Genomic DNA, 144179 nt, shown 5'->3' with positions numbered 1-144179 from the left:
GGACGGTCCCCTTCATAGACGCTAGTGTGTGCGCGCGTAGTATCGCTGCTGAAGACGTCTCTGACGAAACGCGCACAGCGTCACTTCCGGCTTGTCTAACCCGCTGGAGCGCAGCTGGAACGCACGCCGCTCGCTCGCTGGGTTTGTTTCGGTTTGTCAAGCCGGTTATACCATTTCAATTGGCGCTAAGGCACTAAGGATTTTATAATTTATTTTTAGCTTATTATTTTTTAATTTTTGATAGCCTTTAGGTTTTTGTATAAGCAGGTTTCCTGGGGGTACAATATATCTAAAGAGTAGGGAGAATAATTCCCACCTAAGGACATCTAGACAGGGGGGCACTAAGGAAATGGTGACAGTGACCCCGTCTCTAATACCTGTCTAATAGGGGCAGAATATCAGTTTTCTCCTGGATATATATGTATTTTTGTCCCCCATTAGCTGAGAATAGTGATGGACGAACTTCCGACGGGACGTTTCGCGAACGCGAAACGCGAACGGGCACAAACGTTCGCGAAAACGACCGTTCGCCGCGGGCTCCATTGACTTCAATGGGAGGCGAATTTCGCAAACCTTTAGGTCGAATTTGCGGCCACGGGGTAATTATTAGGGGGTAGCACGTAGTCCCACCACCTGGACAATAGCATAATACATGTATGAGGTGAATTTGGGATCGATAACTACAAGCATTTTTTTTTTATTTGGGAAATTGTTCTGACAATTCAGGACTATGGAGCTAATGAAGGCAATGGAGGAGAGGGAAGGTCAGGGACCAGGGTAGGCAAACAAGAGGGTGCAGGAGATACAGAGCACTGACAGCAGCACCGTAATACAGAGCACTGACATCAGCACCGTGACATACAGCGCTGACAGCAGCTCCGTGACATACAGCGCTGACAGCAGCTCCGTGACATACAGCGCTGACAGCAGCTCCGTGACATACAGCGCTGACAGCAGCTCCGTGACATACAGCGCTGACAGCAGCTCCGTGACATACAGCGCTGACAGCAGCACCGTGACATACAGCGCTGACAGCAGCTCCGTGACATACAGCGCTGACAGCAGCTCCGTGACATACAGCGCTGACAGCAGCTCCGTGACATACAGCACTGACAGCAGCTCCGTGACATACAGCGCTGACAGCAGCTCCGTGACATACAGCGCTGACAGCAGCACCGTGACATACAGCGCTGACAGCAGCTCCGTGACATACAGCGCTGACAGCAGCTCCGTGACATACAGCGCTGACAGCAGCTCCGTGACATACAGCACTGACAGCAGCTCCGTGACATACAGCGCTGACAGCAGCTCCGTGACATACAGCGCTGACAGCAGCACCGTGACATACAGCGCTGACAGCAGCTCCGTGACATACAGCGCTGACAGCAGCTCCGTGACATACAGCGCTGACAGCAGCTCCGTGACATACAGCGCTGACAGCAGCACCGTAAGCAGCCCCAGGAGGAAGTCAGCACAGCACAGGGATGGTGTGATCCCCTCATAATAAGAACCCCCAGGAGGAAGTCAGCACAGCACAGGGATGGTGGGAGCCCCTCATAATAAGAACCCCCAGGAGGAAGTCAGCACAGCACAGGGATGGTGGGAGCCCCTCATAATAAGAACACCCAGGAGGAAGTCAGCACAGCACAGGGATGGTGGGAACCCCTCATAATAAGCAGCCCCAGTAGAAATATGACACCGCTCAACCTCTTCAAAGAGGAGGGTAGGGGCATATAGTACGGTGTGCTTTTTTGGGTCAGGGAAGTGAGCCAAATGAATTAAGAAGGTCTGTGTGCTTGATTCCAAAAATTGTTTATAGACATATACATGGTCTACTGATCACATGTGTTGAATTCCTCCGAGATCCATGCCTCATTCATTTTTAGAAATGTGAGGTAGTTAACACTGTCGTGAGCTAGGCGAGTACGCTTATCGGTCACAATCCCCCCTGCTGCGCTGAACGTCCTTTCGGACAGGACACTGGATGAGGGGCAAGCCAACAGTTCGATTGCAAATTGGGCAAGCTCTGGCCAGAGGTCAAGCCTGCCCACCCAGTAGTCTAGGGGTTCATCACTCCTCAGAGCGTCCACATCGGCCGTTAACCCAATGTAGTCGGACACCTGACGGTCTAGGCGTTCCCTGATGCTGGATCCGGATGACACCTGTCGATGGGTCGGCTGAAAGAATGACCTCATATCCGAAGTCACCAACACATCTTCAAACCGGCCTCTTCTTGCAGGCGCTGTTGGATTGGTACCCGCAAATCCTTCTCTGGGAGTGGGAATTGCTCCTCTGCCAGCGCACGCAAAAGCAGAATGCAGCATTTCTCGAAGCAAGGCCTGGAAGTGCTGCATTCTGACAGCCCTCTGCGACGGCGGTAACATTTCCGCCATTTTGTGTTTGTACCGGGGATCTAAGTACGTTGCCACCCAGTACTGGTCCTTGACCCTCATGCTTTTTATACGGGGGTCCCTATTAAAACACTGGAGCATGAAGGCCCCCATTTGCACTCAAGCGGAAGGTATGTGGTGGTGGTGGTGTTGTTGGTGGTAGTGTCTTTGGGGGTGCACATAGCAGAGAGTGAAGAAGAGGGTGCAGATCGAGAGGATGAGGAGGGTGCAGAAGAATAAGGCTGAGTGAGCCACTCAACCAAGTCTGGTGCGTCCTTTAAAGTAATTGAACGCACCTTCTGCAACTTCCCACTTTGGCTCAAGGCTGTTGCTCCTGCCCTACCCCTACCACCCCTGCGGAAGGGCCTGCCTCTTCCTCTGCCTGTCATTTTTTAAATCACCCTGTGACAAAACTCTTAGTCCCTATACCGCTGAAGGACTGCTGCAGTATAGGGCAGCGGTCAGCAGTAGTGCACGTCAACCCTATGTATTGTGGACCGATAGCGGTCCTTACAGAACAGCAGACTGTACTGCACTCAGGCCTATGTACCGTAGCACCCTATACCAAGTTACCAGTCCTTATAAGAACTTTTGTGGACCAAGCAGGTTGTGTGTTAGTGATTAGCAGACTGTACGTCAGTCCCTATACCAATGAAGGACTGCTGCAGTATAGGGCAGCGGTCAGCAGTAGTGCACGGCAACCCTATGTATTGTGGACCGATAGCGGTCCTTACAGAACAGCAGACTGTAACGCACTCAGGCCTATGTACCGTAGCACCCTATACCAAGTTACCAGTCCTTATAAGAACTTTTGTGGACCAAGCAGGTTGTGTGTTAGTGATTAGCAGACTGTACGTCAGTCCCTATACCGCTGAAGGACTGCTGCAGTATAGGGCAGCGGTCAGCAGTAGTGCACGGCAACCCTATGTATTGTGGACCGATAGCGGTCCTTACAGAACAGCAGACTGTAACGCACTCAGGCCTATGTACCGTAGCACCCTATACCAAGTTACCAGTCCTTATAAGAACTTTTGTGGACCAAGCAGGTTGTGTGTTAGTGATTAGCAGACTGTACGTCAGTCCCTATACCAATGAAGGACTGCTGCAGTATAGGGCAGCGGTCAGCAGTAGTGCACGGCAACCCTATGTATTGTGGACCGATAGCGGTCCTTACAGAACAGCAGACTGTACTGCACTCAGGCCTATGTACCGTAGCACCCTATACCAAGTTACCAGTCCTTATAAGAACTTTTGTGGACCAAGCAGGTTGTGTGTTAGTGTTTAGCAGACTGTGCGTCAGTCCCTATACCGCTGAAGGACTGCTGCAGTATAGGGCAGCGGTCAGCAGTAGTGCACGGCAACCCTATGTATTGTGGACCGATAGCGGTCCTTACAGAACAGCAGACTGTAACGCACTCAGGCCTATGTACCGTAGCACCCTATACCAAGTTACCAGTCCTTATAAGAACTTTTGTGGACCAAGCAGGTTGTGTGTTAGTGATTAGCAGACTGTACGTCAGTCCCTATACCAATGAAGGACTGCTGCAGTATAGGGCAGCGGTCAGCAGTAGTGCACGGCAACCCTATGTATTGTGGACCGATAGCGGTCCTTACAGAACAGCAGACTGTAACGCACTCAGGCCTATGTACCGTAGCACCCTATACCAAGTTACCAGTCCTTATAAGAACTTTTGTGGACCAAGCAGGTTGTGTGTTAGTGATTAGCAGACTGTACGTCAGTCCCTATACCAATGAAGGACTGCTGCAGTATAGGGCAGCGGTCAGCAGTAGTGCACGGCAACCCTATGTATTGTGGACCGATAGCGGTCCTTACAGAACAGCAGACTGTAACGCACTCAGGCCTATGTACCGTAGCACCCTATACCAAGTTACCAGTCCTTATAAGAACTTTTGTGGACCAAGCAGGTTGTGTGTTAGTGATTAGCAGACTGTACGTCAGTCCCTATACCAATGAAGGACTGCTGCAGTATAGGGCAGCGGTCAGCAGTAGTGCACGGCAACCCTATGTATTGTGGACCGATAGCGGTCCTTACAGAACAGCAGACTGTACTGCACTCAGGCCTATGTACCGTAGCACCCTATACCAAGTTACCAGTCCTTATAAGAACTTTTGTGGACCAAGCAGGTTGTGTGTTAGTGATTAGCAGACTGTACGTCAGTCCCTATACCAATGAAGGACTGCTGCAGTATAGGGCAGCGGTCAGCAGTAGTGCACGGCAACCCTATGTATTGTGGACCGATAGCGGTCCTTACAGAACAGCAGACTGTAACGCACTCAGGCCTATGTACCGTAGCACCCTATACCAAGTTACCAGTCCTTATAAGAACTTTTGTGGACCAAGCAGGTTGTGTGTTAGTGATTAGCAGACTGTACGTCAGTCCCTATACCAATGAAGGACTGCTGCAGTATAGGGCAGCGGTCAGCAGTAGTGCACGGCAACCCTATGTATTGTGGACCGATAGCGGTCCTTACAGAACAGCAGACTGTAACGCACTCAGGCCTATGTACCGTAGCACCCTATACCAAGTTACCAGTCCTTATAAGAACTTTTGTGGACCAAGCAGGTTGTGTGTTAGTGATTAGCAGACTGTACGTCAGTCCCTATACCAATGAAGGACTGCTGCAGTATAGGGCAGCGGTCAGCAGTAGTGCACGGCAACCCTATGTATTGTGGACCGATAGCGGTCCTTACAGAACAGCAGACTGTAACGCACTCAGGCCTATGTACCGTAGCACCCTATACCAAGTTACCAGTCCTTATAAGAACTTTTGTGGACCAAGCAGGTTGTGTATTAGTGTTTAGCAGACTGTGCGTCAGTCCCTATACCGCTGAAGGACTGCTGCAGTATAGGGCAGCGGTCAGCAGTAGTGCACGGCAACCCTATGTATTGTGGACCGATAGCAGTCCTTACAGAACAGCAGACTGTACTGCACTCAGGCCTATGTACCGTAGCACCCTATACCAAGTTACCAGTCCTTATAAGAACTTTTGTGGACCAAGCAGGTTGTGTGTTAGTGTTTAGCAGACTGTGCGTCAGTCCCTATACCGCTGAAGGACTGCTGCAGTATAGGGCAGCGGTCAGCAGTAGTGCACGTCAACCCTATGTATTGTGGACCGATAGCGGTCCTTACAGAACAGCAGACTGTAACGCACTCAGGCCTATGTACCGTAGCACCCTATACCAAGTTACCAGTCCTTATAAGAACTTTTGTGGACCAAGCAGGTTGTGTATTAGTGTTTAGCAGACTGTGCGTCAGTCCCTATACCGCTGAAGGACTGCTGCAGTATAGGGCAGCGGTCAGCAGTAGTGCACGGCAACCCTATCTATTGTGGACCGATAGCGGTCCTTACAGAACAGCAGACTGTACCGCACCCAAGCCTATGTACCGTAGCACCCTAGACAGACCAAGTTACCAGTCCTTATAAGAACTTTTGTGGAACAAGTGAGTTGTGAATGATTAGCAGACTGCAGCAGAAGGGCAGCAGTCAAGTATAATATTCTTTCTATATTTGGAAGAAAGAATATTATACGTGTACAAGCCTATTACCGTACCACTGATACCAGTCCTGAAAAGAACCTTTGTGGAACTAATAGTAACAGCAAGTCTTTAAAATTATCCTCACTGCCTGACACACTGCTTCCTGCCTGTCCCTATACAAATTGGCAAAAAAGAGTAGGCTGGAACGATTAGCTGGAACAGCTCTTTTGTGGACCTGATAGTAACAGCTAATGATGATGATGATGATGATGATGAAGAAAGACTAATCTGGCTGAGCTGTCCCTAAAATAGCAGCATACAGCGCTCTGTCCCTTTATCTAAACTGACAAAAGAAACTCAGGCTGCTGACCTAACACCTATACCAGTCCTGAAAAGAACTTTTGTGTACCAAATAGCTAGCGTTTTCTCTGTCCCTACTCCACACAGGATCCTTTCCCTACAGTGACAGAAGAAAGAATGTAAAATGGCCACCGGATCGGGTGTATTTATAGGTTAGGGGGAATGTCCAAGTGTCCATGAGCTGTCATGTCTCAATTGGTTGTCCTGTAACACATGATAAACGTGTCACGAAAGGTTAAAGTTCTTGTATACATTAAACACGTAAGTCCGCCGGGGCGAACGACGGAAAAAGGCGTTCGAACCCGCGGACGGCGAAAGTCGGAAATTCGCCGCGAAACGACCGCCGGGCGAACCGTTCGGCCATCACTAGCTGAGAAGTGATACTGTGTTTACAATTGACTATATATGATGGATTTATGATACATTTTTGTATTTCTATTTTTTATTTCTATTTTTGTAATAAAATATATAATTTTTAAATAAGTTGTCTACAGACCCTCCTTTTTTCTGTGACCATTCCAACATCTCCCTATAAAGATTTTAGAACAATGTGGTAGAAGTTTTTTTCCCTAAAGTCTTTTTGGGTACCCGACATACTACACCATGAGAGTTGTTTTTTCTCCCCTTTGAGGAACTACTACCGGGCATAGATTGATTTCCTGTACAACAAACCAAAACCTGTGGCAGAACGTGGAGGATACAGCCGAGTGGTGGAACCCTCAATAGCGAAGTGCAAAGTGGAGCAGAACCTACATGCTTACAACCCCCTAGGGGGTGCGTGGATCTGGTGAGTGGGGACCCAAGAGGGGGAATGAGCATGGAAGTCACCATAAATATTCACGATCACGAAAGTCACCCTCTTTGATTCTCCTGAGCTGGAAATTTGTATATTATTGGACATTTAACAGAAGAACTATCGTGGACTACCTTGTTACCTTGTATAATTTTAATTTTAAAATTTTCTTAGGTTTTTAACCACTTCAATACCAGGCACTTAAACACCTTCCTGCCCAGACCAATTTTGAGCTTTCATCGCTGTCGCACTTTGAATGACAATTGTGCGGTAATGCTACACTGTACCCAAATGAAATTTTTATCTTTTTTTTCCCACAAATAGAGCTTTCTTTTGGTGGTATTTGATCACCTCTACGATTTTTATTTTTTGCGCTACAAATAAAAAAATACCGAAAATTTTGAAAAAAAATATGTTTTTTTTTGTTTCAGTTTCAAAACTTTGTAAATAAGTACGTTTTCTCCTTCACTGATGGGCACTGATGGGGCTACACTGATGGGCACTGATAAGGCGGCACTGATGGGCACCAATGATGTGGCACCAATGAAGTGGCACTGATGAGGTGGCATTGATGGACACAGACATGTGGCACTGATAGGTGGCACTGATAGGTGGCACTGATGGGCACTGATAGGCGGCACTGATGGGCGACACGGATGGGCACTGATAGGTGGCACAAATTGGCACTGATAGCTCGCACGGATGGGCGGTGCAGATGGGCATGGATGGGCGGCACAGATGGGCATGGATAGGCGGCACAGATGGGCATGGGTGGGCACTGATAGGTGGCACAGATGGGCACTGATAGGTGGCATGGATGGGCAGCACAGGTGGGCACTGATAGGCGGCACAGGTGGGCACTCATAGGCGGCATTGTATTGTTATACTGTACTAATGGATGCCAATCAGTGCCAAACAATAATGCATGCCAATCAGTGATGCCCATTGTGGGCACTGATTGGCATCCATTATGGGCACTGATTGGCATCCATTGTTGCACTGACTGGCATCCCTGGTGGTCTAGGGAGGATTACCTTTTGCTGGACATCCCTGGTTGTCTGGTGGTGTCCCTGGTGGTCCAGTGTGGCTCTTCCTAATTACACTGTGATCAGCCATGATTGGACACGGCAGATCACGTGGTAAAGAGTCTCCGTCGGAGACTCTTTACCGAGATCGTAGTAGTTGCCGGGTGTCAGACTGACACCCCGCAACAGCGATCACCGCGATGCGCGCCCCCGGGGGCGCGCATCGGCTCATAATCCTGATCACGTCATATGACGTCCGATCAGGATTATGCAACCACTTTGCCACCAATTGTCAATTGCCTATAGGGCGGGCGGCAAGTGGTTAATTTTTTCCTTTTTTCTTTTTTATTTATTTTTTCGGGTTTTTTTGCTGTCACACTTCCCATGTGGATAGAGATTTTTTACACAATTCTTAGTACAATCTTGCACTATTTGTATATGGCTTATATATAAAAGTTTATCTCACGCTGTTAAAAAAATAGGGGGAATAAGTCCTTTTTTTCTTTATATATATTCCTCGGTTGATGTTTATATAGGAATCACTTATTCGTGGGTTAATGATTTAGGGACTGATTAGTTTAAATCTACACTAGCTGATAGGTGTTGTGATATGTTCACATAGGTATTGGCACTGAAGTGTTAGTTACTGAGAGTTATAAGGTAATACGTATAAACACTTATATTAAGAATAATTATCTGATATTTTTTTGGAAATTTGCTATTTTACACTTGTGAGGGCATACTTGTATAATTTAGTGGAACCAAACACATTTAGTGGAACCAAAACACTCTACAATGGGTTCTATTTACATATCTGTGTTAATTCTCTATTACTTTATTCCTCTAATGTCCAACCCTTGATTCAAAGCTCTCGTTATAAATATAATTTATCACCCACTAGCTGAGGCTACTGTTTATATGGATGGATGTATACTAGTGGAGTTATCAATCCATACATATAGACAGTAGGGAAAGTGGTATATCACTAATATAGATCTAGTTCAGGCCTGTAAAGTGGTGAGGCTCACTAACGGTTTCTTTAATAGCTCAAACATATTTATTGGAGGTAGCGCCAATAGCCCATATTAATCAATTAAAAAAAATCTCAAAGCACGGTCTTTGATTAAAGCCCGTGTGTTTAGGGAGGCAGCAACCTCTTTGTATTTTTTGCTGTGCGGCAGCACTTATTCACCTTCCTCATAAATATCTTCCTATCTACCATGTTCCTTTCCACAAGCGCGGCTATTTCTCATAAAACCATCCACAAATATCCAGATTACTTGCCAAGGGATACTCCCAGAAAATTTGGAGGTTACAACGAAACATTCACTCCCGTCATAAAACACTCCACCATCAGAGCATTTTTTAGCATTGCAGCCAGGGAAGGCAGGCAAGTGAAGGACCCAGATGTTGAAACCGCTTTCCTATATGGGGAATTAGGGAAGATTACTACATGGAGCATGGAGCTCATCTTCCTCTTGACAATACCCCACAGATTCTCTATGAGGTTTAGGTCAGACGAGTTTGCTGGCCAATCATGCACAGTGATACCATGATCACTAAACCACGTATTGGTACTTTTGGCAGTGTGGGCAGGTGCCACATCCTGCTGGAAAATGAAATCAGCATCTCCATAAAGCTGGTCAGCAGAGGGAATCAAGAAGTGCTCTAGAATTTCCTGGTAGAGCGCTGCACTGACTTTGGACTTGATAAAACAGTGGACCAACACCAGCAGATGACATGGCTCCCCAAATCATCACTGACTTAATGATCATGCTATCACTGCGCTTGATTGACCAGTAAACTCACCTGACCTAAACCCCATAGAGAATCTGTGGGGTATTGTCAAGAGGAAGATGAGAGACACCAAACCCAACAATGCAAATGAGCTGAAGGCCGCTATCAAAGAAACCTGGGCTTCCATAACACCTCAGCAGTGCCACAGGCTGATTGACGCAATGCCACGCCACATTGATGCAGTAATTCATGCAAAAGGAGCCACAACCAAGTATTCAGTGCATACTATACTGTACATGGCCATACTTTTCAGTAAGTCGTTAAAATCCTTTTTATTTATTGATCTTATGTTCTAATTTTCTGAGCTACTGAATTTTGGGTTTTCACTAGCTGTAAGCCATAATCCTCAAAATTAAAAGAAGGAAATGCTTGAAATATATCACTCTGTGTGTAACACATCTATATAAAATATGAGTTTTACTTTTTGAATTGAATTACTGAAATAAATTTACTTTTTGATGATATTCAAATTTTATGAGATGCACCTTTAGTTAGTAACTGCATAATTCAGAGGTGATACAAGTAATTTTTTCTGCATATTGCAGCTGAATAGGAGGAGGAGGGATGGGAAGGAGAGCCGCTCTCACACTGACAGGCAAGGAGGTGGGGGAAGGGACTCATAGCAGAGAGCAAGGTGACGGAGGCATGTAAACTGATCACGGTATCATGGCACAGCAGCCATGATTACTGTGGTCAGCACAAACAGGGGGACACAGGAACAGGCAGGATCGACTAGGTATATTACAACATAGGAAGGGACAAATTACATGCGTAATCACACTATAGGTCATGCCTTAAAGGAACAGGATCTTTTTTTTTGGGGTTACAACCACTTTAATGCTGAAAATCTTTCTTTTCAAGGGCACAATTTGGCTTGCAAGTTCATACAATATGCCATGGGCATACACAGGTTTAGACGACAGGAGGACCCGAGAATCCTTTGTTGGGTCCAAATATAGGGTAAAAAGACATTATAATCATTAAATTAATTGTAAAAATTACCTTGTAAAACATCCAATTCAGTTTAAAATTGTAGTGAAAGGCAAAACATTTGAGTATAGATATAAAAAAAATGATAAATGATTCTCTTTTTCATAAGTGATCATATCCCCTCTGTTCCCAGCTGCATAAGAGCTGGGGGGAGAAGAAGCAGCAGTATACTGAACTTTCTAGTGAATGGCTGTGCAGGAGAGGTGTGTCAGGACAAATTTGATCATTGGAGGATAGCATACTGAATTCCCAGCATAGCTAGAGAACTGACCACAGAGTGTTCTCCTGCTTAGTGTGGTCAGTTTTTAATAGAAAGCAGGGGGGCTGGCAGGGACACCATGGATTTACATAGTTACATAGGTTGAATAAAGACACCAGTCCATCCAGTTCAACCTGAGTATCTACAATTGTCCCTATCCCTGTACATTGCACACTCACATTGGTCCCTACCCTCAAGGAGCCCACAATCCAAGGTCCCCATTTATATACTAGGCCAATTTCGGACAGAAGCCATTTAACCTACCTGCATGTCTTTGGAGTGTGGGAGGAAACCGGAGTACCTGGACGAAATCCATGCAGGCACAAGGAGAACATGCAAACTCCAGGCAGGTAGGGATTCGAACCAGCGACCCTTTTTACTGCTAAGCGAGAGTGCTAACCCCTACACCCAGATGACCGATTTCACACAGATGAAGCAATACAAAGAGAACAGGACACTTTTCATACAAGTACATGGTAAAGCAGGCACATATCTCAAATATGAAATTCTGGGGTAACAAACACTTTAAGTGGAGGCTGCCTCCATATAACCTACCAAAATTAAAGACATGCTTCTTGCTTGAGCCTGGCACAGTTGAGACTTATTCTGATCTGAATTTGGGACCCAAGTCACTCAAAATGGGTGGGAAGTGCAGGGGAGAGGAGGTATGGTGTGACTGACTGGTTTAAAGGAGAAGTCCAGGCTGAGTTCATTTGGCTGGGCTTCTCCTATGGGTTACAGGAGTGCAATTCGCTTTGTACTCCTGTGACCCATTTTTAACAGAGAGTGGTCTGAAGTCTGCTCCCTGCTGGCGTCACTGGAATCAGTCCAGGCACTGCATCATCAGGACAATAAAGTCTGGATCCGCCAGGTGACTGGACTAATACCTGTCGAGACGGCTTCTCCCCTCCACAGCTCAGCGCTCCAGTGAGTATGGAGGAGCAGAGAGGAGAGCTGCTGACTGACAGGCAGCAGCTCTCTGCTCGGGGAGCTGTGATAACCGAGCCATTGGCAGTGTTCGATCGATCAGTTCTCAGTGCAGAGGCGTCGAGGAACAGATGCAGCATCCACCTAAGTAAGTATAATGGGCAAAAAAAAAATAAAAACCCATACTTGTCTTTTAACCAGTTGTCAACCAGCCGCCCTCGTTATACGGCGGCAAGTTGGCTCACCTGCACGAATAGCTGTACGGCGGCGGTATAGGGGGCACCCACCATGTGATGTAGGAGCTGATGCATGTCCCTAGTGGCCACAATGTCCACCGGGCACCCGCAATCGCTCCTGAGAGAGACAGAACGGAGGTCTGTCACTGTAAACAGACAGATCTCCATTCTGTCCGGGGAGAGGAGACCGATCTGCTGTTCATACTGGGTATGAACAGCGATCGGTCTCCTCCTACAGGTAGTCACATCCCCCCCAGTTAGAAACACTCCCTAGGACACACATTTAACGCCTTGATCATCCCCTAGTGTTAGCCCCTTCCCTATCATTGACATTTATACAGTAATCAGTGGCTATTTTTAGCTTTGATCGCTGTATAAATGTCAATGGTCCCAAAAAAGTCCATTGCAATCCTGCTAAAAATCGCAGATTGTTACCATTTCTAGTAAAAAAAAAAAAAAAAAAGAATAATAAAAATCCCATAAATCTATTACCTATTTTGTAGACACTATAACTTTTGTGCAAATCAATCAAATTACTGTACACTTATTGCAATTTTTTTTTACTAAAATTATGTAGAAGAATACATATTGGCCTAAACTGATGAAGAATTTTTTGAAATTTTTCGGGCTATTTATTATAGCAGAAAGAAAAAAATATTGTGTTTTTTTTCAAAATTGTCATTCTTTTTTTGTTTATAACACAAAAAATAAAAACCACAGAGGTGAATTCGAAACCAAACACCAAAAGAAAGCTCTTTTTGTGGGGAAAAAAGGACATCAATTTTGTTTGGGTACAGGGTCGCACGACCATGCAATTGTCATATGTTTTATTCTCCGCTCCAGGAAGGGTGGACGCTAGAATGCTAGCCCACATTTTGAATTTTTAAGGAGGACGGCGTCCGGCGATACCACGTCACTTATTGCTACACCATAGTGCTGGAATTATTTTGACATTGTTCAAGTGTTTTCATTACACACGCGTTTAAAAAGGTGGACCTCAGGTTGCTATATATATTTTTTTGAAGTAATCTAGCATCCAGATTTATATATATATATATATATATATATATATATATATATATATGCTAACCTCTGCCCACCCCCCTTTTTTTTCCCTTCCCTCTTTTGTGTTTTGATGTTTTTATGCTATAGAAATACTACTATACTACCAATTTCTGCTCTCTACCCCTGATGAAGGTTTTGCAACAACAGCAACTGGAAACGCATCGGGTGTGGGATACCTAGGAGAGTACTCATTGTATTTGTATAGATGTTGATTTACTGCAACAATTTGTGGCTGTATTTGTATATTTGAGACATTGTAGGTTTACATGTCTCTTTTTATTACTTTGTCAATTATTAATAAAATTATAAAATTATGTTTTAGCTGTATTTTGGTGTCGGTGGTCTTTTAAAGTCCCACCCAAGGGGGATTTTCTTTTGTAATTCTTTCTATTAGTGCAATTGTCAGTTGAACCGACGCAGTGCCGTATCACAAAAAATGGCCTGGTCATTAAGGGGGCAAATCCTTCTGGGGCTGAAGTGCTTAATAGTTAAGAGCCTCACTTGCTGGCCACATTTGTGATTCACACAACTATAAAAATGTAGTTTTTTTTTTAGTGAAATAGATATCTGACTGTGTCTATTTACATGATTTCAAGTGGCCATTGGTTTCCAAAGAGAGCACACAGTTGAAGCGGTTGGTTTAGACTTTCGCTCTTTAATTGAAACTCCACATAGCTTTTCTATGAACAGTGCAGGCAGCAGGGGGTGTGAGTTCCTGGGAATATTGCCCATAAGAGTGATAAGTGACAGTCCATCATTAGCCACATCATTGTAGCCAGTTGGTCTCAACACTGTATACTAAAACCTGCTAATCATAAGAGGGGCAAGGAATTTTGCAGGGTCTGTCTACAGACCAAAACTTCAAACAGGGATAAACGTGGTTTCACGGTGGGATGTGGCATTTTTTTTTTCTTATGTAAATGAGCTGCCCTGCATTTACCTGCGGAGAGATAATACTGATGCAGTATTGACCTTTACAGTCCCTCCTGCACAAACACGTTCAATATATTCCTTGTGTGAGAGATACAAAAGCACAGTAGAAGACTAGTGAAGACTGCAAACCAGCCTTATAATCAAGCTACCTAATGATTGTGGTCTTATATAATTCAAAGGAAAATCAAATGCATATCCTATGGAAAAAAAATGAGTTATTAAATTATTTTGTAAGAAACACCGCTTTGAAAATACTTTGATGTGATACTGTACGGCTTCAAAGGCAACATTTTTAAAAGCTTGAATTCTTTCTATGTACACTGTGAGATTTGTAGCTTTAAAATATATTTTTTTTTTTACACCAGCTACTAACATGGAAAGGAACCAGCAAACTGACCTCAGAGAAAATGTTTGATTTAAATGCCAGCTGTGGCTTAGATCCTTTCTTTGTGTATCATACTTTTATTTTTTATTTCTTCCCAGTGTGTAGAGATCCTCTTCATTGTTAACTACAGGGGGTACTGCTGTTCAAAAAAAAAAAAAAAAAAAAGGAAATGAAAATCAGTTAAGTTACTAAAATAACGAAGCAGTTTGTGCTACACTAACCAGGGTGCGAACGTTTGTACATTGTGTGGCCACATATATAGAATTGCAAGGTCTATATATGTAAAGTATCTTCAGGGTTGAGATTACTCATTTCCCAGTGTTTACATATGATGTTGATGATAATCAAATTCACATTTGTTTACCTATGTCGGCTTTCTTTCATTTTACCATAAATACACCCATGCACTGTCCATGTATGACCCAAGAAAGACTGTTTTAGTTGTTTAATGATTGTGCTCTATGGCTTCCACGGGGTCCTATAATACATAAAAGTCAGATCCAGGAATAATGATAGATAGATAGATAGATAGATAGATAGATAGATAGATAGATAGATAGATAGATAGATAGATAGAAAGCTCAATATAGTGCAACAGGGGAAAAACAGCCCATACAGTGCCTTGAAAAAGTATTCACACCCCTTGAAATTTTCCACATTTTGTCATGTTACAACTAAAAACATAAATTTATTTTATTGGGATTTTATGTGATATACCGTATATACTCGAGTATAAGCCGAGATTTTCAGCCTCTTTTTTGAGGCTGAAAGTGCCCCCCTCGGCTTATACTCGAGTCATCGCTGTCTGCCCGCTCGATCAGCGTGTCGAGCAGACAGACAGCGGCCATTCTATTCAAAAGCCGCGCCTCCGGCTCCGCCTTCGCCTGTGATAGGCGGAACACTGAATTTCCCAGCAGCCTGTGTTCCGCCTATCACGGACATCGTATCATCCTCGTACTACGGACGAGGATGATACGACGTCTGTGATAGGCGGAACACAGGCTGCTGGGAAATTCAGTGTTCCGCCTATCACAGGCGAAGGCGGCGGCGCAGCTTTTGAACTTTACAATGGCCGCCGACGAAGAGGGCACGGGACGGCACGGCACGGGACGGGACGGGACGGGGGCAAGGCAAGGCACGACACGGGACGGATGCAAGGAGGCAAGGCACGGCACGGGACGGAGGCAAGGAGGCAAGGCACGGGACGGAGGCTCGGGACAAAGGTAGGCTGGACACACACACACACACACACACACACACACACACACACACACATGGATGGAGACACACACAGGGATGGATGGATGGATGGATGGATGGAGACACACACACACAGGGATGGATGGATGGATGGATGGAGACACACACACACAGGGATGGATGGATGGATGGATGGAGACACACACACACAGGGATGGATGGATGGATGGACACACACACACACAGGGATGGATGGACGGACACACAGGGATGGACGGACACACAGGGATGGACGGACACACAGGGATGGACGGACACACAGGGATGGACGGACACACACACAGGGATGGACAGGCATGTCTCACCCTCGGCTTATACACGAGTCAATAAGTTTGCCAGTTTTTTTGGGGGTAAATTGGGGGCCTCGGCTTATATTCGGGTCGGCCTATACTCGAGTATATACGGTACCAACACAAAAGTAGCACATAATTGTGAAGTGGAAGGAAAATTATAAATGGTTTTCAAATTTTTTTACAAATAAATATATGAAAAGCGTATTGTGCATATGAATTCATCCCGCTTACTGTAGTTCAAAACTTTGTAGAAACACCAAAAGTCTTTTTGAGCATGTCTCTACCAGCTTTGGTACATCTAGAGAGTGACATTTTTGCCCATTCTTCTTTGCAAAACAGCTCAAGCTCTGTCAGATTTAATGGAAAGCGTCTGTGAACAACAATTTTCAACTCTTGCCGCAGATTCTCAATTGGATTTAGGTCTGGACTTTGACTGGTCCATTCTAACACATAAATATGCTTTGATCTAAACCATTCCATTGTAGCTCTGGCAGTTTTTTTAGGGTTGTTGCCCTGCTGAAAGGTGAACCTCTGCCCCAGTTTCAAGTCTTTTGCAGACTCTAGCAGGTTTTCTTCTAGGATTGCCCTGTATTTGGCTCCATCCATCTTCCCATCAACTCTGACCAGCTTCCCTGTCCCTGCTGAAGATAAGCATATCCAAAACATGATGCTGTCACCACCATGTTTCATGGTGGGGATGGTGAGTTCAGGGTGATGTACAATATTAGTTTTCCGCTGCACATAGCGTTTTGCTTTTAGGCCAAAAACTTCAATATGTCCACATGTCCCCATGTTTGCTGTGTCCCCCACATGACTTCTCGCAAACTGCAAATGGGACTTCTTATGACTTTCTTTCAACAATGGCTTTCTTCTTGACCACTTTTCCATAAAGGCCAGATTTGTGGAATGCATGACTAATAGTTGTCCTGTGGACAGGTTCTCCTAATTGAGCTGTGGATCTCGGCAGCTCATCCAGTGTTACTATGAGCCACTTGACTGCTTCTCTAATTAATGCTCTCCTTACCCAGCCTGTCAGTTTAGGTGGACGACCATGTCTTAGTTGGTTTGCAGTTGTGCCATACTCTACATTTTCAAATGATAGATTGAACAGTACTCCGTAAGATGTTCAAAGCTTGGGATATTTTTTTTATAACCTAATCCTGCTTCAAATTTCTCCATAACCTTATCCATGACTTGTCTGGTGTGTTCCTTGGAGTTCATGATGTTTGTTCACTAAGGTTCTCTAGCAAACCTTTGAGGGGTTCACAGAACAGCTGTATTTATATTGAGATTAAATTACACACAGGTGGACTCTATTTACTAATTAGGAGACTTCTGAAGGCAATTGATTCCACTATATTTTAGTTAGCGGTATCAGAGTAAAGGGGGCTGAATACAAATGCAAGCCATATTTTCAGATATTTATTTGTAAAAAATGTTGAAAACCATTTATCATTTTCCTTCCATTTCACAATTATCTACCACTTTGTGTTGGTCTATACAATCCCAATAAAATACATTTAAGTTTTTCGTTGTAACATGACTAAATGTGTAAAATTACAGTGGGTATGAATACTTTTACAAGGCACTGTATGATAAAGTACCTAAAGTGCAAAGTACATCATAAATAAAAATGTAAAAAATTCATATCATCAAATGTCCAACATAGATATTTTTTTCAAAAGTGAATGTTGCTGGAGGTGGTCCCACACTTGTATCCACAAGTGCACCAATACCGCCACCAGTCTAAAAGATATATAATAGTACAGCCAATAAATTGGAATCAGCTCCTCCAAACAGCATAGGTACTATCAGTATTAGTCTAACCAAATATCCTTTACACTCACCTATATTAGCTCCCACTACATAGCATAGCACCATCTACCAATCCCTCCATCCACAGACTGAATTAATATAGCCAGTGGTTGGTGCCAAAATTACATCTTAATTACTATTGGTGTCAGGTTAGAGAAGGAGAGGATGTTCTCAAGCCGTAGGGCATCTCCAGTTAGCCTCCTTAGTAACAAGAAAATAACGCAGTGGTGCGACCCATGTTCCCACGCATGCACCGATCTATACTCCCGGCCGAAAGCAAACTGAAAGTGCACGCATGCATGTCAAGAGGTATTGTAATATTGGACAGCATAAGCAAAGCTGTCCTATACAAGGCAAAAAAGGCGCAATCCTACCAAATCAAAAATATGTCCTCGTATTTCCAGCCATGGGCAATACATCTTAAATAACGCTCTATTTCAATTGACATAATAATCTTTGCAATATAGAGGTACCCAGTTAAATGGGATTACCCAAGACTACTACCACCTCAACCCCACCACCTTGGTCAGGCAAGGGGCCAATAATTAGCCCTCCTGCCCCCAGATTGTAACCATGCCAGGGATCCCATTTATAGGGGCATCATTAAAGATCATATATACAGACACTATAGCAGATCATTTAAATACACATCTCCCAAACTTCGTATGCTAGTTTTAACATATTATTGCAATATGATGCATCCACCTCCACAATCCTATACATGAAATAGGATTAACTAGCCCTCCATGCACATCTTTTTACCCAATAAGTTTGTATGCTACAATGAATATACTACACTCCCACATAATCAAAATGCAAATAATGTTTATTTTATTTTTTTCTTTCTGAACAGAATCTCTGTTTCTAGTCAAGAATGTAAGGTGCTGATGAAGCACAGATGTGAAACATGTCGACCTCTTGGCACTGTACTAACATCTATTATATAATAATGATCGATCAAATTGATTAGAGGTCAGATTGATTGGAGCCATATAATTTTGAATTGGTTTTACCTGTAAAATATGTTTTAACTAATTTTTAATAAAAATATTTAGTATTATTTTTGTTGCAATGTCCTTCACTGGTACCATTAATGTCTGTTACATCAGTCCTATCTTTTAAAATATTACAAAGGATGAGGTACCCCCATAGCCCAGGCAAATCCATATATACCAAGGAGTAAGTGAAAATTTTGAACTATACTGTACTATATTTTTTTTTCAAAAAAGGGAAGTGGTATTACCAATTAGGCATATCATATATCACAGTTATTACTCATGCATGAGTGTTTTTGTTTGTTTATTAACTATTTTCTATCCCTTACAAAATAAATGTTAATGCAGAAGTAACTCAAAGCAGCTCCAACGCAGCTCAAAACTAGTTCATGCAACTTAGAAACAAGCAGCTCAATGCAACTCAGAAACAGCTTGAAGCAACTCCTGGAGGAGTTAAATGTTAACTCTAAGCAACTTAAATTCAAATATCAAAGTATCTAAGAAGCACCTGTAAGCAGGTTGCATTTCACTCACCTTTTAAGTTTGAAGCCCATCTACACAAGTAGTTCCAAATAAGGAGAGGGTCAGCTAAGAGTTGATTCTGTCAGATCTATTCTCCACATTCTTGTTTTAGAAACATTTATATCTTCCTGCTGTCCCAGGAGTATTATATGATATATGCAGGGATTGTGAAAAACCCTCAAAACAACTGTGATAAGTAGGCGCAGCTGTGATCTCAGGATCTCACTGCTGGAATCCCCAAGACATTTTGACAAACCATTGGGGGTTTCAATCTGCTAAAATGCTCCCGAACCTAAATTTCTGTTTTGCTGGACTACCCTTTTAAAATACAGACTTAAAATAGTGATGAGTATTTTAGTGACTGAAAGAAAGCCAATGTGATAACGTGGGAAGGTTAATCTGCAAGTGGACATAACATTTTCCTCGACTTTGTAGGGCAGCTGAAGGTTTCCTCTGTCATGGCTGTCAACTTAAAAACAAATTTGCAGGATCAATACATAATATAGGCAGGGACAATAGGAATTATTCCAGTCATTTGTGCCTTATGGTGGTGATTTGCTTGATGGGAAGAGAAGCAGAAGCTATTAAACTAAAAAGGAAAAATAAAACTCGCTCATAAAATATGACAGGTAATGTGAAAACCTGTGTTGTCCATGAGCTCTCTAATCTAGATTAGCACAATATTTCCGTTCATTTTCTCCTTCAAAATGAAAAAGTAAATCGCCGTGTTCCAACCCATTAAACCGCTCTGATAGGAAAAGTAAATGTTAGAAAATCATTTTGACAGGCAGTACTTCTGCAGGAACGAGCAAGCCAACCAACAGAAAAGTACACTGCGAGAAAATGCATTTTATCCACCGAGCAGTCCAACTTTATTGTATAATAAGAATATCCTCAACACAACAGATGGTATAGTATCTTCTCTGTGAAAATATTTACTTACCTGCAGTGATTTGAGTATTTTGCATGTTGTGCACTGCTCATGAAAAATCATACACACAGAATAACAAGCACATTTCAAGGCACAGTTCTCTTTTATGAGTCTTTAACATCCAGAAGAATGTTTTGTGTTTCATTGTCTTCTTGTATAATTTGTATTTAATAACATAGCCTTTATTAAACATTCTGAAAACTTTGCATAAAGTTTCAAGAGAAACTGCTAAATGGTGTCACAGACATGATGTGAGCAAAAACTCTAGGCTGTTAAGTCAAAGTTTATAGAATGGAAAAATCCAGATACAATCTTGATTGCCTGTTAAAACCCAATCCAACTTCTTCTCTGCTTCCAATATCCTGCCCCCTTCCCAGAGCCCCCACACACCATTTTTTAAATAAGTATACATGCCTTTTTTTTCTTGAAATCTTCAGTCCAGTTGCATGATGGCATAGGTTAACTTCCTCCTCTGCACTTCGATGGTGGGTGGGTCCTAAAGTGCTGCAGAAAATATCATTATTTAATGAAGTGATGCTCTCTGCAGCAATCATCTTTGGGTCCAAGGAGACTTAATGGTGTACTCCCAGCAGATAGGTACATGATGTCCTATACTCACAGGAAATGGGACCAGGATCTTTAAAACCAAACTCCAGCCAATGTCAATATTTTTATAGAATAGAGAATTTAAAAAATCTATCTGTTTTTCTTTTCAATATTTTTATTGAATATGCAAAGTATAACTTGTACGGTAACTGTTTTACAATGACATAAGACAAGGTGATATAGAACATAAACATAGCCCTTAAAGAGAGGTACGGAAGGCTATAAGTCAAAGTATCACAATATCCCTTTCTCGGCGAGGCTTGCTGGAGGCTGGGGAGGTGAGTACACCAACCGGGATACCACCTTTATAGGGTAAGCGTATGCTGAAATATGTAACGATATTATAGAAACCACTGAAAGGCATACTACTCTAAAACTAACCCCGTGGAACAGAGAGATAATATAACTTGTAATAAGTGGGTTTAGGACCCCTCGTAAAGTAAGAAAACATCCATGGGCAAGAAAGTGCATCTGGATAAGGAGTATCTCCTTAGCGCACAACCCCAGCCATAAACGTGCCCGTGGGCTGTAGATAGCTTCCTTCTGGTAGCTTGGAATGAGCACACCCTCCCATGGTATCGGGGAGTATCTTCACGAGAGCCTCATTAACGCTGGCATGAAGCCTTAGCGTGCCACATTGAATGAGGGCCTGTGTGAGGGAAAGAAAATTGGATCCAAATCCCCGGGGATATCTCCCGTGGTAGCTCCTGGGATCATCACTCCACCCCTATGGAAACAAACTGTGGAGTGAGAGAGCTCCAGGACCCCCACTGCAGAGATCCCCGACTGTCGCCCCTCCGACCCCCCCAGGGGACACACCAAGGTCATGACCCCCAGGTGAGAGTCTATGGGACTCACATCATAACCCTCAGACCTACAACGGTTATCCGTTTCCAGCATAGGATGATCCCGATTAGATATGCAGCCTAAATGAGAAAAGGGCACTAAATAGCATGGAACCTATTAGGCTAGGAAATCTATCTGCTTTTAATGAAGTATCTGACCCAATGTGATTTCTCCTCACTTTCTGCTCTACTGTGTGTTGGAAATATCTCCAATATCTCCAATGAAAATGAAAAGAGCAACAAAAACATATCTAGTTTGATTGAAAAATGTAGATTCTCTATATGGTTTTTATTGATGCCTGTCCTAGTGATCCCTAGTGCCTCATTACTTGTAATGGTGTTACAGATCTGCCACTGGGAACATAAATATCAGGGATTCTTCCCAATAGGAGTCACAGACAGTAAAAAAAAACTTTCAACTCTAATGCCTTGTACAGTCAGTCAGACATTCTGATCACGAAATACGTTGGATTTTTTCCAATGGGTTTTGTCCGAAACTGGTGTTGCATACACACGGTCGGATAAAGTTGTTGGAAAATCTGATCGTTCAAAACGTGGTGACATTTGTTGCGTACGATGGGACTACGTAGAGCCTAGTAGCCAATAGCTTTGGTCTTGTAATTTGATCTGAGTATGCATGGCACCTTGCCTGTCGGAATGCTCTACAAACAATCGGAAAAAGTCCAATCTGATTCTCAAATTTTTTCCGTCGGAATTTCCTACGGAAAAAGTCCGCTTAGAGCCCACACACAATCGGATTTTCCGACAATATAATCCGATCGGACCTTTTCCATCAGAATTTCCGACCGTGTGTACGGGCATTATTGTTCCCAACTCTATTCAAAAAAAGAACATAGTTTTGGCTGGATCTGGACTTCAAAAGTCTGATCACTCATCTCTTCTTATTATCATCTGACCTTTCTTAATGCCTCTGTGCTTTTCAAATGTGTTAGCAGGGCTGATTTGTTTCCAGACTTGGTCTATGTGGACCACTTTATTCATCTATAAGATACAGTGCCTCAGGTCCCCTGTAAGTGACAGAGATACATACAGATCACAGCAACATGCAGAGGTAAACCATCATGAGGCAACTCTAGTTATATGCTATGCAATGTACCTCCAGGACATCAGGCAATTATTTTACGTCTTCATTTTTTTTCAGTATCGGATCAGTGTAAACAAAATGCAAATTCATTTATTGTCCATCTAGACAGTTTATGAAAAAGAGGATTGTGGTTTCTGTTTCACTGTGTTTTCTTCTTTTTTTATCTTGTAGTAACAAATTACATCTGTAGCATAGTTTTTAATGGTTAACGCAATGCAAGGCTGCAAAAGTCACACTTGCTTCCACCTTACATTTACCATACATTGTGGTTATAATTATTGAAAAAAGTACTCTATTGCTATGCACAGCCAAAGTATGCTTTTTTTTTTTTTTTTAGCTCTGCGTCATCTAGCATGATTTCATGATGCAGAGCTCACAGGATGCAGAACAAATGCAGTTATCATATTGACAGGCAAGTCTACTTGCTTGATCTAAGCATGTGAGGCTAGGTGTTCTGCATGCCACAGATGGAATTACATTATATGCCTAAACATTGATAATACAGGTACCAAAGAAAATGTATGTGGCACATTATCGTATTACTATTTCATTATTGTAATTATTATTATTTGATTATCTTGTCACTTTTGTAAAAGTATGATTGCATGTATACATACTATATATGGATGTTTGCTGCTATAAACTGTTTGGCTAAGTGCATGTACAGCATTAGAGTTAATTTAAAAATATATATACATTACATTTGAAAGCTGTTCCCTTTTCCTAAGTTCTGCATGTATGGCTATATAACACATATAGTGACATGAGCCTGTGTCACAGAGATTAGGGCATATTATATAATCATGTCTAATTAAGAACATCTACAGCAGTACACATTGCAATGCATATGCTTATAAATTTAGGCAATGTCTTCACCATGTCTAACCAACCAGTGTGCTACACACATTGCCAGCTTTTTTTAATTAATATTCCACAAGGGACATATGTCAAACACAAGGCCTGCTGGCCGAATCCGGTCCGCCAGGCCTTGTAATGTAGACATCACACCCAGTTTTGCAGCCGGCTCTCACCATCCACTCTCGCTCCCTGTTACTTGTAAACACAGAAGCCTTCTGTATTTACAAGGGACAGCTTTGCTCTCAGTGGCTTTTTCCAGGACTAACAGATTCCTTCATGCACGGACAGAGCAAGGACAGACCTGCAGAATCTGTGAGAGAGAGCATTCTCCCTGTGAGGCAAGGCAGGGCCACCTACACAGGGAGGTGCTAGAACCAAGTCAGGTAGGAGAGAGAGATTCAAGGAAGCTTGGGGGGTTTAAGGTTGGAGTTGCGCACTGTGCATAGCACACCCCTAAGCCCTGCACTCTGTACACAACACACCCCTACACCCTGCACTGTGTACAAAGCACACCCCTAAAACGTACACTCTGTACATAACGCACCCCTGAACTCTGCACTTTGTGCATAGGGAACCCCTGGAACTGCAATCTGTACATAAAGCACTCCTGAACACTGGAACCCCTGGACTCCTGCCTGTCTGACTACGTCTCCGTCTCCTCCCGTGTACCTCTGCTGCCCGCCTGATACCGACCCGGCTTGTTCCCGACCTTGTCTTCTGCCACCCGTTGTTCCAGCCTGTTTGCTAGTGCCTGCTGTAACCCGCTGACCATCACCTGCTGTTCCAGCCTGACCACCAGTGCCTGCTGTTCACACGGACCTCCGTCAGCTGTTCCAGTCTTCCACCTGTGCCTACTGTGTGACCACATCCCCAGCTGCTACCGGGTGTCCACCTTCCAGTGCCTCCGTGGACCTCTTGCTGCTACAGGTCCGACCTACCGTGTTCCAGCTTGGCACTTGTGCCCTCCGAACTCTTGAATCCCTGTCTCCACTTCCAGGGGCTCTCGAGCCGGAGGCTTACCAGGAGCCGCTCCCTGCATTCTGGGCTCTCCTACCAGGTACGTGACAGATTGTTACAAATAGGTTGGCTTTGCTGTTTAACAATGACTAATTTTGGTTATTTACTTGTATTCCCTGCCTGTTAGAGCAGAATTTCCAGGCTGTACATCCATGCTATCTTACCTTTGAGCTCAATGCTGATAGCAGACACTCATAAACTCTCAGGATTACATAAAAGAATCATAAATACTGCCTGGAATACAAAAAAAAGACTTTGTTAGTTGACAGTTTTATCCTCCTCTAGCAGCCTGCAGAGAGTACCAGGTTTCCGCCCTAAATTAGATCACCTTGTGGGACCTTGCAGATTGACACTAAAAGGACTTTTTTCATACTCAGACAATTAAATAACAGTACACACACCATCCCTGAGAGGTACGTCGGTACGTCTGTACTATTATAGCACCCAGAGTGGTGATTCGAATTATTCCAAATGCCCTTCCTAACTAGTTCTGTTTAAGGAAAATGTTTTTAGCAGCAGCGAGAAGGTAGCACCTACATTATAACACAGATTTCCACATATTTCGAAAATATACATTATATTAAAGTACAATAAACAGTGCAGGTTTATGAAGTGTGTAAACATTTTGGAAAATGCTTAAGCATAACCTTTGCAACCCATCCCAGTGAAATGACTTTCTGCATTATTCAGACTATTTGCATTACCAAACTACTCATATAATCATTTGTGCACATGCAGAGCAGGCAACTAGCAGTGTAGATCTACAGAAATGAACTGCATGAGTTCATGCCACTTTCACATTTTATTTTACTTCTTGTGCTGATTTCAAATTTAAATATTTAACTTTGTGCAGAGTTCAGGGATTCTCGAGTGTGTCATTTTGTACAGTTACATTAGATATTAGCATTATATATCCTGAGATAGGGGGGGATTGTCCTGAGCACATACTGCAAACACAAAATAGCAGTCACCTAAGCAGCCAATCTGAGCCAAGTGTGAACTGAATGGCCATGGCAACAAAATGATGCTGCAAAGTTTCATGCCATTCAACCATTATTACAATATTGTGGACATACAAGGTGAAGTTCTCTCAGTTGGAAATAGGAGATCTAAGGGCTGTGGGTACCTGTAAGCCATTGTGATAGTATCTGACGGTATGCTGAAAGGGGAGGGTGCAAGTATATATATATGCCAGGACTTATGTGGACATACAAGGTGAAGTTCTCTCAGTTGGAAACAGGAGATTTAAGGGCTGTGGGTACCTGTAAGGCATTGTGATAGTATCTGATGGTATGTTGGAGAGGGGAGGGTGCAAGTATATAAATTTGCCAGGACTTATGACCCACATTTTTTGTTTGTGGGAGGCTCTCTGACAGACAGACGTGTCTGATGTTTGCAACGCCTCATAGTTGTCAGTCTCTATATACTCTTAGGACTGTCCTAGTAGACGTGTCCTCCATAAGTATAGATAACGCCTCAAACCTTAGTTGAATTTGCCACTTACCCCTTAAACTTATTTTAGATACGTAATTGCCTGTACAGCAAAATGTTATCACTAGTGCAAATTATTTAGCTATGACGACATACATAAGGGGCAAGTGTAGAAACAGTTGCTTCTACCTTCTGTAGGTGGAATTAATCTACACATCTTATATTGAAGGCTGTACAAGTTAAGAATAATGATATATGGTAAATACAGCCTGTGAGGTTTTCCTTTCAGTAGATATTGGATTTTGATTTAACTCACGGGCCAGAAATGTCTATTGTATGGTCTTTTTGTGTGAGAAATGTTTAGTGAACAATGGCACTCTTGGAGGAAGAAACATTGGAAGTCTTGGGATAGGAATCAAGATAATTCATTCTAGTTACCCACTGGGCAGGAGAATTGACTGTGAGTTTCTGGGAAATATTGTATAGTGACAGCTAGTACAGATAGATCAGTGCTGATTGGAGCAGGTGGTGGTACAGCTAGTAACTCTAGTTGGACAGTACAATAATTGTACTAGCATAATTACATTGACAACTTTTTCCTTTTCAGAAGGGAACGCTTTCTAGAAAAAAATAATAATCCAGGGGTCTATAGAGAAATGTGATGTAAGTGATTTAAGTATGTATTTTGTGGTCATACTGAAAGAAAGACTAGTCTATTTTCCATAATAGTTGTTATATTCAGCAAGGAGAGCCAATGAGAGTTGAAAAGGCTAATGGCTGATGGTCATTACAGCAAATAGCATATGTTTTATAGTTGAATGAATTGAACCATGCTAAGCAGGCATTAAAGGATATTTATTCAAAGATGTACAAATAGCTTGTGTTACGCGTGGAAGTAGTTGCCTTAATACAAGCTGGATGGATGGATGGATGGTGTTATATGTTGGCATCTCACTGCAAGAATTGGGTTGCTGCTGGAATAACTAGAATTATAATAATTAATAATCCTCATCCCACTACTATATCACTACAGATGGAAGGAAAGAATTTAGAAATAATTAGATAGACTGGTAGTCAAGGCAATGTCTGGTCATAGAAATCTGGTTTTAGACTTCAGAGGCTTTAGTATAGAACAAGACGGATGTTTATGTAATTCCTATGCCTACCCCCATGAAACTCTTGTATTATGGATGAGTGAATAATTGAGTCCAGAAGATCATATACAAAACAGCATGTTTGCATCATTTAGTAAAATATAATTTTTCTGCGCTCTAATTTATATTCCTGTGTGTACAATGTGTTGTGCCTTCGACACTATACTTCCAGGGAATATTCCCTTTAATTGACTCATGTTCTGTAAGCTGTAGTCACAATATACGTGAGTTTGCAACATGAGATGGGAAAGTCGTTTCCTACCTGTTCCTGTGGAACATAACACCAGGTAGGAAGCCTGTGAAGTTGCTATACCTGCTGAGATCTGCCTTCCTTAAAGCACAGAGAAGAAGCTATTGCTTTTAACCTAGCTGTCTTTGAAGAGGTGGCACAGACACTTCCATGGCCTCCCAAGGTAAGTCAATAAACGATGAGTCTCAACTTTTAGCTGCTGTTTATTAGGCAGTAATACCGTAAATTTAGATAATGTAATAAACAACAACAGACAAAAGCGGAATTGTTTTCTGAATACCACTAAAACATACCCCTTTTTTTGTTTTTTTAATGTGTGCCACTCTTTTTAAATAATAATGTGTTGATTTTTAACCACATTTAAAACATCAAATTAACTTTCATTTTGTGGTAGTTGAATGGAACTATCACAACAAATGTATTAATTCAAAATATATTGGTGTTTGTATACAGTACAAGGTAAAACCATATGTACCACATGCATTAGCACAGCAAATCTTTCTATGTTTTAATGATATGAGATGTGTGATTAGTGTCATCATTCTTTATATCTTGCTTAACAAAAAAAAAACAACTTGCATTTTATTATTGTATAAATTTGTGTGAAAATGAATACACTGAAATAGCTACTGAGTAAAAACTGATGTGCATATGTATTGCAGCAATCGGGGGCATTTACTAAAACTGGTGCACACAGAATCTGGTGCAGCTGTGCATAGTAACCAATCAGCTTCCTGTTTTCTTTGTTAAAGCCTAATTGAACAAGCTGAAGTTAGAATCTGATTGGTTACTATGCACAGCTGCACCAGACTGTTTGTGCTCCAGTTTTAGTAAATCTCCCTCAATGTGATCATATGTACCATCTTTAAAGTGTTTAAATACTAAAATAGGTAGCTTACACAATTCAGTTATAATTGTAGGCTTGTGCAATTCATTTCGTAACGAATCGAAATTCGGCCGAATTTTGCATCTTTCGGACATTCGAATGCACCTGAATGTCCGAATAAAAAAATAACGAATAACAACGAATACGAAAGAAATATAACAAATGAATTTGAATGAATTCGAATGAATTTGGTAATTATTTAAAGATCTAATGAAACAAAAGGTCAGCTCAAAGTAAATCTTATAGTCCAATCAGCTAATTAATTTTGTGCCGGAGGATGGATTACTGGCAAAGTGCATTCCTGAGAACTGAGTGAGAAGGGTGTTGTATTGTATTTGAGCCGAGGAGAAGAGACATTGTCATTGTGTGTGTTAAAAGATTCAATAAACAAACGACTTTCCAAACTACGAATCATTATCACGAATGTCTATACATACATAAATAGTGAATTTCAACGAATACGAACAAATGAATTCAACACTCTACGAATAATAACGAATTATCCGAAAATGTATTAACGTAACATAACGAATATAACAGAACAAAATGATGTATTTTACGAATGACAACGAACCGAAACTAAACGAAATTTTCCGTTGTGCACAAGTCTACATAATTGTATGACCACTGACAGGTACACTGAATAACATTGATTATCTAATTTCAATGGCACCTGAAATTAGGCAGAAAGTGAACATGTTGTCGATGAAGTTGATCTGTAGAAAGCAGAAACAATGGGCAAGTGTAATAATTTGCACAACTTTGACTAGGGCCAAAATGTAATGGCTAGACGACTGAGACAGAGCAACTTCAAAACTGCAGCTCTTATGGGATGTTCCAGGACTGCAGAGGTGAGGACCTTCCAAAAGTGGTCCAAAGAAGGAAAAACCAGTGTAATAATGACAGGGTCATGGGTGGTCAAGGCCCATTGATGCTTAAGGAGAGTGCAGGCTGGACTGTGTAGTCTGATCCAATATATTTTAATAGAAGAGCTACTGTAGCTCATTCTGCTGAACAAAATTAATTGATGGTTCAAAAAGAAAGGTGTCAGTATACACAGTACATTGTAGTTTGTTGTGTATGGGGCTGAGTATCTGCAGACCGGTCAGAGTACCCAAATTGACCTGTGTCCGCAGCCAAAAGTGCCTACAATGAGCATGTGAGCATCAGAACTGGACCACGGAGCAATGGAAGAAAGTGGTCTTTTTTTCTTTTACATCATGTGGATGGTCAAGAGATGACACCAGGATACACTATGGGAGGAAGCAAGCTTGCAGAGGCAATGATCTGCTGTTGATGCCTTGGTGTTAGATACCACAGCATACCTTAAAAGATCTAGTGGTGTTCATGTCTTGAGGGGTCAGGGCTGATTTGGTGGCAAAAGGGATACCTACTCAATATTAGGGGGGTGGTCATGTTGTGGAGGGTAGTGATAATGTTAAGGCTGATCTATATGTAGTAGTAGGAGACAATATACACTTGAGCTCAGTTACAGAGGCCATTGTCTGACCATTGGGCTGCATACTGATTTTGGGGCATGCAAACCATTTTTATAGATCTGAGAAAGAGTTTGGAACAAGGAACATGAAAATCCCCTCCACTGGAGGTTTTTGGCCTTGTTTTAGATAGGTGGGTGGGATAAAACAATATATATTTTATTAAAGTGGTTGTAAACTGCTGAACATTTTTTTTTTCTTACTTGCAAGGCAAAGGCATAATGTGCTAGTATGCATCGCATACTAGCACATTTTGTGAAACTTACCTGAAAATGAAGCCTTGCAGTGATGCAATATCATTGCTGGAGACAGCTTCCATCTTTACTCGTCTTGGTTCTGGGTTTGCAGACTCCAGCTCTGTGACTGGCCAGAGCTGCAATGATGCCATTCCCGTGCAGGAGCCGCCGATCATGGCACAGGGCTCTGAAGGAATGGCATGGATGGCCGTTCCTTCAGAGCGCATTCGCCAGTGATGTCACTGGCTGCATGTACAGTAAATATCTCCTAAATGGTACACGTTTGGAAAATATTTACACTACTTATAGGTAAGCCTTATTATTGGCTTACTTAGAGGTAAAATTCAAAGATGGAAGTTCTTTAAAACGAAACTCTAGGTTTAATGAGATTACTATCCAGCAAGTAACTTATCAATTCCAAATATTTTAGCAAAATGTGTTATCAATTTATACCTCATTTCACTCTAAAGAAACTGATGTCTTCTCTCAAACTGACAGGGGAATAAGAGAGTTTGACTTCATTATCAGTGCCTGAGCAATCTTATGCCGCGTACACACGGGCGGACTGTATGGCGTACTTAGTTCGTCATACAATCAGATGGACAGTCCGTCGTACTTTCGACTGAACGGACTTGACCACACACGGATGCACAAACAGTCCGTCGAAAGCTTGCGCGATGACGTGTACAGCACGTACGACGGGACTAGAAATAGGAAGTCCAATACACAGCAAAGCACCCTTCCGCCGTGTAAATCCTTTCTGAGCATGCGCCATTCTTAGTCCGTTGAACTAGCATACTGACGAGCGGATTGTCCGCTGAAACCAAAGTACGACGGACAGAATTTTGAAAAATCCGAAGCCCACACACGAGCGGACTGTCCCCTGAAATGTGTTTCGACGGACTAAGTACGCCATACAGTCCGCCCGTGTGTACGCGGCATTAGTGTTGTAATATAAAAAAACGTCATGGGCACTGCTTTAGTCAGATTTGACTTATAGCTCTAGAAAGGCAAAATTTAAAAGCACTAACCCAATAAACTGTTGGCGCTATATAAATCGATAATAATAATAATAATAATAATAATAATAATAATAATAATCACACAAGTGTGAAAAAAGATATCCTAATATCACTAACTGTATAGAAGATAACTCAGTTTGCATATTGTGACATGACTTTTTTTGACAGTCTTGGCTGCAGAATAAAATGGAATGTTAATTTTTAATAATATTAAATGGTGGTATGGCATATGTAGCAATTAATGTACGCTATATCAAATTATGGTGAAAGTAGAATTATTGTTTAGAAGGACATTTTGTTATCAGTTGTAAACTGAAAAATGTAAAGTAACATAAATATCACAAAAAGACCTATCTGTAAACCCTGCTCCATCTAAAATCCCACACTATAGACTTTCACTTTCAGCCATGCTTCATTTATTGCTATCTGTTGCAAGTGTAAAAACACTACAAAAGCCCCAGATAGCCAGACAGCAGAATCTGATGGGATATTGGAATTGGAGGGGCCTTCCACCTATGCATATGAGCAATCAAAATGTGGATATCTCATTACAGTGCATATAAGCAATCAAAATGTGTATATCTCATTACAGTTCTTAACGTGGACTAAAGCGCAAAAACACTGTACTTAAATGTATGGGGTAAAGGGTTATTTAATTATTTAATATACTTACCTTTCCCCCCCCCCCCCGCTTCCCCCAGCGGCTCCTATGCAAGAGTGACATCACCACCCTTTAAACGAGATCCCAGGGAATACCGAATAGCCCAAATCTCACTTAAAGATGATCCTGCACTGACTGTGCTGGTGGAGCTTCATCTAGAGTGATTTGGGCTTCTTGGCCAGGATCTCCTTGGAAAAATAGTACTGTCACCCCAGCAGCACGGAAATCGTGGTAAAGGTGAGTAAGAAAAATTTACTTTTGTATCCCACAGGTTTACTTTTTCAGTTTACTGCAACAATTTAGATAGGGGGATGGGTCCATCACTAAACAAGCTTACCTTTCTTAGAGTGCAAGGTACAATTGGCCCTTTAAATACCAACTGACAAGGGGATAATTAGAAGGTCGGCACTGAAATATATATATTTTTTGGAATGAATGCTTCTGTTTCCACTGTAATTGCTGTGCCTGTGATATGAGTCTACATACAGTATTAAAGTGCCCCTGCCAACGAATGCCAGTGATAAAAATGTAAGGAGCAGTGCTAATCATAACATTCTTGTCTACAGAATGTTGCATCAGAGCTGCATGAGGGAAAGCTATGAGGTTAAGCTCTACTGACTTCCACCATCCAGTCATGTACAAGCAAAAATGCAGTTTTTAACATTTTCTTTGCATGTTATTGGGTATTCTTTGCTAAGTGAAGCTTCATCTCATTTACTAATCTCTGAAGCATTTGGAAAGTGCGCAGTCTATTTTCCTTTAATAAATTAACTTCTATGTGGCTATATGTTATTAAACAATAAAAGGCATCAAATGATATAAATTGTTATTATCCAACCTGCATGATGGAGCTTTGCTACATAGGCCAGCATGGGCAGCTTTGATAGGAGAATGAAGCAGACACAGGATAGTTACAGGGGTTCTAAAGGTTTAAAGTCTTTTTTACCTTCATATATTCTATACATGAAAATAAAAAAACTTCAGTATGTAGCTCCCTCTGCAACCCCACCTAATACTTAAGCTGCATTCACACCTGAGCTTAGCATTTTCAAGCAGAAAATCGCGCAAATTTACAGCGATTTTGCTGCGTTTTTTGCAGCGTTACTGAAGCGATTCAGCCATGTGCACAAGAGTGCCTGCTCTCAAGGGTCTCTGCCTCCCTATTGGCTCAGAGACAGCAGTGGGAGCCATTGGCTCTCGCTGCTGTAAATTACAGCCAAAGAAGAGGGAGCAGGGATAGGACCTAGCCCCATTCCGTGTGTCTTAGGGATGCACAAGGCTTGCTACAGAGGCACTCGGAAAACAGGAGGAGACAGGGGACTCTAGAAGAGGAGGGTTGGGGCTGCTTTATGCAAAACCATTGCAAAGCAGGTAAGTGTATGATGGTCGTTATTTTTTTATTTTTTATTTAACCTTTAAAGTGGTATTAAGCTCTCTCTGGTTTAGGAGATACCCGCGTTGTTCCTTCAGAGCTCTATGCTGTGCCCTGGGCTCCCACGCGCACGTACAGAAGTGACGTCACTTGGACAATTAGATGGCCTGCGAACCTGGAGTTCTGCAGTTAACTCAGTGCAGTATTGTCAATCGAAGGAGCCAAGAGCCAGGTGGAAAATTCTTGGCTGAACAGCGGCTGCGTCCAATCAGAAGCACCCACTGATTGGGTATTTTTTCAGCCAGTGGGGCTGGCTGTCAAAATACAATAGTTGAAGGGGGAGATTCATCCATACATGCTGCATAGTGTGGATAGAGAAATAAGCCTGAAGGCTGATTAAAAGACCTCTATAAATGTACGGGCAGCTTAACTATTCTAAGTAATGCAAAAGAAGTCTGACGTACAATAGTTTACAATACAGCTCAGCACAACAGGTTCAAAATACTCTTTTCCTGCTACATATGCAATAGCACACTGCAGAGACATGGACCTATTATACAAATTTCCAAGAGTTTAAAGATCATAAATAAAGTTAAACTCCACATCTTATTTTAAAACACTCTGGAGCAGTTCATTTCATTTCATTTAATTAACTTTCATATATAGCACAAACAATAGAGCCATGAGACAATGCTGACTGTAAAACGGACTGGAGATCAGTATATAAATTATTTACAACATACTTATACATATTTAAATAGACGCTCAAAGAGGTTCTGGAAACTTTTTCATGGTGGTCTGGCAGTAAACAATAGAAAGAAACAGTGGCAGCAGTGGCAGGAGGAAGTGATATGTAGCAGCTAGACTCCTAGTGATGTCAGACACTGAAGTGTTTGCTGTTCTATTATGTCTAATTAACACATAAGAACCAATGTGCAGTAGAAAGCATTTACTGAACTCACTTATTTTCAGAACAGCTAAGGTTGGAAAAAAAGAACTTCACAAAAGACATTTCATTCACTCACATTAAGCATGTCAGTACAGCAATTATCTATACTGATTAGTAGAAAGTAGCAGTTGTTGGCAAAGTAATGGAAGCAAATGATAACAGAATTGACACTCTGCTTCTAAAATAAATAGGAAAAAACAACAACAGCACAATCTTATTGGAAATAATATTGCTGTCGGCTATGTTTTTTTTTTTTTTTATGCACAAAACATCTTTAAGCAATTCAACATCAGCAAAATGATCAAAAAGTCTTGTTTTTTTTAATATATATATAAAAAAAAAACACTCATTCATTTGGTGAACCACAAGTAGGGTTCATACATTTTGTGATTTGATCAGTAGGACAAGGATTATATTTTTTGCATTTGCATTTCTCATTTGCATAAGGACATTTTTTTGTGGGGTGGGGTTTGAACCAACAATTTGGAATATTGCATTGGTGCTGTATTTCTGCATAGATTTCATAAAATTTAATTTAAGATTTAAAATTTTAAAACATTTTAAAAAATAACCCCCGTTTTCCCATAAAAAGCACTACATAGTGTGAGCATGTAACACCATTGTGCCACACATGTAAAGTATTGTTGAGAATTTCAGAATGGGAATAATTCTAGACCCATAGTTCAAAGTTAACTAGAAAGTGGTAACCTGTGAAGACTCTTATGCCCCATACACACGATCAGAAATTCCGCCAGCAAAGGTCCGACGTGAGGTTTTGGTCAGAAATTCCGACTGTGTGTATGCTCCATTGGACTTTTGCTGGTGGAATTTCTGCCAGCAAAAGATTGAGAGCAGGTTCTCTATTTTTTCGATGGAAAAAGTTCCGATCGGAAATTCCGATGGTCTGTAGCAATTACGACGTGCAAAATTCCTACGCATGCTCAGAAACAATTGGACTCATGCTTGGAAGCATTGCACTTAATTTTCTTGGCTCGTGGTAGTGTTGTACATCACCGCATTCTTGGCGGTCAAAAGTTCCGAGAACTTTTGTGTGACCGTGTGTATGCAAGCCAAGCTTGAGCAGAAATTCCGCTCCTGTGTACGGGGCATTAATGTGTCACCTATGGAAATTTTTGAGTACCATCGTTTTTTTGCAATTCCACAGACTAAATTTTAGGACTTAACATGTTTGGTATCTATATACTCCATATAACCCAACTCTTTTCTATTTTACCAAAAAAAGCGTATAACTTATTTTAGTGTATTGTTTCCACTACCACTACTTTATTCTCCAGGGTCTCTGCTATCAGAAAATATATACTTTTTTAAGAGGCTTATAGTAATTTTTAGCAAAAAATGTATTCTCTAACATCTGTGCAAAAGATGAAAAAAATTACTCTAATAGACAAGTGGTTGAAGATTAGGTGTATGGGCTAGAATAATAAATGTTAGGTTAGGCTAACATCAGAGGTCAGTATCTGACCTCTTTTAGTTAGGTTTGGTTCATTATGTAATTTTTTATTGGTGTGATAAGTGAATACTAAATGTGTTTACTCAGTAAGAGATATTGGTGTCAAAAATATGTATGCCAGAATTTTTTCACCCAACCATGTCAACTTTCAGAAGCCAAAAGTCAGCCATAAACAGTCCTGTTCTGCCCCAATCTGATGCTTGATCTGACATTTAAGTGAGAATCAGGCCAATCATCTTGGGTGTGAAATACATTTGATGCTATGAAATCAAGAATGGGCAGATGTCTCCCTGCCTGTTTTCCTTGGGGAGACATCTGCCCTATCTATGACCAGTGTGCCAATAGTGAAGAATACATAAGCGACCAAAGAATTGTATTTGCTGTAGCCAGAGTAAGCTGTTTATTTACATCACCTGGGTTTGTGTCCCCTAAGCCCAAGGGCATGGTTTGTTTTTGCCTGCTACTTCTCCATGTTACTGTTAGTGCTACTGTTAATTGCAAGAAGATTCAATGTATTGGGTTATGAATTGGGAAGGGATTAAATGTTTGGGAAGGCCTTCTAGAAATGTCCTTACTATAAGATGTAGTGGTGGAAGGTGTCTTGCCTCCCAAGTCTGCTGCCTGGGGAACAGAGGCGGCTCTCTAATTAGGCAAATAAGGCGGTCGCCTAAGGCCTCGCACTCACAGGGGCCTCGTGACAGCCTGATTGAAGAGCCGCCTCTGCTGACAACAATGCCGCTGTGGCATTAAGCTCAGACCAGCAACGGTTTAACATTGCCTGTGAGATAGAGAGCACAGACACCAGCACTGAGATAGAGAGCACTGACACCAGCACCGAGAGAACTGACACCAGCACCGAGAGAACTGACACCAGCATTTTAAAGCTCTTAATATATGTAATTTATATAAAAAAAAAATTTATCGCTTGAATTATTTTTCCCATTATGGGCATGAGTGGGGCCTCATGTCTAGGTTTTGCCTGAGGCCTCAAAAAGCATAGAGCCACCTCTACTGGGGAAGGTACAGTATATCTGCTGGGAGGTCCAGTTAATGCTTCTCAAGCTCCTTGCCTGGGAAAGAAAGCTGAAGAAGAGTCCTGCTAGGTCAATTGCCCATCTAAGCTTAAAAATTCACAGACACAAATTTCCCATCTGGGCTTAAAGGTCCCCACAAAGGACCTGTGAGAGAGGCAGAAGTGACCTATAGATATATATAGATATAGCTGTTCATCTGGTCTACGAAATCTGCCAGAATTTGTGGCACGAATAAAACATACTGCAATATTCTACTGAGCAGAGGGATTTTTGATGCTGTTTTTGGGTGCCCTGTACCTCTAACCCTCTTTTTCCTGGACGACTGAGCCAATGAATTTGCAAAAAAAGATTGCTGATGGAAAAAAATAAAATAAATATGAGAGCTGTTTTATCTGCCTAAAGGATTTATATTACTGTGCATCCATTTCCAATATTTACATAGTTCTTCCACACAGCACAACCCTGCCTAGCAGAGAAGGGGATGTGATCTTTTTCTTCTGTAGTTTCACTTTCATTTACAGATCTGCTTCCCACCCTCATCCTGTAGCGGAATCCACCTGCAGCCTCCCTGAGGGACGCCGTCTTAGAAGCCCCGGCCTTGAGTCAGGACCTCTCCCAAAAATCCCCTCCCGAGGACCCGGGGTCTTCCGCTGTAAGCATTGCCTTAGAGGTGGTCTCATTCCAGTGGCTTGTACTCCACGATGCTGACCTCCTGGCCTGCTTCAAAACCATGCTACAAATTGAGCTGTTGGCCACGACTACAAAACTAGCCATGCACCATACCAAAGATCAGGGAGCTCGGCTCCCACACCAATGATCTCGTGAACAAGGTGGATGTGGCTGCCACAGTCCGGGAAAATCATGAACAGGACATTTCAGATCTCAAAAAAGAATTGTAAACTGCCATCCTCCGTTTAGAACAGAGCATGCAGAGGCAACCTGAGAGGCATCCCTGAGTCGGTCACAGATCTCACCTCCACAGCGAAGGCTCTATTCCAGGAGCTGGTTCCTGTCATCCCTATTGATACAATAGAGTGTGATCGCATACACCGAGCACTCAGCCCCAGGAAGCCTGAGGGCCCTCCCCATTTACTTACTACCGCACCAGGGAGACTCTCCTGTGGGCTGCCAGGGACAAACCAGACCTAATGTTTCAGGGACACCACTACCAAGTCTTCGCGGACCTCTCCAAAACTATTATTGTGAAGAAAGATGAAGCCCTACACCTCTGCACTGTTGGCCCACCACATTCGGTACCATTGGGTTTTCACTTCATGCTTCCATTCTCTTACAAGGGCCGCAGCCACACTCTGACATCCCTGAAGCACACTCACGCAGTCCTGGAATCCCTTCTGCTTCTGCTGACCAACAGTGGCAACCACAGTCCAGCTGAAACTACATTCTTCCAACCTAACACCAACCTTCCAGGGCGAAGGGCCACAAGCGCTCTCAGCCACGTGTTCCATCTGCAATTCACTCCCCATGCTCTGACCCAGGAAGAGCCCTAACACTGTAAGTTTTGTCTCATTTTTTTTTACCTTGTCGAGTCCTTTGGACTTACTAGCTCACCTTTTACTACCATTAACCGTAAGCGATGGTAGGGACTGCCTCTTTCCCCTTCCACAACTACGACTGATGTTTGTCCTTTTTGACCTTCTCTTCGCTTCAAAAATACTTTATTTTTGTTGTTATGATGTCGTTTTTTGTTTATTACCAGCACTGCATACCACTTGTTGCATGGCCCACATCCAGACAGCTTGCTATTAATCTGTACTAATTTGCAAGTCACTTATTCATTGTTCGCCATTCAACACTAGATAGCCTGCTTCGATCACCATTGGCACTTTGATTTGCGCACGAATGCAGCTTCCTCTTAGAAGCACAAGTGACATACACACATGCTAATCCTATATTGTCCGGCAGCTCTCAAACTTTCACTTTGGATTTTCAGTTTATCATTTTATTCCCTCCTGCTTGTGTGCCTCCAATGGCTTCTGATAGTCTCTGGACTATGGTTCTGTTTTTTTGTTTTTTTGCAATGTTTCATTAGGCCACCTATGCAATTTTCAGTACCCTTTTTCACGCTCTCCAGACTGTGGATTAGCCCAGGAATTTTTGCCACATACAGGGGATTTTATAAATCCCCCCCCCCCCACATACAGGGTTCTGAATTCCCCTTCTCCCTTGTGGTGGGGTGCTGTATAATTGATCACAGGGGAGCTTGTACCCTTACCATTTTATACCCATTCCCTACCTTTACGTACTTATCCCCTTTCTACCCCTCCCCACCCCTTCATGACATAAGTTTAGCCGAGCCTCCACCTGCGGGCCTCACGGATAACTTTGTGCTGGGCTTCATGCCTTCTGTGAACGTTTCCCTCTGGCCCTCTAGGAGGTCTGCCCCCCCTGAGTTTGCAGATGGGGACTGGCTCCGGAAGTTTCCCCAACCTTTGGGTCCAGGGCTCTATGTTGCTTCTCTCTTCTCACTGGACCAGGTTGTCCACTTGTTTAATAAAGAGATTTTGCTTAATTGCAATGTTGTCTGTATTACTGTTTTCGCTGTACTTTTAGTAGTGTTGACCTTAACTCAAACGATTGTCCTATTCTACACCTAACCTCCCCATTCCCTCCTGCTCCCCCCCTTTTTTTTGGCCAAGTCTCTCCCCTCTTTTTACATAGCTCTGGCTGCTAATGCCCAGAAAAGCCATGTGTCCAGCGGCAGAGTCCCCCTGCCTCACACATCTTATTACAAGATGTGGTTCATGCTCAGTGTGCTGTACGTAGTATAATGTTCCCTCCTCCTCGTTTTGATTTTAATTCTCCGCCCCCCCCCCCTCTAGCCCCCCTCTCTCTCTCCTATTTTTTTCCCCTCTGCTCTTATAATTTTTCGTCCCCACAGGCTGGAGTTTATCTGTGGTTGAAGGCTCAAATCCTTGACAACCACTGTAAAAACCCCTCAGTTCTATTCACACAATATCCATGGATTTAATTCTCCAGTAAAGTGCTCAAATGTACTTTATCACCAAAAAATCTAGTCAGGTAGACTTGATATGCCTCCAAGAGACCAGGTTTTACTCCTCTTCCACTCCAAAATACCTCTCACCCCAATTTCTGACCTTTTATACAGCCTTGGCACCCAGAAAACACAGAGGTGTCCTAATTTCCTTCTGGAGCTATCTCTTATTTTCCTGCACTCAAGAAATTGCTGCTTCAAGGCACTTTAAATGGCCATTATGTAACTCTGGTCACCTACTATGCACCTAACCGCTTCAATGTCAATTTTTTTGTAATCTCCTTAAAGTGGTCTCCCAGCACTGTTTCGGGATCCTTATCCTTATGGGTGACATAAATGTAGCCGTGGGTTCTTCTATGGACAGGAAATATGCCCTGGGGCATCCCCTTTTCACGATTCAGTTGTGGAAGAACATATGAGATCTCTTTTGGAAACTTATCAATGTCCAAAACCTCTTTTTCTAGCCCAATCCTGATACCTCACCAGCCCAATTCCTGTCTGGGGCTGCAGTAATCCATACAGTGATGGTTAACTCCAGCTGGGGCTTTCCAGACATTTGAGTTTTGAGGAATCCATCCCAAGGTCCACAATCTATTCCCTGTCTCCCAAGTCCTCTTGCTCCGATACTCTCCAGGCTTGTCTGCACTCTGGATGGTAAGTCTCTGCCATATGCTAAGCTGTGTCCTCATTCTGATCCATAATGCCTGATGAAACTTCCAAATTTCCAATAAGAGTAGCCTTCCATAATGTTCAAGGCTTAAATTGCCCATTGAAAAGGCGCAAATTGTTCCAAACCTACCACTCCCAACATTTAGATGTGCTTCTATTTTTTCCAGACATACCTCCTTTTCCCTCTCCAAAGAAGTTGTTGATCCCGACGGTAGATACCTTCTCTTAGTGGGTACTATCAATAGTTCCGCTTTTACATTTGTATAATACTACGCTCCAAATTGAGGGCAAGCAGAATTATTCTCATCCTTGATGAAGACTCTCTCCCCACACTTTTCAGGTATGGTAATCATGGGGGGTGATTCAAATATAGCCCTAGATCAGACCCTCAATAAGTCGGGAGTCGGACTAGCTTGGCTCCTCTGTCCTCTGAAATATAGCACTCGTATAGCTAAGCTCATTAACTCCCATGGTTTGGTAGACATATGGAGGGAATTAAACCCCTCCAAAAAAGACTACACACACTTATCAACCCTCGCACTGCTCCTTCCCTAGAATAGATCACATTTTTCTTTCTGCCACTGCGATTCCATGCATCTCAAAATTATTAATCAGGGACTCTCCATTCTCTGTCCATGCCCTGGTCTTGATGTTTATATTGAAAACCGCAGGGCCCTCGCGGGTTCTTTCGATGATGCATCAATGAAGCCTTTGTGCGTGACCCGATACAAACCATGATATTATCTAAAGAGCTCAAGACATTTTTTCACATACTGTAAACGACATAGAGGGCATTTCGCCTGCAACACTCTGGGTTACTCACAAAACTGTCATTAGGGGTAAGCTTATACAGATTATCTCTCAACGTAAACAGGAACAAATAGCTGAAATTGTCAATCCTGAAAAAAGAATTCTAAAGATATCTAAAAACCACAAACGTAACCACACAGCCTCGTCTATTGCACAATTAGAATCAGCACGTTTATCCCTCAATATTGCGCTCACCACCCAAGTCGAAAAGGACCTACATTGGGCTACTGCCCGGCATTATCTGCTGAAAGACAAAATAGGCCCCAGACTGGCTAACAGGTTGACCCCTAAACCACGATTCTTTTCCTTCCCCAAAATTCACTCCCTTACGGGTTCCCTCACTCAGAATCCAGATAATATAATGGGTGCTTTGCACAAGTTCTATTCAATGCTATACCAGCCAGACACGCAGGCCTCTTCAAAAGAGTTGATTGACTTTCTTGACGGGATCCCCCTACCAAAACTGGCTTCTGCTCACCACTCTGACCTTGAAGACAGAGTCAGAAGTATTAGAAGTCATCAAAAATCTTAAAAATGGATCAGCCCCAGGACCTGATGGGTTCTCCGTCTGCTATTACAAGACATTTGCCCTAACCCTCTCTGCGTATTTGACAAGACTTTTCAACTCTCTTTGGAAGGGTGCCAGCATTGACTGTGATGCTAATTCAGCATGCATATTGGTCATTCCTAAACCAGGCAAAGACGCTTCTGAGGTTAGCAATTATAGACCAATCTCCTTCATCAATAACGATCTGAAAATTCTAACAAAAATTTTACCCAATAGATTGTCAGTCTTTATAAACCAGTATGTACATAAAGATTAGGTGGGATTTACCCCAGGGAGACAGGGGCCAGCTCAAATGCAGAGAGCTATTAATATTATCTCACTATTACGTTTGGGCTACCTCTTGTCTATAGATTTACAGAAGGCATTTGATACAGTGGAGTGGCCATTTTTATTTGAGGTTTTGTCCAGGTGGGGTTTTGGGCCTTATTTTCTAGAGATGCTCAGGGCCCTATATTCTACTCCCAGAGCACGTGTGAGACTTCAGGGCCAATACTCGGAGTGGTTCCCTATATCAAAAGGCAAAAGACAGAGTTGTCCCTTGTCGTCTTTGATATTTGAAATCGCTATTGAGACATTGGCAATTGGCATCAGGAACCACCCGGACATCCGTGGGGTCCAGTGTGGCCGGGAGACTCACGAGTGCCCTTTATTTGCGGACAATTTATTACTCTTCGTCAGATCACCTTTCATTTCTACATCAAACGTCCTGTCTTTATTACATAAATTTGGGAATGTTTCAGGTTTAACCTTTCAAAAGCTTTAGTACTCAACATTATGACCCAGTCTCTACTTCTTGAGAGACTTAAGAAACATTTCCCTTCCACTGAAGCTCTTCTTCTCTCCCCTATTTGGCGGTCAACCTGACAGCTGAAGTTAGACAACTATACAGCGATAGCTTCCACGCAATCTATAAAAAACAAAACAAAGCCCAGACTTGGACACGTGGTCTAAATGTGATCTATCCTGGTTGGGCAGAGTTACTTCTGTCAAAATGACCTTACTGCCATGTTTATTGTACCTCTTCAGATCATTACCTATCCCAATTCTAAAATCTCAACTTAATAAATTCCAGTCCAAAGTTAGCAAATTTATTTGAGGCTCCAATGGCTGTCAGTGTCCTAGGAGTGTTCTCCTCAGACTACGAACTCAGGGGAGCTTGGGCCTTCCAGACTTATGGAAGTACTATCAGGCAGCTCAACTTGCCCAATTTTTCATAATCTGCACAACGGGTAATAGACCTGATTGGGTCAATATGGAGAGACAATCCATCCCCAGACACAACATAGATTATCTCCTCTGTTGTCCCACTTATAGCAGACCACCGATTTTAGCACCCACCCTATCTCACTCTATGGCCCTGTGCGACACTTCATGCTAATCCCGCACTCACATCTGAACTCCACCCCTTAACACATCTCTTTCATAATGCCCTTTTTCTACCAGGCCTTGATATTAGAGCTTTCCAGTGGTGGTTAAATAAAGGACTATTTAGGATAGGGCACTTCTTCTCCTTCATGGGGCCTTTAACTTTGAACCACTGTGTCAGCAAGCTGTAGATGCCCCAATCAGAGAAATTTTGACTAACACATATCCGTAATTTTTTACTCTCTATTTGGAAGACTAGAACAGACACCCCGAGAGTTATGCCATATGAACAACGGTGCTCTGAAATCAAGGATCAGAAGGGGGCATATCTTTGATATACTCCTCATTGGCAGAGACTTCAGGAAAAACTTTGTATGCATTATTATGGAAACAGGAATTAAATATAGACTGGGATATCATCAATCTACATGATCCTTTAATGGTATTTTAATGTCTCTTCAGTAGAGGCTATTATCAAACTTTTAACACACTGGTATCTTGTCCCCTCCTGCCTAGCTCAGATCTTCCTGGGGGCATCCTCCCTGTTTTTTTAGGGGTTGTGGACATTTAGGCAATCTCCTCCATACTTGGTGGAACTGTCCAGAAACCCCCCATAAGGGGTTTCTGGAACAAGATATTACACTTGTTGTGGAAGGTCACAGGTCTGGCTATTCCTAAATCACCGCTCATTGCTCTACTGAATGAAAAAGTAGATAAGATACCCATGCACTCTCAAAAAACTGATCTATTTTCTACTATTGGTGCAAAGATCACCATTGCCCAGGCCTGGAAACAGCCAACTGTGTCCTTCCTGGCAGCAAAAAGGAAAATCTCTTGGATAATGATTCAGGAAAAGGTAATTAGTATTATCCAAGACAAAGTCAAGAGATTTGACAAGATTTAAGATCCCTGGAACAAACATGTTCTCTCCTCTTCCTAAACACAAACTAACCAGCCTGATCTATCTCCTCCTCAGTGTCCATACTATCCTCTATATACCCCTTCCTTTCCTTTTCTACACTCCTCTTTTCTTTTCCTTCCTCTTTCTTCTTACTCTTTATTCTTAATTGGTTTTCTTTTATCTGGATCACTCAAGTGTGGTCGACAACTGGGTTTAGCTCCATATTTGTTTATTTTAAAGGTTCTAAAGGATATGTGGGAGAGCACTTCATTAATAATCCCTCATAGCTACGTGTGTGATGTGATATGCCATTAAACTTCACAGACCTTCCACTATAAGGATACTGTCTCTAGAGATCTGCCTAAAGGTCTGGGAAGTTAATAGTCTCATGGCCACCCTCGAGGTTCTTAAATGGTTAAGATTAATAAATATGCTTAATTACTATGAGATTTCACACCACCAACTCCTCCTTTGATAAATGAGCATCTGGAGGGTGGGCCATCCTTCAATAACAATTTGTACTCTCCCACCTCTAGTAACCTGGTTTCTGTTATGTTCCCTATTACCCTTAATTGAAACTCAATTTTACAAAAGGGTTCTAGGTTCATGTTTAAGGCAGCATTTTGTTACTATAATGATAGTACATAACATTGATCTAAGTTTGATGCTCCTTCCCACCTGATTTCCCTTGCGCCCTTTCTCATAACCCAGTTCCTCTCCATTGTATATGCTCGTCTTGTATTTTGCTGTTTCCAAATGTCAACTCCCTTTTGTGAGCCTTTTGTACGAGCTTTGTTATTATTATATCTTTCAATAAAAATTATTGAACGTAAAGAATAACATAGATAATACCCTTGGTTTGACAAGAGATATGATGGCGAATTCTATGAGTTTGTCCATTGGGGAGCATAATTGAAGAGCCCTCCATAAGCAGGTGAAAATAGTCACATGATCCACATTGAAATAGGCCTGGTCTATCTTGCTGTTTGTTAGAAGATCTAGTGTATTGATTCTGCACCAAACAGTCCCTGATTGATCCTGCATGTCTGAAAGTAGTTTCCGAGTAGGTACCCAAATATTTTTGGAGTATTAGGTCCTCCAAAGGTAAATGCCAATGTTTTTGCATGATTTGCCGTATATGTCTATGTTGATCTGGATAGGTTGTTATGAACCTCACCGTTGTGGAATTATTGGGTTTGGGTCTCGAAAATAGGAGTGTACTGGATTTACTCTGGGCTTTTTTGTAGGCTTTTTCAAGGCAAGATTTACTAAGATTAAGGATGGGGAACAGTTGGGTCCGAGCGTAAGTTCAGGCCGAACTTTTGTTGTTCGGTTGTTCAGCAAACAGCCGAACAAACGGGTCTTTCGACCATTTGTTCGCCCCCCAAACCGGCCATAATGCATTGCAGCACTGAACAGTGCATTGCATGCCCTGATTGGCTGAAGCAGTGAAAGCTTCAGCCAATCAGGGCACAGAGCACTGTCAGAGTCATGATTGGACACTGTCATCATGACTTTATCCAGTCATGGCTCATTCCCGCCACACAGTATAAAAGTATTCTTTCAATGGAGCCATTTTCAGTGTGATTTTGGTGTGGAGAGAGATAGAACAGGGCTCTGTTCAATTCTATTAGTTAGTTAGTGTGCTATATTGTGCTATTTTGCTTCAATTGTCAGTGTAGAATATTAGTTTAGTGTCAGTCTAGTAATAGTGTGAGTGTAGTGAGGAGGACCATAAATCAGCTTTGCATAGTGTGCATCTAGAGTAGGGACGGCTCAGATAGTTTCACTGTAGTGTAGTGAGACCGTGCCATTCATACATACATTAGTGTAGAGTAGGGACAGCTCGTATAGTTTCAGTGTAGTGTAGTGAGACCATGGGGTTTATTTACTAAGGGAAAATCCACTTTGAACTACAAGTGCACTTGGAAGTGCAGTCGTTGTAAATCTGAGGGGAAGATATGAAATCAAGGGAAGCTCTGCTAATTTTATCATTCAATCATGTAAAAGCAAAAATGCTGTTTTTTATTTTCCCTGCATGTCCCCCTCAGATCTACAGCAACTACACTTCCAGTGCAAAGTGGATTTCCCTTTAATAAATAACCCCCCATGTCAGTAATATTGACATTAGTTTATAGGTAGAGTAGGGACAGTTCAGATAGCATCAGTGTAGTGACGGTTGAACACCGTCTATTTGATTGCTTTAATGCCATTTACTTCTGTGTGCGTTACTGCCAGTTTAACACCATATCATTTGGGTGCGTTACTGCCAGCTTCACACCATAGAGTTTTGTGTGCGTTACTGTCAGTTTAACACCATATAGTTCTGTGTGTGTTACTGCCAGTTGAACGCCATATCGTTTTGTGTGCGTTACTGCCAGTTTAACGCCATATAGTTCTGTGTGCGTTACTGTCAGTTTAACACCATATAGTTCTGTGTGTGTTACTGCCAGTTGAACGCCATATCATTTTGTGTGCGTTACTGGCAGTTTAACGCCATATAGTTTTGTGTGCGTTACTGCCAGTTTAATGCCATATAGTTCTGTGCGTCACTGTACGTTTGGTGCATTATATAGCAGCATATTATAGTGTATCCATGGAATGTGTCTGTGTAGTGTGAGCACTCAAATTAAATTGCACCAAACACCTCTTTACATTGATTAAAGTGCATCTACGTACAGATTTCAACTTCTTCCTTACATTTGCATATAAACACTGCCCCCTCCTTCCCAATAATGTCTGGGAGGACAACAAGGAGAGGCAGATGGTCCCTTGGCACTGTAAGGGGGCCAGCAACAAATGTGTCCACAGGCAAAGGTGGTCAGTCTTCAGGCAGGGCATCATTTCCTCTGTTTACTGAGTTTGCCCATGCTATCCAGCCACAGCATGCAGAGGATGTGGTGGACTGGATTACTAAACCTTCCTCATCCTCCTTATCCTGTGTCACGCAAGCAGAGACAAGTGTGCAGTCCCCTGCAGTTGCCAGAGTGGATAAACCTGCCTCCTTGTCCACATCTATTCCTGCCATAGCCCCAACATCAGCCATGGAGGAGTCAGCTGAGTTATTTGACCACAGTGTCAGCCACTTGCTCCTTGATGATGCCCAGCCATTACTGGATTCATATACAGGAACATGAGCCTAGAGAGAGGGAGGAACACTGGTAGACAAATTGGCATTCATGTTCCCCAAGCAGTGTATTGCCAAGTTGTCTCCAGTGGTAATGATGAAGATAGAGGAGATGGAGATGATGAAGGTGAGGCGGCACAACCCCAAGGCAGCCGACATCAAGAAAGACTAGAGAGCAGCCAACCTATTCCATCACATTCTGCACCTGTTATCTCCCAGCCTACTCCCCAAAGCTCAGCTGTCTGGGCCTTTTTCAGCACATTGGCAGCAGATCGCACTGTGGCTATCTGCAAACCTTGTCTCAGGCACATCAAAAGCAAAAAGCAAAAGCACCAACCATTTGGGTACCACATGCTTAACAAGGCATTTAACATCCAACCACTCAGCCTGTTGGCAAGAGCACCTAAAAGCCACACAAAAGGAGCACAAACCTGCCCCAGCTCCTGCTCCTTACCCACTTGAGTCTGCCCCTGCGATACTGAGTCATTACCTTTCAGCAGCCTCCACTGACAGGGATGATGGTATAGCACAGGGTGCCCCAGGTCCTTGTAGCACATCTGCCAGCAGCACACCACCAGTTGTAGACTGTAGCTGGCAAATTTCTCTGCCCCATCTGCTGCAGCAGAAAAACAAATACAGTCCCTGTCACCCACATGCCCAGCATCTGAATGCAAGCTTGTCAGTCTGTTGGCTCTCCAACTTCTGCCTTTCAGCCTGGTGGATTCTCCCCCTTCAGTGAATTTGCACAATGTGCTGTACCACAATAGCAGATTCCCAGTCACTACTACTTTTCACGTAAGGCTGTTCCAGCTCTCTACCATTACATGGAAGAGAATGTTCTAACATCGTTGGGCAAGGCAGTCAGCCTTAAACATCCACCTTACTGCTGACACATGGTCCAGCAAGCATGGGCAGGGATGATATATTTCATTCACAGCACAATGGGTAATGCTGCTTGAAACTCGAAAGGATGCAGGCCAGGACTCAGTGCTGCAGCTTGTTGTGCCCCCACATCTCCATACAGCTGGTGGTGATCATGCCAGACCTATGAGCTCTACCCCTTCTCCTCCTCCTCCGCCACCTCCATGCCCTCCTCTGCAGAATTGTCCTATGAACATCAGGTATCCCCTAAGCATTCAAAGGGCAATTCCCAGGGTCAGGTGTTCAGTGGACAGGAACCACACCGGAGCAGAGATTCTTGCAGCTCTGCAGGAACAGGCCAGCTGAAGCCAGGAGTGGCGGTGTCCGATAGTGGCTCAAACCTCCTGCCCGCCCTTCGACGGGGAAAGTTGACACATGTGCCATGCCCCGCAAAATGTCCTCAATTTGCTGGTGCAGCATTTCCTAAGTATGTACCCAGGTTTGCAAGATGTACTAAAGCAGACCAGAAGAGTCTGTAGCTATTTCAGGTGGTCATACACAGCCATTGCTCAGTTGGCTGAAAATCAGTGGGAATTCCACCTGCCTGAAACCGCTTGATTTGTGACATGCCTGCCAGGTGGAACTCAACTTTGGAAATGCTACGGCGGCTGTACATGCAGCAGAGGGCCTTCAACTAGTACCTGTGCCAGTAGGGCACGACGACAGGCTCAGGTCCCTCAGCTTTTTTTCCGCACGCCAATGGCTGATAATTAAGGATGCATGCACTGTATTGTCATCATTTGAGGAAGCCACAAGGATGGTGAGCAGTGACAGTGAATGCATCAGTGACACAATCCCTGTGGTGGAGCAGACTCTCCGTGGCATTATGGACAGGGCATGAGGCAGAGCAGCAGGAGGAAGAGGAGGACTTCCTTTCCTCTCAAGGCCCATTTTATCCAGACACCATCATTCCTATGTCACAGAACACACATGAGAAGAGAGGGGAGGAGGATGAGGAGGAGGATTCTGGCACTTTCATAGGCTTCAAAGAAGAGGAAAACATTTGTTGATCTGTAAGCGATAGCTTTCCAACCTCAGGACCCTTAGGAGTAGTACGTGGCTGGGAGGAGGAGATTGCAGATGCTGTCTTCCTTAGTGACCCTTCTCAAGCCTCTGCAAATCTGAGGCACATGGGCAACCTTATGCTTCAAAGCCTGCGAAAGCACCCAAGAATATGTGGCATAAAAAAGAAGGATGTTTACTGGTTGGCAACCCTCCTTGACCACCGTTATAAGGGGAAGGTCTCAGAATTCATGCCATCCCCACAGAGAGTGCAAAAGATAAAATCTCTTGAGGACACGTTAAAGAAGATTTTATTGAATGTTTCTCCTGACTCCAGTAGGTTACAGTGTTGTGAAAAACATAGTTTTGAGTCTTCTGTTGGCCAAGAGAGGAGCGTTCGCCTCAGTGAGGCATGGTGGATAATTACCTCGGGGCCAAAACAGACATGGAGAGTTTTCCAGCTGACGATCCCCTGACTTACTGGGTCATGAGAATAGGCCACTGGCCAGAACTTGCCCAGTATGCTATTGAGTTGTTGGGCTGCCCTGCATCCAGTGTGCTTTCAGAATGGGCATTCAGTGCTGCAGGAGGTTTCATTACTGATCATAGTACACGTCTGTCCACAGACTCTGTGGACCATTTGACTTTTATAAAAATGTATCAGTCATGGATAACCAGCTATGAAGCCCCTGATGCCAATGTCACTGATTAAGTCTTTTTGGGATGTGGAATCTCTGCAGGACTTCAAGGCTGCCTAGCTTTAAGGGTGTTCAATCATTTCATCTGGAATAATGTTTTTGGTATAGGTTTCACAGGCACAATTAACACCCAAAGACCAATTTTCAGCACCTGTTTGACAGGTACATATCATTGCAATTTTTTACAGCGAGGCCGATTCTTGCTTTCATCAAGAGTACCTCTATAGGGTTACGGTGGGAAGGCGCCACGGACACCCAAAGACCAATTTTTATGCACCCGTTACTTAGATGATAGATGAGGGGCAGGTGGACCTGGAGGAAGCCAAATCCCCCTTAAAGGACAAGGGGCACACTGGACACCCAGCAAGAGCACAGTGGCAGCAAAGGTGTACAGTTTGTTTCCGGACCATATTATACACCAGTAAGAAACCAAAAAGTCCACCTGCCCCTCATCTATCCATTCATGCATGTGCTTCCATTGTGGAGATGCTTATAAACATAAATTCATTAGCGTTAGGACTGCAAGCATATACAGGGTGCTGTGAAGAAGCCTTGCAACTTATGCATGCATTTGCAAATGTGTGCTAACTAAACCCCTGTTTTAACACAGACTGTTGGACAGGTTAATTTGGTCAGTTAGCAGACGTGTTGGTAAGTTGAGCTATGGTATGTCCTGTCTTTGATTTTCATGTGTCTGCCCTTCCATGTGCTCCTTGCTATGAAGGCCAGTTATAGGTGGGGGCAGGGACCTGTTGGTTTGTTACGGGTGTATAATATGGTCCGGAGACACACTTTGCTGCCACTGTGCTCTTGCTGGGTGTCCAGTGTGCTCCTGGTCCTGGGGATTGGGCTTCCTCCAGGTCCACCTGCCCCTCATCTATGCATTCATTCATGTGCTTCCATTGTGCAGATGCTTATGAACATAAATTAATTAGAGTTAGGACTGCAAGCATACACAGAGTGCTGTGAAGAGGCCTTGCAGCTTATGCATGCATTTGCAAATATGTGCTAACTAAACCCCTGTTTTTAACTCACCAACCAATTAGCAGACTGGTTGGTGAGTTGAGCTATGGTATGTCCTGTCTTTTTTTTTCATGTGTCTGCCTTTCCATGTGCTTCTTGCTGTAAAGGCCAGTTATAGGTGGGAGCAGGGACCTTTTGGTTTGTATTCTTGACACAGCCATTCCATTGACACTGGCAGCCCAGAGTCCACTGACGTCAGGCAGGGGCATGTCAGCCACCGTACACACATGTGACGTCACTCGGCGGGGCCGCTGACATGGCGTGTGATCTGCGCCATGTGCAGAGGGATCTGCTCATAGCCATAATCCACATGGGGGGCTATAAATAGCTCCGCATGTGATACTCTCAGTGTGGTGGACGTGCTCTGTGTTTCTGGGGACAGACTGGACACAACATTAGCTATGGTAAGCTCTATCAGCTATATAGCTATACTTAATAAGACACAGATATTGCTATAGTCCTCTAGACTTAGCTATTCATACTAACAGTCTGCTGTTATCATTTTCCTCTCTTATTTCTTTCTTTTTTTTTTTAGATGGCGTTAGGGAGTTAGTCACTCTCTCCGTAAATTCTATGATACCATTTGCAGGTCAGATTGTTCATTGGTTATAAAAACTTGATTTTGCAGAGCCAATGAATAGATATATATCTTATATGAACACCATTAGCATTAGGGCTGAATGATAGCCTGTTGTGGTTGTGTCAATACCACCCCCTCCCTTCTCTTGTTGTTTGGTGTGTTTGTCTTCCCCTTACCTATTTTGGAGGAATATTATTGCACCAATATATGCTTGGAGTGATACTGTTGGCTAGTGAGTATGTTCATATGGTTTTCACTTTTTTCTAAAATATCATTATATGAAATATGTGATGATAATATGCACTGCTATACAAATCATTCCAGCTTATCAGTGGTCACATATATTTGAACATTATATATGATGTTGCTTGATGCTTAGTGGGGAGATTATTCAGTGAACTCTGCTGATAAGGTAGCTATATATCTGCGATGCATGTTGCCCGGGTATGTTGACGTTTCATGTTTTTATATACTTATTTATATGTGATTATTACATGAAGTCTTATCCAAGTGTTTGATTTTAGATAGTGAGACCCATTCTTTCCAACAATCCCTGAATGTGTCCTGACGAAGCAAAACAGTGAAACATGTTGACACACAGGGGTTCACTGTTGTTTATGTGGTGCATATATTTATCTGCGCCATGTACTTTCATCCACTATGTGTATATGTATTTTTAACTCTTTATCTTTTTTTGCTCTATTTTTGCCTTATGAATTGTTATCAATAAAATATATTTTTATATTTCATCCGTCGTCCAAAGTGCCTTTAAAGTCCAACCTTGGGGCAGTCTTTGCCTTTTTCCCCTTTTTTATATAGTAAACTTTCTCCATTCCCTCTTGACCAAGCGGACACCTTCTTTCATGACCTTATTCTCCTCCCCTTTCTTCTACGGCAAACACAGCTCTCAACGCAGACATTTCGACATCTAAGGTGGCCCAGGCCATCAAGGGCATCAGGTTCTCAAAGGCCCCAGCCCCAGACAGTTTCTCTGGCCTGTACTATTGTAAGTTATCCATTTTGCTCCCCCACAGCCTATTTCAATAGCATGAAGCAGGGAGTGCAGCCTGCTCCTGACTCGAGCGGACATTTCTACCCTGTTTCCCCTAAAATAAGACCTAGCGTGATTGTCGGTGTTGGCTGCAATATAAGCCCTACCACCCAAATAAGCCTTACTCTGTTTCCTCAAAAACAAGCAGTACCCTGAAAAGAAGACCTACAAGGACTTTAACTAGGGCTTATTTGGGGGGTAGGGCTTTTATTGCAGCTATCACCGACAATCACACTAGGTCTTATTTTAGGGGAAACAGGGTATGATCTCTAAGACTGACAAGGAAGCCCATGAACCTCAGGCCTTTCACCCCTTTCCACTGCTGAATGAGGACGTGAAACTCCTGGGCAAGATCTTCTTGGGCTTTCACATTAATAAGTATTTATGCTCCCTGATCCACTAGGTTGGCTGTGTACTGGGCCGCCAGGCGGGGGACATTGTCCAGAAGGTGGTCCACTCAATCACTCTGTTACACCAGTGTAAAATTACGTGATTTCTCCTTTCACTTGACATATACAAAGCTTTTCACTCCCTCTCATGGGACGATTTGTGATATGTACTTCAATGGTGGAGCTTTGGAGACTCGATCCTTACCTGGCTGGCTGCACTCTACTCTTCTCCCTCAGCCGCTTTCCGCTATGCAGGCTGCTTATCACCCTCCTTTCAGAAAAACATGGCAGGGCTGCCCCCTTCTCGCATTTTTTTTATCTTGGCCCTTGAACTGCTGGCTATGGCCCTTAGAGCTGACCCCAACATTGCTTGAATCCCAAATGCGGGTGAGTGCTATAAAGTAAGTATGTATGCAGATGATGCTCTCTTGACTTTTACTAATCCGATAATCTCCCTACCCTACCCTATCTACAATCTCTCTTGAATTGCTTTGATACCATCTCGGGGCTCCGAATCAATCCACACAAAACCACCACACTGAATATCTCCCTCCCAGAATCCTTGGTCTTGCAATTCCAATCTACCTTCCCATACCGTAGGGCCAGCTCAGCCCTAGTCTACCTGGGTATTAAGCTGACTCCCACCTACTAACCTCTTTGCCACCAATTTTTATCCTCTATTGCGCTCTATCACAACGCTCATGACATCCTGCCGTTTTCCCCCTATTTCTTGGATTGGTCGTATTCACGCTGCTAAGATGACTGTCCTTCTGAAGCTTTAATACTTTTTCCGGACCCTGCCAGTTCGGGTTCCCGCATTCTATTTGTGCCTTGTCCAGCTTCTCTCTTTTATTTGGGCGTATAAGCACCCCAGGGTTTCTCGACTCACCTTGTATTCACACAGGTTAAGAGGTGGACTTGGAGTCCCAAACATCACAAAATATTACCAGGTGGCAAAAATCTCCCAACTCAGTCACCTCTGACATTCCGCTCTGGGTTCTTTTGGAAGTCCCCAACAATGCGCCAGTTCCTATTTCTGCCCTTCTATGGCTTCCCCCTAAGCTGCATCTCCCCTCAGTCAGCCCTCTGATGGCCCATAGTTTGAAACTTTGGGACTCGGTTCGGTATTCTGGCGGACAGGTGTCTCCTTTCCTTCCACTCCTCCCTCTCTTGAACAACCCCAGGTTTCCTCTTGGCTTAGAACAACCACATGTTTTTTCATGGTGGCCAGCTCATGGGTTTTCCCAGGCCAACACTCTCTCGGATCTCGCACCTTTCCCTCGTGGGCTTCGCTCTAACAAACCCACGAAGCCCCATCTGTGGATTTTTTCCGCTATGTTCAACTGCGACACTGGGTAACCTCTCTATCATGTCTTGACACTTTCACGTACCAGAAAACTTTGAGCATACCTGCCTACCTACTCCTGGAACTCCTGTTACCATATCCTTAATTTATTCTTCCCTTAATTCTAGCAGTACCCTAGCCTCTTTATCCTATGTCCATAAGTGGGAACAAGACTTATCCCCCATCGACCAGTGGATTGGAACAAAGCCTGGACCAGTATTGTGAAGTGCTCCTTCAATGCGATTACTCTGGGGGCAGCCTATAAAGTACTGCTATACTGGTACTGGGTCCCAGCCCATATTGCAAGATCCAATAGGTGCTTCCGAGGATGTGGTCAGCGGGGAGACAAACTTCATATATGGTGGTCCTCCCCCTGTCTGGTGGGCTTCTGGTTGAGGGTATTTGGACTTCTGTTTACTCTCTTCCACATGCCCACCCGCAAAGATGCCAAATTGGCCTTACCTCATTATCCAATCCCAGGTCTTTTCTCCTAACAACAGAAATGATCTATTCATTCATTGCAGCTAAACGGACAATAGCTAGGGCTTGAAGGAAGCCAGCGGTCTCGTTCATGGAAGTGAAGAGCATCTTAACGACTCTCATAATTAATGAGAAGGTGACTAGTATCATTCATGATTCCAATGCTAAAATTCTTAAGGTATGGGGCTCGTCGTGGTCTTACTCTCCTCTAACCTTGCATCAGACCAGGCTGGGCCTTCCAATTTGATGTCTTCTGCCCCCTGGTCTGGGGGAACCCTCTCCTCTTCGTCTCTGCGCTTCTTTTCTTTCTTCTTGTTCTGTGATCTCCTCCCATTTCCCGCTTCTCACTCTGCCATCTAATCCTTTCTCTCTTCCCTCCCCCATCTCTTTTTTCTTTATTTTATTTTTATTTATTTTATAAATTTTTATGTCTGTGAGTTTGGTTTAAGATTTATTTCTCCTGATTGTTGCGAACTGTCCACACCCAAATCCCTGAGAAATTCTGCTCAGACACTGGCTTTGACCAGAGGGTCCTTACGATTTGATAGTTCCTCTTATAAACTCATTAATATGGGTATCCTATGTTGCATTATGTTATGCTCACTGCTTATATCCCCTGCATGAGATTATTACAGCTACTGTATATATATATATATATATATATATATATATATATATCGTTTATTTCAATAAAAATACTGTACCAGGAACAAAAAAGTAAAAAATATTCTGTGCCAGAGGATCCCCCCTAGCCCCCCCCCCCTTACCTGAGCCTGATCTCGATCCAGCAATATGAACAAGAACAGTGGCTCTGTCCCTCCTCAAAAGGTTTTGTAACTTGCTGTACCTACCCCCAAACACTTACTTGAGCCCTGTATCGATCCAGGGCTGTGCCTGCCTGTGCCTGTCTGCAGTTTTTCTGCAAAATCAACACAGTGCGGAGCATCACATCGCAAATCAGTAATAATGTAAAGATCAGTTGCAGGGAGCCTTCAAGTGAGCCTGGTGGCTCCAGTAGTCTTTTGCCTTCTGCTTGCCTTTTTTAGCACTACCTACTCCTGCTATTTCCTTTTTAATCACCATTAACCTAGCTAAGATTAGCAGTCACATTCAACTGGACTTGTTCTTCAGTGGTAAAGATGTTTTTTCTACATATCCAAGAAGCTTTTTTGGTTCAAAGTGAAAGTGAAAGTGAAAAACCTTCAACATTACACAACTCCAGTTGAATGTAACTAACCACTAGCTATACCATGATCTGGATAAATGAAAACCTTCACAGACGTTTAACCTAATATTTCAAGTATGTCGATATTTTAGTAAAGTAGTAGCCCTTGATTTTTTTTTTCAGATGTTTGGTCTCATCAAGATAAAGATCTTCCAAATTATCTGCCTGGCACACCCCAGCATGTAGATCAGAATGAGCAACTGGACTCTCCACCACCATGGAAAGCAACACCTGATACAAATATTCCAGAACCTAGGTTCCTGGTACCACCTGGTTTAGAGCACCTAAGCAAGGTGAATTTTAGAATATTATCCTAGTTTCAGAGCTCCATGCAAATGAAAATAAAAATAATGTATTTTAGTTATTTATTCATTAAAAATCCAGGATCTTTTTTAAATAGTGCTAATATTATTACCCGAAACCCATCTTAATATTAATTTCCTCAAATTATTTGCATATCAGAAATTAGGAGTCCAAAATTAGAGGATGGGATTGCCAGCGTTGTGAACCAATTAGCTTCTGCTGTATTGTTCAGTGCTGTTGTCCTAACATTTTTCAGGTACTACATACTAGAAGAGTAGGTGTTTAGGCAGTTTTCAAGAGGGGAGACCAAGACACCAAGCAGGTTGGTGGTGGGGGATGCTGTAGGTTATACATAGTGAAATGTTATAGTCAAAGTATATATTGTGACAGTGATTTGTGAATTACAAGTGTTACTGGACATATTAGCAAACTATTTAGCAAGTAAAGGTCAATAAATATTTTATGATTGTTTTTTTTTTCCTAGATCTGTTGTCACAGAATAATGAGTTATTCAAAGAAAGAGGAGCATATTTTAAGCTTTATATATGACTTACTGTCTGCTGTGGATGTAGATAAGCCAAGTCTTTACAAGTTCTCTCATAATATATGTTGTACTATATGTACTATGTCAGATTACTATCAATTATGAGATCTAAAGTTTATATATTAATTGCTTTTCTAGGTACAACAGATCATTGTTCATCAACAAGTGGAATTGCTGGGAGGTGAGTAGGTATACTTAGTGAGCATCATTACATTTCTCCTGACATACCAGATCAGCAGATTTTGAAAGGAAAATACAAACCAATCAGCTGTGGGCTGTCTTGTGATTAATAAATATGTCAAAATCTAACTAAGCCTAAATCTATTCTAGCCACCCTGCAAAAGGAAAGATGTGTACATCAACTTGCGCAATTACAACTGATCCAACTGATCCAAAACACGGCGGCAAGGCTGATAACAGGAAAAAAACCTTGGGAATCAATCACCCCTTCCCTGAGGAACCTACATTGGCTCACCGTAAAAAATTGGATCACATTCAAGACCCTCTGCCTCACCCACAAATGCGTGCATAGAGAAGCTCCACAATACCTAGCTGAGAAAATAAATCATTACACACCAAACCGCAGTCTTCGATCAGCCAACAAAAACCTCCTCCTCGTGCCCAAAGCCCAGTATAAATCTAAGGGGGATCGGAGATTTGCTGTCCAAGGACCTCGGCTATGGAATGCTCTACCAACCAACATCCGCTTGGAAGAAAACCACCTGGCTTTTAGGAAAAAACTCAAGACCTTCCTCTTCTAGCTGATGATCAAAGCTCATCACAGCGCCTTGAGGCAATTCAGTTTGCATTGTGCACTATACAAATATTTCATTCATTCATTCATTCACTTACCTACCCTAAAGTTGCTGCAGTAAGGTCACATGATCTTTCTAGCAGTGATTTCAATGAAGAGGAGAGAGCATTGACAATGGCTGCAGAAGAACACAAGTAGAGAGGCACCTCTGGGTGCAGTAGTTTAAAAAAAAATGATTTCATAATACATATAGATCAACTCACATTTAGTGATGGTAAACAAGCATGGTATATTGGTATCGGTGTGACGTATTCCCGAGTCCTGAGCCATATAGGTTCCTTGATGACAGCGACGTATGAAAAACGCAGGCTCCGGAAGGCAGCCTCAGAACACTCTGAACACAAGGGATGGCTGGCTGCGGTCGGATGATGTCATCCGCCCGCAGCCAGCCGTCCCTTGTGTTCCACGCAAAGGCTACTAAGGCTTCCTCTGAGGCTACCAATGCTGAATTCATAAAAATGCTAGTTGCTGTCTCCAGATTCAATACTTTGAGTCACTAACCCAGAACAACCAAGCAGATAAGGGAACTCAAACTAAAGTCAGCTTCCTTATCCTCTTAGTATAGTTTTTTTTTTTTTTGGACATACATAGGTCTTAGTTAACTAGTACATCTTGCATAAAAAAAAAGAAAAAATTAAAGAAATTCTGTATATAGACCCACTAACCATAAAGCTGTTTGCAGTTGCACACATGATGATCAATTCACAATTTTTTTGTATATAAAATATAACAAAATATAAGTGTGCCCCACTCTGCTAGCACAACCAGCTTGTCAAAACAGGGATGTAGACTGGTATCCCTACGACAAGTAGTGTCAGAACCCGGGTCTGAACCTGCAACCTCTATGTCTGGTGGTGTCTCATTTTGCTGAGCTACCTGGAATGCTGGACAGCAGCCTGGACAATTCCTTGAACAATCTTGCCTCAAACCTTGTTTCTCTTGAACCTTGAATGCTTTGCTTTTCCCATGAACTTCCTATTTTAGCCATGCTCTTAACCTCCCTGTTTGCCAGACTATTGTGCTTTCTCCAGCCAATTGCTCACTCTTGTCAATTCTGCTTCCATTCATATCTTTGCTACCACTCATTACCAACCTTTGGTTTGTTCCTCAGGTACACTTGTGCTTGATCCCAACCTGCAACCACTTGTTATCTACCTTTGGCTTGTTTACTGACTATGCTTCTGCTTGATCCCTACCTTTTATATCTACTACTAGACCTCAGCTTGCTCACCTCCTGGTGGGGTGATCCTGAGGACCACGATCTGGTACTTACACACTGCAAAACCCATCTCCATCATCAGAAGTTCTGGTGAACACCAGTTAGTGCTTAAACTCTGCTCCTCCAGTAAGACCATGTCATCTGCCAGGGATACCTACTTCTGTCCAGCTGGTCGGTGGGAACCTCTCTACTGCTATAGATACTGGTCTCTGAGCCTGACCCCTGACCATTACAGGTGTGCAGGAAGCGTTTGACTCTCTTCCATGCTGATATCATCCCCCATTCCCCTTAGCAATGGGGGTGCCTTGAAAAGGGTAAATTTTAACTCACAAAAGAAGGGTATTATCTAAGAAAATTTTAAATGTTAAGCATTTATCTTTTGTCAGCAAATATATTGTGAATCCAGCACGACGCGTATATGGATTTTTCACACTCTGTATAAATCTTTCCCTATGAATTTTTATCTCTATATTAGTTTAAAAATGTAAAATATAGAATAGTATATTCTTATATTTTAGCTTCAAATAATAAGACAACCATAATATGTCACACTAATATATTTCAGGAACAAAATAACACCTACATTTTGAAGCTAAATGTATGGATCAATGAAGAAATAACATTTACTTCTGAAATGCTTTCCACCCCCATCTTCATTTCACACATGCTACTTCCTACTATTTAAACATATTCTATCTTTTTTACCTCTCCATGAATCTCAAATTGGATTCAAATTAAAGCTTTTTGGATCACTGTACATCTTTCAGCATATAAAAGGAACTGTGACACTTAGTGATGCTTTTCATGATTTTCACTCCTGCCTCGGTACAAGTTGTATTTACAGGAAAACTGCCACCAATTAGCTACAAGAGGTCTAGAAAGAATTGGAAAAAGATAATGTATGTGAATGATGACAGTGAGACTTAACAAAAGGGCATTTTGTCTTGAATTCAATTAAGGCTTGAGTCTTAGTAGGAGACAAGTATTAAACAACATAGCTAAAGGACCCCACAGGAGAACAAGCCCAGCTTGCAACTGACTCCACGTGGATAATCTTGCCTATGGCTATACAAACTTCCATTCCTTTAGTGCTTTCTTTTTTTTTTGCAATGACTGCAATTTTTAATGGCTTGCACAGAAATTTAAAGCACAAAATCAGGTATCGAGTGGATTGGTGAGAGAAAAAAGGAAATATGTTCAAGCTTGATCGATCACTGTAGGATACTTATTTTGTATTTAAAATGATATTCACTGAGAAATGCCCTTTAGGCTTCCTTTTAATGCTCCACTCATCACTCTCATTATTGTTTCAGTTCAGCCCCATACTGTATAAAGAATTTAAATATTGTTTGAGTAATTTACCCAATAGCTTGATCTTAAATCACACAGTGATTGGAGGAACAGCATGTACTAAACTATAGGTTAAAGCAATTGCTATAAGTAAGGGTCACATGTAAAGTTATCAAGTGCAATTACACTGTATTTGTACCGGTAAAATTACCCAGCAATTGTTGTATAGTTTTTGACAATTTAACTAACTAACCAACCACCTAACTAACTAATTGACTAACCTATTGGCAATGGCTTTATCAAAATCAAATTTTAATTTGGCTCACAAGGAACAAGCTATGTTGATATAGTTCACGGTCAGTATAAGAAAACATCCAATGTTGCTTTTTCTATAATCTTATTGCAAACTCTGATGAAGCATAAGAGACAAGAGTGCCTGGAATTGCATTCAAATATGCTCTACAAACACACATTAATGTAAAACTATGGCCAGTCTATTTAGATATTCTTAACAAGCATTGCAAAAGCTGTAAAAAAAAAAAGCTGGAAGCTGGTTGGTTTCTATGCACAGTTGCACCAGATTTTGCACTCTCCAGTTTTAGCAAATGAACACCTTTGTTTTCTACCCCCTTCTTGTGCACCTGCTCTGTGTTTATATTAGAGATTAGGATGCCAACTCACTACTGAGAGAGGAGAGCTGAGAGAAGGTAAATCACAAAGAGGTAATACACAGAAAAAGGTAAAACGGAGGAGTTTCTGCTATAATTTGTGAAGATGAACTACTCTGCAGTGGCTATAGTTACAGAAGTCCATAAGGGCTCGCTTTTTGCAGCTTGTTAAGTATATGTTAATATTTGAATGCCCATAGCCTGGCAACAGTTCTGCTTCAAAGTGATTGCAAAATCAAACCTTCAGTACTTACAAAGGAGCACAGATGTACTGTATATTAACAAAACACTTAGCATGAATGTATGCATACTTATTCCTTTAAAATGAAGTGCCCAATAATGTTTTTTAGTATTAGATAGAGTGGGGAACCTCTGTCCCTTTTTAATTCTGTCTGGGTACATGTTGGGGAGACTTACGTTCTCTGTCTGTCCATTTGACCATTGTCACCAAGACAGAGGCTGAGGAAATCCAAAGTTAACAGGTCTACAGTTTGCTCTAGAACAGGAGGCATTGAGTACCTTCCTAATGGGGACACCTGTTACTAGGTTACCTTCAACCTCAAAACAGGAAGTGAGGTCCCAATGAGAACACAACACAAAGAAGCACTAGAAGACTAGTAACAGGAAAGAGTTTTTAACCCTTCATTACTATAACCGGAAAATTGTGTGTGTGTGTGTCTGTGTGCATATGTGTGTCTGGCTGTGTGTGTGCGTGTTTGTGTGTATATCTGTTTGTGTGTGCATTTCTCTGTGTGTGTGCATGTCTGTGTGTGTGTGTGTGTGTGTGTGTGTGTGTGTGTCTGTGTGTGTATGTGTGTAATTCTGATTGAAAATGGTCCTTAATCTCTACTACAAGTTTAATTATTATAGGATCCTAGAGTAGATTCAATGGATACTATTAACGTCTGTTGTTTTGCTCTACATTTGCGCTGGTGGGAGAACTCATATGTTGGCTAGTTTACTATTTATTTCCTAGGAAAATAAGGAATGTATGATAGGACCCTATAGGCAAAAGAGTACCAAATTATTAATTATTGCTACTGTTAAGGTGGTCTAAGTGTAATCAATGCTGTATCCTGGCCTAGGCTGACAAGGCCCAGGCCTAGGGCAGCACTTTGCAGGGGGCAGCACGGAAAGAGTCCCCGCGGCTTGCTCTACACAGTTAGCATAGCCCCAGTCTCATGGGGAGGACTGGGCTGAGAGGCAAATTAGTCTAGTGCCCCCGTAAAGCTGCCGCACTGCTTCCGGTATGCAGGCGGCTAGCATTCCGCAACTGTGGGGGGGGGGGGGGGCGCTTCTAATTTTGACTGTCCTCTCATCCTGGACCACAAACCTTCCTCCCTGTGCTATATGTTTTCTGCTACACCATTGGCATGGTTATATCTTTGTAGTCCTCTCCATAAAATTATCAGAACTTTGTGCTTAAACTAGAACTATAGGCAACACTTTTTTTTTCATTTTGGATAGAGAAAGGGAGGGTTATAACACCTGTCAGTTTATTTTTTACCATCCCTGTTTCATTGCAGAGATTTCCCTTCACTGCCTGCCCCATTGCCAAACAGGAAGTGAGAGGAAGTCTATGCAAATTAAGGGAATCCATTGCCCCCCCCCCCCCAGATCCTCAGAACTAGTGTCACTACTTGAAAATTTTAGGGTGGGTCTTAAACAGCAGGGGGTGTGGCTTTGACAGGAAGAGGTGGGTCATATTTAAATTAGAGGATGCACGAGTTTAGTCAGGCCTAGGGCAGCACAAAACCTAAATACACTACTGTGTGTAATAAAAATTATTAATTAGAGGGGAATTAGGAAAAGCAAAGTTTTACTAAAATCTCTCACTTTCTTGAAGTAGTTGAGCAGTGTAGAGGCTATAAGAGGGAATGACCATATTATTTTTCATGCACTTAAAAAGGCCTTCATCTGGAGAAAACATATGTGTGTGCTGCCACAGCAGCTTGTTTAATATTATTATCATTAGGGCTTTGGTATGCTTCCCTGGCATTTTGCCTCTAATTAGTTCAGTCCCCAGTCAGACACTCCCAGTCTCTATGTTTCTAGTTACTTTAGTGTTTACCTGTGTTGAGTTCTCTTTAGAGAGTCAGAAGACTTCAGTCCCAAATGCTTTTTTACCTGCAAGACATGCTTAGAAAGTATCTTTGTAACTTTCCAGTTAAAAAAAAAAAAAAAAAAACATAATTGGAATTTATTCTTAACCACTTCAGCCCCGGACCAATAAACACCCTAAGGACCAGAGGTCTTTTTACAATTTCGCACTGCGCTGTTTTAACTGGTAATTGCGCGGTCATGCAATATTGCACCCAAACGAAATTTGCGTCCTTTTCTTCCCACAAATAGAGCTTTCTTTTGATGGTATTTGATTGCCTCTGCGATTTTTATTTTTTGCAATATAAATGGAAAAAGACCGAAAATTTTGAGAAAAAATTATATTTTCTACTTTTTGTTATAAGAAAAATTGAATAAACTCAATTTTAGTCATACATTTAGGGCAAAATTTATTCAGCCACATGTCTTTAGTAAAAGAAATGTCAATAAGTGTATATTTATTGGTTTGCGCAAAAGTTATAGCGTCTACAAACTAGAGTACATTTTCTGGAATTTACACAGCTTTTATCTTGAGGTGCTAAAATGGCAGGGCAGTACAAACCCCCCCCCCCCCAAATGACCCCATTTTGGAAAGTAGACACCCCAAGGAAGTTGTGGAGAGGCAAATTGAGCCCATTGAATATTTTTTTTTTGTCCCAAGTGATTGAATAATGACACGAAAAAAAAAAAAAAAAAGTTTACAAAAAGTTGTCACTAAATGATATATTGCTCACACATGCCATAGTTATATGTGGAATTGCACCCCAAAATATATTCTGCTGCTTCTCCTGAGTATGGGGATACCACATATGTGGGACTTTTTGGGAGTCTAGCCGCGTACGGCACCCCGAAAACCAATCACTGCCTTAAGGATTTCTAAGGGTGCAAATTTTTGATTTCACTCCTCACTACCTATCACAGTTTCAAAGGCCATAAAATGACAAAATAACACAAAACCCCCCCCAAATGACCCCATTTTGGAAAGAAGACACCCCAAGGAAGTTGTGGAGAGGCATGTTGAGCCCATTGAATTTTTTTTTTTATCCCAAGTGATTGAATAATGACACAAAAAAAAAGTTTACAAAAAGTTGTCACTAAATGATATATTGCTCACACATGCCATAGTTATATGTGGAATTGCACCCCAAAATATATTCTGCTGCTTCTCCTGAGTACGAGGATACCACATATGTGGGACTTTTTGGGAGTCTAGCTGCGTACGGCACCCCGAAAACCAATCACTGCCTTCAGGGTTTCTAAGGGTGCAAATTTTTGATTTCACTCCTCACTACCTATCACAGTTTCGAAGGCCATAAAATGCCAAAATAGCACAAACCCCCCCCCCAAATGACCCCATTTTGGAAAGTAGACACCCCAAGCTATTTACTGAGAGGCATGTTGAGTCCATAAAATATTTTATATTTTGCCACAAGTTGCAGGAATTTAAATTTTTTTTTTTTTGTACAAAGTTGTCACTAAATGATATATTGCTCACACATGCTATGAGCATAAGTCAAATTACACCCCAAAATAAATTCTGCTGCTTCTCCCGAGTACGGGGATACCACATGTGGGGGACTTTTTGGGAGCCTAGCCACGTACGGGACCCGAAAACCCAAGCACTGCCTTCCGGATTTAAATATAAAATGCTACCAAAAAAAACTTAGCCAGCAGGTGCCAGCAGGTATCTGGGCTGATCCCACTAACAATGCATTTTTTTGGAACCCTAAACTGCTGGGGACGCTAGTATAGATCTGATCAGATCAGATATTGATCTGTTCAGATTCTATACCACTACGGGAGGTTTATGCTTTGCGTGTGGGTGTTAGCACTAACCTAGCGCTGCCTGGGGCGACGCAGACCCTGACCCTAAAACCTAATTGATATCACCCGCCGGGTGATCAGGGGGTTAAACCTTTATTGGGTAATAAATGGTGGGTGCCCTGATGCTATAAAAAGCAAACTAACCAGAGTCACCCGTAACACTTATACGGTGATCACTGGTGAAAGGGTTAACTAGGGGCAATCAGGGGGTTCAAATTTTTATTAGGTAGTATATGGGGGTCCCTGGCGCTATATAAAAACCTGACGGGGAACCTAAATAACTAACTGGCTAACCAGCGTCACCAGTGACACTTATACTGTGATCGCTGGTGAAAGGGTTAACTAGGGGCAATCAGGGGGTTAAAACCATTATTGGGTAGTATATTGGGGTACCTAGCGCTATAAAAACCTGGTGGTGAACCTAAAAAAATAACTAGCTACCTAGCGACACTAGCGACACTAATGCAGCAATCAGAAAAATGATCGCTTAGTGACACTGGCAAAAGGGGGTGAAAGGGTTAACTAGGGGCAATCAGGGGGTTAAAACCATTATTGGGTAGTATATCGGGGTACCTAGCGCTATAAAAACCTGGCGGTGAACCTAAAAAAATAACTAGCTACCTAGCGACAATAGCGACACTAATGGAGCGATCAGAAAAATTATCGCTTAGTGACACTGGCAAAAGGGGGTGAAAGGGTTAACTAGGGGCAATCAGGGGTTTAAAACCATTATTGGGTAGTATATGGGGGTACCTAGCGCTATAAAAACCTGGCGGTGAACCGAAAAAAATAACTAGCTACCTAGCGACAATAGCGACACTAATGCAGCGATCAGAAAAATGATCGCTTAGTGACACTGGCAAAAGGGGGTGAAAGGGTTAACTAGGGGCAATCAGGGGGTTAAAACCATTATTGGGTAGTATATCGGGGTACCTAGCGCTATAAAAACCTGGCGGTGAACCTAAAAAAATAACTAGCTACCTAGCGACAATAGCGACACTAATGCAGCAATCAGAAAAATTATCGCTTAGTGACACTGGCAAAAGGGGGTGAAAGGGTTAACTCTAGGGGCAATCAGGGAGTTAAAACCATTATTGGGTAGTATATTGGGGTACCTAGTGCTATAAAAACCTGGCGGTGAACCTAAAAAAATAACTAACTACCTAGCGACAATAGCGACACTAATGCAGCGATCAGAAAAATGATCGCTTAGTGACACTGGCAAAAGGGGGTGAAAGGGTTAACTAGGGGCAATCAGGGGGTTAAAACCATTATTGGGTAGTATATTGGGGTACCTAGTGCTATAAAAACCTGGCGGTGAACCTAAAAAAATAACTAGCTACCTAGCGACAATAGCGACACTAATGCAGCAATCAGAAAAATTATCGCTTAGTGACACTGGCAAAAGGGGGTGAAAGGGTTAACTATAGGGGCAATCAGGGGGTTAAAACCATTATTGGGTAGTATATTGGGGTACCTAGCGCTATAAAAACCTGGCGGTGAACCTAAAAAAATAACTAGCTACCTAGCGACAATAGCGACACTAATGCAGCGATCAAAAAAATGATCGCTTAGTGACACTGGCAAAAGGGGGTGAAAGGGTTAACTAGGGGCAATCAGGGGGTTAAATCTTTATTGGGGGGTGATAGGGGGCTACCCTGGACCTAACACTAACTGCCCTGACAGTTTTTACTTTTACAACTGACACTGAATGCAGTGATCACTAAATAAATGATCAATGCAATCAGTGACACTGTGACTGGGGGGGGAGGGGGGGGGGCGGGGGGATCGGGGGGCGATCGGGGGGGGGGTTTGTGTGCCTGTGTGTACCTACATGTCAGTGTAGTGTTGGTGCACACTTACTTTTTGTCTTCTCCTCGTAGTCCGGTCAAAAAGACCGCCCCGAGGAGAATGACATCACTTCCTCCTTCCTGTGTATACAATACACAGTGGGAGGAAGCTTGTCATTGGCCAGGAGCGATCGAGAGGGGATGGCCAGAAACCAACGGCCATCCCCTCATCATGGATCGCTCCTACAGCGAACCGGACCGCCGTATCCAGCGGGAGGGGGTCCGATCGGACCCCCCACCCGCTGGAAGGCAGGCACGTACATGTACGTGCTTGTGCCTGCCTGTGCCATTGTAATGATGTACAATGGCAATACGGCGGTCCTTAAGTGGTTAAGGAGATATTTATAGAAAAAAAAGAAATTGCTGGGGGTGCATAACCATGCACTGTTGTACGGTACATCACAGGTATATTGGAAAATGTGTGTTGAGGTTCCATTCAGAATGAAAGACACTACAGCACGCAACACGCATAATGTCACGTTACGGCAACTTTGTGAATCTGGCCTAAAGCTAGAAGGTTTGGCATAGCAAAAACTACATTCAAAGAGTCTTTTGGTAGGATGCTGCTACTTGCAAAATGTTAATCATTTTTTGAAGTGATTGCAAATGCTTGATTTTTTTTTAACATATTATACTTACTTATGTTATACTTACCTGTTCTGTGGGGGAGCACCTGGCTCCTCCCCCCACTGAGTGCACCCATAAAAGTCGCTTGTTATAAGGATACTCGTGCAGGCTCGTTTCCGAGCTGGATATGTGTGACGATTGACACAGCCCCCCACTCTCTCCTCAATGGCTGTGATTGACAGCAGAAGAGCCAATGTCCCCCATGGCTATCTCTGAGCTAATGAGGAGGGAGAGAGCCACTGCTCTTGTGCGCATTGTGGATTGAGAATAGGCTCAGGTACGTTTAAGTGGAGGGGGGGTGCATAAGGTTTTTTTTTAACCTTAATGCAGTGAATGCATTAAAGCGGGAGTACACCGGGACTCCGCGTTTTTTTTTTTTTTTTTTAAAAGCCAGCAGCTACAAATACTGCAGCTGCTGACTTTTAAATAGTGACACTTACCTGTCCAGCGCGCCCGCGATGTCGGCACCCGAAGCCGATCGCTCGCTCGTGCCGCCGCCATCTTGGGTATGGGAATCAGGAAATGGAGCCTTTCGGCTTCATTTCCCGGTTCCCTACTGCACATGCGTGAGCCGCGCGGCGCAATCCGGACGGTCCCCGCTGCCTCTGGGAGCTGTGTGTTTCCCAGCAGGCAGCGGGGCACTTGCTGAAGGGGGCGGGCGCTTGCGGAAAGGGGCGTAACGTATGCCCCTTTCCGCAGAGAGCTAGCCCGGAAGTGGGTGCAGTTACCTGGATTATCCAGGTAACTGCACCCCCCTCCCCCCTGAAAGGTGCCGATTGTGGCGCCGGAGGGGGGGGGATTCCGATGAGCGGAGGTCCATTTTAGGGTGGACCTCCGCTTTAAGGCCAAAAACCTTTAGGCTTTACAACCACTTTAAGACTGCTTAACACGCTGCAGCTTTTTATGAAGGCCCCTACTTCAAACTAAAAAGTATTTAAATATACTTCACCTTCAAAAATGTCTTATTGTACTGCCATTAATATGTATGATGTGACATTGCTGTGCTAATGCAAACATTTTTCATTTATCTAGTATTCCTTGGCACCGAAAAGAGCAACAAGTATGAAATAAAGGACAACTTTGGACAAAGAATTTACTTTGCAAGAGAAGAAAACATCTACCTTAACAAAAACTTATGTGGCCCAGTGCGGCCTTTCAAAATGCACATTTCTAATAATGCTGGCCGGGAAGTAATCACAGTTATTAGACCCCTGAGATGCATTACTTGCTGCTTTCCCTGCTATTTGCAAGAGGTCAGTGAAGTTGTGGTGATCGCACTTATTATTATAGCGTTTTTTTGATGAGCAGCGCATGTTCTTTGCTAAAACGTTTTCCTTTTCCCAATGGGGAAAAAAATGGCATTGACATAAGTTTTACAGGAGAAGGGTAAAAATACATAATGGATTTAAAAATGTCATATTGACTTTTAGAATGCAAAAAAAAAAAAAGACAGTAATAATCAGAGTATGCTTTCCTATTGAAGACATTTGCAAAATGTGAAATATAGAGGTAATTTTCTAAAATGCACTACAGGACAGCTAGTATCAAATAATTAAGAGCACCTGTTTTGAACTGACATGCCATTTGGCATGTCATTTTGTTGGGGGAGGAGCGGGTACCCTGTTTTTACAGGCACCCAGCTCCCACTTCCCTCCCTGGTGCTGGAAGGAAGATCACTCCCCCCCCTGCAATCTTCTGGGACACGTTACAGGTCCCAGAAGATTGCCCGGCCATTCACAGCGTGCAGTGTGGTTTGCGCATGTGCAGTGTGCACCCGGTCGTTAAAGCCAAAGCCAGGCGCCCACAGTTAGGATGCCATCACCACAGAGAGGAGGGGGAGAGGAGCGAGACTTCCTGCACCCGCATCGCTGGACTATGGGACAAGTGAGTGTCTAATTATTAAAAGTCAGCAGCTACAAATTTTGTAGCTGCTGACTTTTAAATGGGTGGAACTCCGCTTTAAATTGACTGTCATTTTTAATAACTGAAGTGAGCAATTCCCTGCAAAGTAAACATTCATTAATTACCTAAACTGAAAATCTTGCGAGCTACCATAAACATATACTGAGTTTTTGTGTAGAAAGCTGCTAGAACTAATCATGTCCCATATGACCGTGCAATAAGCATATGAATAAAAGAAAGTGCTGCGCTAACTTGTATTTAACCTGTACTCATTACTATTTCCTTGTGCACTTCCACATATCCATGTAAATATACACTCTAGGATATATCTATAACAAAACAAATATATAAAAGTGCTCTAGTGACAAAACTAATTATCAATAAAGTAACTCATATCATCATCTGTCATAAAAGAAAGTCCATTATTTAAGTGCTCAAATTGTGTACACAAAAGTGTTCCAGTGCACTAAAGGTGCTATGTGCAAAGTTCTATATTGACAAGTTCATGTGAAGACATACATTGGTGTAAAATCATATATAAAATCAATTTCAGAACTTAAAAATCAACTCCAAAGAACTGGTGATAGCAAGCGTGTCCTTGTGTTCACTCAGGTGCTCCCTTCTTCTTTATATGTGCTCACCTTAGAGCGCGTGACCTTGCAATTAAGCTTCAAAGCGCACATATGAACCACCTCTGGGTTTAGTGTTTGTACTGGGATCCTGGGCTGATTGCTGGTACATTTTCCACATGTTTATAATATAAGAAAATGTCATGGGTGCTACAGTGTACCACTCTTAAAAGACCCAAAAAAATGCTGTATTCTCTGATTTAATGTGTCATTTCCTTGCTGAGACCTATCTACTGCCTCATGCACAACCCTGTCCCCTCCCCAACATGGGTCAATACCGGGAATGTGACGTATCTTCCTCAGGGGGAATTCCGGGACCCCGCCCCTTATGACATCACCGCCGGGGCATGCTGGGACTGTGCTGTCATAAGGGATGGGTCACCGTGTAACATCACCCGATGACCCCGCCCCATTCCTATATAAGTCGTTGCACACCATGTCCACAGCATTACAGTGGGAGAGAGCGTCATGTCAACATCAGAAGAACAGAAGAAGGAAGAAGAAGACGACGAAGGAGAAAACCGGGCCACCGCTAGCAAAAGAGTGGCAAAAGAGCAGAAGATAGCAGAGGAGCCGGGGAGAAGAATCGGAGAGTGGGAGAAGAGGCCGGAGATCGAGAGAAGAACCGGAAAGCGCAGAGAAGTCGGAAGAGACCCCCGAAGTCAGAAGAAGACCCCCAGAGCTACCTAATAAATTACTTTAAAAACCTAGTGTGCTTTTTTTATTATTTTTTCCCCCCAGGTGGATGGGTAGGGGTACGATGTACCCCATACTTATTCACATAGGGTGGGGGGCCGGGATCTGGGGGTCTCCTTATTAAAGGGGACTCCCAGATTCCGATAAGCCCCCCGCCCGCAGACCCCGGCAATCAACGGCCAAGGTTTTCAGGAAGAGCCCTTGTTCTCATCAACATGGGGACAAGGTGCTTTGGGGTGGGGGGGCCCGCAGGGCGCGCCCCTTCCCCATAGCACCCAACCCCCATGTTGAGGGCATGCCGTCTGGTACGGCTCAGGAGGGGGGGGACGCTCGCTTGTCCCCACCCCCTTTCCTGACCGCCGGGCTGCGTGCTCGGATAAGGGTCCAGTATGGATCTTGGGGGGACCCCCATGCAGTTTTTTCAGCGTAGGGGCTTCCCCTTAAAATCCATACCAGGCGACGGGGCTTGCAAGGTGTCAATCTCGCCAATAAAAGCGGCGAGATTGACTTCCTTTTCTAGTCCCATCCTAACTCATCACATTCAAAATGAACGGACTTTAGTCCATGTGTGGGCAAGTCTGTTCATTTGGAAGTCTGCCGTAACTCCGTCGAAAGTCCGTCGGGAAGACCGGCGGACCTAGTCCACCGGAAAGTCCGGTCATATGTGGGCAAGTCCACTCGTTTGGAAAGTCCGTTGGAGGCCGTTGGAAGTCCGTCGGACCTAGTCTGCTGGAAAGTCCGGTCGTGTGTACACGGCATAAAAGGAAACATTGGTAGTGGGTTAGATACAAGCTCTGTAAATCTACCCCTTTCTGTTTCTATTTGAGGATTGTAAATTGCTAATTTTTTAATAAAAATAAATAGAAAAAAAAATATCCATATAGAAATTGTTTGTAGAACAGCCAATGCAGGGTCTTAAAACACTGGCATTTTCATTTTATAACATTAACATTATAATAACAATTCAAACAATATCTACAGTGCCTTGCAAAAGTATTCACCCCCCCTTGGCATTTTTCATGTTTTGCTGCCTCACAACCTGGAATCAACATGGATTGTTTGAGGATTTGCATCATTTAATTTACAGAACATGCCCACAACTTTGATGATGTTTTTTTATTATTATGAACCAAACAACAAATAAGACAAAATAACAGAAAAAGTCAATGTGCATAACTATTCAACCTCCTAAAGTCAATACTTTGTAGAGCCACCTTTTGTGGCTATCACAGCTCCAAATCGCTTTGGATAAGTCTCTATGAGCTTGCCACATCTTACCACTGGGATTTTTGCCCATTCCACCTTGCAAAACTGCTCCAGCTCCTTCAACTTGGATGGTTTGTGCTTGTGAACAAAAACCTTTAAGTCTGACCACAGATTTTCTATTGGATTGAGGTCTGGGTTTTGACTAGGCCATTCTAACACATTTACATGCTTCCCCTTAAACCACTCAAGTGTTGCTTTAGCAGTGTGTCTGAGGTCATTCTTCTACTGGAAGGTGAATCTCCATCCTAGCCTCAAATCACACACAGAGTGGTACAGGTTTTGCTCAAGAATATCCCTGTATTTAGCACCATCCATCTTTCCCTCAACTCTGACCAGTTTCCCAGTCCCGACTTCTGAAAAACATCCCCACAGCATGACCTGCCACCACCATGTTGGGGATGGTGTTCTTTGGGTGATGTGATGTATTGGGTTTGTGCCAACCATAGAGCTTTCTTTGATGGCCAAAAAGTTACATTTTAGTCTCATCAGACCAGAGCACCTTCCTCCATACATTTTAGGAGTCTCCCACATGCCTTTTTCGCAAACTCAATACGTGCGATTTTGTTTTTTGCTGAAAGTAATGACTTTCTTCTGGCCACTCTGCCATAAAGCCCAACTCTATGGACCGTACGGCTTATTGTCACCCTATGCACAGATACTTCAGTCTCTGCTGTGGAACTCTGCAGTTCCTCCAGGGTTACCTTAGGTCTCTGTGCTGCCTCTCTTATTAATGCCCTCCTTGCCCGGTCCGTGAATTTTGGTGTGGGGCCATCTCTTGGAAGGTTTGCTGTTGTGCCATGTTCTTTCCATTTGGTTTCTATAGATTTGATGGTGCTCCTAGGGATCATCAAAGATTTGGATATTTTTTTATAACCTAAAACTGACTTGTACTTTTCAACATTGTATCTTACTTGTTTGGAGACTTCCTTGGTCTTCATGGCAGTGTTTGGTTAGCGGTGCCTCTTGCTTAGGTGTTACAGCCTCTGGGGCCTTTCAAAAAGGTGTGTATATGTAATAACAGATCATGTGACACTTAGATTGCACACAGGTGGACATCATTTCACTAATTATGTGACTTCTGATGGTAATTGGTTGCACCGGAGCTTTTTATGGGCTTCATAACAAAGGGGGTGAATACACACGGCAATTATCAGTTTTTTATTTCTGAAAAATAGTTTTATGTATATATTTTTCTAATTTTACTTTACCAACTTAGACTGTTGTGTTCTGATCCATCACATATAATTCAGATTATTAAAACATTGAACTAAAGGCTGTAATATAACAAAATAGGTAAAAAGCCAAGGGGGGTGAATACTTTTGCAAGGCACTGTATATATGACAATCCAATATAGGCTTACTTAAAAAATCCCCTTTCTTGTTGTGAGTGCTGCCTGTCTGCTGGCCATCTCTTTCTACAACTTCCTGGATTCTTAGCATGCTTTACAGATTCTCTGCTATACACTTTCAATTTCTAAGGACTACATATCCCATAGTACATTGCTGCCTGCAACTGTGATTCCTGTACTGACTCCGCCTCCCAAAACTCCTCCTCTCAGCACCTCTGTAGTTAAAAAGGCAGGCTTTTTGAAATGTATGACACAAAGTAAGTTTACAAACTTTAAGGATCATTCAGATAATTAGCAATGGGCTAGAAATAATTGAAACACAATGTGGAAATGAGTATAATGACTTTACATTTTGATACACTTTAACCACTTAAGGGCTGGAAGTTTTTGCCCCCTTAATAACCAGGCCATTTTTTGTGATATGGCACTGCGCCGCTTTAACTGACAATTGTGCGGTTGTGCGACGTTGTACACAAACAAAATGTATGTCCTTTTTTCCTACAAATAGTTTTCTTTTGGTGGTACTATTTGATCACCTCTGCAGTTTTTATTTTTTCACTATTAAACAAAAAAAGACCGACAATTTTGAAAAAAAAAGCATTTTATTTACTTTTTTCTATAATAAATATCCAAAAAAAAACAAACAAATTTCTTCATCAGTTTAGGCCAATATGTATTCTTCTACATATTTCTGGTAAAAAAAACGCAATAAGCATATATTGATTGGTTTGCACAAAAGTTATAGGGGATAGATTTTATGGCATTTTTATTATTATTATTTTTTTTTACTACCAATGGCAGTGATCTGGGATTTTTAGTGTGATTGCGACACTGCGGCGAACAGATCGGACAATTTTGACACTTTTTTTGGGACATTTATACAGTGATAAGAGCTAAAAATAGCCACTGAATACTGTATAAATATCATTGGCAGGAAAGGGGTTAACACTAGGGGGGTGGTCATGGGAATGTAGGCTGTACAAAAGAACTTTATGTGAAGAAAATAAATCAAACACACACAATTCTTAATGGAGATAAAATGGCCGCGGCACCTTTATTGGTATATATACATAAACTTTATTAAACCTTATCTTTATTAAATTCATCAATCAATAGAACTTTAATATATTATAAAATTATCAATCAATATCTCGCTCAGTCATAGATCTCAAGCGAGTACCATAAATAAAAACATTCAGCAAGTCCCCCCTTGATTCAAGGGTACCAAACCACATAAAAGGTGCTGCCACAGGGTGGGAGGGAAGGGGAGCTTGCCAAGTGCCATGGGGTCAACTATGACAAGAGCCAAGATGCGGGGGTCTTATATAGATCCCATACATATGTATAACTCTGGAATACACGTGTTTTTACCGACTGGAATCACGATATTTCCGCTTGGAATCCACATGCCTGTTATAAAGGAACTTAAAAAGACAGTAACCAAAATGTATTTATTTTTTTCTTTTGACCACCACAATCCCATGCTGTGGGCACTAATTAATGCCCACTTTTCTCAAGGAAAAGTGGGCATTAACTAAATGTGTCCTATGGAGGTGTTTCTAACTGTGGGGGGATGGGACTGACAGGGAGTAGAGAGAGAAAGCTATTCATGATTACAATGAACAGCAGATCTCTCTCTCTACTTCCCTGACAGAACGGGGATCTGTCTGTTTACATTGATGGATCCCTATTCTGTCTCTGTGAGGAGCGATTGCAGGTGGCTGGCAAGCATCGCGGCCCCTAGTCGATCACATCGGCTCGAGGCCTGCTACCATGGCCGGGACAAGGGGTGGGCAGGAGGGGAGGCTGCCCTGGGCACTGTGGTTTCTTATGAGGTGGGGGGCACCACAAGGAAATTGGGGGGAGGGGATTTGTGTTGGAAAGGGGGATTTGGGGGGCAGCAGGGAGTAAGAATTGTTCTAGGAGGGGTAATTTGGGGGGTATGCTAAAATTTAAGGAGAGAAGGAATGGGGGGGGGGGGGGGGATTTATGCTAGGAGGAATGATTGGGGTGCTTTGTGCTGGAAAGAGGGATTTGCAGTGGGATTATTGGGATGGCCAATTTTAGGGGTAGATAATATGTGCTAGGAGGAGTGATTTTTTCTTTTTTGGGGGGGGGGACTTGAATTGGGGGGATTTGGGGGATGGAGGGGGGTAAGATTTGTGCTGGGAGGGGGGATTTCAGCAGGGGAACAGATTTGCACTGGGAGGAGGGGGAATTTATGTTTAGGGGGGGTGAAAAAGATTAGCGCTCAGTTTTGTTTTTTTGGAGGGGGGGATTTTTCATGACACATAATGCGCATACACATTGGGGGCGGGAGGGGCGCAGTTTGGTGTGTTTGTCCTGGGCTCTGGATGACCTTGTCCCGGCACTGCCTGCTACAGCCTTTTTAAAGAGCCACCATACAATGACAGTGATTCGCGCAAACTGTACAATGACAGTGATTCGCGCAAACCGTACAATGACAGTGATTCGTGCAACCATACAATGACAGCGATTCGCACAGCCGTACAATGATAGCGATTCACGCAACTGCACAATGATGGCAATTCACGCAGCCGTGCCAACCTATCACAGTACAACTGCATCTGAGCACCACAAACCAAAAACACAATTTAATTAATTTTAAGTATTCAAAGCAAATTCCCTCATCCATCCATGCTTTATTTTGTTGAGAAATCACTTTGAACCCAACCCCCCTACCTCATTTTAGCTGCAGTCATCTTGAGTAAGGGCAAATGATTTATGTAGCAAAATCTATTCAGGACTCCTGCATTGTAAATCACTGACCACTGAGCTGCACCTTATCTTCTATGTGGCATTAAAGCGGTGTTCTAGCTGCAATTTTTTTTTTTAAGTCAGCAGCTACAAACACTGTAGCTGCTGACTTTTAACAAATACACTTCCAGGGAGCCCGCGTTGTCGCCCCCCCCCCCCCCCCCCAAGGCTGATCCGTCCATCGGATCAGGTGCTGGCACCGCCATCTAAACGAAGGGAATCAGGCAGTGGAGCCATGTGGCTTCATTGCCTGTTTCCTACTGCACATGTGCCAGTCGCGCGGCACTTTGTGAATGGCCCTGTTGATTTCTGGGCCACACACCTGTCTCAGAAGACAACAGGGCAGCTCACTGAAGAGGAGGAAGTGAAAGAACAGTGCTGCAGAATAGGAAGAGGCAGATTAGGAAGACTGCCTAGCAACAGGGGTTTCTGGTAAGTAAAAAAAAAAAAAAATGTTTCAAATGATTATTTATATATTTTTTTGAGAATATTAATGTCCTTTTTTTTAATTTAGGGTGGACCTCCACTTTAAGCAATAAATAAGCTCCTCTCCTCAGGTGTCCATAACTTCCTGTTCATGCAAACATGAAAGGCATACTGAAATTGCATCTGGCTCCTACCCATATATTCCCTGCTGTGTGCGCATGTAAAGCCCTACGGTGTATATACGTGTGTGTGTGTGTGTGTATATATATATATACTGTATATATATATATATATATATATATATATATATGTGTGTATATCTCTGCGAATGTCTGGAGTCTGCAATCACCCCTCTTAATCGCTTCCCCTCTTACCCACTGCCTCCATATATTTTCTGGGACATCTACCCATCTATGACCTCTCTAATAATCTCTCCAGGTACATAAGCAGCAAAGTACCTTTACGGACTGTACAGTCATAGGTTTGATGAAGTCATTGGTGTATTATTTATCATTGCGCACACGTTTATTCAGGGAGCTTTGCAGCTTGACAATGTAATTTATGCCTGCAGTCTAATTTGGGAGCTATATAATAAGGCACATATTTCCTTTGTTGTTCTTTTAATGCCAAGAGCTTTGCTGTGTTGGACCCTGTAGTGCAGTACTGAATGTATCGGAGATACATTCAAATGTCATATCCCCATTATAATAGTTAGCTTTGCAAAATATTTTAGACCACAGAAGCTGAATTCTGCCCTTTTGCAAAGGCCAAGTCAATGCAATGACTGTACTTTGTGTCTAAAATAATTTGTACAATAGTTTTTTCTTTGCTGTCTCCAGAAATATAGCTAGAGACATTGGTAGAAAAAAGATTACTTTGTAATGCAGAGTTTGATCTTGGTTTCTGCTTTAAGGATACATAAGCAGTTTGAGCTCTAAGTAGCATTTTCTATTTAAAGTAGAACTCCAGTGGGTAAAGCTGGCTATAGATGGGCAGAGGGCTGAATAATAAAAATAAAAAAAACTAACAGATTTCACCATCCTCAAAAATGAGGTGGATGGAAGAATCCCCCCTGTTAAATTGTATTTTGACAGTAGGACGTGCCACTGTCAGAATACACTGATCAGCAGCTGAAGTTCATTTTTCCAGCAGGGAAGGATAAACACTGATCAAGGTTGAACCAGATGAATTGTGATCAATCTATGGCCAGCTTCAGAATGAGAACAAGGTTTGATTGTAGTCTGTGCCCCATCGTGGAGGATTTTCCTCCTAAGTAAGATGCTCTGTCCAATAAATAAATTTTTCATAGCACATCTGGATGTACTCAAAAATAGAAAGGTTCATGCAGCATTGCAAAAAAAAGTATGTTGAGCAACACATCATATAGTTAGAGCCTGTATGAACAGTGTTTAATTTCTGTATGCATTTATACTTTAAATTTGGAAAGACCAATTAGTTTACTTTTGATGTCAATTTATATAGCACCCACCCATTTTGGTGGGTGCTAAATAGGTTTTCTGTACATAGTGATAGGTAAATTTGGCCAGAGCCTTACACTTTTTAGACCTGGTTGTTTGTTTTGGGAGGTGGGAGTAATAGAATAGAGGGAGATGTGGCAACCTACACTCTGGCTCAGATTGATCCCCTTTACCTTCCAGTGCAAATGTTCAGGAAGGGAGGCTGGACTTGGGACTGGAGTGGCAGGCAGCTTGTATGGAGAGCTCTGGACCAATCATTAATTTGCGTTGGCAGAGGCAGGACTTGCATATAAGCTGGAGGTCACATGCTTCCAGAGAGAGTTCCTGGGAGGAGGAGGAGCTGAAGCAGGAGAGATGTAGTGTGCAATGGGAGCAGGCTTGAAGGCCTGGGGGTTCATAGACCCCATTGCTGGATAGCAGGAGTGGGTTTGAAGGCCTGAGGGTTCAGAGACCTCAGTGCTGGATAACCCACACAGTCGCTATGTAATCTGGAGGAGAAAACCGAGCGTCCCAGCCTGGGATGTATCGGACCATGTGGAGGAGAAAGTAAATGAAAAACGGACAGAGGAACCTGGGATCAACCTTCTGTGGCAATCATGGACTGTCGATGGGAGAGAGCAGGGGAGAGCAACCCATCGGTGCTTATCCATCAAGGACACTTTCCAGAACTGACACTGGGCGGATTGCAGGAGTCAAGGTAGGCGGTGAAGCCTGGGACTTTTAATATCCATAACCCACAGCATCTTTCAGAGGGGTGCTGGTCGGTTCATCAAAGGAAAGTACAGAGTATCAGAACTAGGAACCAGATTATTAGAGGCAACTCATATCCTCTACTTTATTGGAACATCATCAAAGTTCAAGCAATAAAGCTTCATAATGTTTTGCAAAAGACCGTCTGCTGCTTGTGAATTCTTGCATGGGAGGAACGGAACAAGTTAACACAAAGATAAAGAACACACTTTGCAGCTCCCAAGGGAGTAGTACGCTACATTTATAATATGCATTTCAGTCACTTTGATCAAGATCTTCACTGTGCTTCAGGACAGGACAGAAACCAGGAACCAAGAAATACAATGCCCAGGATTTTTGTAGGCTAACATTCTCAGTATAAAAAGTATACCTGCTACCATATGCGTTAAGCATGCAGTTTACCCCTCCTCTTTAAACAGATGTAGGAGCCTTAGGAGCCATTGGATAGGATGGGTCCTTTAAGAGCATCAGTGCATTTAACCTGCATACAGTATAGGTAAAGTATAGGTACGGTATAGTCTCAGCACAGGTGCAAGGTAGATGTGGCTCAGATGTGGCAAAGGTTCAGTATAATGCTGTATAGGGTTGGTATAAGTGCAGTCTAGCTTTGGAATAAGTACAGTATGGATGCAGTATGGGTTGGGAACTCTTGGTATCCTGCTCTCACTGTCCCATTCCCTGCAGCAAGTACCGCAAGCACCTCCCACCCTGTGGGGAACAGTCTCCCAGCAGAGTCTGCATGTGACAATTGGGCCAAGGCATGAGAGGACGCTGGGCTGTGGCACTGTACCTGATTGGGGCAATGCAGTGGAGGGGGCTGTGGGTCCGAGCAGGAAGAACAGGTCATGGACACTGGGCAGCGATGCCATCTTGGCACTTTCCTCGCGTGGCCCGGGACCGCTGGCAAAGTAAGAGTCCAGGGCAGCTCGGGTCAGCTGTGAGGAGGCTCTCCGATGGCTGGGCATGTTGTAGCAGGTGTGCGGTAAGGAGGTCCCTCTGTTAAAGTGCCAAATGCCAGTTGCAATCCATTCTTCTGCCACCCTGCATGTAGATTAGCGGCTGAGTGCATAAAATGCCAGTTGGAATCCATTCTTCTGCCACCCTGCATGTAGATTAGGGGCTGAGTGCATGGATTAGGGGGCAGCACCATTCTTTTTAGCACTCTCTTCGTGTGGCCTGGGACCGCTGGCAAAGTAAACGTCCAGGGCTCCCGAGCGGGATGTGACAGCTCGGGTCAGCTGTGAGGAGGCTCTCCAATGGCTGGGCATGCTGTAGCAGGTGTGCAGTAGTGAAGTCCCTCTGTTAAAGTGGCAAAAGCCTGGGTGGAAACAGGAGCTCACCGGAGATGCAACCTCATGCTTGCATGCCCAAGTCCACCCCATGTACAATCGTGAGTGAATATTCATTCGCTATTTTCACACAACTGAGTGGGCTCAGGGCACAAAGATAAAAAAGAAAGAGTTTGGATGTAAAGCTGAGCTTTAGGAAAATATAAAAGACACAAATGAATACAGCACTGTAATCATTAATACATGATTAAATATGTTTTTTAATTGCAAGTAGTGTCCCTGAATCTGACCAAGTATCAGCCTCTTGCTGTCCCCATTCAGCAGGTGCTGACAAGAAGCATGCTGATAGAAAGAGAAACCAGAGGGACAGAGGGATGAGCTGCGCTGCTTCTCCTTTCACCTTTAACAGGCTGAGATGGTTCCAGAATGACCTGGGTGTAGAGAAAGTGGGCTAAATCATGCTGGCTATAGGGCTGGTAACTTTTAGTGGCCAAAAAAGGTACTGCAGAGGTATTCTCTGTTATTTCTCTATAGAGTTCTGCTTTAAGTGTAAAAACCTTTTTTCACACTCTACATCTTGGGAGATCAACCCACTAGCCTCTATCCAAAAGAAAAATTTCATTTTAGGTGGCCTATTCTTCAATTGAGTAAATTAAACGCTGCCAATCCAAATGCTGCATAACTTTTCAATTTGATTTTAAATAATAGAGCCTATATGCATAAATCTGTAGTATAGAAAATGATCGCTTTAAACAGAAATTTGTATGTGCGACTTATGTGCCTGCCACTTCCCTTCAAATGTGCTGAGCTTTCTGTGATGGCATTTTCCTGCACAATTAAACACTTTTCTACATTTGTGATGATTTTTGACACATCCAGAATAAATTATAGCTTTCTTTGTTTTCAAATGGACATATCTCAGGGGATGGCTATTGTGGAATGATTTGTTTTGACAACCAAATCAACATGACGATATTTCTTGGTGCAATGCTAATTTGAAGGGTATTGAAAGTTGCTGTTTCAGATGCACTTTTCATTTAGGCATCCTTGATTTAATATTTGTTGAAACTACAAGGATTTTTTTTTTTTACATTTCAGCTGGAAGTACAAGCTCCCCCAGGTACAACTGTTGGCTTCATTGTCCAGAAATGGGATCCGCTCCTGCCAAAGTTTACAATTCAAAATGAAAGCAAAGAAGATGTGCTGATGATTATTGGTCCATATTTAACATTCAGTTGCTTAGGTGATGTGGATTTTGAGGTATGACTCATTATACTTTAATTCTTGTTTATGCATAAAAATAAAAGGGAAGATGAAAAGGGAACACCTAGGGACTGCTTTTTGTTCAAACTGAAAGCCTGCACATATTGTTGGCATCCTGTGGCTCTCCATCTGTTGTGGAACTACAAACTCTTCCAGCTGGTAAGACATGCTGGGACTTATGCCCCGTACACACGAGAGGAATTAAGTCTGACAGACCTCCAAAGGAGTTCCGCCGGAGTTCCGCTGGAGTTCCGACGGAGTTCTGGCGGACTTTTCGACCGAACGGACTTGACCACACACCATCACACCAAACTCCGACGGAGTCGAACGTGATGACGTACGACTGGATTCGACGTAGGAAGTTCATAGACAGTAGCCAATAGCTGCCCTAGCGTCGGTTTTAGTCCGTCGGAGTAGCACACACACGAGCGGATTTTTCAAAGGGGACCGGGTCCGGCGGAGTTCCGTCGGGAAAATTTAAAGCATGCTTCATTTCTAAAGTCCGTCAGACTTTAGCTTCGCTAAAGTCCGTTGCAGCCCACACACGATCGGATAGTCCGCCGGACTCAGTCCGTCGGAGTTTGGATGTCGAAAAGTCCGCTCGTGTGTACGGGGCATTATGCCCCGTACACACGAGCGGACTTTTCAACATCCAAAGTCCGAAGGACCGAGTCCGTCAGACTATCCGATCGTGTGTGGGCTGCAACGGACTTTTGATTCGCCAAAGTCTGACGGACTTTAGAAATGAAGCATGCTTCAAATTTTCCCGACGGAACTCCGCCGGACCCGGTCCCCTTCGAAAACTCCGCTCGTGTGTATGCTACTCCGACGGACTAAAACCGACGCTAGGGCAGCTATTGGCTACTGGCTATGAACTTCCTTATTCGAGTCCAGTCGTACGTCATCACGTTCGAATCCGTCGGAGTTTAGTGTGATCGTGTGTGGCCAAGTCCGTTCGGCCCAAAAGTCTGTCAGAACTCCGTCGGAACTCCGGCGGAACTCCTTTGGAAGTCTGTCGGACATAAGTCCTCTCGTGTGTACGGGGCATTAGAGTTCCTAAATGCCTGAAAAGGCAGAGATAGTGTAAAACCTAGAAATTGATTGGACCTCATTGGTTGCAAAATTATATATATATATATATATATATATATATACACACACAGACAAATTGGACCTGCGCTATCTTTTCTGGTGCAGTGCACTGCAAAGAACAGTAGTGCATTTTTCTCTGTGATGGTGCACTTGGGGTGTATTGGTTTCTTGTATTCCAAATGAATGTCATAACAGCGCACCACAGTTAGTGTGCAATACCGGACAGGACATCACACCCTAGAATATCGAGAAAAAAAATCAACTAAAATCGCTATTAGTAGACACAAACATTACCCCTCTGCAACTAGAGAACCCCCATCCACAGCTTTAACACCTCTACTACAATACCCCCCCCCATTCACTGCTCACCCCTCTGCACCTAGAATACCCCCTAATTCACAGCTCTCACCCTTCTACAACCAGATTACACCCACCCCATCCACAGTTCTCACCCCTCTGCACCTAGAATACCCCCACTCACAGCTCTAACCCCTCTGCACCTAGAATACCCCCCCCCCCCCCCATCCACAGCTCTCTTCCCTCGGCAGCCAGAATACCCACCATGCACAGCTCTCACCCCTCTACATCTAGAATACCCCCCAGGCTCACCACTCTGCACCTAGAGTACCCTGGCTTTTTTTCAAACACACAGCAGCACACTCGCTGTATTGCCTCCTTCATGCAGCGGCAGTGTGCAATGGACCATGGCCGGCAAGTGGTGTCGGTACCCAAGGCTCAAGCCAGGGTGTACATACAGGGGGAAATCAGATGTCAGCAGAACATGGAAGGGATTGATGTGGTGGGGCAATTATTGAATGATGCCTTGTGTCTGTGTCTCTCCCTGCAACAGCTAAAAGCCAACCGGAGGGAGAGAACCCAGCTTTTAGCTGCTGCAGAGAGAAACACAGACACAGGACATCATTCTGTAATTATCCAGCTGCACCAATCCCCCTGCTGTCCGGGGCCCCCTGATTGCTTGGGCCCCCCACAGGAGGACCGGTTATCCCCTCTATTGGCGGCCCTGCAGTCAGCCTGCCTATTACTTTCAGTTCAATCAACCGATCTTTTTTTTTTATTACCTTGGGTTTTCAAAGTGAACACAACTTAGTCTTATGGCGCGTACACACAATCAAACTATCCAGCGGAAAAGTCCGGCGGACTCAAGTCCGCCAGACAATCCCCCCATGTGTGGGCTCCGGCGGACTTTTTTTTACTCAAAAGTCCGGCAGACTTAGAAAGTAGTTTTGACTCAAAAACTGTCTGCTGGACTCGCAGTCCGGCGGACATTACGGCCATGTGTGTGCTAGTCCACCATACTTTTGAAATGAACGGACTTTCCCGCATGGAGAAAAGTCCGTTCATTTTGAGCGCGGCTCCAGGTAGCCGGGACTAGCGAAGGAAGTCAATGTCGCAGCCTTTGGTGGCGAGATTGACACATCGCTGGCCCCGTCACCTGGTATGGACATAAAGGGGAAGCCCTATGCTGAAAAAAACGGCGTTGGGGTCCCCCCCAGGTCCATATCAGACCCTTATCTGAGCACGCTACCCAGCCGGTCAGGAAGGGGGGTGGGGACAGCTCTTCTTCCTTGAATGTCCTTTGAAAGTCCAGCTGGCTGTGATAAAGGCAGAAACCTCCCTCTGTGGAATCCTGTTTGAGATATAACTCTATAATGAAGTTGGCAGAATATGATTTTTCAGCTACCCAATAGCTGCATTACGATCATTCCAGACTCAACTTAGTTAGTGATACATGTCCAAGGTACATTCCTCTCAATTATCAAATGCAAATTTTCAGGAAAAAATAAACTTTATTGAGTGTTAATGAACACAAATCCTCAATTTTTGGGGTAAAACATAAAATGATGTTACGCAGAGTAAACAGATACCTAGCATCTTACTCTGCAAAATTGCGTAGACGAGTGTAATGGAGCCAAACTAATATACCTAAAAATCTTCATAGGGGATGCATTAAAAACCTATATTTGATACTAGTTTAGAGTTACACGGGGGGGGGGGGGGGGGTCTGGTGCTAGAATTATTGCTCTTGCACTTGCATTTGTGGGGATAGCTCACATGTGTGGTGGGATCAACATTTACATATTCATGTGGGACATACATGCTCGTTCATATTTGCGTGTAAGCACGGGGGGATGGGACACTCATTTTTTTTATTTTTTGTTTACACTGTACCTTTAATTTTTTTTGGATCAACTTTGTTTCTATTACAAGGGATGAACAACAGGTCCTCCCTGTGGAGAGATTTGGCATATATTAGACTCCAAATCTCTCCTGTGCCCTCCAAAGCATCTGACCAAAACAAGATTGATTTGATCAGATACTTTCACAAGCCTGTAACTGTTTATTTACATCAAACCAAAACTTGAAAGTGAAGAAATCCTCATTGCTTCCAGTTTGACCTCACACAGTGAGAGGAACATCATTAGTCGCATCCTTATCAGGCTCCTCGTTGGACGAGGGGATGCTGTAAAGGCGGCAGCAGGAGCGGGATCCCCTTCTGCTACCCGTAAAAGTGATTCAGTGGCTCTATAGCCACTCAGATTACTTTTACCTAAAAAAGAATCACCAGATAAAAAGAACAATACTGGGATCATGACTGTTGTGGACTAGCAGCTTTCCAGTCAAGACCCCCTTATCATGGCTACAGGAGCAGTTGACTATTTCCAGTCCCAGGTGTAGCCACTTTGGTAGTTGCAGGCTAGAACCAGGTATGATCTGCAGTAAGCAAGATCATTAAAAATTGGTACTCAATTCTAGGAGAGATGGTTTAGTGGTGCAAGATATCCAAAACGTGTATGAAAATAGGACAGGTATTAGCTGCCTCTAGGTAACTACTGCCCCTGTGAGTAGGCAGACAGATCTATGACTATGTAAAAGCAGCCACAGACTTTTAGGTTGAAGTGGATCTCATGAAGTTGTGGTGTGAGGCATAGTGGATGCAAAGTAGTTAAGTTATTGGGTGACAGACACTTCTTGAATGCAAAATAAAGTTTATTTCTCTTAACAATCTTTTTTTGGGGGGGAGAGAGGGTTAGGGCCTGGACACCCTTAGGTAGTTGCAAGATTGGTTGGCAGAAGCCGAGACTTCAATAGGAGGACAGCCATGCTCGGTTCCTAGCTTGACACACAAGGCTGCTCTGCAAGAATCACTGCGGCTGGCTGGCCCCTGGCTTGATTCCCACTGAAGTTTCCCAATTCTTCACTGTCCCCCAGTTGGTGAGAATATTGCTACAAGACTTACTTCAGTTACTCACTGTGGTCCCTGGTAATAAGGCGAATAAACCCTTACTGGCGACAGCTTCCCCACTACCTCCAACCACGACAGGTTCTCCGGCCATCAGATCTGTCATTTTTGGGTGGACTGCAAGCTGCAATCCGAACTCTGTGCTGCTCTCTTGCTTCTGGATAAGCCCTCAGACAGCCTAGCAGCCAGAAGTGCCTAGGATAGTCCCGATCTCCAGCCTAGCAGCATGGGCAGTACAATATGCGTTCTAAGGATGAGCCAAACAACCCCCCCCCCAGTTTGGTTCGCACCGGAACATCCACACAGGCAAAACATTTGGAAGAACACACAAACACCATTAAAGTCTATGGGACACGAACATGAACAATCAAAAGTGCTAATTTTAAAGTCTTATATGCAAGTAATTGTCATCAAAAAAGTGTTTGGGGACCCAGGTCCTGCCCCAGGGGACATGTATTAATGTAAAAAAAAGTTTTAAAAACGTCAATTTTTTCGGGAGCAGTGATTTTGATAATGCTTAAAATGAAACTATAAAAATGAAATATTCCTTTAAATATTGTGCCTGGGGACTGTCTATAGTATGCCTGTAAAGTGGCGCAGTTTTCCCATGTTTAAAACAATACCACAGCAAAATGACATTTCTAAAGGAAAAAGTAATTTAAAACTGATTGCGACTGTAATGAGTTGTCAGGTCTCGGCAATATAGATAAAACTCATTGAAAAAAATTGCATGGCCCCCCCCCCAGTCCATTACCAGGCCCTTTGGGTCTGGTATGAATATTAAGGAGAACCCCGAACCAAAAATTTAAAAACAAAATGTGTGGTAGTCCCCCCAAAATCCATACCGGGCCTTTCAGGTCTGGTATATAAATTAAGGGGAACCCTGTGCCAATTTTTTTAAAAAATGGCATAGTGGTCTCCCCCAAAATCCATACCAGACCCTTCAGGTCTAGTATGAATTTTAAGGGGAGCCCTGCACCAAAATGTAAAAAAAAAAAGGCGTAAGGGTCCCCCCAAAATCCATTCCAGACCCTTATTTGAACACACAACCTGGCATGCCCCCTCCTGAACCATACCAGGCCTCATGCCCTCAACATGGGGAGGGTGCTTTGGAGTAGCCCTCCAAAGCACCTTGTCCCCATGTTGATGGGGACAAGGGCCTAATCCCCACAACTCTTGCCCGTGGTTCTGAGGGTATGCGGGCGGGGGCTTATCGGAATCTGGAAGCCCCCTTTATCAAGGGGACCCCCAGATCCTGGCCCCCCTATGTGAATTGGTAAGGGGTACATTGTACCCCTACCATTTCACAAAAGAATGTGTCAAAAATAGTAAAAAAGACAGGAGACACTTAGGGACAAGTCCTTTTTTAAAATATAAAAAATAAAAATGTCCCACGATGTCCATTCATCTTCTCTCATGCCGCCCGATGAGCCGGAAAAAAAAACGCAACAGCTCCGCCTTAGTTTACATCACCAGGTGGCCCCACCCTCAGCTATATAAGAACTGTCACCAAGAAGCGTCACTTGGAGGCAGATCTGTTGCATTTTCCTTTTTCGGTTCGTGGTGTGGCGTGATAGAAGATGAAAGGACATCACGGTACATTTTTATTTTTTTAATCTTTTAATAAAGGACTTGTCCCTAGATGTCTCCTGTCTTTTTTACTATTTTTTACACTTTTTTTGTGAAATGGTAGGGGTACAATATACCCCTTACCAATTCACATAGAGGGGGGTCAGGATCTGGGGGTCCCCTTGTTAAAAGGGGCTTCCAGATTGTGTAATCCCCCCGCCCGCATACCCCCAAATCACCGGGCAAGGGTTGTGAGGATGAGGCCCTTGTCCCTATCAACATGGGGACAAGGTGCTTTGGGGGGCTACTCCAAAGCACCCTCCCCATGTTGAGGGCATGTGGCCTGGTACAGTTCAGGGGGGGGGGCGCTCTCTCATCCTACCTCTTTTCCTGCAGCCTGTCAGGTCATCTGCTCGGATAAGGGTCTGGTGTGGATTTTGGGGGGACCCCATGCCATTTTTTTAATTTTGGCATAGGGTTCCCCTTAAAATCCATACCAGACCTAACGGTCTGTATGGATTTTGGGGGGACCCCCATGCAATTTTGTTTTTATTTTTGGTTCATATTTTGGTTCATTTTTTTCAATGAGTTGTATCCATATTGCCGAGACGCGACAATTCATTACAGCTGCGATCACTTTTAAATTACTTTTTTCCACTAGAAATGTCATTTTGTTGTGGTACTGTTCTAAACAGGGAAAACTGTGCCACTTTACAGACATACTATAGACACTATAGACACAGCTCTGACGAAGTTCCGCTATTCAAGGAATGAAATATGTAAGCTTTTAGCTCTTTACGCTGGGATAGACACCCCCATTTATTACTCCTCTACCCCAAGCTAACAACCTATGATGGGCTTAAAAAACTGAACTGGAATCTAATGAATCTGGTGAACCTGATGATACATAAATCTTGAATTTATCAGCACGATCTCAACATGGATTTAAATGGATTATTTAACCATGGAGAACAGACACTGTGACTATGGACTATATTATTCTATTGACTCATTAACAGCTTGATACATATCAACAATCTACTTTGGATGTGGAATCACTATTTCAATCACAGATGAACGATCATTAGCTGGAGATCTATGGCTATTGCATACAGACAAACAGATTGAATCTCATCCCACATTGGAGAGATCTCTGTGTGATCCGATATCAGTAAGTAACCGATCTATAACTTTACTATCAGAATTGCCATCCATTTCAAATCAGTGTCTGCCATTGTCAACCACATATATATCACTCATTAAGATAACACGTGTGAATTATTTCTGTGGTTACGGAATCACACTGTTCTCTTCAGGAATTATCCAGTTTAGTTTTAGCCCCAGGTGGTTTGGGGTATTTTCAGGTGCTCGTAGGGGGTGTATTATATTTGGGGAGGGAGGGATTCACCCACTGTATGATCTACTTCCCCTTCATCATTTTGAGAGATATATTTTGAATCACCTATATAGCTTTTGGGGAATTGTTTTATCATTGGAGGTTCATACCCTATTTAGGGATCCTCTTTCTGGTATTTTACTAAGGATTAAGGGATTTTAGGTTTGGTGTCTTTTGTATTGTATTTTGCTCTTTTTCAGCAAATACAAATATTTGTAGTATAACTCTTTAAGGTGTGTGTGTTTATATCATTTTGTTTGTTATTTTTCTTGTTCTTTGGCAGTTATTTTGATTACACCCCCCCCCCCCCCCCCAATTCATGCGGTAAGTGGTACTTTTTTGATTGTAGGCAGGATTCCCATGTGTCCATAAAAAAAAAAAAGTATTTGTTTCTGTTAAAATTTAGCAAATTAGTAATTTTTCTTCAGAAATTTTGGCCGAAACTTATACTGCTACATAGCTTTGGTAAAAATAATTAAAATTGGTGATTATTATTTGGTCGGTGAGAAAGTTATAGAGTCCACAAGCTATGGTGCCAATCTCTGAAAATTGACACACCTGATGTACTGACATCCTATCTCATTTCTTGAGACCCTAACAAGCCAGGAAAGTACAAATACCGCCCCCCCACCAATGACCACTTTTTGGAAAGTAGACATTCCAAGGTATTTAGAAAGAGGCACGGTGAGGTTTTTGAAGTTGTAATTTTTTCACACAATTCTTTGCAATATCAAGTTTTTTTGTTTGTTTGTTTTTCTCAAAATTTGTCATATTATCAGGTTATTTATCACACACAGCATATGCATACCACAAATGACACCACAAAACACATTCTGCTACTCCTCCAGAGTATGGTGATACCACATGTGTGAGACTTTTACACAGCCTGGCCACATAGAGAGGACCGACATGCAAGGAGCACCAGCAGGCATTCTAGGGGCATAAATTTCAAGTCTAATTTGACTATCTAATTACACCTTGAGGCACTGTAGTAGCATGGATGCGATCCGATGTGGCATGGATGAGCTGTGGATGTGGATGGCTGGGAATGGATGGGATGGCTGAGTATGGCTGGGTGGGTATGGCTGAGTGTGAGTGGGATGACTGGGTATGGCTGAGTATGGACAGATGAGTATTGCAGAGTATGGATGGATGGATGAGTACTGCAGAGTATGGATGGATGGATGAGTATTGCAGAGTATGGATGGATGGATAAGTATTGGCAGAATATATTGGCAGGGTATTGCAGAGTATATTGGCAGGGTATTGCAGAGTATATTGGTAGGGTATTGCAGAGTATATTGGCAGGGTATATTGGCCCAGTATTGCAGCTGGAATGGGCACTGAGCAGCGCTGTGGGCACTACACATCCAGCCCACAGTGCTGCTGCAAACGATCTCTCCCATCTCTATACGATCAGTACAGAGAAGGGAGGGAGGAACCGGACGTGATGCCGGTTTGTTGTTGTGATCGCTCCGTCATTTGTCAGAGCGATCACGTGGTAAATGGCCGTTATCAGCGCACATTTATCGTGATCCGTGATGCGCCAAGCCTTCTGGACCTGACAGTCATGGATATTTCGGGGGTTCGCGCCCCAGGGAGCAAGATTCTGGGAGGACCCTATTGACGTCCTCCCAGAATAAGCAGACCTCGCTGTAGCCATCTTTCAGCTATGGCCCAGTCGGCATGTGGCTAAAGGAATATTTCATTTTTATTGTTTCACTTTAAGCATTATTAAAAACACTGCTCCCGAAAAAATTGACATTTTTAAAACTTCTTTTTGCATTGATACATGTCCCCTGGGGCAGGACCCAGGTCCCCAAACACTTTTAATGACAATAACTTGCATATAAGCCTTTAAAATTAGCACTTTTGATTTTTCATGTTAGTGTCCCATAGACTTTAACAGTGTTCCAGCAGCTTTCAAATTTCCCCCGAACACCGCATATTGTTCGGTGTTCGCCGAAACATCCAAACAACCAAAGTTTGGCCCAAATTTATGCTCAGGCCAAACCGTTCGCCCATCCCTAATCACCAAGTACCCGGCCACCTAGTGGTAGAAGAGAAACAAGGCCAAACTTAGGGAGAAATCAATAGATCTCTAGCAATCAACTGGGATAACTACGCCCTGGCAAATAAATTTGCGAGGAGCAACCCTGCCTAAACACCAGGGTACTACAGTACATCCATATTGATAACTCAGTGATTGTCCTTCACACTCTAATTACTGGTACTTCCTTCACAGTAACAGCCAAAAGCTACCAACTGCCTGAGTCCAGATACAGCCTAGCAGCTAGAGTTGCCACCTCATCCCTTTAAATCTGAACACCTTGGAATTACATGGGTTTTGAGGCCAAGTGAGTTTAATTACTACCTTAACCACGTACAGACCGGACCATTTTGCTGGTCAAAGACCAGACCACTTTTTGCGATTCGGCACTGCGTCGCTTTAACTGACAATTGCGTGGTCGTGCGACGTGGCTCTCAAACGTCCTTTTTTTCTCACAAATATAGCTTTCTTTTGGTGGTATTTGATCACCTCTGCGGTTTTTATTTTTTGCTCTATAAACAAAAATAGAGCGACAATTTTGAAAAAAAAACGCATTATTTTTTACATTTTTTTATAATAAGTATCCCCCAAAAATATATAAAAAAAACATTTTTTTCCCTCAGTTTAGGCCGATACGTATTCTTCTACATATTTTTGGTAAAAAAAATTGCAATAAGCGATTATTGATTGGTTTGCGCAAAAGTTATAGCGTTTACAAAATAGGGATAGTTTTATGGCATTTTTATTAATAATTTTTTATTATTTTTTTTTACTAGTAATGGCGGCGATCAGTGATTTTTATTGTGACTGCGACATTGTGGCGGACACATCGGACATTTTTGACACATTTTTGGGACCATTGTCATTTATACAGTAATCACTGCTATATAAATGCAGTGATTCCTGTGTAAATGACACTGGCAGTGAAGGGGTTAAACAGTGGGTGGCAGTGTAGGGGTTAAGTGTTCCTAGGGGTGTGTTACTAACTGTGGGGGGGTTGGGCTTTCATTTAGTGAACACTGATCTCTGCTCCAATCACATGGAGCAGAGATCAGCGTCACTAGTTGCTAGGCAGAATGGAGAAATGCTGTTTACACGGCATTTCCTCCATTCAGCCGTCCCGTGAGACGATCGCGGGTATGCCCGCGGCGATCGAGTCCGCGGGACCCACGACAGGACTCACGGGGGTCCCGACCGGCATGCGTGATGGCAGGGCGGCATTGAAGATTGGACGTACCTGTACGCCAATATGCCTGCCCGTGCCATTCTGCCGACGTACATCGGCGTGCGCTGGTTGGGAACCGGTTAATCAGCCACAGAACCTGTGTAATTAATATGTGTTTGGTTTAAAGAGATGAGGTGGCAACTCACAGCAGCATAGGGAGGGTCCCTATGTTAGTTATGTAAGCCATGGTAGTTATATACAAAATGGATGAATCCGGGAAATATTACAGCCCAGAAAATGTACATTCTTATTTTGTTTTCAAAGCACATGGAAACAGACACCAGACACCATATGATGTTCGAAATCAGAGGTAGACGATAAACCAAAGTGACTGAAATAACCTTTCTTAGCATTATACCCCTTTAACATTTTTTGATAAAGGTGATTGAAATGTCAGAGGAATAATTGTAGCTGTAAATGCTCTCTGGCAGTACCAGTTAACCTTTCTATCATATTCCTGTTAATATCCACTTCTAAGGCAATCACATGTTTTATTATCAACAGTAAAGTTCAATGATCAGACTAGAGTATGACTGTACCATAGTGGGAACATTAGTGTTATTCTAACCATTACCTTGTATCCCTTCATTTGAGTCCAGTAATATGAGCACGTTTATAGCTCAATATTCTATGGTGTCTCAAGAAAATAATGTGGATGTAAAATATAAATCAAAATAGAGGACAGGTCCTCACATTTGTTTCTATAATGATATTTTACAGGCCTGAATGCCAAATGATTGTAGCCTGAAGCTAATCATTTACCTCCCTCTGGTCTGCCTACTCAGAGAATAGTATAAAAAAAATGTCACCTGAACAATTACTTTATGTATATATAATACTGTCATGTGATTGAAATAAATTACAATGTTATTCAAATGTGCAGTTCCCCTGTGTACCCGACGCAGCCTCTCCGGACTGCAAAGTATCACTTAAGGCTTATGCGTGAGTTCTGTATGTTCCACCTGCCCAGTGGGGAATAGAGATGAGAAAGCCGAAATGCTATTTCCGGATTTGCCAAGAGCAAGCAATCTAACAGGTTACCGGCAAATGAGGATTTTACTATTTCCTTAACACACCTGGACTAAATCACCCGATCTACACTAGATCACCCTGAACCATATTGCTATGTAACTCCACTACTGAAATTATTTGAAAACAGTGGGTTGAAAGATCTCAGAGCTGCTGTTAAAAAGAAGCAGCTGATTGACTGGAGTCAGGTGCTTTGATCCCCACTGATCCTGCTCTAGAAACAAGTGAAGGGTTTTTTAAGTGGTAGGGCCTTTAAGCATTAGGATCTTCAAGAAGTCTATGCTGACCTGAATTAAAAAATGTAGCACTGTGGGTACAAAAATAAGAAGTATTAGGCAATGAACCTTACCTCTACTGCACTCAACTGCAACTTAAGTCCATACACTCAAATCTGCTTAGTGGGGCACTCATTTAAGAATTTCTAGCCTATCATAAAAAAGAAAGAAATAAGTCACTGGCCTCTAGTCTAAGGTATATACACGGTACAAAGGGTAAACCGCGTTACTCGAACAACAAAAGAAAGCAACCTAAAAGCAGCAACCCTAATCGTAATACTCCGATATCAAACTAAATAGGTGAAAAAAATGAGCTGCGCTAAAAACAAATTAGAAATTAAAAATTAATCAAACACCTAAAACCTAATCAAAACCTATACAAAGTAAGCATAAAAAACAATATTAAATAAACAAAAATGTGATTAATAAATAGTATATATGAGTACTATCATATCATCATAGAGTGAATGAAATGTGTACTAGATCTGAAATGAAATTAGTATAAATAATATAGAAAGCACCCACAATAATTAATATAAATTGAAACAAAAATAATAATGTGTGCTAAATCTAAACGAATAATATTAACAAAAATAATATTCAAAAAACCATAAAGAGTTCATATGTGATAAAGGAAAAAATGATATTTTTAGTCCAAAAATATTATTATTGATTCTTCAAACTTGATATTAAGGTGAAAAAAATTAATCCACAAATGCGTGTATGTAGAAAATATTCAAAACAATCCTCCACCAGTGAGAAGAGGGGCCGCTTACCAGAGCTTTAGATCCCAGTGTTAGTGAGATCAATAAGGCAACAGCACAGGGGTTTCTGGATGAACCGTCACAGGCATCCCACCATCTATGTCTCCAATACGAATGCTCCAATACGAAGGCTCCAATCGAGGGACGAAGGTGTCGTAGATTGCTGACACCACGCTGTCTCTATCACCAGTACGAAGCCTCCAATCAGGGAACGAGGGTATCGTGGATCATATATAAAAGATCAAAGACACTCGCATAGCGTAAAACCACTTGGTTTAATAAAGTAGAATTTAAAAAAATTACACTCACATACGTAAAGAAAAAACGATCACATAAAAAACGAGCCGGCCGGACTCGTGTGCCGCCCGCACTTCCTGGTTGGGCGTAGAACGCGGAGACGTCAGAACGCCTATCTCCCAAGATAGGCGTTCTGACGTCTCCGCGTTCTACGCCCAACCAGGAAGTGCGGGCGGCACACGAGTCCGGCCGGCTCGTTTTTTATGTGATCGTTTTTTCTTTACGTATGTGAGTGTAATTTTAACAGTCTTCTCACTGGTGGAGGATTGTTTTGAATATTTTCTACATACACGCATTTGTGGATTAATTTTTTTCACCTTAATATCAAGTTTGAAGAATCAATAATAATATTTTTGGACTAAAAATATCATTTTTTCCTTTATCACATATGAACTCTTTATGGTTTTTTGAATATTATTTTTGTTAATATTATTCGTTTAGATTTAGCACACATTATTATTTTTGTTTCAATTTACCGTATATACTCGAGTATAAGCCGAGATTTTCAGCCTCTTTTTTGAGGCTGAAAGTGCCCCCCTCGGCTTATACTCGAGTCATCGCTGTCTGCCCGCTCGATCAGCGTGTCGAGCAGACAGACAGCGGCCATTCTATAATTCAAAAGCCGCGCCTCCGGCTCCGCCTGTGATAGGCGGAACACTGAATTTCCCAGCAGCCTGTGTTCCGCCTATCACGGACATCGTATCATCCTCGTACTACGGACGAGGATGATACGATGTCCGTGATAGGCGGAACACAGGCTGCTGGGAAATTCAGTGTTCCGCCTATCACAGGCGAAGGCGGCGGCGCAGCTTTTGAATTTTACAATGGCCGCCGAGGCGCCGACGAAGAGGGCACGGGACGGAGGCAAGGCAAGGCACGGCACGGGACGGGACGGGACGGGACGGGACGGAGGCAAGGCACGGCACGGGACGGAGGCAAGGAGGCAAGGCACGGGACGGAGGCTCGGGACAAAGGCTCGGGACACAGGTAGGCTGGACACACACACACACACACACACACACACACACACACACACACACGGATGGAGACACACACACACACACGGATGGATGGAGACACACACACACAGGGATGGATGGATACACACACACACAGGGATGGATGGATGGATGGAGACACACACACACAGGGATGGATGGATGGAGACACACACACAGGGATGGATGGATGGATGGATGGAGACACACACACACAGGGATGGATGGATGGATGGACACACACACACACAGGGATGGATGGACGGACACACAGGGATGGACGGACACACAGGGATGGACGGACACACAGGGATGGACGGACACACACACAGGGATGGACAGGCATGTCTCACCCTCGGCTTATACACGAGTCAATAAGTTTGCCAGTTTTTTTGGGGGTAAATTGGGGGCCTCGGCTTATATTCGGGTCGGCCTATACTCGAGTATATACGGTATATTAATTATTGTGGGTGCTTTCTATATTATTTATACTAATTTCATTTCAGATCTAGTACACATTTCATTCACTCTATGATGATATGATAGTACTCATATATACTATTTATTAATCACATTTTTGTTTATTTAATATTGTTTTTTATGCTTACTTTGTATAGGTTTTGATTAGGTTTTAGGTGTTTGATTAATTTTTAATTTCTAATTTGTTTTTAGCGCAGCTCATTTTTTTCACCTACTAAGGTATATACACACACAATCAGATATATTGGCTTGCCAAAGTTAAAGAAAACCTGTAATAAGAAAAGTTTACTGTTCGTCATTACTACTGACCTATTTCTAGAGTTGCCTAGTTGAATTTGGCTTCAATGCCATTTTGAATGCCTGCTACAAGCAAGTAGCAAGTAAAATCAGTGCAAAGTCAGAACATCCGATCTTTCTACCCATTCTAGATCAGTAAAAATATTAAAGCCAATAGGTCAGCATGACAGCCATGCAGTTAGCCCTGTTTAAAGAAAAGGTCAATTGGGCAGTCCACACATTTTCTTCACTACAGGTTTAGCTGAACTCAAATCTGATTAAAATTCCTAAATCAGTTATTAAACCCTTCAGTCTATAATAACTTCCCAAAGAATATACAGTACAGTGGCGACACATAATGCAGGGTACAGGGACGCCACCCCCTGTCCATGCCTCCAGCCTCTAATTTAAATGTGGGGCTCTGGATGCATGACTTTTTTTTTTTTTTAAGCACGTTAGAGACAGAGTACTGCGTCCCGTGCCCACCCAGTTGTGTGACAATAGCAAATGAATATTCACTATTGTCACTCTGATTCTCCTCCTGGCCAATCGGGTAGCTGGTCTTGAGACCCATTTCCTGATTGGCCATAAGGAAAAGTGATCCTATTGGCCTAGGAGGAGGAGGGGGGAGACGCATGGCCACAGCAAGGAGACACAGGAGAAAACGCCTTCCGAAGGGAAGCGCTGCCCACACCTTAGTTGGGGTAAGTGCGGGACCGACCGACCAACCCATGGTATGTGAAAAAAGTGAAAATCATAAACTCTCCCACAGGTACAGAGCTAAAACCTAATATAAGCACAGTATAAAAAATAAACAATGTTGCAATGTGTCAAATAAAACATAAAGTGCTACCAAATAAACCGCGTTCCGTCTTGTGCTCAGCAACAAGATGAATACACAACAAAGTTCCCTTAACACTACTTGTGTGGTCAAAGATTTTTAAAAAATTGTGAAAAAATTTAAATTCTATTAAAATCTTTGGTCCTAGAAAACACCTGGTGGATCTACAATTATTAGTGGTTTCAATTCCTTCACCAGTCATTTGGAATTTCCTTCACCAGAAATGTTAGCCTAACATTTTACAGATTAGGCTAACAATATTTTTGTCTGCTTCTGATTGAAACAATCCACCAACATACTAAACTAAAGCCACAGCAATCGTCCACAGCTTGTTTCCTTCACGGCGTAAAAAAAGACCCCACATTGATGGATGGATTGAACCATAGAAAGAGACTTACATCTTGTAATACAATCACCACAATTTTTATTAGACATAAACAAATTATACTCACACCCTAAAATAAAGGGATAATGCCCCGTACACACGACTGGACTTTTTGACAGCAAAGGTCAGACGGAACGAGTCTGTCGGACAATTCAATCATGTGTGGGCTCCATCGGACCTTTGCTTGCCAAAAATCCAGCGGACTTTAAAAATAGAACATGTTTTAAATTTTTCCACCGGGAACTCCGCCAGATCGAGAAATCCGTTCGTGTGTATGCTAGTCCGACGGACAAAAAACGATGCTAGGGCAGCTATTGGCTACTGGCTATGAACTTCCTTATTCTAGTCCGGTCATACGTCATCAAGTTCGAATCCGTCGGACTTTGGTGTGATTGTGTGTGGCCAAGTCCGTTTATTCGGAAAGTCCGACGGAACTCTGCCGAAAGTCCGTCGGAAAGACCGTCGGACCTAGTCCCTCGAAAAGTCCGGTCGTGTGTACGCGGCATTAGTCTATCTAGCAGCATATAGTAAATCCCCATGGTAGCAGCTCACCAATCCCAGTAATATTACAGCTCACCATCCGGTCACACACAGCGTTTCGTCCACTCTCTTCTCTGCACCCAGGTGACTCTGGCTGTTGGCACATCTGGACTCAGCACTCCAATTCCTGCCCAGATTGGCACTGACTATGAAGACATTTTGATTGAAATGGTGCAGAGCACTGTTTATCCTTCATTAGCTCTTTCTACTCTACACTATATACCCAAAGGCAGGGACAGGAGCCACCACACTTAGTTCCTTGCACAAATGTGGTTCCACATTCCAGCCTAAGATGGGAACCCCAACTGCTAAGTAGAGTGCTAAGTGCCAGGCCACCCCACCTGCAGAAAATCTGTCACCAGCCACCACTGCCCTGATCCCAAGCAGGCTGCTTCTCATTCTAAACTCTTCTGACTCTAATAATTGTATTTTTACATACAATTAGTATAACCTGTCTTGTTATCAGCTCCTGTAATCTATGACATGGCAGCACTGGGATTGAGCGGGGATGCACTAATAGAGGACGACTTATGCCCCGTACACACGAGAGGACTTATGTCCGACAGACTTCCAAAGGAGTTCCGCCGGAGTTCCGCCGGAGTTCCGACGGAGTTCTGACAGACTTTTCGGCCGAACGGACTTGGCCACACACGATCACACTAAACTCCGACGGATTCGAACGTGATGACGTACGACCTGACTCGAATAAGGAAGTTCATAGCCAGTAGCCAATAGCTGCCCTAGCGTCGGTTTTAGTCCGTCGGAGTAGCATACACACGAGCGGAGTTTTCGAAGGGGACCGGGTCCGGCGGAGTTCCTTCGGGAAAATTTGAAGCATGCTTCATTTCTAAAGTCCGTCAGACTTTGGCGAATCAAAAGTCCGTTGCAGCCCACACACGATCGGATAGTCTGACGGACTCGGTCTTTCGGACTTTGGATGTTGAAAAGTCCGCTCGTGTGTACGGGGCATTAGAGGTGTGTTGATGCTCTGTCTCTGGGTATTCCTCACAGTGTAACTAATCCAAAAATCTAAAATGTTACATATGTAAAGTGGTAGTAAACCCAGGACCCTACATTCCAGCTAACACTTTTTAAGAAGTTACAGCAATGTTTGTGTAGCAATGTAGTTGCCGCTAGTAACAAACAATCCACCAATTCACCTCTCTGCCAGACTTCATACATCACTTTCAGAGAAAATGAACAGTCTTTTGCTGGTTTTGTTTTTGTTGTTTTATGGGGGGGTACAACTTGGATAGGGAATAGGGATATAGGATGCCCATAGAATTTATAATTGCCATCATATTTTAAAAAGATATAAAAAAAAGGGAAAAAAGACAAAGAAAACAGATTTAGACACCAAATCTGCAATATATATTTTTTTTGTTTTTGGGTGTAGATACTCTTTAACTCTAATGCCGCATACACATGGTCGGAATTTTCATCAACAAATATTCAATGTGAGCTTGTTGACGGAAATTCCAACCGTGTGTAGGCTCCATCGGACATTTGCTGTCGGAATCTCCTTTTTGGGGGGGACCCCCACCGCATTTCTTTTTAATTTTGGCACAGGGTTCCTGTTAAAATCCATACCAGACCTTCAGGCCATTTTTTTTTTAATTTTGGTTCAGGGTTCCCCTTAATATTCATACCAGAGGGCCTGGTAATGGACTGGGGGGATCCCATGCTGTTTTTTTCAATGTCTTTTATCTGTATTGCCAAGACCTGACAATTCACTATAACCGCTATTACTTTTGAATGACTTTCTTTTCTTTAAAAATGTCATTTTGTGCGGGAACGGTTCTAAACATGGTAAAAATGCGCCACTTTACAGGCATACTATAGACACTCCCACGTACGAAATTTAAAGGAATATTTCACTTTTATTGTTTCACTTTAAGCATTATTAAAATCACTGCTTCCAAAAAACTGACTTTTTTAAAAAACATTTTTTCATTGATACATGTCCCCTGGGGCAGGACCCGGGTCCCCAAACAGTTTTTATGACAATAACTAGCATATAAGCCTTTAAAATGAACACTTTTGATTTTTCATGTTAATGTCCCATAGAAATATTGTTTGGTGTTTACTAGAACATCTGAACAACCAAAGTTCGGCCCGAACTTATGCTCGGGCTGAACTGTTCGCTCATCCCTACTCGGAATCGAGCAGAAGAGCCGCACTGGCTATTGAACTTCATTTTACTCGGCTCATCGTACGTGTTGTACGTCAACGCGTTCTTAGCGATCGGAATTTCCGACAACATTTGTGCGACCCTGTGTATGCAAGACAAGTTTGAGCCAACATCTGTCGGAAAAAAATCCACATTTCTTATTGTCGGAAAATCCGATCGTCTGTACGCAGCATAATAGATAGTGTGGTGACACCCCACTGGCTGTGCTGTCTGGCAGAGGTGAATGAATTATGAAAGTGGCTGGATTGATTTAATTCTGTGGTAGACAAGACAGTTTACATATGTGTATTTTAGTGGTGGGATGGGACTTTGAAATAAAAACAATATTTTTTACTTTCTACTATAAAACATATCCAAAAAAAGAAATAAAATAACATTTCTTCATAAATTTAGGCCAATATGTATTCTGCTACATATTGTATGTTAAAAAAAAAATTGATTAGTTTGCTCAAAAGTTATAGTGTCTACAAACTATGGTATATATACTGGAATTTTATTTTTTTAATATATGTATATACTAGTAATGGAAGGGTCAACAACTTTTAGTAGAACTGTAATATTACGGCGGTCAATCTTACACTAACTGACACTTTGTGGGAACCAGTGACATTAATTTAGTGATCAGTGCTAAAAATATGCACTGTAACTGTACTAATGACACTGCCTGGGAAGGGGTTAACATCAGGGGCGATCAAAGGGGGTAGCTGTGTGCCTAACCAGTGGTTTACTATACTGTGTGAGGTGCTTTTACTGGGGGAAGAGAGGGGATGTATTCCCTGCTGCGCAGGGACACAAACTCCATCTCTTCCCCCCTGTCAGAATGGTGATCTGCCTTGTTTACAGAGGCAGATCGCAGCTCTGTCTCTTTGCCTGATGACTAAAAACATACACTGTACCCTAATGATACTGGCTGGGAAAGGATTAAACATCAAGGGCTATCAAAGGGTTAAGTGTGTGCCTAACCAGTGTTTTTATGTCTGCTATGTGGTGCTTTCACTAAGGGATGTAATGGATTTTATTCCCTGCTTTGCAGGGAAACAAAATCCAGCACATCCCTGCTGACAGAACAGAGCTCTGCCTTATTTACATAGGCAGGGTTCAGTCGTCCTCACTGATCAGCGGGTGCCGGCGGTCATCCATTGTTGGCCGGTACCTGCTGATCGGTTTCTGACGTGACTAATCACAGCAGAAACAGTGCACTGGTGGTGGACTAGCATGCCCTCTATCCCAAAGAGCAAAATTGAGTGTGTGTGTGTGTGTATATATATATATATATAGATATATATATATATATATATATATATATATATATATATATATATACGTGATTCTGTGCAGAGAGGCTGCCTGTAGCAGTAAAGCTCAATTGGGCTGGTTGCCAAGTGGTTAAATATATACTTTTATTTATATATATATATATATATATATATATATATATATATATATATATATATATATATATATATATTTTTTTTTTTTTTTTTTTTTTTTTTTTATGAACACGGTACAATATTTTAATTGCAATAACCTCAGCAAAAATACACCTTTACATGATACACACATTTCTTTTTTTAACATGAGTTCCCAGTAAAACAGCTGTATATTTGTCATTGCCAGGACTATAATGTTATCTTAATTCCTTCCTCAATTTGCTAGCTAGTGGTGTTGCATCTAATTATCCTCACTTTGGTCTTTGTCTCCTAGATTCTTTTTGGTGCCACAAAACCAGCATGCTTGCAGGTGCAGTGCAGTAAATGTGAAACTAAAAACAGCCTACGAGGCAAAGACGTTGACTACGAGCTTTGAAGATTTTACAAAAAACACATTAAAAATTCCCTTTCTCTCATATTATGATGAAATCATTGCTGCCAGAAAAATGTTACCTTTGTGAAGGTTCAGGGGGAAAAAGGAGAGAAAGCTTTATTGTGCTTCCGTGTGACAGGGAGCCAGTGTGACGAGGCTACTGCACATCTCAGTAGTGTTTATGTCTGTGCAGAAAATGGAAGCACAAGGAACATTTCTGACCTCAGTTTGCTTTGAAAAATACAAAAAGTCACACACATTAATGTACTCTTTATGGGTTATGATCTACTTGCTGGAGCAAGTGAATGCCAAGAATATATTTACTAAGTGTACTGTAAACAGACCATGCTAGGGAGTATAGCTCTGTATTTTTAGATGGTCTACTTCAATGCAGCATTACATTTACAGCATGACTACGGACTTTGATGTCTCTCCAGGCAGTAGAAATGTACTGTTAAAGTCTAATTTCCAATCCTCCCTGATTTCTGTCTAGGGGACAGTAAAAGCAGTTTTACTTATCTGATCCTCTGCTCTCCCAATAGAGAGCGCTCCCCTACACACCAGCAGTGCACTGTCCCTATGGTGTTCTCAAGTCAAGTGCACGCCTATGGTCCCTGCACCAGTGGTCATTTTGATATCAAATTTTGATTTCGTTTGTCATAGTCTTTTTAACTAAAACGTTTAACTAAAATGAAAAAAAGATTGGGGAAGGAACTGTGCTACAGTAAATATTATAAATAATCTCGTGAAGAATAAATGAAAGCTGCAATTCTATTCTGTACCAAAAATACAAACATAAATGAAACGAAAAAAATGTGAACTGCGCTAACCTGTGGTGAATTAATATTTTGGTTAAAGAATGACCTCAACCAATTGGGGTCACACTCCCCCCCCCCCCACCAACTGTGATTATAATTAAAAAAAACACAGGGTCACTAACAAAAGGTGTTTATATGCCCCAAAATTACACCATGCATGAAAACTAAACATAAATCAATTGTATAAAAATCGCAAATGCTAAATATAAATAGAATCTAACCCAAAATATAGTGCAAATTTGTACTGTATATGTATCCAGATTACTTCAAACCTGTGAACAAAAAAGCACATAAATGGCAATATATACTAAAATCCTCTAAAATAAAGTCCAACAGAAGATATGTGCACCACTTGTGACTGTAGGTGTGACAAATTAGAATAAAATAAAATAAAAGTCCATCCACAAAAATCTTCTAGTGTTGTGGGCCATGTAGAATCCACCACCACCTGTGTGAGAATTGGCTCCTTACCGGAACATTCAGACCCCAAAGAGTCAAAATTGGCCCATCAGAATTATGGCAGCTTCTCCAACTGTCACATTCCTCCACTGTTATGGATGATCTCCAATGTATGCATCAACTGTAACTGGCCTCCGAATAACTCTCCCATTACCAAGGACTCAAAGGTGGATGTCCGTATATAAAAAAAAACAAAATGGCTCCAAATAGTGTAAAAAACCCCAATTTAATATTGTTAAAAATAAAAATACACACTTACAAGCATGAAGAAAAAGCAGGCCTTAAGTGGGTTGCGCCAGCCGGAAGCACACCATCATAAACCCGTCCTCCCCAGATTGTATACACAAACCACGAGGTGATGTCAGTGTGTCAATCCACCCAACACATTTCGTAATAGGTTACGTCGTCCAGGGGCACCTAGATGGACTTAACTAAAATGCAGTTTTAGTCCTATTTTAATCATCTGACTTGTTTTAATTTAAGTCATATCTTGGTTGAATAAAATCTTCAGTACATTTTAGTTGGCTAAAATCTAATGGGTTTAGTTAAATTGTAATGCATTATTTAAGCATTTTTCTAGAATTGTCAAACTCATTATATATACTCCTAGAGTAAAAATCTAATAACATGTTATTATTTATGGTATTAAAGTGTTTGTAAAGTCTTGTTTTTAAGAAAAAATAAATGTTATACTTACTATACTTGCGTAATAAATCCTTTTCATAGCTGTACTTCACTATTAGTCCATTTCTTTTCATTCTGGATACCTGTTTTTCTGACCGAGTATCTTTAACAAGGAAGATTTGTTTGATGATCTGATGCCAAAGCTGCCATTCCTGGCCATCACTATTAAGAAAGAAAAGACCCCTAGACTGAAAGGCTGGGGGTCCATTTGATCCGATGAGTGGGGACACTGGAGGGGGTGTTGTGGCATGCCCGGAAAATCGTGGAGCACTTTGCACTTTGGATTTGAGCACATCAGTCACTTTATTTGGACTTTCACATTTATTATCAAGTTATTGTTTCACCTATACTGTGTTTGCTAGTGCTGTATTGTTTTATTTGGATCTGTTCAAGTGATTAGCATCTTTTGTACAGCAGCTGCACTTGTCATTTTATTTTTCAATTTTATGATATTGTGTACACCATTAGCGCGAGTATATATATTTAGAATATATTTTAATATGTTATACTTACCTTCTCTGTGCAGATGGTTTTGCACAGGGCAGCCCAGATCCTCCTCTTCTCTGGTCTCTCTTTGCTGCTCCTGGCCCCTCCCTCCTTACAAGTGCCCCCAAAGCCAGAAGCTTTCTATGGGGGCACCCAAGCCAGGTCACAGCTCTGTGTGTCCATTCAGACAATTTAGTAAAGGAAGGGTGGAATTAATTTACGGTGAGTCAGTCGGTGAAGGTGATCGGAAGGTTCTTCCAGTGCACTAGCTATGTCACCTGCACATCCATGTAGCACAGCCCCCAGGTGTGAGAGAAAACTGCTCAGGAACTGAAACTAGCCCCAGGATCAGCAGAGGCCTTAGTAGTGAAGAGAACTAAGTACTCCTATCAAGGTCAAGGGTCTGGGAAATGGAACTGGTGTAGTAAGTGTTAAATATGTGGAACCAGTGGAATGTGGTTAGAGAATTGACTCATTGTCAGAGCCAATTCATCAGAGAAGCTTATCTGTAGCTGGTGTAAGAATCTGGATGTTTGTGGACCCTGTAAAAAGTTTGCCGCGGGATCTGTTGCTTCTTGGGCGATCTGTATATGTATAGGTTGTTGGACTTCTCATGGTGGAACTTCAAGTACAAAAGGTACATCATTAACTGTAGAGTCCAAAAACAAAAGTTTGACAGCCTTATAAAGGGATTAGTAGTGTAGTGGAGTCAAGATTAAAGGAGTTGTAAAGGCAGAAGGTTTTTTATCTTAATGCATTCTATGCATTAAGATAAAAAAAAAAACTTCTGTGTGTAGCAGCCTCCAGCCCCCCCCAATTACCTATCTAAGCTCCTTCTCTCCACAGCAATGTCCATGATCGATCCCCTCAGCTATCCAGGACACTCCTCCTGATTGGCTGAGACAGAGCAGCATTGGCATTGGCTCCCACGGCTGTCATTCAAATTCAGTCAGCCAATCAGGGAGAGAGGAGGTGGGGCCAAGTCGGGCTCCATGTCTGAATGGATACACAGAGCCGAGGACCTGAGAAGAGGAGGATCCGGACTGCTCTGTGCAAAACCAACTGCACAGAGGAGGTAAGTATGCCATGTTTGTTATTAAAAAACAAAACAAAAAGGAGCCTTTACAATCACTTTAAAGAATGGCATATTTCATAGATCTGTAACCCTAGAAATACCATGTCTGGCTTATACTAGTATACCAGTTTAGGATAATCCAGTTCAGAAAAAAACATATGATGAAACATACTGATATGGATTATTTGGGAACAGGTACAATGTAGCTTGATGCTAAATATTTATTCTGATTAGAATCAGCCAAGAGTAGCACTGGAATAATGTCTGTACATCCCTGAGTTAAAAAAAAGTCCAATGAATGAAATAAATGGGAAGTTTTGCTGACCTTTTGCTTGCAGCCTTTTTCTCTCTGGTTTCAAAACTTTGAACCTCATTTACTAAAATGTGAAACAGACAAAAAAAACTGACAAGGGTTAAATTGAGATTTAAAGTTACTAAAGTGAAAAGTGAGCTGACATTTAATATATGAGCACATAGACACCCAAAGGAATCACATGACTGTGTTTGATGTGCGCACATTCCCACTTTATCTCAATTTTCAGCTCTAGCCCAGAGAAATTCTAATTTAGGCTGGTTTCACGCATTTAGCAAAATGTATTTTTAAAGTATCCAAGGAATGTAGTGCTTTTCTGAAAACAATATGACCAATGGAGTGATAAGGTTACAGCTGCATCCTGAACTCTGAAATATTACATAATATAATTTTTCGTCTTTGCATTTTTATTCTATAGGTGAAAACATTAAGTGAAAAGTCAGTGATTGGCAAAATTTCCAAGTATTGGTCAGGATTAGTGATGGCCGAACGGTTCGCCCGGCGGTCGTTTCGCGGCGAATTTCCGACTTTCGCCGTCCGCGGGTTCGAACGCCTTTTTCCGTCGTTCGCCCCGGCGGACTTACGTGTTTAATGTATACAAGAACTTTAACCTTTCGTGACACGTTTATCATGTGTTACAGGACAACCAATTGAGACATGACAGCTCATGGACACTTGGACATTCCCCCTAACCTATAAATACACCCGATCCGGTGGCCATTTTACATTCTTTCTTCTGTCACTGTAGGGAAAGGATCCTGTGTGGAGTAGGGACAGAGAAAACGCTAGCTATTTGGTACACAAAAGTTCTTTTCAGGACTGGTATAGGTGTTAGGTCAGCAGCCTGAGTTTCTTTTGTCAGTTTAGATAAAGGGACAGAGCGCTGTATGCTGCTATTTTAGGGACAGCTCAGCCAGATTAGTCTTTCTTCATCATCATCATCATCATCATCATTAGCTGTTACTATCAGGTCCACAAAAGAGCTGTTCCAGCTAATCGTTCCAGCCTACTCTTTTTTGCCAATTTGTATAGGGACAGGCAGGAAGCAGTGTGTCAGGCAGTGAGGATAATTTTAAAGACTTGCTGTTACTATTAGTTCCACAAAGGTTCTTTTCAGGACTGGTATCAGTGGTACGGTAATAGGCTTGTACACGTATAATATTCTTTCTTCCAAATATAGAAAGAATATTATACTTGACTGCTGCCCTTCTGCTGCAGTCTGCTAATCATTCACAACTCACTTGTTCCACAAAGCTCTTTATCAGGACTGGTAACTTGGTCTGTCTAGGGTGCTACGGTACATAGGCTTGGGTGCGGTACAGTCTGCTGTTCTGTAAGGACCGCTATCGGTCCACAATACATAGGGTTGCCGTGCACTACTGCTGACCGCTGCCCTATACTGCAGCAGTCCTTCATTGGTATAGGGACTGACGTACAGTCTGCTAATCACTAACACACAACCTGCTTGGTCCACAAAAGTTCTTATAAGGACTGGTAACTTGGTATAGGGTGCTACGGTACATAGGCTTGAGTGCGGTACAGTCTGCTGTTCTGTAAGGACCGCTATCGGTCCACAATACATAGGGTTGCCGTGCACTACTGCTGACCGCTGCCCTATACTGCAGCAGTCCTTCATTGGTATAGGGACTGACGTACAGTCTGCTAATCACTAACACACAACCTGCTTGGTCCACAAAAGTTCTTATAAGGACTGGTAACTTGGTATAGGGTGCTACGGTACATAGGCTTGAGTGCGGTACAGTCTGCTGTTCTGTAAGGACCGCTATCGGTCCACAATACATAGGGTTGCCGTGCACTACTGCTGACCGCTGCCCTATACTGCAGCAGTCCTTCATTGGTATAGGGACTGACGTACAGTCTGCTAATCACTAACACACAACCTGCTTGTTCCACAAAAGTTCTTATAAGGACTGGTAACTTGGTATAGGGTGCTACGGTACATAGGCTTGAGTGCGGTACAGTCTGCTGTTCTGTAAGGACCGCTATCGGTCCACAATAGATAGGGTTGACGTGCACCACTGCTGACCGCTGCCCTATACTGCAGCAGTCCTTCAGCGGTATAGGGACTGACGTACAGTCTGCTAAACACTAATACACAACCTGCTTGGTCCACAAAAGTTCTTATAAGGACTGGTAACTTGGTATAGGGTGCTACGGTACATAGGCTTGAGTGCGGTACAGTCTGCTGTTCTGTAAGGACCGCTATCGGTCCACAATAGATAGGGTTGACGTGCACCACTGCTGACCGCTGCCCTATACTGCAGCAGTCCTTCAGCGGTATAGGGACTGACGTACAGTCTGCTAAACACTAATACACAACCTGCTTGGTCCACAAAAGTTCTTATAAGGACTGGTAACTTGGTATAGGGTGCTACGGTACATAGGCTTGAGTGCGGTACAGTCTGCTGTTCTGTAAGGACCGCTATCGGTCCACAATAGATAGGGTTGACGTGCACCACTGCTGACCGCTGCCCTATACTGCAGCAGTCCTTCAGCGGTATAGGGACTGACGCACAGTCTGCTAAACACTAACACACAACCTGCTTGGTCCACAAAAGTTTTTATAAGGACTGGTAACTTGGTATAGGGTGCTACGGTACATAGGCCTGAGTGCGTTACAGTCTGCTGTTCTGTAAGGACCGCTATCGGTCCACAATACATAGGGTTGCCGTGCACTACTGCTGACCGCTGCCCTATACTGCAGCAGTCCTTCATTGGTATAGGGACTGACGTACAGTCTGCTAATCACTAACACACAACCTGCTTGGTCCACAAAAGTTCTTATAAGGACTGGTAACTTGGTATAGGGTGCTACGGTACATAGGCCTGAGTGCGTTACAGTCTGCTGTTCTGTAAGGACCGCTATCGGTCCACAATACATAGGGTTGACGTGCACCACTGCTGACCGCTGCCCTATACTGCAGCAGTCCTTCAGCGGTATAGGGACTGACGTACAGTCTGCTAAACACTAATACACAACCTGCTTGGTCCACAAAAGTTCTTATAAGGACTGGTAACTTGGTATAGGGTGCTACGGTACATAGGCTTGAGTGCGGTACAGTCTGCTGTTCTGTAAGGACCGCTATCGGTCCACAATACATAGGGTTGCCGTGCACTACTGCTGACCGCTGCCCTATACTGCAGCAGTCCTTCATTGGTATAGGGACTGACGTACAGTCTGCTAATCACTAACACACAACCTGCTTGTTCCACAAAAGTTCTTATAAGGACTGGTAACTTGGTATAGGGTGCTACGGTACATAGGCTTGAGTGCGGTACAGTCTGCTGTTCTGTAAGGACCGCTATCGGTCCACAATAGATAGGGTTGACGTGCACCACTGCTGACCGCTGCCCTATACTGCAGCAGTCCTTCAGCGGTATAGGGACTGACGTACAGTCTGCTAAACACTAATACACAACCTGCTTGGTCCACAAAAGTTCTTATAAGGACTGGTAACTTGGTATAGGGTGCTACGGTACATAGGCTTGAGTGCGGTACAGTCTGCTGTTCTGTAAGGACCGCTATCGGTCCACAATAGATAGGGTTGACGTGCACCACTGCTGACCGCTGCCCTATACTGCAGCAGTCCTTCAGCGGTATAGGGACTGACGTACAGTCTGCTAAACACTAATACACAACCTGCTTGGTCCACAAAAGTTCTTATAAGGACTGGTAACTTGGTATAGGGTGCTACGGTACATAGGCTTGAGTGCGGTACAGTCTGCTGTTCTGTAAGGACCGCTATAGGTCCACAATAGATAGGGTTGACGTGCACCACTGCTGACCGCTCACCTATACTGCAGCAGTCCTTCAGCGGTATAGGGACTAAGAGTTTTGTCACAGGGTCATTTAAAAAATGACATGCAGAGGAAGAGGCAGGCCCTTCCGCAGGGGTGGTAGGGGTAGGGCAGGAGCAACAGGCTTGAGCCAAAGTGGGAAGTTGCAGAAGGTGCGTTCAATTACTTTAAAGGATGCACCAGACTTGGTTGAGTGGCTCGCTCAGCCTTACTCTTCTGCACCCTCCTCATCCTCTCGATCTGCACCCTCTTCTTCACTCTCTGCTATGTGCACCCCCAAAGACACTACCACCAACAACACGACCACCACCACCACCACCACATACCTTCCGCTTGAGTCACTGGAATTATTTTCCGATCCATATCAAGAGGACATTTCTGATGCGCAGCCACTCTTGGTATTGGATCAGGAAGAGGAGGTAGCAACAAGCGCTACTCAGCAGTCTGACGCCAGTACCCAGATCAGCCCAAGGAGGAGGTTGGTCCCCGGTGTTGCTGCCTACTCTACTTATAGCGGTGGGGAAGGTGACGTTGATGATGACGTGTCTAGTGATGTCACGTGGGTGCCCACAAGAGAGGAAGAGGAGGGGAGTTCAGAGGGAGATATGGACCAGCAGATAGGGAGGAGAAGCAGCAATGACTTACATTGCACAGCAGGGACAAAGCAGACTGCAAATGTATCAGGAGCGAGTCATCGACCATGTACGGTCACATCTGGCGCTCCCAGGACACCGGCACATGGCTCCGCAGTGTGGGCTTTTTTTAACGTGTCCGCTGCTGACAATAGCGTTGCCATCTGCAATCTTTGCAGTCAACGCGTTAGTCGCGGTAAGCCCAATACTCACCTAGGGACGACCGCCTTAAGAAGGCACATGAGCAGCCATCACCGAGCCCAGTGGGAGCAACGGAACACACAAAGCCACACTGCAGGCTCTCACCGTCCAGCCTCGTCTTCTACTTCTCCTTCTCCTCTCTCCTCACAATTGTCCTCCACTCCACCTTCCATCACGCCAAGCTCACATTTTTCTGCAAAAAGGCAGGCTTCCGTGGGCCTAATGTTTGAGCGTAAAAAAATGATGACGCCGGATAACCCTCTTGCCCAACGGTTGGCGGCTGGCTTGTCAGAACTCATAGCCCGCCAACTACTGCCATATAAACTGGTGGACTCGGAGGCCTTTCGCAAATTTGTGGCCATTGGAACACCACAATGGAAGGTCCCAGGAAGGAAGTATTTCTCAGAGAAGGGCATCCCAGAGCTATATGGCCATGTTCAGCGGCAAGTGAATGTATCTCTGGCACACAGTGTCGGTGCCAAGATACATCTGACCACAGACACGTGGTCTAGCAAACACGGGCAGGGAAGGTATATCAGTTTTACTGCCCACTGGGTGAACCTTCTGACGGCCGTCAAGCATGTAACCCGTGGCACCCGTGTAGATTTGGTTTTACCGCCACGGATTGCATGCAGGCCTGACTCTTCTTCTCCTCCTCCTACTCCATCCTCCTCCCTCTCCTCCTCAGCTGCCTCCTCCTTTTCCGCTGCTAGCGTCTCTTCCACTGCACCGCCCAAGCTCCCCAGAACCTATTCCACATGCCAGGTGAGACGTTGCCATGCCGTGCTGCGTCTGTTGTGCCTGGAAGCAAAGAGCCACACTGGCCCGGCACTCCTTTCAGCTTTGCGTTCACAGGCAGATGAGTGGCTAACACCGCTCAATTTGACAGTTGGTAAAGTGGTGTGTGACAACGGTGCCAATCTGCTTAGCGCATTGAAACAGGGCAAAATCACGCACGTGCCGTGCATGGCACACGTCTTAAACTTGGTCGTGCAGCGATTCCTTGTCAAATACCCTGGGGTCCAGGACATCTTGCGGCAGGCAAGGAAAATCTCGGCCCATTTCAGAAGATCTTACACGGCCATGGCTCGCCTTGCTGACATTCAGCGGCGACACCATCTGCCGGTCAGACGTCTTATTTGCGATTGCCCGACGCGATGGAACTCAACCTTCTATATGCTTGATAGGCTGCTCCAGCAGAAACGTGCAGTTAACGTCTACCTGTATGAACTCTGCGAAAGAAACGGTTCTGGGGAGCTGGGTTTTTTTTCACCGCGCCAGTGGCTGCTCATGCGCGACACATGCAGACTTCTGCGGCCATTTGAGGAGATCACCAAACTGGTCAGTCGCAGCCATGGCGCCATCAGTGACATGGTACCTTATGCCTTCTTTCTGGAGCGTGCATTGCGTCGTGTCATTGATCAGGCTGTGGAGGAGCAGGAGCGGGAAGATGAGGAAGTCGCAATGCTGGATGAATTCCCAGGGGGGGCTACTCTATCTGAGACAAGTCAACAACAGGAGTCTGATGAGGAGTCAGAGGAGGATGGTGCCGGGGCGGATGAGCAGGAGCAAGAAGAGCATGCTTTAAACCTTTCTGGGATCCCTGTTGTGCGAGGATGGGGAGAGGAGAATGAAGAGGACGACATTATCCTGGATGATGAGCAGGAGCCAGGCCACCACACCGCTTCCACTTTAGTGCAAATGGGGGCCTTCATGCTCCAGTGTTTTAATAGGGACCCCCGTATAAAAAGCATGAGGGTCAAGGACCAGTACTGGGTGGCAACGTACTTAGACCCCCGGTACAAACACAAAATGGCGGAAATGTTACCGCCGTCGCAGAGGGCTGTCAGAATGCAGCACTTCCAGGCCTTGCTTCGAGAAATGCTGCATTCTGCTTTTGCGTGCGCTGGCAGAGGAGCAATTCCCACTCCCAGAGAAGGATTTGCGGGTACCAATCCAACAGCGCCTGCAAGAAGAGGCCGGTTTGAAGATGTGTTGGTGACTTCGGATATGAGGTCATTCTTTCAGCCGACCCATCGACAGGTGTCATCCGGATCCAGCATCAGGGAACGCCTAGACCGTCAGGTGTCCGACTACATTGGGTTAACGGCCGATGTGGACGCTCTGAGGAGTGATGAACCCCTAGACTACTGGGTGGGCAGGCTTGACCTCTGGCCAGAGCTTGCCCAATTTGCAATCGAACTGTTGGCTTGCCCCTCATCCAGTGTCCTGTCCGAAAGGACGTTCAGCGCAGCAGGGGGGATTGTGACCGATAAGCGTACTCGCCTAGCTCACCACAGTGTTAACTACCTCACATTTCTAAAAATGAATGAGGCATGGATCTCGGAGGAATTCAACACATGTGATCAGTAGACCATGTATATGTCTATAAACAATTTTTGGAATCAAGCACACAGACCTTCTTAATTCATTTGGCTCACTTCCCTGACCCAAAAAAGCACACCGTACTATATGCCCCTACCCTCCTCTTTGAAGAGGTTGAGCGGTGTCATATTTCTACTGGGGCTGCTTATTATGAGGGGTTCCCACCATCCCTGTGCTGTGCTGACTTCCTCCTGGGTGTTCTTATTATGAGGGGCTCCCACCATCCCTGTGCTGTGCTGACTTCCTCCTGGGGGTTCTTATTATGAGGGGATCACACCATCCCTGTGCTGTGCTGACTTCCTCCTGGGGCTGCTTACGGTGCTGCTGTCAGCGCTGTATGTCACGGAGCTGCTGTCAGCGCTGTATGTCACGGAGCTGCTGTCAGCGCTGTATGTCACGGAGCTGCTGTCAGCGCTGTATGTCACGGAGCTGCTGTCAGCGCTGTATGTCACGGAGCTGCTGTCAGCGCTGTATGTCACGGAGCTGCTGTCAGCGCTGTATGTCACGGAGCTGCTGTCAGCGCTGTATGTCACGGAGCTGCTGTCAGCGCTGTATGTCACGGAGCTGCTGTCAGCGCTGTATGTCACGGAGCTGCTGTCAGCGCTGTATGTCACGGAGCTGCTGTCAGCGCTGTATGTCACGGAGCTGCTGTCAGCGCTGTATGTCACGGAGCTGCTGTCAGCGCTGTATGTCACGGTGCTGCTGTCAGCGCTGTATGTCACGGAGCTGCTGTCAGCGCTGTATGTCACGGAGCTGCTGTCAGCGCTGTATGTCACGGTGCTGCTGTCAGCGCTGTATGTCACGGAGCTGCTGTCAGCGCTGTATGTCACGGAGCTGCTGTCAGCGCTGTATGTCACGGAGCTGCTGTCAGCGCTGTATGTCACGGAGCTGCTGTCAGCGCTGTATGTCACGGAGCTGCTGTCAGCGCTGTATGTCACGGAGCTGCTGTCAGCGCTGTATGTCACGGAGCTGCTGTCAGCGCTGTATGTCACGGTGCTGCTGTCAGCGCTGTATGTCACGGAGCTGCTGTCAGCGCTGTATGTCACGGAGCTGCTGTCAGTGCTGTATGTCACGGAGCTGCTGTCAGCGCTGTATGTCACGGAGCTGCTGTCAGCGCTGTATGTCACGGTGCTGCTGTCAGCGCTGTATGTCACGGAGCTGCTGTCAGCGCTGTATGTCACGGTGCTGCTGTCAGCGCTGTATGTCACGGAGCTGCTGTCAGCGCTGTATGTCACGGAGCTGCTGTCAGCGCTGTATGTCACGGAGCTGCTGTCAGCGCTGTATGTCACGGAGCTGCTGTCAGCGCTGTATGTCACGGAGCTGCTGTCAGCGCTGTATGTCACGGAGCTGCTGTCAGCGCTGTATGTCACGGAGCTGCTGTCAGCGCTGTATGTCACGGTGCTGCTGTCAGCGCTGTATGTCACGGAGCTGCTGTCAGCGCTGTATGTCACGGAGCTGCTGTCAGTGCTGTATGTCACGGAGCTGCTGTCAGCGCTGTATGTCACGGAGCTGCTGTCAGCGCTGTATGTCACGGTGCTGCTGTCAGCGCTGTATGTCACGGAGCTGCTGTCAGCGCTGTATGTCACGGAGCTGCTGTCAGTGCTGTATGTCACGGAGCTGCTGTCAGCGCTGTATGTCACGGAGCTGCTGTCAGCGCTGTATGTCACGGAGCTGCTGTCAGCGCTGTATGTCACGGTGCTGCTGTCAGCGCTGTATGTCACGGAGCTGCTGTCAGCGCTGTATGTCACGGAGCTGCTGTCAGCGCTGTATGTCACGGAGATGCTGTCAGCGCTGTATGTCACGGAGCTGCTGTCAGCGCTGTATGTCACGGAGCTGCTGTCAGCGCTGTATGTCACGGTGCTGATGTCAGTGCTCTGTATTACGGTGCTGCTGTCAGTGCTCTGTATCTCCTGCACCCTCTTGTTTGCCTACCCTGGTCCCTGACCTTCCCTCTCCTCCATTGCCTTCATTAGCTCCATAGTCCTGAATTGTCAGAACAATTTCCCAAATAAAAAAAAAATGCTTGTAGTTATCGATCCCAAATTCACCTCATACATGTATTATGCTATTGTCCAGGTGGTGGGACTACGTGCTACCCCCTAATAATTACCCCGTGGCCGCAAATTCGACCTAAAGGTTTGCGAAATTCGCCTCCCATTGAAGTCAATGGAGCCCGCGGCGAACGGTCGTTTTCGCGAACGTTTGTGTCCGTTCGCGTTTCGCGTTCGCGAAACGTCCCGTCGGAAGTTCGTCCATCACTAGTCAGGATTTGTGAATGAAGTTTTTACCAATGCTGATAACTTTGGGATAGAATTTCCTGTTGATCTGGATGTAAAGCTCAAAGCTGCTTTGATTGGTGCCTGCTTCCTAATAGTAAGTACAATTAAAATAGTTGTCACACAATATATCCCTGTGTTCTATATATTGCCTCTTCCACGGTCCATCAAGATCCTTCAATGTAGCCAGCAAATTTTCTCTAGCTGCTTCCGTGTCCATCTCACCCATACTGATTCCCTGTCATGGGGTGACCTACCACCTGCACACGTGCAGGAGTTCAGTAATCCCATCACTCAGGCTTCGTTCCAGAAATTTGTGCATGCACACCTCAGTGGATATTCTATAGAATATTGTGATCAGGCAGGTAAGTCTATTTTAACGCAGAAGTTACAAGTCTCTTCAGCCTAAATAGCCTGCCTGCTCGTAAGCCTTTCATATTTGATTTTGGTTATGCTTTTATCGTTTCTATGGAAAATGGGAGCTGCAGCTGCCCCTTGCAGCCATCTTTTCAGTACCCTGAAAATGGGGTTTACAGAATTAACAGAATTAATACTAACTTTTCTAAATTCCTGTATATTTCTATTTGACAAGGTTTTACAATCTGACAACCAACATAATGTTGCTTCGAATGAAATTACAAATTTCATTCAATTTGCCATTAGCCTGCTAAACCTAGTAACATTTACCTTTTTTGGTGACTAATTGACTGGCATTAGTAAAACCACATTTAATAATTGTAAATCCATTACAGTTAAAAGTTTGGATTATGGAGAGAATTGACAAACTGAAATATACTCAGTTCAAATAAAACCCGATTTACAGATTTGTATTAGTTCTAGATTGTTTTACAATCAGTTTACATTGCATGAAAGGTATTCAAAGTTTCCTTCCAATGCAATCCACTTTGGCTGGGTCTGTTGGGGTAACAGTTGTTGAAGTTAAATCAAACTCCAGCACAGTAGCTTGGCATTCTCTCCAGCAACATTGTTTAACCAGCTGATTGGATTGTGCTAGATGATCACTAAAAAGTTGTGTCCATACAGGAAGTGTTGCAGCTTCTGCAGCACCCACATGATCCTTCATGGTGGCATATGCTACCTCCCTAGGAAGTAGTTTCCTGCTCAGATAGAGAATGGGATATTTCTCTCCTGATTGATCCACCTGGTTCAGGACTGACTAGTACCTCTTTCAAGGCTTGAAAGGCTTTTATACACTCAGCATCCAGGATACCAACTCAGGTAGTTATATCTTGGTTAGGTTAATCAGGAACATACATTTCCTATAGTAGCCTGCTCTCCCCAATAATGACATAATAACATAACCTGCTTCTTGGATTAAGGAGTAGACCAGGCCATGATGGTCTCAGCCTTTCCTGTCTCAGGTCTCAGGATGCTTCCTCCGACCTGGTCTCCCAAGTACTTGACTTCCATGTCTATTTGACACACATTGGGGTTAACTATCTTAATGATTATCAGCTGCCAGTTTTGTCCAAGACTTGTAACAGACATGTGAGATGTTGTTCTTAGGTAGGGCTGAAAATTGTAATATCATACGGGTAGGCAAGTGCAAATAATTCCAGCCCTCCCAGCAGGTCATTCACAACCCTTTGAAAGGTTTTTGCCTAAATTTCATCCAAAATAGCATTACTGTAAATTCATAAATTATGAAAAGGCAAATTTTTCCCAAGTCTCAGGTGCAAGGAATTTTTTAAGTACCTTTTGCTCAGGTTAAGGATTGTTGGATAGTGGGCATGGGGTAAACATCAGCAGCAGTGATGGCATTCAGCTTTGTGTAGTTCATGCAGAACCTGGTAGCCTGATCCTTTTTTGGGGGCCAGGACTACCAGTGACATCAAGGCACTTTGGGGCTTCTGAATGACCACTCACTGCATAATCTTCTCCTTAGAAAGAAAACACATTAAAAGTCAGCAGCTACAAATAGGCCAGTCTTCAGGTCCCTTGGGCCTGCAGGTTTAGTGTGGGAAGTATGGGGCTTTAATCAGAGTCTCTGACTCCCATAAATTACTCTTAGCAGTCCTTCATATTTCTGATGGTAAATGAGAGCTTCAAGTGCCAATTGCAGACATGTTTTCAGGTCCCAAAAGAATATGTATACAGAATTAACATTGCCAAGAAAATGGTCTAAGGGGTGTGCTGAAGTGGCTGAAGTATATTTTATGATGCTCAGCATATACACCCTTAATGACAACTTTTCTAAATACAGCTAAATTTACATTGAAAAGGGTTTTAAAATCTGACAATATAATATTATTGAACAGAATTAAATTATTATTTGTTATAAACTAAATCTCATAAATCAGAAATGTGGCTTAGGTGATTTCATATGTTCTATTAGCTTGCTGAACCAAGCAATATAGGTGTGTTTGTGTCTTAACTTTGGAGCATCGTCACAATCATTGGTGTTACCACTTTTGATGAATGTAACTCCATTGCAGTAAAAATTATAGATTATAAATACAGCTGGGTGCTTTAGATGTGCTAAATTTCAGTCTTTGTTCAAATGAAGTCTGACATAAGATGTAAGTGTTATAAGAAAACTCCTATGATTCTTAGCTCCGTCTAGTGGTATTTTCCCCTTTAAGTGAATGATTTGCATTCAAACAGCAGATGATATATCCTATTTACATTCATTTTTAACATTTTACACAGAACAAACATACATGCAATTTTACTGGGCAAATCGCTTTATAAACAAACTCATAAGGTAAAGAAGACAAGTACCAAACATCCCATATTTTCCCATGACTTGCAAACAGCTTGTATCGTACCTATCTACAGTAAGGGTACTAAAGAAGAACTACAGGCCAGTGAGTTTAACATCCAAGGTAGGAAAGTTAATGGAATCTCTCTTGAATAGGGTCAATCATTTAAAAGCACATACTGTTCCTTGCTGGACCCAAAGTAGCATGGCTTTACTAAGGATGAGTCATGTCAGACAAATCTGAATTGTCTGACTATATTAGAAATGTTCTAGAGTAGACCAATCTAGTGCTGTAGACATAGCTTAATTTGATTGCAGCAAATAATGATCTAAAAAGTTCTACAAGCTAGGACTTAAAGCAGAACTAAACTCTCAATAGGTATTAACAATTTTAACTTGCATACTGCTAGCATTAGTAAATATATAAGAAGGTGCCTGTATATTGTATTTAGCATTAATAAATACAGATACATCTCTCAGCAATCTTCACATACATGCGCAATCAATTCCCATATTTCGGTTGAGGTAGAATTGGCTGAGCTGCTGAACATACAGTAGCACTGTCCTAATTTCTTTCCAAAAAAGAGAAGGTGCATAAGCAACATAGTGTGGCCCATACTTGTGATGGATAATGTCCATAGCAACAAAGTCCATAGTAACTGGAGTTCCTGAAGATGGGCCCCCAGCATAAACACAGTAACATGGCATAATAGGCAAAAAGTAACAACAACAGTTGGCTCTTGCTTATAGGTGGGCTTACAAGCTGAATGGGAAGGTATTATTTGAGGTATTATTTCACGACACATGGTCTTTCCACCAGGGTTTCAGCCTACCAAGGAAGCAACGGTGACCTGTCTTTTTCCTAGGCCTTTGGGCCAAGGGTTGTGTTGCAAGAATCTCTCCTCCTGGGAGGAAACCCTGAATATGCTGGTTGCAAGTAATGTTATCTTCTAAGATGTTCCTGAGTAAATAGTTAATTTGCATGTATACAAAGGAACCCTTTTACACGCTGTCCCGAATTGGAATATAAAGATTTAGATGCCACTTGAACCCCAATTGCAAAGGAGCCTTATATGCTTAAGGTTCAAGCTAGCAAAGCCCTCTGTTAGCCCTTGTACACATGGTCGGAGAATCCGTCGGAATGTGTCCTATCGGACCGTGTCGTTGGATAATCCGACTGTGTGTGGTATGCATCGGACTGATTCCGTCGGAATATCCGTCGGACCCAATTTTCCAACATGTTGGAAATATTTCCCGACCAACTGAGCCGATCGGACATACTCCGATCATGTGTAGAGAATTTTGATTGGACCAAGTGCCACGCATGCTCAGATCAAATTCCTACATCAAAGCTATTGGCTACTAGCCTGAATGTAGTCCCATCGTAACGAAATTACATCATCACGTTCTGAAAGATGGAATTTTTCGCCAACTTTGTCCGACCGTGTGCATGCAACAGTTTCGGACAAGATCCGACGGGCAAAATCCGACAGATTTGGTTGTGGAAATCTCCAACCGTGTGTACAGGGGCTAAGAGGAACTCAGAGGCCTTAGAAAGATGTGCAGAACACTGGAGACTGTGTTCTGTGTGGAAAACCTTCAGGTATTGTGTTCTCCCTCTACCCTCCTTCCTATTCTCCATGCACAACTGCAATAAGTCTGTTCAAGTTTTATTTTAAATGACTGGCACCCATATTTCTTCTATCCTGAGAAAGGAATTAGTCCTTGAGATGAATGTGCCTGGGATCTTATTGCCAAAGTAAAGTCGGCCATAGACAGTTCGAATCTAATCCTTTTCAGCAGGCATCGGGTGACATACAAACCATGTTTGGGCAGGCTGAATGTACCCAAGTTGATAGATCGATCAACATAGGTACAACCAGCTTTTTGAATTTTACATGTAATTAGTGCTAGAAGCTATTATAATCATGATCATAATGTTCACAATGTAATCACTGTGTTCACAGTAATCACTGTTGACTCAAAGTAATCTAAATCAATGCTGATGGGGGAATCAAGCAATTTTCTTTCTTGCATCCTGTGGTTGCAGGAAAGAAAATTGTTCATCTATGGCATTTTTAAACTTAGAAAATTCACAATGTAGTTATTGATCAGCTGAAAAGCAAATTTAATTATGGAGTTCCTCATTAGAGGAATCACCAGCAGGAGGAAAGAAGTACTAGGTGCACTATACAGAGCCTAAAGCTAGATTCACTTGTGTGCATTGCGGGAACGTGCAGAAAACTGTGTGCTTTCCTGCAATTCATAAAAACGTGCAGTCTTTTTGCAGGTGCACAGCACTGCCATTAACTCTCAATGGTACCCCACACATCTAGCAGTGCGTGCATTGTGACAAAGTTCTGCACATTCTGGGGCACCAAGATTTTTGATGCACCGCTGTTGCCGTTATTCCCAGGTGCGCTCAACCAGTCCACTCATTGACATGGTACACTTCCCCTGCCCTTGCTTCTGGTATGCCATCTGAGAGCTTCTAGCCACAGTTGATGCTCCTGGTAGTTCCACCACTCCGCTCCACTTTGCAGGCAATGTTCCTGGCACACTCCATTTTTTCCAACTACTTTCACAGAGCAATTTTTCCTCCCAAGAATGCTGGGACATTTTTTTTTGACCACTAATGCAGAGGCGTTTTTCTTACCACTGACCATTAGCACCAGGCATATTTTCTTTCATTGGACAATAATGCTATCGGTGACCACCAACAGCAAGGCGTTGTTTTTTTTCTCTTACTGACCAATGAGGCTGGGCATTTTTCTTTCCATTGACCATTATTGCTGGACATTTTTTTCCATTAATGGCAAATGTTGAGGCCTTTTTTTTTAAAGAAACTGGTAAATATAACTGGGCTGAAGACCCCTTTGCAGAGACACTGTCAAATTGCCCCTCATTGCAAGGTGTCAGTGACTCTTTAAGTCACTACTGATGATGTCACTTTAAACACATTTAAATATTTACACATTTCTTTTTTGTTTCTTTAGTCCAACTGGCTGAAAGGAACCTCTCCCTCTCCACACATCTGTACCTACCTCATATATCATCCCCACATCCTCTTCAGTCCTCTATAAATTGCCATCATATTTAGAGGGCTGTGTTTTTTTTTTCTCCGGGGGGGGGGGGGGGGGGGGTATTATAATTTTTGCTATGGGACCATCTGACTTCTAGTTGTGCCCCTGTAAATAGTTTTCTATTTAACATCTGAAACAGTATTGCACAGCAAGATTTCAGTCAGACCAGCTCAAGACGCAATGTGGTTAGCAGCAAAGTGCTTATAATCAGTTGTCACTCAACTACCTTTGAAGTGGCTTCCAGCAACTTCTTGGGTGATGCTTATTACCTGTCAGCATGAACACTTGCTGCACATGCAGAATTACATTTTCTAGAAGCCTAGAGCACAGGATTAGTTTCCTAATTTATTTGATTCATTAAAATGTCCCATATTATTAATAACTAAAGTGTTTTACATGGTGCACATTTACTCTTTGGATTGCAAACAACCACTTGTCATATATTTTGCTTTTATGTGACTCAGAAATTTACAAAAGATAAGGGCCCCCATTATAATGATGGTGATGACGGCAACAATGCCCTTTGGGCAAAGAACAAAGAGGAAGAAGCCTACTGGGACAAAAAAGCGTAAAAAATCTCTTATATTTAACAATAACACTGCATAAACCATTTGTTACCACTAGATGGCAAGCTTAGCATAGAAGTTCAATAAATACTGTATTGGTGCAATATACATTTTTGGGAACATCTCAATGTAACCCAAATTCTTTTAAGTACCAATTCATGTGCATATACATTAGCAAAAACCACATGAATCATTATATTAATAACACCATTCAGATAGATTATTATTATTATTATTATTATTAGATTTCCATAAAAAAAAAAAAAAAAATCCAAGGTTTATGCATGGAAGTATCCACGCTCTAATGAGACAGGTTAACAATCTAAAGCTGCCAGCATTACTTTGTTGATTACAAAATAAAAATAACATAAGAGTCCATATTGAGGGCTAATTATTAGATTTCCACATTGGTGGATTAGATTACTAAATGGAGTTTAAAAAAAACGAAAAAGGAAATCAAAAAGTGTCATATAAATTCTAAAATGTTGTATATTATAAGAGCTTTCTGTGGGATGGAGTTATTTCCTAATATAGTGCATTCTATTGTCTATTGGCAATAAAAATTGGCACTAAATATTTAAAATTGTATTTATGCTACAATAGATTCTGATGCCTAGGACAACATCCTAAAATTTGAATGTGCTTATGAGAAACATTCATTGCAAAATTTAGAAATAATTGTATTATACAGATTATAAGCAGTTTTGCCAACCGTCAGTATTTTTACTGGCAGCCAGTAAAAAACAGGAAATTTTCTCCTGCCAGTAAATGCCAGTAAAAGGAAAAAGTTGTCAGTAAAAAATATGGTTGTGATGTTCAGCTCAGTCCAGAGCTGGCCATGGCCATCCAAGTCCCTGCTACAGTGTGTTCGGAAGCTCTGGTTGAGGCGGTGTCCAAGCGTGTCGTGTGATGTCATGGTGCAAGAGAGCCTTGTGTGTGGGTCTGTAGGACAGTAACAAGGCAGGTCGGGAGTGGGACTGTCAGTGCTGTTTAGACTGCAGTGGACTGAAGGGACCAACTTCATGTGTGTGTGTCTTCCTATTCTAATTTCTTGCCCTCCTGAGTCCTGCCCCTGAGCTACTTACTTACTATATCGAAAATAAAATAAGAAATATGTTTTTTGCCCTAATATCTACCTTTAATCACATTGATAATTATAAATATTACTATTGATAATTATTGATAATTCTAAATAAATATATTGTACTTGTTTGTAGCCTAAATACTAAAATTTGCACTTAAAACTGTAATTTTGTAACTTTTGGCAATGCCAGTAAAAACTTGGCTGTGCCAGGAAATTTTGCGTGTCTTGTCAGTAAATTTCAATCTGGTAGGTTGGCAACACTGATTATGAGGCCAGCCACACATGCTATAATCTGATTGTATTGACTCTGTACAATCCCCTTGGATATATCACCTCACCAAATATGTATCGTGAGGGCCTCCCCAGTCAATCTGATCAGTCTATAATTTCATAATATATTAAATGTCCAGAATCTATGGGAGACACTCCGAAAAGGTGCAAGTGGATAGATGTACATCAATAGGTCTGATATTCAGTGATCCCATCACCACATAAATGGATGGCCTCTCACCTCCAACCTTCGACCTAAAAGGTCAATATGCAGTAAACGATCGGTAAAGCCCACAAATCTTGCAACCTTGTGTCTATTGCCAATCACTATGCAGTAAACAAACGGTAAAGCCAACAGGTCCTCGTATCATAGTAGTATCGGGATCCAAAGTCTAAAAGGGCTGAGGGGGCCAAAGGCACCAGGTCAGATTCAGAGCGTCCAGATTGCATAGCAGTATGAACTCGGACAGATTCATATATTGATGGTTCTTCCACCTCCCGTGGGTAAGGGAATCTCAATAAAACTAAAGTACCTGATTCACTTCCGATCAGAGGTTGGTTTGCAAACTGTTGAATAAATTATTTTATAGATGAGAATTCATTGAATCCAAACTTAAGACTTGTTCCACATTGGGGGACTTGAAAGTGTTTCACTGAGTCATTGACCCTTACTGACAATGAGTGCACGTTGGCCTTGGAGTCACTTTTCCTCAACAGATAACTGCCATCCTGGCCATTGGTGAGCAAAAGAGCTTCTGCTGAATGTCGGGTCAGATTCTCATGAAACCACCAAATGCTCCGCACTAGGTTCTCAAGACCATAGGCCTGCATGCATGCATGGAATGACCTTTTATTCTTTGCCCCCTCCGTGCTCCAATTACAGGGAGATCTGTGGGTGGTCTTTTCCTTTTTTTTAAAACTGGGGTGGATGATAAACAGAGAAAAGTTGAATTTAATCCCGACACAGGTCTTACAGTATCTGGGGTTCTTGGTGAACTCAGTGACGCAAAAGATCTATCTCACAGAGGAGAAGGTAGAAAAGGTGAAGGCGACTGCAAACTTTTTCCAGAACAATCTGGCAATTTCCCTCCGCTCAGCTATGTCAGGTCTGGGTTTTCTGGTAGCAACAATTCCTGCGGTACCATGGGCAAGGGTCCATTTCAGGTGTCTCCAGGCCAACATCCTGAACAGCTGGGATAGAGTGCAGGAATCGCTAGGCACAACCATCCACCTATCTTTAAAGACCAGAAGGTCTCTGTGGTGGTAGGGGAAAGAAGAGAACCTTTTGCAGGGTCTATTATGGTCACTTCCAGTGTCCATCCGTATCACCACAGATGCCAGTGCTTGGGGCTGGGGGGCCTATTGGGGGTCTGGGAGAAAGTACAGTTCCAAAGGTCTACCAACTGGATTGAGTTACAGGCAATTTGGGAAGCGCTAAAGACATTTGCCAGAGAGCTGAAAGGTCACCACGTACAGATCCTCTCGGACAGTGTGGTAGCAGTGTCTTATTTAAACAAGCAAGGGGGAACAAAATGTCCATCCTTAATCAGACTAACAAGTATCATCTTGTTTTGGGCCGAGAGAAACCTGAAATCGGTATCTGCAGTCCATCTGAGAGGAATGGACAAACACCTGGCGGACTTTCAGAGCCGACATCAAGTGTCCGAGTTGGAAAGGTCACTAAACAATGAGGTCTTCCAGCTAATAGTACAGAAATGGGGTCTCCCAGAGGTGGACTTGTTCATCAACAGAACAAATGCCCAGGTTCTGGTGTACTTCTCGCTAGAAAGAGAAGCAGGGGCCAAAGGGATAGACACCTTGGCCCAGAGGTGGGCTTTTCCCACGTGCTACGCCTTTCCCCATTCAAACTTATTCCTCTAGTCCTACAGAAATTCCTTTAAGAATGGACCACGATGATATTAGTGGACCTGTATTGGCTGAAAAGGCAATGGTTTTCCACACTGTTACGCCTGACAGAGGAGCCTCCCTCATGCTGCCAGAGAGGAAGAATCTCCTGTCCCAGGGCCCAGTTCTGTTACCAAGTATACAGACTCTAAAATTATCGGCTTGGTGTCTGAAGAAAGCCTCCCGAAGTCTAAGGGGTTCTTGGACAGGGTGGTAAACACGATTCTTTCTAGTAGAAAGAAGTTAACCCAAGTGATTTATGTTAAGTTTTGGAAAAATTTTTGCTCATGGTTAGATACCAAGAAGGTGTCTGCAGGTATTCCGGCCGTCTTGGAGTTTTTACAAGACGGCGCAGATCAAGGACTGGCCATTAGCACATTAAAAGTGCAGGTTTTGGCCTTGTCTGTTTTTTAAGAGCAACCCCTGGCGTTAGACCCGCAGATTCTTTAAGTGGTTAGCCAGAATTAGACCTATTCCGTTTAAGATTTTGCCAAAATGGGGCCTGTCAATAGTACTACAGGGCTGGATAAAATGGTCACAGGAAGAAGAGCTGTCCTTAAAAAGGGTCACGCTCAAAACTGTTTTCTTAGTGGCCATATCCACAGCTAGACGCATTAGCAAGCTTAAGTCGCTTTCCATTAAAGATGCTTTTTTGCAAGTTTTTGAAGACAGGCTGGTGCTACGCACAGACCCAGAGTTTTTGTCTAAAGTAGTGCCAAAATTCCATAGAACTCAGGAAATTGTTTTACCGTCATTCTGTGGGTCCCCCACCAATCCAAAGGAAAAAGAATTCCACCAACTGGATGTGAGAGCCTGTGTCTTACAGTATCTGGAAATGTTGAAAAAGCATTTGAAAATCCAATGGTCTATTTATTTAACATGTGGGGGAAAAAATTGGGGTCCCAAGCTGCAAAAAACACAATGACAGGGTGGAAGCCTACAAAAGGTGGAAGCTATTGTGGAAGCCTACAAAATTATGAAAAAGGAATGTCCCTTTCCCCCATGGCTCACTCCACATGGGCACTATTGGCTTCTTGGGTGGAGCGAGCTGGTGCAACACCAGAACAAATCTATTGAGCAGGAACGTGGTCAAACTACTCGACTTTCACGAAGCACTATAGATTGGACCTTATCTAAGACCAAGCATTTGGAAGAAAAGTCCCGCAACTCCACTCTGTCTTTAAGGGATGATTCAAGGTCCTCCTCGGCCTTCCAGAACTTCCGCGGCTGTTAATTGCACAGTCCTGAAAGTAGGTCCACATTATAATATCGTGGCTCATGCTGGGCAGATGCTAGCCATATCAGCGGTTCGCCTCAATGGCCACAATAGACACATGTGTTGACCATCACGGTCAGTATCCAGCACTCGGGACATAGTAGGCTGAGTCATTCCCCCCTGTTGACCATCCCTAAGGTAAATCTCCCACGGTGCTCCAATCGAACACCAGTGTCTACCAGTGTTTGCTCCAATAGTTCCGGCAACCATGTTAAGGCTGGCAGTAGATGACCACCCTCTGCTATCTTCCTTTGCCTCGTGGTGTCTGATGTTAGCAGGTGATGCTGGGCCACCTCCAGGGCGTGGCACCACCCCCTCACATACAGACAGGCTAGCGTTTGAGAAACTAATAAGCAGGCTTCTCCCTGGGCATGCTGCTGTAACCCCCATTAGAGGATCTGAAGTTTGTAGGCATGCTCATGCTAGCTTGTCCAGGCATGTTGCCCAGCACCGGCTGTGCCCAAGCAACTGAAGAAAGATGACCACTGACTTTCCTGATGGTTACCGGTAGCAACGATACATTTTGTAATGAATGCCTCACTGTGGGGCACTATATCAACACAGTCCCACCCCCAGGCACCTGCAGGCTTACCCTGATTGCCCCAGGCAACAGTAGACACTCCCAGGCACACTTTACTGTCCATAGCAGGAGTTTGGAGCAAAAATTCAAGCTGCCCAGCATTTGCAGAGCGCTGGGCATATTTGTAACCCAGTGAGAAATGTCCAGGATTAGCAGAACACTGCGCACATTTGTAATCCATGGTTGCGATCACCCGCTGTGGTTGCCACGGATGACAGCACATGATGAAAAGTCACTGAATTGCAGGATTTAGTATAAGTTTCCCCCTAGCACTGGTTGAGGCCACTGGGAAGCAGCTCTGGTTGAAGCCACTGGGTAGCAGGCAGCAATTATTAACAATGACTCCCGCTGTTTGAAATGGGCAATGGCACCTATTTTTACAGTTCTGAATAGCAGGCAAAACACACGTCCACCCCAGGGTTCAAATCCTCAATACGGTTGGAACAAACACAGTTCCCCGGCTCGCTTCCTCGGTTGCTAGGGGCACTGGCTGGCAGTCACACATGATCAGGTGGTCCCGGAACGAGCCCCCAAATGTAGCGTTACCCCCGTAGGGGCTTCTGAAAGTTGTGGTCAACCTTTCACCCTGCCCAGTCTAGCATTCACTTCCCAATCACTTTGGAGACAATAAAAAGTCCATGTGCTTGTTTTTTGTATTTTTATTGAGGGATTTGAACTTGGATAGGGATGGGAATATATGGGATGCCCAGTAGAATGAACAATTGGTTGATTGGATATCAATCAGTTGGGACAGCTATATACACTTTACAGCTCCAGTCTCCTCCAGCACATCTCTTCCTTGCAGACTCTCTCGCCTGCAAAACACTTAATTCCAGGCACAGCTAGCACATGGTTAGGGCCAAAGCTGACTTAGTCAGGCCCTAGAAATTGCAATTTGTAGACAGAGATTGTGGGTCCCTTTTAGTGTAGCAAAAATAGAATAGAAAGTCTTTGGTGCTAGCTGTCCTATGGTACTGCTCTCAGTAAGCCCTCTTCAGGGCCTACCAGCCCTCCTGGCTGCAGCTGCCCGACTCCACTGCCCATGACATGAGTCCTGACTGCTGACTCGGCACCCATCCCAGACTGCACACTCCCAGTCTTCTCCAGCGTGCCTCCCCAGTCCTCTCAACTGTGCCTGTCACTCACCGACCTGGTCACACATACACCGATGGTTCCCTCCTGAAGACTTGCCTGGCAGTGCTAGCTTCTGCTGTCCTCTATGACTCCTCTCTGTGCCTCCTGTCCAGATCATTCATGCATTCTTGAAGAGATCCTTCCTGCACCTGAGTGCCAGGCCCAAGGTCACCCCCCCAGACTGGGGGGCACCCCAAAGGCCCTGACAGCCTAGCACTCCAGCCTCAGTTCTTCCACCCGACAACCACTCCTAAGCTGGGCTGACCCTGGGTATATCAAGGAGGCCTGCCTCCTGCCAATCCTAAATGGGGATTGGTCAGGGCTCTTACAGACACCTCAGACAGTGCCACCTCTCTTCCCCTCCTCTCTTCAAGAATCCTCTAGAAACCAGAGGGAGGTAACCGAGAAGTGATGCTATCTGTGAGCCACCAGCCTACTCTGAGCCACTCCCAGCCCACACAGAGAAAAACAAACAAACAAGCTAGGCCTGCCTAAATTCACCCGTACTCACCAAAAATCTACCTCTTGCACCTACCTAGGTAGAGGGTGCTACACATATATAATACATTCTTAAAGTTTAGAGCTAAATTTATACATGTTAAATATAAAATACATATACATTGCAAAATACATGCAAAAATTTCATATTTGAATGCCTGAGTTAACTTTGCAATAAAAGAAGTTTGGAAAACCCATTATTGTTTTATGCATGCAGAGGACAAACCACTATCTCTCCTCAAATATCTTTATTAACAATCAATATACAAAAATCATGTGCTAAAAGGTTGGTGACACAACAAGAATTAAAACTGACAATGTTGTCTTTAAAACACCCCTGTGGTCTCATCCACACCCACGCTCAGACCAAATAGTTAACAGACAAGTTGAATTAACATGTAATGATTAATGCTAAGGGTCAGAAGTGAGATCCTGGAAAAATACCCTGTAATTGCATTAGCCCGAGTACGGGCATACAAATCGGTGGGTAACATCCAAGTTCACTATGTCACCCATAATGGACACAGAAATGATACAGTTAGAACTTCAAATAAATAAATGATTTCCCACTAGACGTCCTCCCATGGTGTCAGAACAGGGGCAACAAAAAGTGTCTCACATACGGGCCGTGGCGGATCTACAGATACTGAAAGGGTTTGTTTAGTCACCTAATACTGACAGTTCAAATGGTCTATTTTAATCACCAAGTTCACTGAGTGGAGACAATAGTATCAGTTAGAGCAGCTGGCCGGTGGTGACCAGCAGGAATGGCATCATGAAGTCTATATGCAGTCTACTACTGGAAAATATCTACAGCCTGAATGGTGTCTGAGCATGCATAGACAATTGTGTATTTTCACTTTTGCAGACCAATTTGAGAATCCCACTGTATGTTTGTTATGTGAATCCAGTCACACAGCATATCTAAAAATATTTTTTTCTTTGGAGCAAGTTTTTGAGCACATTGCAAGCTACTCAATTTGAAAGTGCAATAAAGAGGGACAAAGCGGGGACAGACTGAGATTTTTTCACATTATCATACAGTCCAGAATCCAAGCACTGGGATCTTTAAAGTGATTCTAAAACCTTAAGGTTTTTTACCTTCATGTATTTTATGCATGAAGGAAAGAAAACCTTCTGTATCACAGGCTCGCCCCAGCACCCCCCTTTTACTTACCTGAACCCTATCGCGATCAAGCTCTGTGTCTATTCTGGCTTTGTCCCTCCTCCCTGAGCAGATTGATAGCAGCGGGAGGAGCAGAGTCCCACTGTCTGTGCCAATGCAAAAGTGCCCCCATGGGAATCAATTTCCAATAGGGACACCAGCAAGAGACGAGGAGCCAGGAGCACTGGGGGGGCCCAAGAAGAGGAGGATTTGGGCCTGTGCAATTCTGTTGTTCAGAGCAGGTAAGTATAGACATTGTGATTTTTTTTTTAATGTTTTTTATAACCACATTAACCGTTTTTTAGGACAGGCAGTGTTCAAATCTAGTTTACAACAGATAATGAGATTTGCCAGCACAGGCAAGACAGGGTTACTTAAAGCGGAGTTCCACCCAAAAGTGGAACTTCCACTTTAAGCACTCCTTGTCCCCTTACATGCCACATTTGGCAAGTAATTTTTTTGGGGAGGGAGTGGGTGACTAGTTCTGAGTGGGACTTCCTGTCCCACTTCCTACTTCCGACTACGGATCTCCTAGGAGAATCCTCCTATCCCCCTAGGCGGCCCCTCCCTCTCGGCAATCTTCTGGGATACATCACAGGTCCCAAAAGATTGCCTGTCCACTCAGGGAGCACAGCACAACTCGCAAGCTGTCACAACCGGGTGCCCACAGTTTCAATGGAGGCACCGCGGAGAGGAAGGAGAGAGAAGCGAGGCTCTGTGTGGCCGCATCGCTGGACCGTGAGACAGGTGAGTGTTTATTAAAAGTTAGGAGCTACACTTTTTGTAGCTGCTGACTTTTAACAAATGAAAAAACACTGGAATTCCGCTTTAAAGTAAAAAATTGACTCCCTATCCCCATCATAAACATTACACAGAAGGGGAACATTTCAGTTTGTGAGTTTTCAGTAACTAGCAAGTAAAAATGTAAGCAGCATAAATATTGATATTTAAAGTGATAGTGAATTCCTAGTTTGTTTGTTTTATTAACAAATATGTTATACTTACCTGCTCTGTGTAATGGCTTTGCGCATAGTAGTCCAGTAGTCTTCTTGGGTCCGCTACCGCTCCTCCCCTCCGCCCACCATAGGAAGGCACTATGGGGCACTCGTGTGGGCTTGCTCTTAAGCCACCTGTGTGTTCATGGCCTATGGCCCCTGCTTTCTCTTCACTGTCTTTGATAGACAGCTGCGGGAGCCAATGGCTCACTTAGAAGGTTTGTTTTACCTTAATGCAGAGAATGAATTAAATTAAAAAACCTTAAGCCTTTAAAACTACTTTAACCACTTGTAGACCACCTACCATGGTTTGCTGTGGCAGAGCGGCTCCGCTCGCTGCACTGGATCACGTACACGTGATCCAGCACCTACAGGTAAGGGGGCACGTGCACACACACGCCCAATGGCCCGGTTGTGGTGGCATTCAATACAGCACAAGCCAATTAGTGGTCCTAGCCAATGATTTATGCCCAGAACCCACCAGTCATCTGAGCCAATAACAGTAGAGAGCCCTGTGTAGCTAAACAATACAGGGCTCTCTACTGTCAGCAGTGATGTGCTGCTTTTTTTCTCCCTTTGAAGCAGGGAGTAAAAACGGGCACATTGCTTAGTAAAACACACACAGTAAACATAGTTAGACACATATTTAACCCTTTGATTACCCTAGATTTTAACCCCTTTCCAGCCAGTGTCAGTACAGTGACAGTGCATATTACTATCACTGTATTAGTATCAGTTCCCCCCAGCATCAGTTAGTGTCAGATTATGTGCCGCACTATTGCAGTCTCATTCTAAGTTACTTATCCCTGCCATTAGTTGCATAAAAAATAAATAAATAAAAATTCCAGTATATATACACCATTGTTTGTAGATGCAATGACTTTCCCGCAAACCAATTAATATACATTTATTGAGATTTTCTTTTACCAAAAACATGTAGTACAATACATTCTGGCCAAAATGTATTAAGAAAAATTGTTGTTTTTTATTATTTTACATATTAAATATTGTTTTATAGTAGAAAGTAAAAAATATTGTTTACATTTTTGGTCTTTTTCAATGAAAACGCAAAAAATAATAAACACAGTGATGAACAAATACCACCAAAAAAAAAAGATATATTTGTGTGAAATAAATTATATACATTTTGTTTGGGTACAGTATTGCAAGAACGCTCAATTACCAGTTAGACCCCTTTCACACTGAGGAGCTTTTCAGGCATTTTAGCGCTAAAAATAGAGCCTGTAAATTGCCTGAAAAGCGCCACTCATGTCTTCTCAGTGTGAGAGCCCGAGTGCTTTCACACTGGGGCGGTGCGCTTGAAGGACGGGGAAAAAAAGTCCTGCAAGCAGCATCTTTGGGGCAGTTTGCATTCCCAAAACGCCCTGCCTATTGAAATGAATGGGCAGCACTGCTAAAGCACCTGCAAAGCAATTCGGCAGCATCACAACACGGAAGCCTAGTAGGCATTTTTTGGCCACTAGTGGAGGTTAAAAGCGGCCCGCTAGCGGCCAAAAAGCGCCCCTAAAATGACGGTAAAGTGCCACTAAAACTGTCAGTGCTTTACCGCTGACACACCCTGCCCAGTGTGAAAGTAGCCTTAAAGTAGCACAGTGCTAAATAGCAAAAAATGACCTGGTTGTTAAAGGCAGTAAAATCTTTCGGAGCTGAAGTAGTTAATATTACATTATGCTATATGAAAGGGGACATGTACTAAATATAAAAGAGTTATTATCACAATTGGGCTACAAAGGTGCAAATATACAGTCCTTCAAGCATTAGTAAGCGAAGCACAGGGCTTGGACTACGAGTTTACAGTATGTTGGTTCTATGTCATATTCAAAACATATTTTTTCTATTTATTGTAGGATTTGATGTACTTTGAGCGATCTTCTGATGGAATCTAAGGACAATAAGAAAATTACCAAAAATGCCAAAAATGGAATAATATCTGGACATTGAGCATTCATTGGATGAATTTCCACAGATTATCTGATGAGATGTTTCCTCAAACTGCAGTTTATTAAATGTTGGGAAAACAAGACATCTCTTCTTACCAAGTATCCCATCAGCGAATTGACCTATCAGTAATCATTTGTATAAATCCACCCAAGCGTGCATTATAGCTGCTCAATAGCACTAAAGGAAGCAAACATCTAAGCCCTAGAGAAATCCATTAAACACTGACAAGTTGATAATTTTCTATAAACTTTTCGACAAACCAAAGAAACAATCTGAACTTTTCAGTTGTCCTGGAAAGTTCACGGAAAAGAAAGTCATGTTATTTAGTATATGGTACAAAGTCTAAGCTAAGAGTCATGAAAACAGCAGCTTGGTGTGCAGGAGGTAACTAGTCTTCTATCATCTACTCTCATATAAGTTATATCACATGTATCAGCTTTACAGTTTATTCTAGTCACAATAATAAAAGCCCAATTGTTGTGGGTTTCTTTGTTTTTAGTATATCCTCATTGGTTGAACTAGTAAACATGCCTTGTAAGGTCGCGTACACACGCGCGGACTGTTCGCCCAACTTTGTCCGTCCAACAGTTTCAGCAAACAGTCCGCTCAAAATTAGCATGGACGGACATGCCCACACACGACGAACGAACAGTTTGCTGAAACCGTGCGCGATGACGTGAACAGCACGTACGACGGGACGAAAAATACGACGTCCTATACACTGCATTATAGCTTTCGGCGTGAAAATCCTTTCTGAGCATGCGCGCAACTTTGTTTGACGAACAAGCCTACACACGAGCGGGCTGTTCGCTGAAACAAGGTTTCAGCGGACAGTTTTTCGGAATTTCCGAAAAACCTTGTCCGTCCAACTGTCCGCTGAAACTGTCCGCTGAAAGCCCACACACGAGCGGACTGTCCGCCCAAACACTGTTCAGCGGACAAAGTTGGGCGAACAGTCCGCCCGTGTGTACGCGGCCTAAGTTTGCTCTTTTAATTTAAAGGGCTGTGTATAAGTGACTGACATACAATATATATCCAGAAGATGGCAGTCAAACCTCATTTACTATGATGAAGTTAACTTATAGAATGCCTTTTTTAGGGAAGTATGGAAGCTGCTCTTGCTGAGCTCACCTTCTAAAAATGCTAGTTGCCTGACTGTTATGTTGGCACACTAAACTGATCTGTTTAGGTAGCCAGAAAAATGAGAGAGCACAGACCATAATAAAAGTTTAAAACATAACCAAACAAAAGGTGTGCCAGACCAAATGGTGAAACTCTATTGCCTGTACACAAGGTCGGACATTCTAATGACAAAATCCGTCTGATTTTTTCCGACGGATTTTTACTTGTCTTGCATACACACGGTCGCACAAAGTTGTCGGACAATCCGATCATTCAGAACGTGGTGACGTAGAACACGTACGATGAGACTATAAAGAGGGCAGTAGCCAATAGCTTTCGTCTCGTAATTTATTCTGAGCATGCGTGGCACTTTGTCCGTCGGAATTGTCTACACACGATCGGAATTTAAACGATTGGATTTTGTTGTCGGAAAATTTTAGATCCTGCTCTCAAAATTTGTGTGTCAGAAATTCTGACGGAAAAAGTCCTATGGAGCCCACACACGATCGGATTTTCCGACAACAAGATCCGATCGCACATTTTCCTTCGGAAAGTCCAACCGTGTGTACAGGGCATTATAGTGCACACATAAAACAGCCAATGCATTTTGGGGCCAAACGACTCCCCCTTCATCAGGATTTAAAATCAAGTTAGAACTTTAAACGGACTCAAGAGATCCTAATTCTGTGTATATTTAATCTATACGGATCAATATAACAATATCTGCTTCTGAGCTCACTGAAAAGTCAGATTTGATTTAAGGCCCCGTTAAAATGGGAATGATTTGGCTCCAAAATGCATTGGCGGTTTTATGTGCTTTGGAAGTCTACTACTAGGTCTGGTGCTGCTTTTGTGTACCCATTGGTCCGTAGTCCTTTTTCATCATCAGTTCCAGGGAGGTCTTCAAATGATTATGTTCCCTTCACTGCTGTATAATCAAGTTTTGAGGTCTCAGCCCCTCTTGGATGTGCCCCTTTGTCACAAAAATGTGAGGTTCTACACTTTTCTATCCAACACTACAAAAAAAAAAAAAATTGATAGCCTCTACATACATTTTAAAGAAGTGCTGTCTCCTTTACCATTCCGGGCAAAGTGAAAGTGTCTGTATAATGGGCCCTTGAGGAAGCATTGGCAAGTTGAGTATCAGGGGTTGGGGAAATTTGGCAAGGTGACTATGGAGTTGATTTATTAAAGGCAAATTGACTTTGCACTTTGGAAGTGGCATTGTACTAATTTAGTGAATGCGGTGAAGCTTCACTTTGCAAAGAATATCCAATCAGGTGGCAGCAAAAAAGAAAAAGCTGTATTTTTGCTTGCACATGATTGGATGATGGAAATCATCAGAGCTTCACCACATTCACTATGGCCCGTTTTACACTGGGGCGTTTTTCAGGCACTACAGCGCTAAAAATAGCGTCTGTGTAGCGCCTGAAAAAATCTGGCCCCTTTCACTCCAGTGTGAAAGCCGGAGGGCTTTAACACTGGAGCAGTGCGCTAGCAGGACGGTGAAAAAAGTCCTGTTAGCCACATCTTTGGAGCGGTGAAGGAGCGGTGTATTCACCGCTCCTAAACCGCTCCTACCCATTGAAATCAATGGGGTAGCGCGGCTATACCGCTGGCAAAGCGCCGCTTTAAAACTGCCCCGCTATGGGCCACATACCGCTGCAAAAACGATGATAAAGCGGCTCTAAAAATAGAGCTGCTTTACCGCCGACGCCGCTCCAGCCCCAGTGTGAAAGTGGCCTAAGCTCTCAGGAAAATGAACGCAACCACACTTGCACAGTACACAGTCTATTTTTCTTTAGTAAACAAGTGTTTCATTGAAGTTAGTGGGAGAGAATTTCAGCCAGGTAGCTAGCATTTTCAGAAGGAGGTCATTCTCAGATGACAGGGTTACTTCCATGTTAGTTCTTTGCTGCTAAACTAAACTGCCCCAAAACAATTGTTTTTGTTGCAAATCTCAGTAAACCACAGAACAGCATTTTTATTTTTTTCCACTTTATTCATGTCAATAATGCACAGCAGCTTGGTGTGTTGTGCTGCTGCGTGATGACATGCAGTACCATCTATGCTGCATTATGTTCTATTGGTGACCTGCATTTATCCAGAAAAAAAAAATGTGGCTCAAAGCAGATAGTGTGAATGAGCCCTTACAAGTATTACAAGTATAACTTATTTAATTCATTCATCATTTTGTATATTGCTTTTAAATAAAACTGAGATATTATATGCTGACCCATCGGTATAGACTCTATAGTCTATGTAACAAGATTTGGACATCCTACACCCTACACTGGTAAGGTAAGTATCATACAAACCCAATGCCTGACACCTTTATTGTGTATGGACTTTGGTTACTGAGTTCAATCACAGGGTATACATCCTCAGGCTATAGGAAGTCTTCCTCTAAATCATTCAGTATGCAAGGAATGCATACACAGCATCAATTTCTTGGCTTGGTTGGATCTCTAGCATGCTTTGCTGTGATGCTGCTGTACCACGGAAAATAACTATGGAAAAGTATTTTCAAAAATGTTTTTTGAAGACAGTAGTTTTGGTATATATGTGTTTGTTATGTTAAAGACAGAACAAGAACATTTTTATTTTTTTAATCTCTTTTCAATTATGTTTTATTCACATGAAATAATGGATATATCAATGAAATAATGCATATGAACATTTCACAGCAGCCAGCACAAACTCTAGGCAAGGGCACCAACGTCCTCGGAGATTCATTACAGCTGTATTGTGAAATAGACCTGAACAGCAGGAGAGATCAGATTGTACACACTACACCTGTACTATTAGACCCCTTTCACACCAGGGTGTTTTGCAGGCCCTATAGCGTTAGAATAGTGCCTGCAAGCCGCCCTAAAAAGCTGCACCATTGTCTGTAGTGTGAAAGCCCAAGGGCTTTCACACTACAGCGGTGAGCTGGCAGGACGTCAGGGAAAAGTCCTGCCAGCAGCTTCTTTGGAGTGGTAAAGGAGCGGTGTGTTTACCGCTCCTCCACCGCTGCTCCCCATTGAAATCAATGGGGCAGCGATGTAATACCGCCGGCAAAACACCGCTATTGTGGCGTATTGCCGGCGGTTTTAACCCTTTCTCGGCCGCTAGCGCGGGGTAAAAGCGCCCTGCTAGCGGCCGAAATGCGCCACAAATCTGGCGGTAAAACGCCCACGCAATGGGGGGTGTGGTGTGAAAGGGGTCTTAGGTTCCACCAAAGCTAGAGTTAATCCTACTAACCCAACTGCTAACTTCCATTAAATCGAGCTGACTGTATTTATTAACAGGTTGGAAAATACTGGTGTGATCTAGTCAACCATGCTTGGGATGTAAAAAGAAACAATGTTAAGAAGAAAACTATTGCACCACTTTGACATGTCTGTAAGGTTAGGTTCACACTGCTTTCAATCTGATTTTGATTCGATTTTCAGTGTGATTATGGGGGGGTTATTTACGAAAGGTAAATCCACTTTGCACTGCAAGTGCACTTGAAATTGCACTGAAAGTGCACTTGGAAGTGCAGTCGCTCTAAATCTATGGGGTAGATCTGAAATGAGTGAAAGCTCTACTGATTTTATCATCCAAATAACCTCCTATGTAGTGCAGCTTGGATGCAACTTAAGCCGCGTACACACGGGCGGACTGTCTGTCCAACTTAGTCCGCTGAAACACATTTCAGCGGACAGTCCGCTCGTGTGTGGGCTTCAGCGGACTTTTTCAGCGGACAGTCTGGCGGACTAAGTCTTTCGGAATTTCCGTAATATTGTCCGTCCAACTTTGGTTTCAGCGGACAGTCCGCTCGTGAGTAGACAAGTTGGACGGACTAAGTATGGCGCATGCTCAGAAAGGATTTACACGGCGAAAGGTTGCATTGCTGTGTATTGGACATCCTATTTCTAGTCCCGTCGTACGTGCTGTACACGTCATCGCGCAAGCTTTCAAAAGTAGGACGGACTGTCTGTCGGATTGTCTGATGGACTTAGTTGGCCAGACAGTCCGCCCGTGTGTACGCGGCTTTAGAAGTGGTTTGCATATTCTATGGGGCGATTATGTAGTGCAACTTGGATGAGACTTTGAAGTGCTTTGCATAGTCTATGGGACGATTATATAGTGCTACTTGGATGCAATTTTGAATTGGTTTGCATATTCTATGAGGCCAAAATTGCACTGGAATCACACTAAAGTAGTACAGGAACCTTTCCAAAATCGCTCCATGCTAAGTTGCATTGATGTGAACGAGCACCATTGAAAACAGTGTGATTTCCATTGTCATGTGATTCTGTGAAACTGATATCATATCTGAAATCGCACTAGTGTGAATGGAGCCTAAATGTCATATTTTAACTTATGGACACATCAACAGCACTGTTCTTTAAATACTGTGAAACAAGGGCAATGACTACATTTCAAGAAGAGATTACTTTATGATGCCCATATTCCATTACACTCACTAAGTGAATATTGCATAACTGCATGGAAGGGTAATAACCTTCACAGAAATCTTCCAAAGATAGACATCTGATTACTTATCAAGATTGGATTGTAAACCTTTTTTTCGTAAATAACAAACATGTTATGCTTATGTAGAAAGGTCCCCGGCCTCCTTCAGTCTAATGAGAACCTCCAGGGCCAGAGATAGCTGACATCCTTCAGTATTTGGTGGGTTGTGACTTGTGAGGCATAGTGGGTGCATGGTGGAAGTTATTGGGCGCCAGACACTTCTTGAATGCAAAAGAGATGTTTATTTCTCTTACAAACTTTTATGGGGAAAAGAGGGTTAGGGCCAGGATACCCATGAGTAGTTGCAAGTTCAATTAGCAGACTCTGAGAGTTCAACAAGACGACAGCTGAGCAGGGAAAGGCCTCCAGCAATAAGCCACATTTGCATGTGGCGGGATGCTGTCTCTTATGGCAACAGTCTTTAACAGTTCCTTCACTTTCACTACAACCTCTCCTTGTAGTTCTTCAACACACTGAGCGCCCAGTCTCTCGTTTGACCCTCTGATTCTCTGCCACTGAATCCCTTGAGCTTCTCCAATTTACGGTGGTATTTTCCTCAAGCGTCACCCTCGCTTGTCTGCTGGGTCCCTAGCTTGGCACTCCTGATACTTCTCAAGCTTCACCCCACTGGCCTGCTTGGTCCCTGACTTGGCACACAAGGCTGCTCTGCAAGCCTCACCTCCACTGGCTGTGTCCCTTACTTGATCAACATCTGAAGTTTCATGATTCTGTCACTCTGGTACTTGCTTCAGTTACTCACTGTGGTCCCTGGTAATAAGGCGGATGGTCCCTTTGTGGAGACAGCTTTCCCTCTACATCCGATCACAGACAGCCTAGCAGCCAGATACCGCAGGGATAGGCCCAATCTCTGGCCTAGCAGCCTGGGGCAACATGACACACGCCCACCTAGACAGCCATCAGGGGGGCACAGAACATAGATCACCTGGCCCCACCCAAATATATAGGTTGTCCCAGCAGGCCAAGAATCCAAGAAAACCTGTGCCCATTGGCTGAGATAACCCATATACCCATAACCTGACCTTGAGTTGTCCTTCTCATACCTAGTACCACTAAGTACCCGCCCACCTAGTGATAGAAGAGAAAAGTGCAGATGGGCCAAATTTAGGGAGAAATCAATGGATCTCTAACAATCGACAAGGTGGACTACGCCTGACAAGTAAATTTGTGAGGAGCGTCCCTGCCTAAACTCCAGGGTGCTACATCCTCCCCCTGCCACAAAACTACATCTCAGAGTTTGCAGAAAAAATTATTTGCGCTCCCAAGCCTGAGACCGAATGTCCTGGCAAAAACTGGGATGGGTGGGAAACGGGAAAGGGTTAACAATATAACAGTGTAAAAATATAATACATGTGTGTGGTGTACCACTTGAATAAACGTGGATGTCAAATAGTTTTTACAGAACTATTATAAGTCATATAAAAGACAATAAAGTATCAAAAATATTTATGTACAATTTTAAAGTCAGGCCTAAGCCATAACCTTGATTCCTCACTATCTAAATATATGTAAAGTTTATAAGTATATAGAAGTAAATTAATGTTGACGGCAGATTAGATCCCTGTCTCTCCTTAACCAAGGAAGACTCAGCAACACAGCAACGCCTGAAAGAGAGAGATCCAAGCAATGCAAAAATGCATCCTATCCTATAATTATGTAGTGCAATATGTACACAGTGATTTGAAATGGTCCTTAGCCAAAAACAGCATAACAGGGAAATTACACCCTATAAGAATATTACATTATCTATATTTTTGAAGCAGATCCCACCCTCAAGGGAGACTGGCATCTCCTTCCATCTCTCAATGAGCTATCATTTAGCACATGATAGGCATAGCTCACTCAGGTCTGCGCTGCTCATGCCACCTGGTGACCAACTCTAGAACAGTTCTGACATATGGATCAGTCCATTATCCATGTAAATGATGAGGGGTATGTCCTCTATTGCAACCTGCTATGACTAACTGGCATAGCATAGTCCATTCATTTCACTTGAGGTGGACAACATTTCCCAGCAGTTCCCTTTCTTCTTCAAGGGTAACTCCAGGAACAAAAAGGCATGACTGCAATTTCAGGCAAATAGCAGACAGGCCAAGATGCAAGGGACCACACTTCAGGACACAGGTCCCCTTGTAAAGATATCTTCAGTATGTTCACATGACAGCCAAAGACAAGAAACTTTCTTGATTGCTTACGAACAACAAATCGCTCTTCGGGGTGAAACACCTCAACTCCTACTTTTAGCCAACATGGCTCAGATGGACACTCCATGTGTCTGCCGGCGGCATTCAGTCCAGCACAGTCCTGGCAGTACAGCGTCTGAAATGTACCTTGTTAGGGATGAGCCGAACACCCCCCTGTTCGGTTCGCACCAGAACCTGCGAACAGACCTAAACTTTGTGTGAACTTTAGAACCCTATTACAGTCTATGGGACTCGAACGTTCACAATCTAAAGTGCTCATTTTAAAGGGTAATATGCAAGTTACTGTCCTAAAAAGTGTTTGGGGACCTGGGTCCTGCCCCAGGGGACATGGATCAATGCAAAAAAAAGTTTTAAAAACGGCTGTTTTTTCAGGAGCAGTGATTTTAATAATAATTAAAGTGAAACAATAAAAGTGTAATAGTCCTTTAAATTTCGTAGCTGGGGGGTATCTATAGTATGCCTGTGAAGGGGCGCATGTTTCTGGTGCTTAGAACTGTCCCTGCACAAAGTGTCATTTGTGCAGGAAAAAAAGTCTTTTAAAATCACTTGCGGCTAAATTGCCGGGTCCCCGTAATACAGAGAACACTCAATGAGTGTTCTCTGTATTAGCCGACAATTCATTCATTCATTGATAAAAAAATAAAAATAAAAAAAAAGCGTGGGGGTTCCCCTAAATTCAATTACCAGGCCCTTCAGGTCTGACATGGGTATTAAGGGGAACCCCGTGTCAAATTAAAAAAAAAATTGACGTGGGGGTCCCCCTAAATATCCATACCGGACCCTTCAGGTCTGATATGGATATTAAGGGGAACCCCTCCAAAAATCCATATCAGACCCTTTATCCGAGCACGCAACCTGGCAGGCCGCAGGAAAAGAGGGGGGACGAGAGAGCAGCCCCCCTCCCTCCTGAACCGTACCAGGCCACATACCCTCAACATTGGGAGGATGCTTTGGGGGTCTGTGACCCCTCAAAGCACCTTGTCCCCATGTTGATGAGGACAAGGGCCTCATCCTCACAACCCTGGCCGGTGGTTGTGAGGGTCTGCGGGCGGGGGGGCTTATCAGAATCTGGAAGCCCCCTTTAACAAGGGGACCCCCAGATCCCGCCCCCCCCCCGTTTGAAATGGTAAGGGGGTACAAAAGTACCCCTACCATTTCACAAAGAAAGTGTAAAAATGGTTAAATAAGACAAACACACTTTTGAAAAATTCCTTTATTAAAAATAAAAAAAAAATAAAAAAAAGATTCCAGCGGTGCTAATCCACTCTTGCTATCCAGCAACGAATCTCCGGGGTCCAGTGATGGATGATTATATCCAGCGACGGGGGATCTCTCAGTCCAGCGCTGTCCATACATCCGTCTTCTGTCTCCATTGCGGAGACACTGCAGAGATCCCAGCGCTGACGTTTCTTATATTAGGAGGGCGGGGCCACCCGTCACCTGACCCCGCCCCTCTGACGCTGCAGAGGGAAGCCGGGGGTTCCCCAGTGACGTATGGGTGACCCCGCCCTCTCTGATGTAACGGAGTTAATAAAGAACTCAACGGAATGAAGTGGCTTCAAGAAAGTGTCCTTTAACTTCACAAGTGCACATTTGTAATCCATAAAAGAGGTGACATAAGTATCATTGGGACAGTCACCATTAATATCCGGGATCGGGCAGGATCAATGTTTCTCCCTTGGTGTTCACCATAGTGACAAAGCATTTAATGTCAAAATTAATCTTCCGGCCGTAGCCCCAAGTGTTCACCACAGAATGGTATTTTTCAGCCACCTTATATGATAGTTTTGGAAAGTCCAGCTGGAGAGAGATCCGTAAGAAACTGTGCACTGCCTCATCCACCCCCTGCGCCTCTTTGTCAAAAATGTCATCTTCCAAATGAGCTGTTATATACGGATACAAGTACCCATATTCCTCCGCTACTTTCTTTATTATGATTCTTTGAATTTCTGACAGCCTAGGCAGGGTTCTGGGATCCCCATTTCCGAGCAGAACCCAAGCGTCTGGAGCCCGCTGCCCTAAGCACCCAGCGACTTCATCCGGCTTGCTGTTAGGCATGTGTGTGATAGCGAAAGCTTTGGGGACCCATTTAATCCCCTGATCCTCCTTGACAGACCTGAAGATACTGACGAGCAAAGCGGCATTGGTAGGCGCTTGATCTCCACATTGGCAATAACAGCAGAAAGAACCCCACCCCACTTGCACCTCACTCATCGGCTCTTTGTCACTGTCACCCCACTTTCCAGTATAGGACAGGGTGTCCGAAAACAGTTCCGATAATCTGTCAAAGGGAACGTCTGAATTCCGAGATGGTGGAACATTCTTCAGCTAGGAGATAGTTGTGCTTAGCATGCACCTTGACTGGCACAACTATCTCAGTTTTTTGGTTGGTTACAAGCATCACTTCCCCCGTGGCACACCACTCTTGCTTCTCACTTGCTTACCCGGGCCCGGTACTTTCCTCTCAGCAGAAGTAGACATCAGGATAAGCAGCTGAGCCTGGCCAAACTTAAGGAGAAATCAATGGATCTCTAACAATTGAACTAAACTCCAGGGTGCTACACTTACCTGCTATGTGTAATGGTTTTGCACAGAGCAGCCTGATCCTCCTCTACCAGGGTTCCCCGCTTCCTTGTCACATAATTTGATTTACAGCAATGGGCTCCTGCTGCTGCCTCTCTGTCCTGTAAAAAGAGAGAGAATGGGGAGAGATGCTGATCTCATGCACAGAGCAGTGTTTCCAACCTATTAGATTGAAATTTACTGTCACAACACCCGAAATATACTGGCACATCAGTTTTTACTGGCATTTTCAAAAGTTACAAAATTATAGTTTTAAGTGCAAATTTCAGTATTTAGGCTACAGGTAAGTAGCTTAAGGGCAGGACTCTGGAGTGCAAGAAATTAGAATGGGCAGGCACACACTCGAAATTGACTCTCACAGTGACACCAACAGCAGTTTTCAGCAGCACAGGTGATGATGACACCTCACCGACACAACACATCCTCTCTTGAGGCACAATGACAGTCTCTCTCTATGCCCAGTTGTCCCTTCAGTCCACTCCAGTCCAAGCAGAACTGACAGTCCCGCTACCAGCTTGTCTTGCTCCTGTTCAACAGACCCGCACACGAGGCTCAGTCCGCTCCGCTTGACTGCTTTGCACCATGACATCACATGACACACTCAGGCACTGCCTTTGCTGTCTGCACACCCTGTAGCAGGCACTTGGATGGCCTCTGCTGGCTCCGAACCCAGAAATGTGCATGCGTAGTTCTGAGCCAAGCGTCACAGCCATATTTTTTACTGGCAGGAGAAAAGTGCAATTTTTTACTGGCTGCCAGTAAAAATTCTGACGGTTGGCACAGAGCTGGATTGGAATGGGCTCAGGTAAGTATAAGGGGAGCTGGGGGATATCCTGGCCACAGAAGGTTTTTTACGCTAATGCAGAGAATACATTAAAGTAAAATAAATAAAGCCTTTAGAACCACTTTAAAGAGGAAGTAAACCCTGATGGGTTTACTTCCTCTTTGATTCCCTGCAAGGTAAAGCATAATGGACTACTATGCTTCGCATAGTAGTCCATTATGTGTCACTTACCTGACACAGGAGCCAGCAAAGTCACCGCTGTCCCCTGTAGTCCGGAGCCTCCATCTACTTGGTGGGTCTCGCTGCTCTGGCGCTGTCATTCGTCTGAGCCGCAATGACGTCACTCGTGGCATATCGCTGTTAACTGGGCCGCGCTCAGTGCGTCTGTGCGCCGCTGTCTACGGCGCATGCGCCGTAGACAGCGGTGCCTGTCTTTCAGCAAATATCTCCTAAACCGTGTAGGTTTAGGAGATATTTCTTGGACCTACATGTAAGCCTTAATCTAGGCTTACCTGTAGGTCAAAGTGGTTTGTAAGGGTTTATAATCACTTTATGGAGAAGTATGGGATATGCTAAATATATAACAAACATTACCATAATCGTGATCAAATTGTTATGTCTTTCCTTCTTCCTTTAGTTTTTTCCAGCAGGGGCAATTCCTCGGCCATGTAGGTCCCGGTAACTGTCTATTTGCTGATTAAAAGTTCAGAGGGAGCAGTTACAACTTCAGCAATCCATCTTCTCTTTCTGTGCTACTTCCACTGGGAGTTGTGGCTACACCTACTGAACAGGCACACTCCTAAACAGTGAACAGGCACTGCGCTATTCCTTTTTATTGTGGAAATACATAGTTGGACATGGTTGGATCTAGGTGGATGTGTTGGGGAGCGCTATGCCCCCCCTCCCATTTTTCATGGATGTTGTACCCACTCTTTCTCACATCCCTGTACTGCATACAGCCTGGGCACAGGCAACACTGCTACTCTCCCTCTCCTCCT

At 43.3% G+C, this 144179-nt stretch overlaps 1 protein-coding gene across 1 annotated transcript; it reads left to right on the top strand.

The window, feature by feature from the left end:
* Positions 1-27750: 27750 nt before the first annotated feature.
* Positions 27751-132448, top strand: LOC143988568 (phospholipid scramblase family member 5-like). The gene is made up of 8 exons (XM_077488244.1): positions 27751-27907; positions 56162-56331; positions 57024-57066; positions 68310-68530; positions 80939-81100; positions 105830-105889; positions 114711-114821; positions 131871-132448. The coding sequence occupies exons 1-8, from the start codon at positions 27895-27897 to the stop codon at positions 131907-131909; spliced, it is 819 nt and encodes a 272-aa protein (XP_077344370.1). The 5' UTR covers positions 27751-27894; the 3' UTR covers positions 131910-132448.
* Positions 132449-144179: the final 11731 nt, after the last annotated feature.

Source organism: Lithobates pipiens, unplaced genomic scaffold (genome assembly GCF_037356315.1).
Source record: "Lithobates pipiens isolate NorthernLeopardFrog02 unplaced genomic scaffold, aLitPip1_a1.2 Scaffold_18, whole genome shotgun sequence".
Taxonomy (NCBI): domain Eukaryota; kingdom Metazoa; phylum Chordata; class Amphibia; order Anura; family Ranidae; genus Lithobates; species Lithobates pipiens.
This window is presented reverse-complemented; position numbering and strand designations above follow the sequence as displayed.

Excerpts from the sequence above, each read along its gene's own strand:
- LOC143988568 (XM_077488244.1), top strand. Across the intron at positions 68,531-80,938 it reads TTCCCTGCTATTTGCAAGAG|CTGGAAGTACAAGCTCCCCC; the intron begins GTCAGTGAAGTT and ends TTTACATTTCAG. Across the intron at positions 114,822-131,870 it reads TTGGTGCCTGCTTCCTAATA|GATTTGATGTACTTTGAGCG; the intron begins GTAAGTACAATT and ends TATTTATTGTAG.